Source organism: Hydra viridissima, unplaced genomic scaffold (genome assembly GCF_058129835.1).
Source record: "Hydra viridissima isolate aposymbiotic clone 2 unplaced genomic scaffold, HvirCarnegie_v1 scaffold_4, whole genome shotgun sequence".
NCBI lineage: Eukaryota > Metazoa > Cnidaria > Hydrozoa > Anthoathecata > Hydridae > Hydra > Hydra viridissima.
This window is the reverse complement of record NW_028324303.1, coordinates 2080412-2224590: the sequence shown is the minus strand read 5'-3', so window position 1 is coordinate 2224590 and position 144179 is coordinate 2080412. Positions and strand designations below refer to the sequence as shown.

The 144179-nt window shown below is 30.0% G+C and overlaps 11 protein-coding genes, 1 non-coding gene and 4 pseudogenes across 39 annotated transcripts; 5 read left to right on the top strand and 11 right to left on the bottom strand.

Moving 5' to 3' along the window:
* Positions 1–5212: 5212 nt before the first annotated feature.
* On the bottom strand, positions 5213–6244 carry LOC149889387 (uncharacterized). Its single transcript, XM_090085106.1, has one exon. It carries the CDS (start codon positions 6242–6244, stop codon positions 5213–5215), a length of 1032 nt encoding a protein of 343 aa, XP_089941232.1.
* A 27335-nt stretch (positions 6245–33579) lies between these two features.
* LOC149889386 (uncharacterized) lies at positions 33580–35075 on the bottom strand (annotated as a pseudogene). The gene is made up of 2 exons (XR_016451612.1): positions 34900–35075; positions 33580–34748 (listed from the first exon to the last, which is right to left on the bottom strand). The product of XR_016451612.1 is annotated as an uncharacterized LOC149889386 (transcript).
* A 1553-nt stretch (positions 35076–36628) lies between these two features.
* On the bottom strand, positions 36629–44735 carry LOC149889384 (uncharacterized; annotated as a pseudogene). The gene is made up of 6 exons (XR_016451613.1): positions 44662–44735; positions 42456–42710; positions 38255–38383; positions 37333–37415; positions 37089–37200; positions 36629–36743 (listed from the first exon to the last, which is right to left on the bottom strand). The product of XR_016451613.1 is annotated as an uncharacterized LOC149889384 (transcript).
* LOC149889385 (uncharacterized) lies at positions 39823–41782 on the top strand. Its single transcript, XM_090084551.1, has one exon. The coding sequence runs from the start codon at positions 40050–40052 to the stop codon at positions 41775–41777; it is 1728 nt and encodes a 575-aa protein (XP_089940677.1). The 5' UTR covers positions 39823–40049; the 3' UTR covers positions 41778–41782.
* Positions 44736–44738: 3 nt separating the features above from the next.
* Positions 44739–47670, top strand: LOC149889383 (uncharacterized). The gene is made up of 3 exons (XM_090084552.1): positions 44739–45385; positions 45801–45914; positions 46047–47670. Exons 1-3 carry the CDS (start codon positions 45127–45129, stop codon positions 46127–46129), a joined length of 456 nt encoding a protein of 151 aa, XP_089940678.1. The 5' UTR covers positions 44739–45126; the 3' UTR covers positions 46130–47670.
* Positions 47671–49038: 1368 nt separating this feature from the next.
* Positions 49039–50799, bottom strand: LOC145197277 (dynein regulatory complex protein 9-like). The gene is made up of 2 exons (XM_090086259.1): positions 50010–50799; positions 49039–49648 (listed from the first exon to the last, which is right to left on the bottom strand). Exons 1-2 carry the CDS (start codon positions 50725–50727, stop codon positions 49242–49244), a joined length of 1125 nt encoding a protein of 374 aa, XP_089942385.1. The 5' UTR covers positions 50728–50799; the 3' UTR covers positions 49039–49241.
* Positions 50800–57573: 6774 nt separating this feature from the next.
* On the bottom strand, positions 57574–62075 carry LOC149889382 (uncharacterized; annotated as a pseudogene). Its single transcript, XR_016452171.1, has 2 exons — positions 59931–62075; positions 57574–59833 (listed from the first exon to the last, which is right to left on the bottom strand). The product of XR_016452171.1 is annotated as an uncharacterized LOC149889382 (transcript).
* An 837-nt stretch (positions 62076–62912) lies between these two features.
* On the top strand, positions 62913–96050 carry LOC149889379 (uncharacterized). 6 transcript variants are annotated; one of them, XM_090084529.1, is made up of 4 exons: positions 62913–63305; positions 63752–63874; positions 88089–88140; positions 88462–88989. In XM_090084529.1, exons 1-4 carry the CDS (start codon positions 63005–63007, stop codon positions 88628–88630), a joined length of 645 nt encoding a protein of 214 aa, XP_089940655.1. In that variant the 5' UTR covers positions 62913–63004; the 3' UTR covers positions 88631–88989. The 6 variants fall into 6 exon arrangements, with proteins under 6 accessions (XP_089940655.1, XP_089940656.1, XP_089940659.1 ...); XM_090084530.1 differs by lacking the exon at positions 88462–88989 and adding an exon at positions 95697–96050 and having other exon boundaries at positions 62928–63305; XM_090084533.1 differs by lacking the exon at positions 88462–88989 and adding an exon at positions 89421–89549 and having other exon boundaries at positions 62930–63305.
* On the bottom strand, positions 84363–85777 carry LOC149889381 (uncharacterized). Its single transcript, XM_090084537.1, has 2 exons — positions 85150–85777; positions 84363–84995 (listed from the first exon to the last, which is right to left on the bottom strand). Exons 1-2 carry the CDS (start codon positions 85337–85339, stop codon positions 84757–84759), a joined length of 429 nt encoding a protein of 142 aa, XP_089940663.1. The 5' UTR covers positions 85340–85777; the 3' UTR covers positions 84363–84756.
* Positions 89401–92118, bottom strand: LOC149889380 (uncharacterized). The gene is made up of 3 exons (XM_090084536.1): positions 91467–92118; positions 90903–91269; positions 89401–90479 (listed from the first exon to the last, which is right to left on the bottom strand). Exon 3 carries the CDS (start codon positions 90126–90128, stop codon positions 89691–89693), a length of 438 nt encoding a protein of 145 aa, XP_089940662.1. The 5' UTR covers positions 90129–90479; positions 90903–91269; positions 91467–92118; the 3' UTR covers positions 89401–89690.
* A 6532-nt stretch (positions 96051–102582) lies between the features above and the next one.
* On the bottom strand, positions 102583–102654 carry Trnap-agg (transfer RNA proline (anticodon AGG)). The gene has a single exon. It is a non-coding gene; the product is annotated as a tRNA-Pro (tRNA).
* A 1970-nt stretch (positions 102655–104624) lies between these two features.
* LOC149889378 (uncharacterized) lies at positions 104625–105916 on the top strand (annotated as a pseudogene).
* A 5537-nt stretch (positions 105917–111453) lies between these two features.
* On the bottom strand, positions 111454–116865 carry LOC145183633 (uncharacterized). 4 transcript variants are annotated; one of them, XM_090085921.1, is made up of 2 exons: positions 116557–116865; positions 111454–112664 (listed from the first exon to the last, which is right to left on the bottom strand). In XM_090085921.1, the coding sequence occupies exon 2, from the start codon at positions 112660–112662 to the stop codon at positions 111934–111936; it is 729 nt and encodes a 242-aa protein (XP_089942047.1). In that variant the 5' UTR covers positions 112663–112664; positions 116557–116865; the 3' UTR covers positions 111454–111933. The 4 variants fall into 4 exon arrangements, with proteins under 4 accessions (XP_089942047.1, XP_079915171.2, XP_079915173.2 ...); XM_080059045.2 differs by lacking the exon at positions 116557–116865 and adding an exon at positions 116128–116365; XM_080059047.2 differs by lacking the exon at positions 116557–116865 and adding an exon at positions 113640–116084.
* Positions 116866–118956: 2091 nt separating this feature from the next.
* On the top strand, positions 118957–121707 carry LOC145183360 (uncharacterized). Of its 2 annotated transcripts, none has more exons than XM_080058697.2 (4): positions 118957–119439; positions 119944–120282; positions 120367–120466; positions 120610–121707. In XM_080058697.2, exons 1-4 carry the CDS (start codon positions 119193–119195, stop codon positions 120992–120994), a joined length of 1071 nt encoding a protein of 356 aa, XP_079914823.2. In that variant the 5' UTR covers positions 118957–119192; the 3' UTR covers positions 120995–121707. The 2 variants fall into 2 exon arrangements, with proteins under 2 accessions (XP_079914823.2, XP_089940204.1); XM_090084078.1 differs by having other exon boundaries at positions 119281–119410; positions 120610–120994.
* On the bottom strand, positions 120751–125274 carry LOC145183359 (protein arginine methyltransferase NDUFAF7, mitochondrial-like). Of its 13 annotated transcripts, XR_016451509.1 has the most exons (14): positions 125134–125274; positions 124775–124863; positions 124532–124591; positions 124355–124435; positions 124137–124247; positions 123375–123488; positions 123160–123226; positions 122952–123010; positions 122613–122656; positions 122104–122309; positions 121818–121926; positions 121494–121561; positions 121163–121373; positions 120751–120872 (listed from the first exon to the last, which is right to left on the bottom strand). XR_016451509.1 is itself a non-coding variant. In XM_090084073.1 (13 exons), the coding sequence occupies exons 1-13, from the start codon at positions 125174–125176 to the stop codon at positions 121227–121229; spliced, it is 1239 nt and encodes a 412-aa protein (XP_089940199.1). In that variant the 5' UTR covers positions 125177–125274; the 3' UTR covers positions 120965–121226. The 13 variants fall into 13 exon arrangements, 5 of the variants coding, with proteins under 5 accessions (XP_089940199.1, XP_089940200.1, XP_079914821.2 ...); XR_016451511.1 differs by lacking the exon at positions 120751–120872 and having other exon boundaries at positions 120965–121373; positions 122104–122314; positions 123160–123252; XR_016451513.1 differs by lacking the exon at positions 120751–120872 and having other exon boundaries at positions 120965–121373; positions 121824–121926; positions 122104–122314; positions 123160–123252.
* A 213-nt stretch (positions 125275–125487) lies between these two features.
* On the bottom strand, positions 125488–142951 carry LOC145182807 (uncharacterized). 4 transcript variants are annotated; one of them, XM_090084070.1, is made up of 21 exons: positions 142763–142951; positions 142106–142537; positions 141786–141958; positions 140390–140467; positions 139099–139257; positions 137325–137456; positions 136535–137122; positions 135962–136168; positions 134207–134367; positions 129770–131439; positions 129529–129575; positions 129217–129385; positions 128833–128974; positions 128310–128739; positions 128025–128147; positions 127556–127667; positions 127284–127404; positions 127087–127166; positions 126509–126594; positions 125994–126088; positions 125488–125907 (listed from the first exon to the last, which is right to left on the bottom strand). In XM_090084070.1, exons 1-21 carry the CDS (start codon positions 142896–142898, stop codon positions 125787–125789), a joined length of 5262 nt encoding a protein of 1753 aa, XP_089940196.1. In that variant the 5' UTR covers positions 142899–142951; the 3' UTR covers positions 125488–125786. The 4 variants fall into 4 exon arrangements, 3 of the variants coding, with proteins under 3 accessions (XP_089940196.1, XP_089940197.1, XP_089940198.1); XM_090084071.1 differs by having other exon boundaries at positions 129217–129382; XM_090084072.1 differs by having other exon boundaries at positions 125581–125904.
* Positions 142952–144179: the final 1228 nt, after the last annotated feature.

The following is a 144179-nucleotide window of genomic DNA, read 5'->3' as shown; positions in this document are numbered from 1 at the left end:
TAGATATCATGATGATGAGATCGTATGACGTTCATGGTTGTAAGCTTTTCTTTGTTATTTATTAAGCAGTCTTTATAGTCTTGATGAGTGATGTGTTTTTCAACAACTTTCTTTTTTACTCCTTTGCATTTTTTGTGTTCTTTTTGATCTATTTCTTCAGGGATGTAGTAAGAGTAGAGTTTAGGTCTAAGTCCTACAAACTCTTTAATTTGTTTGCCAGCAGCCTCGTCCTTGAACATTCCGATAATTTTTTTATTTAAGCCTACTTTGAACTCAGCGTTTTGAATGGCAGGATGATCTTTAGGAAAGTCGCTCGTGTCAAATTTGTTTTCTAGATCACCAGCAATGTCTTGATAAAAATCATCCGTTTCTATTTCGTAAATGAGAGAGTCAGTGTCGGTCATGAGTAATTTCGCACGATCGCCGTATTTAGGCTTCATGTAGTCATAGTGGTGTTCAAACATGAGAGTTTTGCTTATGTCTAGGACACTCATTCCCAAGTAAACAGGCTTGTTGTAAAAGAGTTTTATTTTCTTCATGTGAACTGCGATTAGGTTTTCATCAAAAATGGTATTTTTCTCATAATTAGGTTTTTTGGATAATTGTAAGACTTCTTTTCTCGTGGTGACAAGCCTAACATCAACATGCTTTCGAATATTCTCCATTGTTTTTCCAAACATGGAGTTGTTCATGAGCTTAAAAAAATCCTTTTCAAACTCGTTTTCAGCTTTTGCTCTTAATCCAGTGTTGAGGTCAATGTATTTTTTCATAAAAGGTTTTTCTTCAAAGGTGATGCTACGATGAATTTTTGTGATGACTAATCCCATTCGTTCATAAAGTTTTAGGTTTTCATGGTGAATGACGTATTTTTCTTTGTTGTTTAAATTGGGAACAAGCTTGTATACTTTTCCAATGGTTAGTCTTTCAGGAGCTAAAGGATAGTCGTTGTGTAAATCGTGAAGCTCTTTAGGATAGGTTAAATCGACTTCGAGAAAGCAAGGCATGGATTTGCAATTGGAGAGTTCATCCTCAGTCATCCATCTGAATCCTCTAACAGGAAGAGGTTTGCACATAGCCCATCCATATAAATTGTTAGCGTCTAAATACTGAATAAATTTCGATGGTTGTGAAGGATCATAATCACCCATGTATTTGTTATTAGCAGTTCCAAGTCGATTGGAGATCATGCTGATTCCACCACGTATACCTTTTTCTATCATAGTGAGCATATCAATATCAGTTAACAATTCCAAGTTAATTTTAGTTTTCTTTAACATGGCGTCCCAAGCCAAACCGGGGGAAGTATAATACCAAGGAGGGTCAAGACCGTAATGTTTCAAGCAAGTGTCTCTGAAATTTTCAAAGACATCTGCAAGCATCAGTACATCAGAGACGTTATACAGCTCGTGATAATCTCTAAAGATTCTGCATTGAAACACGTCATAAGCCTTTTGCGCGTGTGCATAATCTTCAGAGCTTATTTCCTCATCATTCAGTTTAGAGTAAAAGGCTTCGATAGGAGGCAATTGCGTTTCGGAAAACTTTTCAATCGAGTCCACCCATTCGTAAGGGTAAATGCCTTTTCTTAATAGCAAATCTCGTTTTGCTCCGCTGAATAGCAAATTTAAGTTTTTGCACATGATGTCTCCTTTTTTAGATCTTCTATGAGCGCAATCTTCACAATTGTCTTTACATTTGCATTTTTTACCTTTCTTAACCATACAGTCCTTTTTGCATGTTTTTGGATCTAATTTTGAGCTCTCCTCACACAAATCTTTAACAAGGTTGTCAGTTAAATCTTTTAGTGAGCTTGACATGAATCTGAAGCTGTCAATAAACCTCAATTCTTTCCATACTTCCTTACGTCTACCTTTCTTATTAGTAAATTCTCTCACTTTGATTTGTTTAGAGAAGCTGATATATTTTTCTTCATTGTTAGGTATGCAATTGAGTCTTCCACCAAATTTCTTGATGAACAAATGGCTGTCATAGCCAGATAAATTATGGAAAATGACTGGTATGAATTTTGGAATTTTATAACTTGAACTACATTTCTTATGAGCAGCTCCACGATACTTTCCGGTCAAAGGGCAATGGTCTGAGACTTTATCACTACCAAAGTCTTTTTCGCAAATGTGACATAGGGTTGCATCCTCAAAATTCTTTTTATCCTCATCAGTTTCCACTTTCTTTTTTACTATATCAATCTTGTCGAAAATCTTTATAAGATCAGCTTCAAGACTGGTTATAAATTTTTGAGCTACGTCATCCTCATCGCTTTCTGCTATGTATGTAAAAGGTTTATCTTTATAAAGACTTTCGTCAAAGCATTTGATGTAATAGCAGAAGGAGCTTGGAACGTGCTTTTGATGTTGTTCGGTGTATGACTCTTTCAAATTCGGTGTGCAAGTGTTGATAGGTTTGATGAAACTTTCAAAGTCTGCATATACAACATACGGAACTCTCATGGATCTCTTGTAGTTTTTAAACTGAACGGTTGTTCCTTCTTTAGGAAGTTCAATTCTTACTGATGTGTTATCATAGCAATAAGGTTGATGCTGTTGAAGCTTTTCTTCCTGGTCATAACCTTGCAAGCAATTTCGGCAATAATGTTGTTTTCTTTTTGTTTTTGTTGTTTGCTTAGACATAAATCGACTCAAACTTTTAATGAGACAGTAATGGTTATTGTCCTCGTTTGAAATGTACATCAAGTCAACACAGTGCTTTCGATCTATAAATTTAGATATTTGCAAAGGGTAAGGTGTTTCATTTTCATACCAAAAGACGTTCACGCTGATGTCGGGATTATTTTTCTCAAACTTTTCGACTTGAGACACCTTCACAGGAAATTCTATTCCATCCCAATGAAGCTCTTCTGATTTTAGAATCAATTCTTCATCAATTCTTCCGTTATGCATATTTTTCATATTCAAAGCTCGAGTGACTGCCCATTTAAAGCATTGATTGTCCTTGTTTTCCATGTTGATAACCGCCTTTTTATTTTTTAAGATAGGAGACAACTCCATGTAGGAAGAACCGCTGAGAGGTTCGTAATCAGTAAAGTTAATGTCCATTCTTAAAATCTTTGATAGGATGCAATTAGATCCCAACGCATTGTATTTGGTGTTACTTTCCAAGACTTTTTCTTCCATTTCACCCATGAGCGTTCTTACATCTGTAGCCGCTAGAATAATCTCTGATCTTGATGAAAAGGTTGCTTCCCGAGTCACTTCTTCACCAGTGATGATGCTTACAGATTTCAATTCACACGCTAAAACAATTCTTACCTTTGTATTCCTTTCTCCTTCCATGGTTTGAATGGCAGACTCTCTCACCAAATTAAAAAAGGATGCAATGTCTTGGTATCGAGAAGAAGGTGTGTAAGAAAATTGTCTCACAGCATGCTCTGCTGAATGTTCAGTCATTTTAAACTTTACTGTAAATGGTTTTGACGCTGGATGTTTATACACTGTTTTTAATACAAGTGATTTGATAGACTTTATCTTTTTATCGATTTGTTCCACTGATTCGCTTACATTCTTCTTGACTACTTCAGGAACGTAAGGTTCTATCCATTCTTTAATATCATTAAACTTAGTTGCAACATAGGACGCCACAATTTTTGCAACTGCCGTCAGACTTGAAAAAAATTAAGGTCTTGGTGGAATGACTGGTTTTGGTGTTATGACAGGTGTTAAATCTGAAACAGGTTCATCAAGAATCTGTCTTTGCAAATGAATTGGTTTCGGAGCAATAGGAGGTTTTACAACAGCAGGTCTTGGTGGAATGAACAATGGTTTCGGAGCAGGCAACGGTCTTGCCTCAGTCGTTCGTCTACGAGTAGAAGCAGGCTGCAAAGCCATTATAAGTTCCTCCTTTCTCATTTTATAATACCCTTTTATTTTTTGCCCTTTAGCAATTTCTTTTAATTCTTTCACCGTTTTGTTTTCCATTTTATTAACACAAGATTTTTATTTATATCATTTTCAAATTTTTAAATTCAATATATAAAAGAATTTAAAAACTTATCGCGCTAAAAAATCTCATACTTGTATCCATCATCTACTTTTCCATTTCGTCTCGCAAAGTACTGCCAGCCATGTCCCGTCTTTTTCTTCGATTCATAAGCAGACTTGTATTCCACCACCTCACCAGTATCAACATGAGTTATTCTCAAACCTAAAGGATTATTTCTAATTAAACATAGTCTCGCATATTTAGGATCAAGAGGTTTCTTTTCTTTTTTCTCATTTTTTCTAGGTCTTCTAACAGGTCTCGCCTCTTTCGAGTTTTCCAAAAATGCATCTTTACTAATCAAGTTGTTTTCAACCGCAAGCATCATGAGCGACATTTTATTGTCAGACGTTTTGGAAACACCATTTTCTTTTAGCAAATTTTTCAAAAGCTTTCTTGTGTAAGGCATCTTTTATTATGCTAAGATCTTATTTAAATCAAATTCGATTTTTTTCATTTCTGACATCTGAAGAATCTTAAAAATTCAAAGAATTTCCATGGATACGAAGTATTTTAAAAATCACTTGTGATTTTCATGGATCCAAAGTATTTTAAAGTTTTCATACACAATGTCTTTGGAACCGAGTGAATGATTTAAAATTGCGCTTTTCAGATTTCCAGAAATCTTTTTTTTCTCCTCGAAATCGCAATCTAAACCAAACACATACTTGTCAATCATTCTTAGCTTTTCTTCTTTAGCCAAACTTTTCCAAGTACTGAGATGCTCTTTGATTTTCTTTTCCATTCGTGAAAATTCTGTCTCACCACTCCATAAAAGTCTGTAAAGCTTATCTCTCTCTTCATCACTGTACTCTTTTGGAATATTAAAATCTCCCTTTTCAGCGACGTAAACAGATTCACGAAAAACACCTGTTTTTCCAAATGCAAGAAGCTCAAGATGTCTTTTTTTATTTGCGTCAGTCTCTTTTATACTACATTCTAGAAAAAACGGAAAAAACTGTTTCATTTTATTCTTCTTGTAACCGATTTAGATCCTTTTTCGGTCTACCCACAGGTCGATCTTCCTTCACGTCTTTAATCCATTCGTTTTTATCAATCAAGTTGTTTTCAACCGCAAGCATCATTAACGACATTTTATTGTTTGACGTTTTGGAAATTCCGTTTTCTTTCAGTAATTTTTTCAAATCCTTTTTCGTATATCTCATTTTTTATTAAAAAAATATTATTTTGAAGGACATCAATAAACAATATTCATTCTGCTTCCATCTGATTTAATCCTAAGCAATTTATCGGAAATGAGGACAGCAAAGGCTTGAGTGTTTGCAGGAACGTTTGCGTTAAATGTAGCTTTTATTTGCACATCTATCACTGAAGTTTTTAACCTCTCGGCCTGCTTGCTTACATCAAAAACAAAAAGAGGGCAAATGTATCTATAATTTAAGGCAGACAAATTGGGTTGAGCTATAATTTCGTTTGTCCCATAAAGTCTATTGTCAAACTTAGATGCGTCTCTATAAGCTCTTGAGTATTTGTTGTTATTAAAGTCTAAATTGTAATCAACAGCAGGATACCTTTCACTGTTTAAGGTGACATATATGTTTTTCAAGTCGCAGTGATCAAAGACTGAAGGATTTAATTCTTGACTTCCAGATTTATTGGTTTGGAATCCAACAATGACATACCTCGGTCTTTCACTAGCAGATCTTGCGCTTAACCTCCAACTAAAGTTGTTTGACACAGGAACAGCGATGGTATCGCATTGTCTAGATCTGAACGAAAATGGAACATCTACTTTTGATTCAATGATTTTGTAAAGATTGTTGCTAGTTACGACAGAGGGTGTGACATGAGGCATAAACAAAGACAATTTAGTCAAATCCACTTTTCCTGCAGCTGTTGCAGCTGATCTAAAAATAGCATCACTATCGCTCTTTCTCACAAGAGCAAGTGTATGCTTAAATCCATATAGCACTTTATCGTAATCGTCGCAAAATCCAAAAATGTGCTTTAAAGGAATGCAGAACGAAAACGTTCCTTTTTCTTCAGTCTGTGCAATGATGTAATTTTGTCTTTGCTTAAATCCAGTGTTGTTGACAAGATCTGCTAAAGCTGTTATGTCTCTTTGCCACAGCTGGTTCATACCCTCTGAAATTTGAAACTCTACTGGATATTTGAGGTACCCAATCATGGTGGTAGCTTGTCCAGGTTCGTAAATGGTCTCCACCTCTTGATTCGACAACTGATAAGAAATCTGACTGAACATGTGCATGATACCGTTGTTAACCAAAGTAACGACGTCTGCATCAACGTAAGAAGTTCCATCCGCTTTTAAAAGTCTTCCTTCAACCAAAAGGTAAGCCTCAGATGGAAGCGTGAACAAATCTTGCTGCTCAATATTGATTCTTATTTCTCCATCAACGTTTAGATTCTTATTCACTGGTTCGTATTCATGAAACTCAAATCTCTCAATTTCTTCATCAACAATAATCTCTTCTGTAAAATTTAAAACATCGGAATTTGCCATTTTTATACATCAAAGAAAAAAAATTTTCTTTGACTCATGCAATCAAAAGCCCATTTCCTTTTACCAGGTCTTGTATTCTAATCGCTTTGTTCTTCGACAATCCTGATCCAAGCATAGAATATTCATCTATAATCGGTGCTGCTCTCTTAACAATGCTTGAAATAATTTCTTTGCTTTTAAGGCTGAGATCATTCTTTGCAGCTTCATGTGGTTTTGGAGTTCCAGTCTTGGAATACAATTTCTCAATGGTCTTTTTACCTTTATCAATAGCCACATCTCTAGCAGTGGAAATGGCTGTAGAAGCTAGCTCTTTTCCTGCAGATTTAGTAGCCATGATTGCTTCTCTTCCCAGTTCGGTTTTTGCAATTTTATTAGCCAAAGTAGATGCTGCTCTTGAAGCGCTTGAAGCTGCTGCTCTTCTCAAGAAATTCTTAAGCGTGTCAATTATTCCACTTCCACCCACAATATGCTTCTTAACATATCTATTTCTATAAACGATCATTTTTATTTCCATAGATTTTTTTTATTTCATATCGATATACGCGATCATAGCCTTGTACTCGTCTTTATTAATCCTATTCTGTCTCAACAGCTCATCGCAAATGGAAACAGCCACATTTCTCGACTCTTTATTTCCAGCATGCCATGCAGCGATACTCAAGTTGAGCTTTTCCACAAGAGCATTTGGATCGCTCGGAAGAATAATAACGCCATGACCTTTTTTACCCTTTTTATTCATCATTAATTTTTCCCAAATAGGCTTTATAATCGTGACGTATTTTTCTCCACCAATAATGACGTCGTTTTCATCGATGGTTTCTTCTTCTTTACCGATATGCAATTTTCCACCTTCTGCGTGAATTCCAAAAACTCTATCGCATAATTCTTTTTTCGATGCATATTTAGCCATGTAGTAACTCGCAATACCTCCTAAATTCATTCTTTTAATTGGCGACGGCTCGCTTTCTGGATAAGTCAAAGCCAGTGGAGTGTTTTCAGCCTCTTTGTATGCGATGCTCTTTAGTTCGTTTTGCATCTTTTCATTGCTTTCAATCAGAGGCTTGTAAAGCTTGCTCAAATCAGTCTGAAGATTAGAATCATAAATATTCTCATTCAAACTATCTTGATATATTCTTTTTCTTCTTTCAACAAATTCTCTCACAATTTCATCCCTCTTGTTAGGGTCTAGTATTTTAAAAAAGGACATTTTTTAAAACACAAGAAAAAAAACGTAAAACACAAACTTATCTGTGATTTTTAAATTAGTTTTTTATACTATTTAAATCCATGGAAATCTACGATTTCTTAAACATATTATTGAACGCTTTTATCGCGTCTTCTCTTCCTTTTTGGATCAACGACTCTTTGGTTATCTCGTCAATGTTGATTTTTGTTTTAGTTCTTATTTCTTTCATCAGGCTCTTAAACTTTTGAAGCTCGTCTAAAATCAATTCATACTCTGAATCGCTCACAACGTTGTCTACTAAAGCTTTTGAAATGTGACTGTTGATGGTGTTCAATTTCGACTCTGCCAACACTTTGATCTTTTCATGCTTCTCCGCTTTTAATGCTAGTTTTTTGTTGACTTGTCCTCCTACAATGGATAAAAACCCCATTCCAATAGCCGCACCTTCACACGCAATCGCAATAGGAGCAGCAGCGATGGTGCTCAAAGTTCCAATTCCAACAACTCCAAGTGCAACACCACCTGCTTGCAACGTAGTGTCTACAAAAGAAATGATTCTGAAAGCGCGATGGTACTTTTTGCTCAAATGTACTCTCTTTTTCCTCTCGTTGTCCATCTCTTTTTGGATTTCACTTATTTTCTGAAGACGGTAATTGTGTCCTTCATCTGCAGGAGCTGTTGGAAGAACTGGATAAATTTTAGATTTAGCATCGTAATTGTATTCCATTTTTATTAAAAAAATATTTTTTTTCACTCATTAATGAAATTGACAAAGCATAAACTTTCCCCTTTTTTAATAATGACATCTGACTTGCTGTTATTTAAAATCTCCATGATCACATTATCCACAGACTCTGATATCATCATGCTGTGACCGAAATAATCCAGTTTTGATTTTAGGCTTTCCCTCAAATTCACTTAAGCTAATCCGCTTTTAAGTTTTATTCCAAACATAAAAGTTATTTTCTGATGACTCAGTTTATTTAGTGTAATGTCTTTTTGAGCAAATATTTCATATCTAGTTCCTACTTTTGAGGGTAGGTGCTTCAAATACATGTCGAAAAAAAGAAATGATTTATTACATGTCTTTCGATCATAATGAAAAAATTTTTTATATTGAGTTTCCATTTTATTACAAAAAAATTATTTTTTATACATCATTTTATTCCATACATATCAACAACCTCCATCTTGAATTTTCAATTCTTCAAAAAGAATTAAAAATCTAAATGTTTAAGCAGCAGAAGCGCACACTCTATGTTTATCCTTATGAAAACCTTTACGCAATGCTTTAATCTTTAATCTATTTCTTTCTTCCTCCTCCTCATCAATGTATTCTACGCTTTCATCATCAATTTCTTCTTCGCTTTCATACCCATTCCACAAATACCTTATACTCTCATACGTTTCATCATCGCTTTCATCATCACTATCGTAACGATTATACCTATATCTATAATTACTATATCTATAATCATTTAAATCTTCAAACATTTCAAGTATATCATCAGTTAATTCACCTATTCTTTGTAATTCTAACACATCTTTTTCAAGACTATCCAGATCTTCACAAGTTACGTTTTCATCCATTGCATTTATTCGTTCTATTATCGCACGCTGTCTGTAACTCATTTCTTCTTCCTCTTCATCATCGCTTAGACTTAGGGTAGAAGAATATCTTTCTTCAACTTTTCTATAAATTTTTTCTATTTCATCAGTAAATTCATCTCTTTCTATCAATTCTGACTCATCTTTTTCAAGACTATCCATTTCTTCCAACGTTGGAGGCTCTGTCCTTTCATACATTGCAGTTAGTCGTTCTATCATCGCACGCTGTCTGCAATTCATTTCTCTTTGTCTTTCTTCAACTTTTCTATAAATTTTTTCTATTTCATCAGTAAATTCATCTCTTTCTATCAATTCTATCTCTTCTATTAAAAGACTACCCATTTCTTCCGGCGTTGGAGGCTCTGTCCTTTCATACATTGCAGTTAGTCGTTCTATCATCGCACGCTGTCTATAACTCATTTTTTATATCTTAAGATTTTTTATTTAAGTCATTTTCAAAAATTTTTTTCATCTGTACATTAAGCGTAATAATAGACTTGTCCTAGAAGAAGGTTAAAGCTTCCAGATTGACCGACTTGTGCATCACCAGAGTTGAGCGTGACAACGAGTCTTCTACCAGCTGCGACAGTAGGCATAGAATCTGCTTCTCCAAAATTTCTGTAAAAAGAAATGGTTGATGTAGAGCCGATGGATGAAGTGGATTGATACAGAAGCCCAGTCGATTTGTTGTTAAAAGAAGTCACATTTAATCCATTCCATGACGAAAAGTAAAAATCTTCCAGTCCTGACGATGAAAAGAAGCATGTGCTGTCTGCGTCATATCCTGGAAAAGTGGTGTAATTGTTGGTGTTGTAAGACGTCCAAGGAGTTAGAACGGTTCCGTTTCCAGGAGGTAAATTTCCATCATACATCCTGACTCTAGATTCCCACCAGTTTCCAGAGGCGCCAATGATGTGCATCCTGATGTATTTCAAAAACACACCATTTCCTTTCCCTTTGGTATTTAGCAAAACATATTCGCTACCGTAAGAGGTGTTTAAATATCGAAACGTTGTCGCATAAAGTTTGTAAAGAGGGATGGTGAGAGGAATAGAAGCAAGTGTGGAAATGAACGGTTGAATCCAATACGTGATGGCAGTAGCATTTCAGTTCACGAGTTGAATGGTGATATCGTTTCTGAAAGGCATGTCCAACGTGAAATATCCTCCTAAAGAAGTGCCATTGAAAACGTTACACCCTTGCAAAGAGTTGACGTAAAAAGCTCCTCCCAAAGGAGAAAAAAGCAAGTCTCCTGCGAGACCTACTTGGTCTTTACCAATTCCTTCTGTTGTTTCTGCATAATTCCCCACATTGATCTCCCCGTCTGTGAAGATTCAAATGAAAACTTGGCCTGGAATATTCGTACCAGAGGAGCTGTATAAAGCCAGCCACAACCTTCTCAGCACTCCAGATTTTCCGGAAAACGCAAACACAGGAGAATTCGTTAACGCTGCTACCGTCTGAGACTTTAAGCCTAAACTGGTAAAGCTAGAGCTTGGAACGACACTTGTTAAGCAACAACAAGTCAACATAATTTTTTGTCGCTCCATCTTCTGCGTTTGAAGGATCAAGCACGTTGATTAATTTATGTGAATTCAAATCCAAATCTGTTGTACCCACAGTCGTTCCACCTGAAGCATGCGTGTCTACGTAATTTTTCGTAGCTGAATCTGAGGCTGATGTAGGTTCAGCTAAATTAATCAATTTATGAGCTGCCATGTTAATGTCTACGTAAGAAATATTATTGTAAGAGACTTTGGTGTCTACATACCCTTTTGTTGCAGCGTCTTTTAAATTGGTAGGATCGCTCACATTAGTCAGTTTGTGAGAGTTCATGTCGATGATTCCCGTGATTGTACTGGATCCGTCGGTTTTAACACACAGACTCGAGCTGACGTCCACGTAATTTTTTGTAGCAGCGTCGTGAAGATTGGTCGGTTCGTTCAAATTGATCGCTTTATGAAAATTTAAATCCAAATCTGCAGTTCCCACAGTCGTTCCTCCTGACGCATGTGTATCCACGTAATTTTTAGTAGCAGCATCGTGTGCGTTAGTGGGTTCACCCAAGTTGATGATTTTATGAGAGTTGTAATCCAAATCTGCAGTGATGGTGCTGTTTCCATCTGTTCTGACATAGAGATCACCTGTTACAGCTGATGATGAGGAAGGATCATAAAAATACTTTCCTAATTCAGTTCTTCCAAATTTGTCAATCATTTTATATAGTCACGACTTTTTTTTCACCAAAGTGTGTTAACAACGCTTTGAAAGTCATCCCCTTCCTGTAATTTTTTCAAGACGTAAAGACACAAGTGACCACAATAAGATGTATCACCAAATTGCACCCTTTCGCTGTTGTAAAAGATAGGACTTTTTAAATAATGAGCGAGCTCTACAAGAGGAGGTTGAGCATAAGAGTCAAAACTATACTTTTTGTCTTCGTCTTTATACCAACACACCCAATGAAATACATCTGTGCTAGAATCCCCCGTGTTGACAATACCACATTCTTTTTTTCTTGTATTTTTTGGCAATTCATCCCTCACAAAAACACCTCTAAAGTTTTTAATTTTGAGCTTTTTAACAGCATCTATTAATTGAAAGTTGGTTAGAGGTTTGTTCGGTAGTACAATTCCTTCAACGTTGATCATTTTAAAATTCAGAAAAATTTTAAAAATAGATTTTTCCACAGAGTTTACATTTCATCACCGTCCGATTCTTTAACCTCTAAATCCAAGTCTCCCATCATACTGATATGAGAAAAAGTTACATTTTTCACGATGACTGCTTCTACCAGTTTAACTTGAATAGACATAATAGAGGCGCCTATATACACTCCCTCAATTCTAAGTCCTCCAATGACATAACATTTTTGATTGAGGAAATTATGTCCAGAAGAGCATACTAAATTTCTATTATGACGTCCTCCTTTGAGACCATTTTTTATATCAATATCTGTTTTCTTTCTATAAAATACAGAAGTAATGAGTATTTCGTCATTCTCATATTTATTTATAAGCATTTTAGCATAAAACACTGGCGCTGCTTCAGGATGATCAGGCTTATATTTTAAAATACTCAATTCGTCTGAATTAATTTGCTTTTTTCTTCCTCCCTTTTTAAGTTTGGGTGACAATTTATCCACTTCACCTCTAATGAACAAAGTGATCTTTTCCATTATGCTAATAAACTTTTCTTCTGTCTTTCCCTTTTTAGCATCAAAGCAAACAAAGGACATGGAATATCCATTCAGTTTTTGTGTCGTCGGATCTTTATTCCCACATACACCATATGAAAATAACATAGGTGTTCGTAATACAAGTGGACCATCTCCAGTTGAATCAGAATATTTTAATGGTATTTTTTGATAGGCTACTGGTTTGGTTGCTGTGTAAATTTCTCCAACTGATAATTTACTCTCATCAAAACTTTCAATTGTAATAAAACTCATTTCTTTTCTATATACAAGATTTTTATTTAACTCAAAATCAAAATTTTTTTTTCACTGTATTATTTTTTTTTAACACCTAATCCGAATTTAGCTTTGGCTTTGATGATGGGTTCGATGATTTTTCGCTCGCTTATTTCTCTCTGAGTTGGATTTTGTATAGAGTCCATTTCTTCAAGCATCATTCGATCTGCTAAATTTCTGTTTTGCTTGTCGTTAAAATACTTGTAAGCTAAATCGTGGTGATATGCTGCATTGTCTACTCTATCCACCGGTTTGCTCCACTCTTGATACATGTCTGTGGAAGTGAGTCTTTTGTCTAAATTTGTACCAGGTCCAGCAAAGTTCATTCCTGGAACGTGCATTTCTCCTGGAAACTTTGCCCATGGAAGCTTTATTTTGTTTGAGAGTTTGTTGATCGATTCCACCAAGTCTCCTCCGCTAAGCGCATGCGCAGAAATAAATTTGTTCTTTTTTATCCCGCAGATGACGCAAGTTCCTTTAAGCATATTTCTATCGCTTTTGCTTATAGCATGGTGCAAGTTGTCCGTTTCTGTTATTCTTTTGCATTTAACACAATACATTTTTTTTATATTCAACATAATAAAAAAAATGGAAGTGATTGATTTGTCATGGAATGTAAATAAAAGCAAAAGGAAAAACAACAAACTTTTGCCTAGAAGTATACGCGGAATCATTATTGGAAAATCAGGTTGTGGTAAAACGACGCTGCTACTCAATTTACTTTTAAGACCTGGCTGACTAGACTATAATCATTTACAAGTGTTTGGAAAATCTCTTTTTCAGCCGGAATATAAAATATTAAAAAACTCGTTCGAGAAGAAATTACCGAAAGAGGTTATTCTTGATTTGTTTAACATTCAAAGCAAAATAGAACAATTAAACGTAAGTCCTGAATGTGTTATTGATGAAATTTCAAAAAAATGGAATAACACAGAGGATATGGAGTGTCATTTTTTCGAAACTGCAGACGATGTGCCTGAACCAGAAGATCTTGATTCATCCAAAAACAATTTAATGATCTTTGACGATTTGAAATTGACCAAACAAAACAAATGTGAAAAATACTACATCCGAGGAAGACACTCTAACGTCGACTGCTTTTACCTCGCTCAAAACTATTTTATGCTACCTAGACAAACCATCCGAGAAAACGCTAATTTCATTTGCTTGTTTCCACAAGACTCGAAAAACATTAACCACATTTACCAAGATCATGTTTCAAGCGATATGAAAATAGAAGAGTTTAAAAAGTTTTGTAAATATTGTTGGTCTCAACCTCATGGATTTGCCGTCATTGATTTATCCTCGAAAAAGGATTGTGGAAAATATCGAAGCGGATTTGAAAATTTTTATTTTCCCAACTCTATATAAAAAGATGAGCGGATTTTATCTCCTTGCAAAAGCAAAAAAAGAAACTCCAACCGTAAGAAATAGCGTCATCCAAACTGAGTTTGATAACCCTATCGAATTTGAGCCTAATAAAAAGTATGAAATGGCTCTTGTTGGCTTTGACACTGTTCACAGTTACACCAACATCAATTCGACAAATAATGTTTTCAGATACAGTCCCAACGCCGGTTCAAACAGCTACACCATTTACATCGAAGAAGGAGCGTATGAAATTAGTGAGATTAATGATTATCTTCAGAATGAAATGAAAAAACAAGTTGGAAACTTGTATAGAGCGGATGGTGTTGTTATTGGTGCAAACCTAACCACTTTAAGATCTACGCTGAAATTTGGAAAACCTGGATCTACAACAAAATATTGGGTTGATTTTAACGTGAATAACAGTTTAGCCACTGTTCTTGGATTTAATAAAGCAGAATATACCTATATAGAGAAAAAAAAAGATCCGACAGATCCAAATAAAGTCACAAGTTATATTGACTATTACGAGTCTGAAGCACTTTCGAGAATAGACGATGTAACCATCATCAGAATCACAAACGATGTTATCGGATCATCTTATGATAACGGAAAAAGAACATCTGACATTTACTCTTTTCATCCTGACTCTCCTCCAGGCTACAAAATTAGCGTAAAACCTTTTCACTTGATATACTTACCCATCATGGTGGGTAGAATTTCAAGAATGGAAACAAGAATTGTAGATCAAAACGGTAACTTGATCGACTTTAGAGGTGAAGACATTACCCTCAGATTTCACGTTAGAGAAAGAATAACCTCTGTGCTCCAAGACCTTTTTACGAGCAGCGCAGTTCAACGATAATTTTTTTTCTTTTATTTAAAAAATGAGCTACCAAAAAGTAAAAATAAACATTTCACAAAGTCAATCTGACAAAATAAAAAAAGCCATTCAAGAAAAGACTGATGTCAATATAAGACTATCTCATTCAGATCTAGAAGGTGAACATGTTCTCGCTATCCCTAATGCGCAATTGAACAAAATTAAAAAAGCGTATGAAGCTGGAAAAGAAGTCACACTCAAACTGAGCAGAAAACAATTATCATACAACTCAACCATTGAAGGCGGATTCATCGGAGCTCTTTTACCGTTTTTAGGTATGATAGGCAGCACTCTTGCCACAAAAGTAGTCCCTGCTCTAGCCACCGGATTGCTAGCAGGGGTAGGTTCTTCTGCTGGCTCTGCTATGGTTGATAAAATTGCTGGAAGAGGAATCGTTTACTTGAAAAAGAATGGAAATGGAATGAAAATGACTGCCGCAGGATCAGGAATCTTTTTAAGACCTTGGGTAAAACCTACTATTGGTGAAGGACTCTTTGTTAAAAATAGAAAAGGATATCAATCTGTTGGATCTGGATTATTGCTCGGTCCAAACTCACCCTTCTCAAGCATTCCCTTTTTAAATTTAATACTATCAATACAAGAACGATCACTATCAATACAAGAACGATCTTAGAGCTAAACTTAAGTCAGTTAACCGTATTGCCCTAGCAAACGATTTGTGGAAGAATACGGTTGGATCCTATTAGCTTTGCCCAAGAGCGCATTATTTAACAAAGAAGTGTAAATACAAATCAAATATAGTTTGCTTTCGTAGATTTTACAGAAGACAATTCAGTAGTAGACTTACAGCATTCGTGCAAAAAGAAATCACTAAACTTTAAATTGATACTATAGTTATTTCAATAACAACAGACAACGCTGAAGATATTAAAAAGGCGATTAGATCTATTGCTTTACGACTTTCATGCGTTTGTCATAACTTAAATCTGGAATAAAGTTGTGGGCTAAACCATCACAGAATTTATTAGATGGCACATCAGATATCAATGAGGATCTTATTTATTACAATAACTAAAAAGAAAGCGATATCGGGTCTAATTAAAATATATCGTCGGACGAACAGCTTCAGACGCACGATGTAAACAATCAAGTAGAAAATGCGTGTACTTATGACGCGGAAAATGTGAGCTCGGATGATGATAAAAGTAGCGAGGAGGAAGAAGCATCAACAGATGAAACTGTTAATCAGATATTTAACTTTTCATCCATCATTTTATTTAGGTTAAAAAAAACTTTAGCTCTTATTAAAAGGTCTTCAATCTTGCAATCATTTTTTTTTTGATGAGATAAATAAATAGGGGCTCATCGTCAGATTTTCATGCACGTTGGAACTCAACTTTTTTAATGATTACTAAGATAATCAAAGCTCTAAATGTTTTTAATAAATTTACGAAAGATCCTGGTACTATCAATGGGTTAACAGAAAAACAAGTGAGTAAACTCAAGAAACTAAACCTGTTATCAGGAGATTGGAAGTTCCTAGAAATTTTACACAATAATCTTGCGCCATTCTTTGAAACAACTAAACTTCTCTCTACTAGAAATTTTCCAACATTTTCGTCGGCCAAGTTTGTCCAAAATACGTTAATGAATTTTCTTGAAAATGAGTTTTCAGCTAAATGTTTTTTTATCACGATCATCTTCTTTGTTGAGAAAGAAAACATGTTAAGAAAAAGTCATCTCAAGTTTATGGAGGTATACTTTATTGAAAAAATATCTCCAAAACAAAAATTACCAACTTTGCCAGAATCCTCATTCAGTGTTGCTAACTTTATTCATCGAAAAGAAAGATGCAACATGAGCTCAAGAAACTTACGTTACTCAATGCCACTTAAAGAGAAGTTGTGATTAAACTTACTTTAAAACTTGATATTTAATGAAATTCAGAATGAAAGTAATTTGTTTATGTTGTTTGTATTTTATATTTTTTACATTATTTATATTTCACTTATATAGTTTGTATTTTATATTTTTACATTATGATGATGTGGAAGAAATTTTATACATTTTATTATGAAATACATCTTTTAAAAATCCCAATGCGTGATTCGGCGATTTGACAAACCAAAAAATTTGTGTAATTATTTTAACACAATATAGCGATTGTTTTAACTGTTTGTTTTTTTGTTTTTTTTAACTATTGTTTATGTAGTTTCTAAACATTTTAACATTTACAAACAGGGCCGTGGTTAGGCTCCCCCACACCCCAGCGATTTATTGGGCTGTTTTTTAAATTTAAGGAGCCTTTTTTTTAAGTTGTATTTAATAAGGGATATTTTTTGAAGATTTATTTTGTCATTACGGGTTTATAAAATACTTTTCAAATGGGACTCAGTGATATGGTTAATTAATATCTTTTTTTTGCTCTAGTGATTGATTTTGCTTGTATAGTTGTAAATCGTTTATTTTCTTAAACAAAAGCAATCAAATCTTATTTGACTTTTAATTTGCTTTAAAAGTGTCGAAATTTTAGTTGTAATTTGTTTTAAACCACTGAATAGTTCTTTGTTTTTGTTTCAGACTTTTAATACAGTTAGATTAAATTGGTCTGCATTTTAAGATCATTTTTTAAATTTCGAATTTATATCTAGCGTGGTTCTTGTTAACAGCGTTATCGTGGTTGTTGTTAACAACCACGATAGCTTTCACAATAGCGGAATAATTTTTTTCCTAAATAAAATTTATTTACTATCATTATGAGAGTGAATAATTTTCAAAATTAAATTTCAAACTGCGCATGCTCACGTGATTAATTTTCCCTTTCCCTTTCCCTTTCCCTTAGCTAAAACGGATGAGTGGAAACTGATTCTTATTTGAAAAACTTATTTTACAGCTTTTTATATTATGGTCTGCAAAATTTTAAAAACTTAAAGAGATTTTTTCTTCAATTTTTTTTTTTTATTGAATTAAATCAAATGATCAAAATATAAATTCATTATAAAATAATAAAAAATTAAAAAATCAAAGACTTAAATATTGAAATGAAAGTAAGTGTTCATATGTATCAAAAACATTTGGCCAAACTAAACAAACCACAACAACAAAATTAACAAACCATATTAAAAAAAATATTTAAAAAAAAAAAGAAATTAATATTTTGTTGACAACTCTTTAACTTTTAAGCATTCATTGACCGTTTCGGCATGGAATTCACTAAATTCAATTAATATCTTTTGGAACATTATTCAGTATTTTTGTTACTTCTTCTTTGAGCTGGTCTAGATTTTTTTATCTTAATTTTACCAAGATTGTGGTCTAACCAAGACCACAAATTCTCTATGCAATTGAGATCTGGACAATTGGCAGGCCAAGACATGATTTTAATTAGAGACTGGCCAACCGTCCTATGTGATCATTTTATTCGTTAATATCGATTATTTCGATTAATGATCAAAAAAAAAACCAAACGATTAAAAAGTTAATTAGAGCGAGTTTTCTATAAACGATCGCGCGACAAGAGAGCGTCTAAATGATTAAAACGATTAATATTCATGAAATTTGATTTTTAATCGATTTGATTTTTTTAATTAAGGTAGCTGCAATAACTCGATTAAATATTGTTCAGTTTACTTTTGAGGATGTCCCTGGTGAGAGTTTGGATGATATTTCAGACTCTGAACCTTCTTCTGCCACAAATTCTGACTCAACCAATTCTGGAAGAAGCTCAGATTTAAATAAACTTGAAGATAATCCTTTGGCAGAGCAGCCAACACGACAGCCTTCAAAAAAGAGGAAAAATTCCTAAATCATCTGAAGCCTTGCCTTTTAAACAAACCAACAAAAATAGCTAAACTAACTGAGAGACTTTTTGTTTGCCATCTTTTAATGTGTTCGTGATTTTTATACAACAAATGTTAAAACAAAATGTGTTTCATTGTGTTTTTCATTTTGTGTTTTTCTCTTAAAATAAAAAAAATATTTTATCGAGTTGTTTATGAACAAGGAGTATTAGAAATTTAAAAAATCTAACTAGACTTAAAATGAATAAAATGACTAATTGTTAGACAATTTGATTAAAATGATTAATAGTTTACTCGAAACTGATTAAAACGGTCACACAACTTTAATCGAATTAATCATTAATTTTTTAATTTGGTTGGTCATTAATCGATAATCGAAAATCGCGGTTGTCCGCTCTCTAGTTCATATCATCGCTAAAAAGACCGTTGTGACACATGCTTTAAAAAAAAAAAGAAAAAAAAAAAAATTCTGGGATATTCTTAACAACTACTGCATTATTAGGGTATATAATATATACATTAAGAAGTATGAGTACTCTTATGCTTCTTAATGTATATATTATAATTCAACACACTTAAGTGACAAACTTTGTATTTGATAAAACAAAATTATCCTGTTATCCCTATGGTAACTAAACATACAATCAATTCACATTTAAACAAGTTTAATATTTATATATACTGAGTGTCTTAAAAATAAGTTAAAAATAATAGCCCGGGTGAATAAAAATGAGCAATTGATTTTACTCAGTAATTGGTCAGCTTTACGTGAAAAAAATCTTCAACAACTTTTCTTAAGTTTTTATTCACGTAAAATTGAGTAATTACTGAGTAAATTGCTTACCTTTACGTGAATAAAAATATGAGGAAAACTGCTGAAGTTTTTATTCACGTAAAGCTGACCAATTACTGAGTAAAAGCAATTGCTCATTTTTATTCACCCGGCCTAATACCTCTTTCAGCTCGATTTAGATTTTAAAAAAATATATTTGAAGAGATTCCACTGAAAAAAATAATTCAAAAGGCTCCTTCTGTGATGAAAAGTTACTCACCTGTTAAATTAGCAATTAAAGACAAATCTCTTGAGAAAATGTTTTTGAAAAAATGTTTTTGAATAAACTTAGCAATAATGACATTTTTGTTAGCAACTTTTAAAATGATTCTTTCAAAAATCTTTTACAACTTGCTTCAAAAAAGTTGAAATTTGATTCTTATAAAAATAATATTTCTTGAAAAACAATATTTCAAAACCTTTTATAAAAAAAAACTTAGTAACACAGGCACATAATTTATTTAGCAAACTTGCCTTTTTGATATTAAGCTTATACCAAAAACTCTTTAAAAAATCAATATAAAGTAGACCATCTTTTAAAAGATGAGTTTTATCTGACATAATCTAACATTTAGATTTAAAAAATGCACTAACGGTTGAAGAGTTGGCATTCAAGTTTTAGAAAGACAGTCACCAAGTCAACGCGTTCAGAAGCTTTTTAAACGAGAATTTTTTGAAAAACTGAATTTGATAAAAAAATGTTGTATTGTTATTCACTCATCATATAACCTTTCATCAAAAAACTGTATTTCTGCTTCTTTTTTTTTTTAATTCACTTAAATACATTTTACAAAAAACCTATTACATTTTGCTTAATTGTTTTTTAGCTGCCATTTGTAAAATATCAACAACAAAAATTTAAAAAGGACCGAAATTTATGAGCTAAACAGGTTTTTTTTTTTTGTTTTCAGCTGTTTTTTCGATAGACGTAGTTTTTTGCAAGCAGCTCGCCACATGTAATTGTGTTTTTGTAGTACTCTTCTAATCGTTCGAGCACTAGCAACAACGCCAGAAGCTTCTTGCCATTTTCGACTGAGATCAGTAGATGATAACTTTCAATTTGTTTTTTCACTATACGAATAAGTACATGTTCATATCTTTCATTTGAAACCCAGGGTCTTCCGGGACGCCAAAGATTTTCAATTTTATTTTATTTATGATATCGGTTGATTATTCTGCTAATTATTGCATGTGTTGTGTTTAAATGTTTCGCAATTTTTCTCATTGAGATGTTTTGTTCATTTATTGCTATGATAGTACATTTTGTCATATTATCAATAGTTCTTCCGGTTCTTTTTGATTGTTTTATAGGTGAAATGTTGTAGTTAATTAGATACTACTTTTTATATTTCATTTTACACAAACTTTTCAAATATTTATTAAAATTTAAATAAAAATTCCCTAATAATTAATATAATCACTAATTATTTATGTAATAGTTAATTAATATAATCACTAATTATGTATGTAATAATTAATTATGTTAATTCGCAAATAACTTCAAAGTTTTACTCAAATGTAATTTTGAAGGAAGTTTGAAATAATAAAGTGGATTGTTAAGTTTGGTCGTTATAATTATTTTAGATTATGAGATGTGTGTCAAAAAAAACAAGATAATTAGCTCATCGATTAAGATTTTTATAAATATCTATAATTATTTGAAAGAAAATATGATGTTCACCAATTAACACATTTTATATTTAAAAAGAGTAAGCAATAATAGATTTTCAATCAGCCGAGTGACATCAAAAAAACATGATGGATTAATGGTCAATACTGTGTGTGTGTGTGTGTGTGTGTGTGTGTGTGTGTGTGTGTGTGTGTGTGTGTGTGTGTGTGTGTGTGTGTGTGTGTGTGTGTGTGTGTGTGTGTGTGTTTCCCCATTTTAAAAAATGACGTCATGACAATTCGTCACAAGATATTTCGTTATAATATTATAAAATATCTGACATACTAAATTTTACAGCAAAACTTTGACTAATCTTAACTAAACTTGTTTTTTATTGTTATGCCCCGGTATTATAAAATAATAAATATTGTTTACACACCAGTTTTTGCAAGATATGGCTGAATACAGTAATCAAGTAGAAATTGAATAAAAATAGGAAATTCTTAGCAATAGTTTAAGCTAAAAAAAAAAACTTTAAACTAAATTTTATCAGTAAATTAATATCATAATTAAACTTTGACAGATATGCACTTTGGTTTTGTTGTTATTTTTGCTTTTTATTTAGATTTTTACTTTTCGACTTCTGTTGGTCTAGAGTTTTAAAAAATCAATTTTATTGGTTGAAAGTTAATGGGACGCGAAACGTCTTCAAGCCGAATATCTTTGCTACCGAAAAATAAAGCCGAGGTAAACATTAACCCAACGGGATTAACTATTTAAACAGCTTATTAAAAACTTGATTAAGTACATAAGTAGTTATCACGCATGCGCAGTCAGCGTGATAGCTGCGCGCTAAGATAATGTGCTGTATTTATAACTGTTATAGAAATAAACTGAGGGCTAAATGTCTACTTAATTATTTTTCTTTCTTAAATAATTATCTCGCATGCGCAGTTGGTACTGTGTGACCATGCACTAAGGTAATTTTGTATATTTACAACTATTATAGAAATAAACCGAGACGTTTACATAATTATCTTTCTCTCTTTTAAAACTAACGCGCATCCAGATAGCTAGAACTATTATACAGAACTGTTTCTTGTCTCGTTATGTCTCGTTTTTTCTCATTAAATCATAATGCCTCGTTCCGTTTAATATAAATCGGGACATCTCGTTGTTTTATTTGGGATAACACAACTGTCCCGTTTTTTAGCAACTTTCATCAGGATAAAAGTACAATTTGTCACGATCAAAAATATCGGGTTATTTCCCGTCTCGATGACCATTTCCCAGTTTATTTCAAGAAAACCCTCCCGATAGGCAGCGGCTTACTCTATTCTATCTATTGATTTTATATGCAGGTTTTAAAATAATGAATTTAAAAAAAATAAAAGAGTTGATCATAAACATTTTTATAGGGGATTGTAAATCTTTAAATTTCCAGTCTTTTTCCAAAAGTCCTCGTTGTGTATATTGTTGGTGTGTTTATATAGTAGTTTCCTTTTTTATTGACTAATCATTTCACTTTTGTTATTTTGAAGATTAGACTTTCGTTATTTTAAGATTTGCACTGTTCCTAAGTTAATTTTCCTTTTATCAATATTTTTCTTAGTTTATTCTTTCAATAATAATTTAATAATAGTTGTTTCAATTCACTTTTTATTGGTTACCTTTAACTTAAGAATGATTACGAGATTGATTTTCCTCAGATCTTAACTACAAAGAGAATTTTCTGCTAAAGAACATTTTCTCAAGAAGAATTTTTTTCCAAAGAATTTTTCAAAAGCTTCTTAACTTTCTTATTTTTCTAGAAAGTAGGAAAAATCTTCTAAAAGTTATTAAAATTGTAATTTAGTATAAAAATCTTACTAATTAACATTTACACAACATAATTGGACAACCAGACGAGGATTTTAATCCTTTAATGTGTGTTTGCAAGTTTAGTCACAAAAAAAATTATTTTACCGCCAAACGTAAGCGTGCTGAAAAACTAATTAAGAGTGGGTTTTTTAGAAAAATGTAGAATAAGCCGCCGTTATCTCAAGTAATATAGCATTGTTTATGTAAATTATGATTTTTTTTATTTAATACATAAAATGTGGGAGCAAAAGAGATCAGCAAGATTGTACTAATAATATTTAGTTTTTATATACTATATTATAACTTCATATATTATGATTTGTTTAATGTTTATTTTAGATTTTATTGTTTCTTTTCAAAAGAGGTCTGAGTTGGTTCATTATCATAATCTGCTCGAAAATATTGGAATTTCAAATGTAACAGAAATTAAACTAAAGCTATTGGTTAATATAAAATTTTCAAGCTGAAAATTTTTTTTAGCAATAATGTAGTACAGTATTCAGATAGATGTGGATTTTAAAAAGTTTAAAAGATGTGGATTTTGAAAAGTTTATGTCTAAGATGGTAGAAATGTTCAATATCAGGTTTTTTTAAACACTTTAAGAAATCGCAGGCCTACTGGCGCATGCTCTCTACAGTTGAAAAGATGCAAGTTTTAATGAAGCAGTTGTATCTTAAATTCAAAGTGGTGAAGTTCAGCTTCATTAACTCCCACTAAGGATCAGTTTTTCACGTGAAAATTAATCATGTGAGCATGCGCAGTTTGTAATTTAATTAGGCACCGCCGATTCGATTCGTAAAATCCGCAAAAAGCCAATCCGACTTATTTTGCGGATTAAAACAGTCAGTTCGTAAAAATTTTTCGGATTAACAATCCGAAAACTAATTTACGAACCACTAGCGAATTTTTTTTTTGCGGATTCTCTTTGCTGTTCGGATTATTATTAATCCGAAAAACTTTTACGAATCAATTTAACTTTAATTCGCTTAGCGAATTATACGAATCGCGTTCCGTTCGCGTCACCATTAAATGGTGTGGTTCAAAAAAATTACATTTTTATTATATGCGCGTCCTATAAATAGTGGATTTCTTTTTTATTTTCAATCAGTCCTATTTGGAAATCTTAACCTACAACAATTCGTTCAACAGATCAAGTCTACTATTCTTTACTTACATTTATTACGGTAAGCCATTATTATCTTATTTTGATTTAAAAGTTAAGAATATTTCAAGCTAAATTTTTGCGGTTTTTTTTTTTTTTTTTTGTGGATCAAATTTCTTTGCGAGTTATTTCGCTTTGCGGATTGCTTCAATTAGTGGATTGGTCCTATAAAATTTATATTGTTATGTTTCTTCTACTTAAATATTAGTAGAAATAAAAATAGAGATAAAAACTAGTTTGAAAAGTTGTTACGTTCATTTCAACAATTAAGGCAAATAACCTTTAAATAATTAGTTCTTTTATTGAAAGCTTTATGCATGCCTCAAAAATATCATTTTTTATTAAGACAAATATAAAGGAAAAGCTCAATCTGATTTATTCCATTTTTATGTTATTTCATTTTTTTCTTCTTTTCAGATGCCTAAGCTATCTAATATTTGAGAATTCTTCAACAAGGTGGAGGAAAACAAGGCAAAATATAAGGCCTGTGTCAAGCCAAAAACCGAGGTGTCATTAGAGCTTGCTCACTAATTCAATAAAGATCTAAACAAAAGATTCGAAGGGGAGTTGATGAATATTGAATTCTCTATTGCTCATTTTTTAAATCCTAACAGGAAGAGCATGTGCTTTGTGGATGAGGGGGGAAATTTGAAGTAGTCTAAACTGCAGGAAAGAAAGCTATGAAAGAACTGTCAAGAAAAGAAATTTTGGCCAGCCAAAGCACTCCTTCCCCTTCAATGTTGGATGATGAAGATGATGACGACTTTGATTTCACTGAACAACTGAGGAAGAAAGTGTTTGGTGCAGGTTACATTAATCCTGGAGGTGAAACAAGCACCAAGAAAGCCATTTCTGCTGAAATTGAGGGGTATTTGAATTCAAAACCAGTTCTAGCAAATACAAATGTACTGGAATTCTGGAAACAAAACCAGTATATTTACCCAATAATGTCAAGGCTGGCCAGAAAAAACCTCTGTATACCTGCTGCATCATCAACATCTGAAAGAGTTTTCTCAACAGCAGGGAATATATACAGCTCTAGAAGAACCAATCTTTCAATCTCAAAGGTTGAGATGTTGGTATATATGAAAGAAAACACTAAGCAACTCAGTAAAATTCAAGACATTGTGTGGCCAGGAAATGAACTTGGAAAATGATTAACTTTCAGTGTGATTTTGACTTTTTTTATTTCTTAACAAGGAAATCATTTCGTTTCATTGTATATTTGAATATTATAAATAAATAAAAATGAATCTTATTTCAAAAGGATTTTTTATTCTGAATCCGTATAAATCCGTAAAAATAATATCGGTTCGGAATCCAATTCGAAAAAAGTTTTTCGAATTGCAATCCGATCCGAAAGTATCGAATCGGATTGCAATCCGAAAAAAAAATCCGAAAAAATTTTAACGAATTTTTTTCCGATAAATTATTTTCGGATCAAATCAATCCGTAAGTAATTTGAACCGTTTAGCATAGTTAATTCGGTGCACAATCCGCAAACCGATAAACAGTAACGAATCGGCGGTCTCTAAATTTAATTTGAAAATTAATCACTGCGCATGCTCACGGGATTAATTTTCCTATACCTGTTTCTTTCACGTAGCTAAAACTGATGAGTGGAAACTGACCCTATGAGTATAAAAAAGAATTGGGTTGAAGATGGTGGGCCAAACGCTAAAAGAAAAACGGGTGGCCAAAAACGTATCGCATTCAATTTTGATAATACCAGTCTAAATTTTTTTAAACTTGTCTATTCTCTTTTTACAAGAAACTTCACTTTGATAATCTATTTGTTCAACACACACTACTTTTGAACACTTTTTCGAATCTTATTTCTTCGATCTTACTTTTTCCCAATTTCTTTGGTGAACAAATTCGTCCCAAACAAAGTAGCCCAACGAGTTAAAGTCCAGAGAGTTTGGCGACCAATACTTTTTGTCGATTAGAGCTGGAAAATTGTCTGCACAGCATTTGTGTCAAAGTTTAGCTGAAACGGCCAAGTGTCACCAAACATTTAGTTGCCGTATTTTCGAGCTATTTGCAAAGTTTTTACGGTATAAACTTTGTGGTTGACCTTTCCTTTCTCCAAGATAAAAAATGACGTTTTTTCTTTCAAAAAAACACCTAGCCTCACCATAACATTTTGAGAAAATTTTTGTTTTTGCTTTACACCCGCTTTTTTCATCAGCTTCTCCACGAACTATAAGCCAAATTTTCTTGTTTTTTGCATTGTACAGGCCATTAATATTGAACATATTCTCATTTGAAAACAAACTCGGTAATGTTTCTTCTTTCAGAAATTGTTTCACACCCAATTTGCAAACTTCATTCTTTTGGCCTCATGACCATTAGTAGATAATAGCTCAGTCTTTTTGTCGCATATCCGTTAGAAAAAAATCTATGCTACATTGTTAAACTTCAGCCTGCAAAGTTTTATGAATTAGATGATTTGTTGTTTAAAGGTATTATTCTGTATAGGTTTTAAATTTAAGTCTTCATAATTTTATATGAAGATTGTGTTGAAACTTTTAATAACCATGGTCTACACGGTTATTGAAAGTTTTGGTTTTTACATATAGCAAGGTAAACTTTGATTATTAAAAGTTTAATTAAAGGTTTTAATAAAAGCAGTCCTTTTTATCTTATTTAGGGCTATAAATTTTTTATCTTATTTAGGGTTATAAATGGGTTCAGGAGGAATAGAAGTTCTTGATATATCTGATTAATTAAGCAGTTTACAGATTTCTCAGTGGCTTCAACCCAACTTGCAGCTTCATTCAGAAACAAAGGTTTCGTCGATCCTTTTTCAAAATCGTTTTTAGAGTTAACAAGTCAAAACGTTACGATCAAATCAAGTTTAATATCGATTTACTATTATCGATATTTTTTTTAGATTACGCCACTTTCTGCAACATCGTATGAAACAATTTTTTTTTCTTTAATTTTTTAATTACTCTACCAAGTGAATTAATTTTTTTCCTTTTTCTAGTAAAATATTTTGGAGTAATTTGTTTTGGGATTTTTTTGTTTAGCACATTAGTAGTTACAACCTCTGACTACGGTTTATTTAAGATAGAAATCATTGGTTTTTTTTGAGTCCATTACATCAAACTCTCTGCCCTGGTTTGAAAGAATTTTTATTGGAGAGCCGAATCAATAAAACAAAGTAGTAAAACACTTAGAAACAACAAAAGTAAACTTTTCTGATATTGAAAAAGCTTTAACATGCTTACTCCAAGGATCATTTTAAATATTTTTGCTACTTTGTGTTGAAAATGGAAGGGGACCAATTAGGGCTATACCTAAAAATTCCCACTATATCCATTGACCTTGATAGATTTCAGTTCTGGAGCACAAGTTTTAATTTTCTCCATATGCAGACACTTGTCACGTTCTTTCACCCATTTGGGATTTACCTCTATAAACTTGTGAAAAGAATATGATAAGTATATTACTCTTAAAAATGTATTATTTTCGCATTAAAATAGAAAATGGACCATGTTAAAATCTCTTTTTTATTTAAGAAAAGTAATTATTTTCAAAGAGTATTTGGTGAAAAGCAAATTCAAATACCCTTATTTGGTCAGTAAAAAGCACTTTTTAGCTTAACTCTGGTGATATTAAGACCAACATGGGCTCCATGATTAAAATCATGCACATTCCTGAAAGCCAGCTTCTTTCCCTCATCTGTTGAAAGAGCATGTAGCTTATGAGCAGCACTTACATATAAAAACATTCTATCTAAGAGAAAAAGATTATATAGATACAAATCAAATGTGCCACATTTTAAATCAAACATTAAACTTTAAATGCAAAATAGATTTTGTTTATAATATATAAGTTATAGCATTTATATAGAATATTCAAATATAATATATTTGCAATAATTTATCTTCAAATAAGTCAAAATCTGAAATTCTTTTCAATATTATCACAAAAAATAGAAAATCCTTAGTGTAATTCACAAATGACTTAATGTTTCAAACTTAAGCCTTTCTAAACTGACGCATCAAAAATATGTTGTTTAACATCATTCTTAGAAAAACCCTTCTGAATACCGTAAAAACTAATTTATTCAGGTTCAAGAATGTATTCTTAAAACCACTCCATTTTGATGTTCAACATTCATATTTTTGTACCAGTACAACATTCTCTATGCTAAGACACTTTCGCATTCCCCCTCCCCCTTCTTTTCTTTTATTGCAGATTATAAAGCACGGAGCATAGGAACATGCTCTATGACCTTGCAACACATCCCCAGAATTTTTTTTTTTGATTATCATCAGAAAACATTTCCTCGTTCAAAAAATCTTAACAAATAAGTCTTTCTGCAGGCTTATTTGAAACGTTTTCAGTACCTTGATAAACAAGTTTTCCCGACACACATCCAACACACATTTTTTCCTGAAGCAGCAAATGCAAATCTTTTTAACAAAATCACCATGTTCTTTTGCATGTTTAGGCATTTTAAATGAATGCTTCAAATAGAAACTTTTGATATGGGTTGATAATATTGACATGATATATCGGCCATATCAAACACATGTCAATATAATGGCAGCAAACATACTTTCTATTATTATGTCAACGCTTCTGAGGAGTTATTATGAACTATTAACAATTAGCAATTGCTAGCTTTAACTAATTGTTAATAATTAAAGGTTGCTTTGCTTTGCTTTGTTTTTATTTCAATAAAAATTTAAACAGAAAGTAATCAAAATTACATATCCGCCTGTAAATTTCAATGTTAAACAAACTTTTTAAAATACTTTTTAAAAAAAATTGATAAATCTTTCACAAAGAATACTGAAAATCTAAATACAGGGGCATGGGCATAATTTTGTGGAGTTCGAAATGATCCCTCGATTCCCCCCTATGGTTCCTAAAAACCCTTAAAAATTTGTTGTTGTTGTTGTATATTAAACTAGATCAAAATTCATCGACAGATTTCAAATTGCATCAAAATAAAATTTTTCGTTTAAAATTTAAGACCGTTTAAAGTTATTTCAGGGGGTAATTGGAGATAATTTTAAGCTTTGCACGGTTATAAATCTTAAACGAAAAGAGATTAAAAAAAAATTAAGATTAAAGGAGACGTAGTTCAAGGAAGGGGGCAGTAAGATGTCGGGGCGGGGTTGGTTTAGCTATAATTTTTGAAAGTCATCCTCATTCGACACCAAAATTCCTGGGCACTCCCCTAAATTATGTGATTTCTCCCTAGGCCGCCTTTAAAAAATTTGTCTTATACAGTTTTTCAATGAGGAAATATTTTTTGATGATAATCAAAGAAAAAATTCTGGGGATGTGTTGCAAGGTCTTCGAGCATGCTCCTATCCACCGTGACTAACTTTTTTAACGCAACACTGTTCGTTAAATCGCCGCCATCTTGAAAACCCAAAGCTGGCCTGTGACGGAGAAAACTGTCAGCGGAGTAAGTTCTCCGGTCGGACATTTTACTCCGGAGTAGAATGTCCTAGTTTGTCCTATCCGTCCGTCTAGGACAATATTCTCCAGAGCAAACTGTCCTACGTTGGAGTAAATTGTCTTATTATTTTGCAGATAATTTTATTCGGAGCATTCAAGCAATGTCGTTTAGCTTTTGTTTAAACGACGGTTTAAAAACTTGTGCATTCTGCGCGAAAGGCATATAAAACCTTGATCACTTATTGTAATATTATTTAAACACTAAACATAATACAATTATAATTAACATAGTAATGAGTTATGGAGCTTATACAAATTAACCAAATATTTTTCAGTTCCAATGGTCAACTTTCGACGGTATGAAAAATTAGGACATTACAAAATAAGTTTACATCGACATATTTTACACTTCTTGCGTGGATAGATATTTGAAAATTTTTGAAATTCACATGTAAATGTATTATATACTAGGCAATTGCGCAGTCAGCTCGGAATATATTTTGCGAGTAAATAATATTGCGATCGAAGACTTAAATCTAAGATTTCGTGAAAAACTGGCTCACACGAAATCTAATACATCTAAGGTTAGGAACATGCTTGCGAAATGAGTATACTCTTTTCGCAGAACAATCACATTAGTTATATTGGATTGTTGAAAGCAAATTTTGTTTCCACGCTAAAATTTGTTTTTCGTTTTATTCACTTTTATATTGTCACGAAAAGCTATAAAAAAGAAGACAAAAAATGGGGAATTACGCAAACAAGTAGCATATCAATATCACAATTTATTAACTTAAAATATTACAATTTATTTGGATAAATACTTCCAGTAAAAAATAGAAAGTTGTTGTTATTTATTGGTTTTTCTCATATCTTTCGTGAATTTTTGAGCAATATTTTCAGTTTTTGATTTATAAGGTAAGTATGGGTATTAAGGCCCACCTTTGTCGAATGCGCGGTAAAGAAATGCTGATTTTTTTTTGCTGCCAGTGATAAAACCAGATAACTCTAATATTTTAATGTCGAAAAAAAGTTTCACAATTTATTTTTTCCCTAACTTTGGATTAGTGGGCCTTATTTTCGCCGGGCCTTAATACCCATACTTACCTTATTCATTTTTAAGTCTAAAATGAAAAAGTACTATTTACTGTTTTGCATATTTAAAATAAAACAATGATTTTAATTTAAAAATAACTATCAATTACTTAATAATTTTTCAAAAAAAATAAATCAGAAAAATTTTCAATTTAATCCCACCTACAATCCCCTTAATAAAGTCGCCTGAAAGAGGTTATGTATTTTTTTATTTAACATATTTGGATAGTTATTAAAAATTGATTAAATTAAAACTAAGTATTGAGTTATTGGAATACATATGCATTCTGATAACTACGTTTTAATATATAACACATAGCACAATTAAAAGCTTAAAGAAATAAAATCTTAATGAATTTAAATGATCAGCAAATGTCTTTCGAGCAACTTCATTTATTTGTTAAGTATTATTAGTTCTAAAAAAAAGAGGAAAAATTCATATACAAAGAAATAATTGAACTAGAAACAATAAAATGCCACTTTCTAAATCAAGTATACTGACATCAAATAAGAAAGGAATTTGTAAATCTAAAATCGTAGCCTTGAACAAGTTATTAATATGTCAAGTTTACAACCTCCTCATTTAAAATGTAACTTTATTGTATAATGAATTCTAAAAAATTAGTTGAAATATTTCAATATAAATAAGCTTAATTCTGCTACATGAAAAAAATATATATATTTCTCATTTTTATTAAATTTGTAAATAATGCTACTAAGATCTTCTGGTAATTTTAATATATGATTTGCGCAAATATACATGCAAATAGACATATTTTATAAATATATATTACATAAATATACATTATATACATATATAAATTTATCGTTTTTAAAAGTAGATTATTATATTTTTTACTATAATGGAATGTCTTCATAATTACTTACATTAGTGCTATTATTTACACTTTTATTATCCAGTAGTTAATTGCATGAATTTCAACAAAAATCATCAAAGCCGCTTTCCAAAATGTTGATCAAACAGTTCAAGTGATACATCTCATTGCATTTTAATCACTTTGCCTTCAGCAGGCATCCGACAAGAACAGAAAATTTCTATGAACTCAATGCGGCTAACACCGCCCCTTCCTATATTTACATTAAAAGTTGGGAACATGGAAAGAACCTGTTCTTGAAGGCTTTTTAATAAATGATCCTGCATTATACTTTGCTTAAACAAACAATCCTCTGGTTGTATCTGCTTAGTTAAAGCTGTAGCAAAAGCAACAGCAAATAAGCCACAATTATTCCCTCCTTTCTGCTGTTGAACATCCATTATTTTTACAGCAATTTTTTTGCATATTTCCTGCAAATTGCCTAATAAACATTCCTTTACGGTCTGCATAAGACTTCACAATACTTTGTAAATCATAAAAGTCAACTGGGAATCCAAAAGAAGACATAATTATAACATAGTTTGCAAAAATTTCTTCAATTTCACTAAATATTGTGCAACCGCCTGGTTTTTTAATTAGTATACCTTTCAATTTATTTTTTAATGTTGATAGAGGAATTTTAAAGGTTAAGCAAGCATCTGTTTGTGTTAAATTACCACTTCTTACTTCTTTTAAACATTTGGTTAATGTTTCCTGGGTGTATGGAATATAGTCACGACTGCCAGCAACACATTTATATGTTCTTGGCATGTTTTCTTTGATGTAAATATGATTATTAAATAGTATTTTGTCTTAAAAACCAAAATTGAAAATTAAATCAATAAAATTACATCTATAGACAAAATTTTCTGAAAAAAAATCAAAAATATAATATTGAAAATCAAATAATTACATTTTTTCACTTAGGTTAAAGTCACCCCAAGTTATGGCCAAAACCACCCCATAAATTTTACTTAAAGTTATTTTTAATTAGAAGTGTTATAAATTTGGCAACTATTGTACAAAATTCATCCTATATAAATATACTATTAGTTATAACATCACAAACCACTCAAATGTTAACAGCATTTTCAACCAACTCACAATTTTACAGCATATAAATTTAATAATTTTTATAGACTCTAATAAACAAACAAAAAAATATATTAACAATTCCGCAAACTGCAATTAATATAAGTAATAAATAAACAGAATAACTTTACTCTTGAGATAAACTTAAATTTGGAAGAAGCTGCAAAAGTACAAAGTAGTTTTTAAAAGTTAAGACTTTTTTTTATAAATTAGCCAAAGTCACCTACCAGGCCAAAGTCACCTCATTTTACGGTATTCTATTTGACAATTAGAATATACAATTATCATATATTCTATTTGTCATATCGACTTTATTTGTAATCTTCTTTACAGTGTCACAAATGTTACAAATAATTTGTGATAATGACTATATTTGTAATTTACTTAACAGTGTATCAAAGTATACATGATATTGTAACTATGTTACTAGTAACATAGTTACAAAATGATATAATCTATGCTTAATGTTTATAATCTATACCTGCTTGCTCTTCGTCGAATCACCCGCTTTTCATTCGGGGTGCAGTCATGGCGATAAACAGATGAAGATAGATAATTACTAATATCAGCAAGCATTCTTTCTTCAGCATTATTATTGTGTTCATCCATTTTATAAATTATTTTCAAAAGGATGGTACAAAATCAGCCGCAAATTCATAAAATTACACTATCTCAAGGTCGGACAACTTACTCCAAACTAGACATTCTACTCCGGGGTAAACAGAAGATAGTATGGCTCACGATGTAACTTTTAATTATGCAAATTTTGTCATTACGTCAGTTAACATTGCTTGAATTTTTGGATAATCACAGCGCAAATAAAAATAAACAAAGAAACAAACAGCCGTATTAAATCAAATCTAATATATTCTGAAAAGTATTACATTCAAGGAAATAAGTATATACAAATAGTGCAAATAATAATAGAAAGTTAAAACTTAACAGAACATCATAATAAGATTAATAATAAAAATAATCAGTGTATTTTTTACTATTTTTGAACAAATACAGGTGTAAATACACTTATCAAGGATTTAAAATATAGGAGGTGTCTTCAAAGTTCTCTTATAGCAGGCATTTTTTCAAACTCTCCTTCAGGCTTTACAGACATATTTGGTACATTAGAAGCAAATGAAGGAAGGCCATTTAGCTCAATGTCTTCCATAACTACTTCCTCCTCTACATCAACATCATGACATTTCAATGTTGTAAAATTTATCTTGGCAGCAGCTATTTTTCTGTCTTTAGCCAATCCCAAGTGATTCGAGTATGTATTTTTCTTTGGCAAATCTAAAAGTTTAAAATATTTAGCATGTTGGCGCAGACTAATAGGTATACCACTCTCATGGGTAGTATTTTCTTGTAAAAGCTTTGACGCTTTCAATAACAGACTATATACTTCTGTGAAAGGATTGGCATTTTTATTTACCTCATACAATTGATTTTTAATTGAACTAAGGAGCTCGCTACAGTTCCTAGCAGAAACACTTTCTTTTTTTAAATCCATAATACATCTTTTTTCTTCTTTTATTTCTTCTGACAACTCTAGATTTTTAGAACTTGGCAAACTAATGTCACATCTGTCTGTTGCATATGTAGCTTCTTTATTTTGAAAAAAAATTACTTTGTCATGTAAAGTATTTTCTTCATTGTCTAAAGTTGAGAATGGTGAATTAAGATATATTGGCGACAATGCATCCCATTGCCAGAGTGGAAACTTTGTAAAAATGACAAAAAAATGCTTGCACAGATAACAAGATGAAAGCCAGGAAGGGCATGTGCAGTTAGGCATGGAACTATCATTTCCCAAATCAATCTGGTAGTTTATTTTATCATTTTTAATGGAGAAAATGCCACGATTTATCATCGTGACTGTAGATAAATCAATGCTTTCAGCTGACCTAATTTTCTGAAGGCAATGTTTGACCAGTGCACGAGGCCGATTTATTAAAAAACTTGGTATTATTTTTGCATACTGACGATACCTTGAGTCCATTTTGAAGTTCTTTTCAGTATAGCTAAAAAAAAACACTAAACATAATGAAATATGTTTCATTATAAATTAATAGCAATACTTATTACTAAAATTTTTTTTTTTTCAAGCACAATTTCAAATTATTTAAACCAAATTAAACTTATTTACTTAAATTGATATATAAGATAGTTTACTTTTGGTATTTATCTATAAAGAACTCTTCAATTAGGACTGTCAACATTCCAGTTAATGAAGAACTAGTAAACCGTTGGAGGTATGAATATTTAAAAGATTTGTTTTGCCTCTCCACTCCATTGTTAGTGTTTAAATTAACAAGTAGGTGGTTTTGACGGTATGCCCAAATCCAACGCTGAAAAAAGTAAATATATAAAAAGAAATTGAATTTATTGAGTTAATTATAAAAAAAACTTGTTAAAAAACTAAGAGGAATTCATTTTTTAAATATTTTTATTTCATTAGATAATACATCTGCAATAGGTAACCAATAAGTTTCTATATACTTTTTTAATCTTGAAAAGTTTTCGTTATTCCAAAAATCAGATTGTTTTAAATCCTTTACAGCTAATTCCATTTCATCTACAGTTGTTGAATGAGCAATTTTTCTCAGTTTGAGCAGGATATTGGTTTTGTGATTAGCACAACTATTTGATACTTTCACCAACGCTCCCAGGCCTGTTCACGATGAAAATCGCAGACCAAAACTTTACAATCTGAACAAAAAGCTCAAATCATTTACCACCCAAATTAAACAAAAATTATAAACTTTACATTAAACCCTCTTTTATAAGAACCAATCCAAAGAACTATTCTAAACACAGAGTAACTTTATTCAAATGCTAACTAAACTGAAAACTTACTGGGAAAGGGTTTCTTCCAATGCATCAATTTCCTCGTTACAGTAATCTGTCATGCAAAATTTAGGAGAAAGGTTGGGATTCATTCTCATAAAAACTTTTAATGCTTCATAGATTGCTCTTTTGGTTTCATTCTCAGTGATAAAGCACCCAACTATTTGGTAGTCAACATTTGTTTTGACTACTAAAAAAAAAAATTGGTGAAACATATCTGGTGGTTTTATAGGTTGCATCTAATAGGAGCATTTCATTACCATATCGACGCCTAATTTGGATTGCCATTCTGATTGGTAAACAAATAAGAGTGATTTTTCTGAATAGTTTTCAGTAAACTTCAAGTCATCATCTTCTTCATTAATATCTTCATTTTTTTGAGTTTGGACTGTTATGCAATTATTTGAGTTGTTTTTAAGCCAAAAAAAATATTTTCTGATGGATCATCTTTTTGTCAAGTCTTTATTTTGTCAAGAAGGCATTCCTGGTCAATAAAAGAAAGTTGTAATTTTTTTCGTGCTTGTACCATATGCGATCGTATAATGTTGTTGGTCAGGAAAAACCTTCTATTTCTTAAATCAGGCAAGGATGTTTTATCAAACATGTCATCTCTTACAAAGATTTTTAGTAGGCGCCTCATTTCTTGAACACTTTTTATTTCATTGGCGTAATCTATTATTTTTTTAGATAATCTAGGATCAATTTCCTGTGAAATACCAGCAAGCTAAAAAGTTAGGAATACGTATTTTTAACTTAGGTAAAGAGTAAAAAAATTATATGATTAAATATTTTCAAGTATATTTTAAAAACTTCGATTTTCCAATTAACTTCAACCGCAATTTTTAATTGACAATTTGAACAATAATATCCATGCAAAATATCATGTTACAATTTAGTAACTATATTAACTTAAGTATAGTAACTATAGTATAGTAGACTTAAATATAGCCCGAAAGATAAATGACCAAAAAACCGACAACCGACTAAACATTTACCAAAGTATTTTTTAAAAAAATAAAACACCTAATTTACACACAATTAAATGATAAAAATATTAACTTACTTCTCCAACTGCATGGTTTCTGTGTTCTAAAATGTCATCAATAATCAGTTTAATTTGCTTCTCAGTGACCCCAATGTCACTTTTGTTCTTCCATGGGTTCAGTGAGCTTTAAATTTATGAAAAAATAAATAAACAAAAAAGAAGTAATTGATGTCTATAAATTATACAGTTTATGCAGTGTCACGCATTAAAAACTATTTAAATGGATATAAGCATGTTCAAATGAAACATAATAAGCTAATACCCCATTCCAGAACTGCATTTAAATAAACTTCATCTTAATTTTGTATTATTAAAATAACATCGCTAGGTTGTTTACCCTTTCTGTGTTGAATTAAAATCAGTGATAACTAAAAATTTTAAATACTATTGCTAAAACTTTTTTTATTGCTGGGGTATTATAAATAGTAGTAAAAATCCTTACAATCATAGTAAACCACTTTTAAATTACCATGTAATCCTTGAAGTATATAATTTCCTTTAAAATAACTTGGGCTGGACATTCAAATTTTTTTTGTGTCCTGCACATTGATATATCTCCTTGTACAAGAGTGCTCAGTTATCTAAAATTATTAAATAAGTACATTAATTAATAATTATAAAGTTTTTATTTGTAACGTTTAATTTGTAATGATAAAGTTAACTGGTAATGATAAGCTACTATTTTATAATTAATTAAAAATAATAGAATTTACTTTTTCTTTTGTCTTATTCTTGTATGCTTTCTTTGCTGCATCGTTGCGATCTATTCCATGTGAACAATCCAAAACTTTGAGTCCTAAAACCATGAATGGCATATTTGCATAACAACCTTCACTTTCTCATAAAACTTTGTGATTTTTCTTGTTTATATTTAGATATAACACAATTTAATTTACACCAGTAGTGCTTAGCCAATTATCTATTTAGCAAACCTACATTTTATTTAGAATAATTGGAAATAAAGTAAATTCTTAATAACTCAAACCCCTAGTAACCCTAGTAACTAGTAAAAAAAAACAGACATCTTAAAGATTCACCTCCAACTTAAAACAAAGTATAGCTATTTTTAATTGGTTCCAAAGGCAATATTTTGACTTTAACAGGAATTTTCATATTACCTTTTGCTGTTTGGGTAATTAATATCTGTATTAGAACTTAAGGAAGAAACATTTGAAAATTTAGATTTTCAAATTTTTAAGTTTTTTAAATGTACAAAAATAGTCATGTTTATATTTCATCGCACCAATTTAAATACGGGAATAAAAAACCCATGGGGGAAATGTGATGAAATTATTACTACACTTTTAACTTTTTATTTGAACGCTCATTAACACTCAAAACTGATGTTTTGTGTCATGTCTGAACATTTTTTGCTTCATAATGTATTACATTAACCTTTCACATTGAATAAAAAACTTTTGATAACTCAATTTATTTTCACTTTTTGTTTTTTCAAATAGTTTCAATTTATTTTCCCAATTTTCCTTTTCTGAAAAATTTGGAGTTATAGAATGTTCTGATAACTTGTTTACTGGAGTTTACTCTATCTGTAGCATAAATTTAGTAAATAAAATCAATATGCTTTAACTTAGGCATCTAAAATTGATGCTAAATATATAGAAAAAAGGTTCTAACCTGTATTAGCAAATCCTTTGGGTGTGAACCATGCTGCAAAGCGAACTGTGTACTCAAGTTCATGTTGTTTTATATAAAAATAGGCCTTATTTTCATCTTCATAAATAAATGTATGACTTTTTCTGTTACCTATAAACAACATCATTAATAATTTTATAGTTTAAAAACGTTGTAGTTAGATTTGTAAGTATGGTCTAAAACTGAATGCAAGTGAATAAATGGGTACGCAGTTTACAAATTTTAAATAAAATTACTTGGTTATCACTGAAAAATATCCTTATTTATTTAATTTTTTTTGACAAAATAAAAAATTAAAACTACACACCAAGAGGCCTTATCTACCTGCCCCAGGTACTAAGTATGAAAATCAAAATTAATTTGAACTTTACTAAACCCATTAATTATAATGCTATAGTTATAAAAAGATGAGAGTTTATTTTATAAAAATTGCTAAATAACTGACTAGGTGGATAAATACTTTTTTTTTACACAATTATTGTACCTCATTTTGATTATAATTTACAAAAAAAACTATGAGAACTATATTTTTTAGCGACTGGTACATATGTTGTAAAGATTGGTTCATTCAATTATACTATCTACCTGTAAAAGAAAGAATTCAAGAGAAAGTATTGAGAGTTACCTTTAAAATTTAAGTCTAGGGCAAAGTGACCTAATAATGGCCGGGTCTTATTACAAGCCAAATTTGGGTCAGCTTTTGTTACATTTATTTACTTGGCGGGACATTTACCTAGTTGATTAATATTATTTCATGTTTCTTTGATATATCTATGTTTTATTTGAGCTTTTGTAAATTTTTCTGTTAGTCTTGATTTTTTAGAAATTTTTGTCAAGGTTAGTAGAAGTAAATATTTTATACCGGCGGTAGTCATTTTTGTTTTTTTCAAGCAACTTTGAGACACATTTAACGAAGTATTCCTTCATGTACAGCTTTATGATATATTTTGATCTGTTTTGTTAGTTTATTATGTTTATGTAAACTGCTTTATTTGTCAACACACAAAAGGAAGAAGCATAAATGTAGCCCAAACTCAAAGATCTCTAATAGTCTCATTAATAGCCCCTTGTTAGTACCAAATAAGAGCCGTGGCTCTTATATGGTACTAACGTGGCTAATATTAGGATCTTAGTGTAATTTATACTGTATAAACACTATAAAGTAAAATTGATTTCCATTTTATTTCAAATGCATCAGCTATTTATATAAACATAACATATAGGCAAGTACTGATGTAACATTAATTTAGTATATAGCTAGTAAATATATAAAATAGTAACTTATCTATACAATACATGTATATACTTTATATATATATATATATATATATATATATATATAAAATATCTTTTTTAAGTCTTATACTATATTTTAAAGCTTGTATATTATTTCTTTAAGTTGATTTTAATCATGGAAAGCACAAAAAGGAACATGAAAATAAAAAATAAAACTGGCTCTAGTTTTAACTCAACGTTTACCCAGAAAGTGACAAAGATTAAGAGATTTCAGTGGTCTAGTGTTGATATGAAAAATGCAATTGCAGCTGTTGAAAATAGTTCAATGTCACAATGAGAAGCTGCATTACAATTCAATGTTCCCCGGTCAACTCTCGGTAAATATTTTAGAGGAGATTCAGTTCTTGGTGTTAGACCTGGACCTAGTCCAATATTATCTAGCAATTTAGAGAACAAGTTAGTTGAATATGCAGCAACAAGGGCTACACTTGGATTAGAATTGGGAAAAAGACAATTTAAAAAATATGCTTCTGATTTAGCCATGAAACACAATTTAAAGTTTAAACATTCAACTTCGTCAGAAAAATGGTGGCGCTCATTCAATAAGCGACATAAAAATTTAGTTTTACGAAAGCCTGAAGGTACTTCATCAGTTCGCCATCAATGCATGTCTGTTCCAAAAGTAGCAAAATATTTCTATTCACTTCATGAGGTTTTGCAAGAGACTCATGCACTTTTAAAGCCATCTTTGATTTGGAATATGGATGAGTCCGGGTTACAGATGGACTTTAAACCTCCAAAAATAATTGCAAAAAGAGGTACAAAACACCTTCAATCTCGTACAACAGGAAAACGTGAAACCATAACCATTATTGCTGCTATAAATGCTGCAGGTGATTTAGTGCCTCCACATTTAATAGCAAAAGCTAAAATGATTAGGTCTCTTCAATCTTTTAATACTACAGATGCACCTTCAGGCTCAAATTGGAGTTTTAGTGAAACAGGTTGGACAAAGCAAGGGATTGCTTATCTTTGGTTCACCAATACTTTCTTGCCTAACATAGGCAGAGATAGGCCACAAGTTCTCATAGTTGATGGTCACGATTCTCATAACTCAATTGAATTATTGTCTGTTGCAATTGAAAACAATATTCATATTGTGGAAATGCCAGCACATTGTTCGTATTGGCTCCAGCCTCTAGATCGAACAGTATTTGGTCCTCTTAAAACATATTACAATCAAATCTGTCATGAATTGATAAATGAATATCCTGGAGTTACTGATGACAAGCCTAATTTTTGTGGTCTTTTCAAGAAAGCCTGGGACCAAGCCCTCACAGCTGATAACATTATTTCAGGGTTTCAATCGTGTGGCATATATCCATACAATCTATCTGCTATTCCAAGCACAGTTTACTTGCCTAATTCTGTCTATTCCATACAACAACTGCTTGATGAAAATGATCTGCTTGAATCAGGTTTGCAACCCATCAAAACTGACACTAGAATAACAACATCAGAAAATTTGATAGAAGTGGGAGTTGATTTTGAAATAGAATCAAGCACAAATAAATCTGAAAATACGTCTGAATATAAAAAAACATATAACACTGATTTGGTAAACCTTTACAATAATACTACTTCTTTGGTTTGGGATACTTATTTAACACATGAGCAGTTTACAACTTTTAACTTCTGTATCCAGAATAGTTATGACATTACAGATTCTTTGTATAAAGTACATAAAGAATTCAAACTGAAAAAGAGTTCATGCATAAAGGATGTTTTTGACATAGATATTCCAGTGCCAAATGAAAACACAGATCTTCCTATTCCATTTCTAAACGAAACCATTGTTCAGTCAAATTCTATGCCAAATGAAATCACAGGCCAGCCTTGTTATTTGACCAATGAATTCCCCTCTCATTATAATCAGATGCCAAATGAAGCTATTGTTCAGCCTATTCTGACACCAATTCAGTCTTGTACAAAGAGTTCTGCTAATGATAGTGACAATGATATTTTGCCTTATCCAAAGATATATACTATCAAGTCAAAAGAAAATCGAAGAAAGGTTCAAAAGAATTTTGTATTAACTTCACAAGAAGCTATGCAATCGAAATTGAATAATAAGGAAAAGAAAAAAAATAAAGTCAAAGCAACTGAAGAAAAAAGATTAAAAAAGAAAAAAGAAAAAGAACAACAGAAGAAAGAGACACAAAAATTATCTAAAAAAGCTAATTTAGTTCAAGAGATTAATAGCAATTAAAAAATTTCTCAACTAATTTTTTTATTTTCCTATTTGATACACTAGCTAGATTTGAATAACAGATAAACACTCCATTAAAGTACTGCTATAAACCAAGAAAAAAATATTTTTTAGCAAAACAGAGTATATTTTACTAAACTCTTTTTACTAAAAATTTTTTTTCTTAGTATCTAGTAGTTCCTAGTTCATTATTAAGCTATAATCATCTGATAAAATAATACTTTTTGATATATAAGCATTCTTAGATATGTCAGTTATAGGTTATGTAAGTGGCTCATAATAGGTACCATTTCTCAATTTGCTGGCTACTATTTGGTCTACCCGGCCATTAATTGGTACAAAATTGAAATCTCTGTTTAAATACATTTTTCTCTGAATGAAGCATATTTTAGTACTAACTAGGACTTTTTTTAGGTAAAGCCGTTTGTCATCAATGTAACAGTGAAAAAATAAAAGCTCCGTTAGATTAAGGCATTCTTCACGGCTATCAATAAGAAATTTATGGCCATTAATTGGGCACTTTGCCCTATTTCTTAAATAATATTGCTACTTTTGATGCTCTTTTTAATGAATTTATCACCCTAATCAATAATAATGATATCCTGATTCAACAATTTTATAATTGTTTGATGTTATAAGCATATAAACTTACTAATAAATATAAGCATATAAACTTACTAAAAACGGTTCGCATAATTAAAAGTCACATCATGAGCCATACTATCTTCTGCTTACCCTACTCCGGAGTAAAATGTCCGATTGCATAGTTTACTCCAATGGACAGTTTCTCCATCACAGGCTTCACTGATCTCAAAATATAACTGGATAGGGCATTCAATTGTTTTTTCAAAAAATTTGAAGCCAAATTTGGTCTCCCAAGATGGCGGCGATCGGAGCTCCTAGCGGTGATCGACGTACATTTTATAAGGTTTTCTACAGAGATATGAAAGAAAATAAGTAGAGTTTTGAAAGAAAAACTAGACTATGAAATAAAGTTTAAAAAATTTTAAAGAAATTGATTTCTAAAAAAATCAGACAAATTAATTACTTAGATACTAAGCTACAAGATATTTGATTTACTTTTTAAGTGCAATTTACGATTAAATAATATTTATGCATAATCTATGTACCTTTCAGTTCTTAGTTACCCAATGCAGTGTGCTAGAAGGTAGATAACATAACTGTATGGTAAGCGGCAGTGGTGTCTACTTACAATTTTGAGAAATTTTATATTTTCAATTTTTGTAGCAAGATACCAGATATGTACATGCTGCATGAACTATTAACTGAGTGCTGTGAGTACACACAGCTCAAGGGTTCCTTCTAGGATTATTTAATACATAATTGTAATTAATGGATATGGTATTTAATGAAAATATTAAATACAAAATATTATTTTTAATATATATTATTTTACATATATATTATTCTTTGTAATATTCCAGCTCTCAATGATTGAGTCAATTGATTTTGAGTTGTTATTCAAAACGACTTGTTAAGGGAATTTTTTGATAACATATATTTTGTATGTTATCAAACATCAACATTATCTTATCAAAAAATGTATGATACATAAATTTAAAATAAACCATCTGCATTAAATGTTAGAATGCATTAGTACTTTCTTATCATTTCGAACAAAGCAGTTTTTTAAAATTCAAAGGCAGAGGAGGTTTATTTAAACCAACAAAAAGTGTTGTTATAATATGCGAAGAAACTGAAAGATGTTCCCAAAGGTTGCTTGCCTCAATAAATAGCCACTTTCCAAATGAAATAGGAATGCCATTTCTATTGCTGTTTTGAGATCAGTTGATTACTATAACTGATAACCATTTATTTGCACTGATTAAACTTATTTCAGAAAACTATGCGAAAATTCATTTTTATTACCTGGGTAAAGAACAAAATGCCAAAATAACTGGAAAAAAGCTTAGGAAAGAATTAATAAAACTTATCATATTCAAAAACCAATCAAAAATATTTTTATATGATATATTTGATATATATGTATGTATATATCAAATATATCATATAAAAATATTTTATATGATATATTTGATATATACATACATATATATCAAATATATATATATATCATATTATATATATATTATATATATAATATAATATGTATATATCAAATATATATATAATATAATATATATATATATACATTAGATATATATATATATATATATATATATATATATATATATATATATATATATATATATATATTATATATATATTATATTATATTTTATATGTATGTGTATATATATATATATATATATATATAACAACTCTAGAAGGAACCTCTGAGTTGTGTGTAATCACAGCACTCAGTTAATAGTTCATACAGCATTTATAATTTTGTAGTGCCTATCTGATAAACTAATGCATAAAAAATATTTTATCTTAAAAATAAAATCAGCTGCCTACCATGCTGCTGTATTATTAACCTTCTAGCACACAGCATTTGGTAGTTAAGAACTAAAAGGTACATAAACTATATAACAAATGTTAACTATTTGAAATTTGAGATTTTTGCACAACCAAACAAATACTTTTTCTTCACTATTATTAAACAAACTAAATTTTAGCAAACTAAAATTAAAATTTGTACTTATTTTTACTGAGAATTTTTATTTTATTATATTTATTCTAAAAAACGAAAAACAGAAAGTTAATACAGAACAACTTATTGTAAGAATATGTTTTTTTAAATAAAAAATATTTATATTTGAAATTTATGTAAATATGTAATATTCCTTTATTTTTATGAAAAAAATCTTATGTTAAACAAAAAAAGAACCAGATTTTTATTTGAAACTTATAATTTATCAATATTTGAGCTAAAGAAATAAAACTTGATTATCATCACTTTCTTAATTTTCATAGCCATTCGTTAATTCCGCCGCCATCTTGGGAGGCCAAAACTGGCTACAAAAAATTTCCCGTATACGCTTTCCAGTTATATTTTGAGATCAGTGGCTAGCCTCAAAAAATTTGCCGTAAACGGCAATCCAGTCATATTTTGATATCAGTAATTTAACATTAGTTTCTAAAGCTTTGTTTATGAACATTAATTATAAGTTCTCAAATTATTGTAAAAAATAGTTATTGAATGGCGAGTCTTTTAATGAAATTTTCTGAAATTTATAAAAGCAAAATTGGAGCATTAGGATTTTGTGATTACCCCTCCCACATCTTTATCTTGATTTTAATAATGTTGACGCTCTGATGACCTAAAACCCACTCAAAGGAAATTACCCTGGGCTTTACCTGACGATTTTGATTTTTAAATAAAATTCTAGTGTACTGTTTTTATGAATTCTAAACGAGAGAAATGGATCCTAAGAAAATTTTGTGTTTTGTATTAACATTAAACATATACAGTCGAAAAATTTTTGTATATGGTTTTGAATGCTTAAATAATGAAAATGCATTCATGATAAATGAAGGAAAAGCAAGTTGTGTAACTTCGTGCCTTTGTCCACCTAAAGTAGACAATAATTTTATATCATATAGGGGTTGTCAAGCATGTTGTTGCAATCAAAAAGAAACAAGTTTAGAAAAAGAACTGAAGGAAGAAAATCTGCATTTAAGTAAGCAATTTAGAATACTTTCTTATAAACAGACAAGCTGTATATATACACACATACATACATACATACATACATACATACATACATACATACATACATACATACATACATACATACATACATACATACATACATACATACATACATACATACATACATTCATACATATATACATACATACATACATACATACATACATACATACATACATACATACATACATACATACATACATACATACATACATACATACATACATACTTACATACATACATACATACATACATACATACATACATACATACATACATACATACATACATACATACATACATACATACATACATACATACATTCATACATAGTATATAAAATAATGTGTATAAACACATCCAATGTCCTTTATATCATATAGGGAACAAAGTGTTTACTTTCACTGTTGCAGTAGCTATTGGAGCTGTGACTATAACTGTGGTTATTGGTATTTTGATTTGCAAACATATATGGTTTAGAAAAGCAAGTTCATGTAGTAAGAAAATATTTATGTTATGCAATTTCTTTCTTAGTTATTTTATACAAAATGTTTGTATAATATCTATACTTCTTTTTATAATTGATTTACTTTGTTTTTATTTATATTGTCCTTTCAACACTTTGACAGGTCATCAAAATATTGTTCCAGATGAACATGGCCAAAAATTTCTTAAAGAAAACCAAACATTTCTTCAGGATTCCCAAGTGTAAAAATGGGCCATGAGTGGCAGTTAGTACAATTCTTGGATCATCAATTTTTTGTAAATGTATGAAAGTGCGGCACTTTACATTGAACTTATTAAAATTTTTCACCTGATTTGAACCCTATAGAGAATATCTGGGTGTGGAAATACCATGAATTGGCAAAAGTTCAAATTACCAGTCTAGAACAGCTCAAAGAATTGGTAAAGGAGATCTGGTATAGAGTACCAGTTAAGATGTGCAACCGTTTAGGACACACTAAATGCACACTTAAAGTGTGCTACTCTGTCATAACAGTGGAGTAACTCCAATTATATTTATAGTTTTTCTTTATTTATTTTGTCATGCTTAGTATTCAATTATGTCATATAAGCTTATTCTTTCTTAATATGTTGTTGGGTTAATTGTAAACTAAAAAAATCTTTTAGTATGCAACTGTTATCAGCACAGTGATTATTAATTTATGTCCAATAACCAAATTTTAATTTTTTTGCTTCATCGCATTGCCTCACAATTGTTCATATATGATTTGCTGCTATCGTTTGTAGATTGATCATTATTGTGCTGTAGTAGGTAGCATGGTTATATGTTTAAATTTGCTGAACACACACTATATTAATTCAAGTATTGCAATTAAAGTAAAATATTTCATTCAATATGAGTTTAAAAAGAACAAAACGTTGAAAAACCAGAGCTGATGTGGCAAAAATTATTGAAAAAGTATGTGATTATGTTTACGAAAATGGCGGAAACAAAACTTCAATATTCAGTAGGAAGTCCAGAATATCATTAAAAATAAAAAATAAAATAAAGCTCAAAAGCAAATCCTAATCTCTTAGGGCCTGTAGGTCTGTAAATTATTAAAGTTAAGTTTCTGGAATAATTAAAATAGATACTTTGACTTTTCTTAAGTTATTTTGCATCATTCAGTTTTCGTTTTATAATTACACAATAATACAAAACTTTTGCTGAAAAGAAATAATTAGTAAAAGTTGATTTTTACTTAAAGCAAAGATAACACTAATTATTTTTGAAGCCGAACATCTACGAAAGCTAAATTTAAAAATGAACTTCTAAAAAACGGAAGGCGTTCTGCTTGTTAAAGCGCTGCACAAAGCTGAATCATCGTGAAAAAATATATCGTTGTAACAAAATAAAAAAACTAAGGTTAAAAAGCATTAACAATTCCATAGGAAAAATTATTTCGTAATGCGTAATATCTTTATTCTTAGAAATTTAAAACTACAGATATTATGAAATTATTTTTTAAGATACCATATATCAATCTAATGTGGTTAATCGAGTCATATTTAAAATTTATCTCCAGAGCCGCTATAAACAAATTTCCCAATTTTTTCCCGTTTTAGTCATTTTTTCATCATTATTTCAGACATTTAATAAATTATTTTTGATACCAGAAATATTCATTATAATTTTTTTTTTTTTCGAAATTATGGAACTGTTTTGTTATCATTATTATTACTATTATTGTTATAAACGTTATAAGAATTCGAAAAAAGAAGCCAAGGGTGTCACAATAGTGTTACTGAGTTCCGTTCCTTGCTTTTTTGTTAATCAGACTTACATTTAATTTTTTATGTGAAAACAAAAGTAAAAAAGTTGCAACAGTCTTCTACTTCGAAAGTTCTTTGGTTTAGAATAAAAAATTGTTAGGAGTTATTACTCTAGCTCTTCATCTTTCATTTTATAAATTTGTTATGATAAGTTGTATAAAAAGTTAAATATTGTGTTACTGCAACAGCACAATATTTAATTAATATTAATTAACATTAATTGATATTAATTAATATTTAACATTTAATATTAAGTAATATTTAGCTCTTCATACAACAGCAATATTTAACTGCATATAAAGCTGCAGTAGTAGTTATTCAGCAGTCTGTAAACAAAAAAACGTACATACATACACACACACATGCTTCTAATCACAACTTTTCACTTCGTTTATATGCTTGATAGATTTTTGATGACGTATCTATTTTGTGGCGCTAAAGAGAAAAAAATATCTAGTATGCTTCTGAATACGATTTTTTTACTTCGTTTACGTGTTTGTATAGATTTTTCATGACGCATTCATTGAAGTTTGATTTTTAAAATTTTTTTTTAACATCAAGATAGCTTCAGGTTAAATTTAAAGGTTAATTTTTCTGCCTTAACTCTTATTTTTTTCTTAACTCCAGCTTAAAACGAAAAAATCCCAGAAACTGCTGGTAACCTATTACACATCCCTTTTTGGAATGCGGAGATTGAGAGAACATGCGCTTATGCATACATATTTTTGTTGGATTTCTTTAGTCATGTGAAAACCATTTTTGAGACTTTAGAACTTATTCTTATCTAAGTACCATTTTCATTCGTTAAAACAAAATATTTCATACTTTAACTATTTTAGTTGATAAACGTACCGAGTCGAACTGAAAATTTTTATTGATAAAAGAAGACCCGGTTGAACTGAATCACTTTATCGAAAAGCAGCTTTTTAATTTTCATGAATGGAATTGTAAAATTTTACCCTAAAACATTCGTTTTATAGTCTTGAAAACAAGCAATCGCGTTCTATAATCAAATAAAATAAAAAGTTGATATATAAAATAATTTTTTTCTCTTTTTCTAACCGATTGTGCTTTGTGTTAAAAATTTCAAAAACGATTCTTTCGACAAAGAAATCTTTTAGGGATGAACTTATGTCACACAAAACACTTAAAATTCTCATGTCATGAAATTTTCAGCATATATTCCCATAACCAATTTGAACGGGATTTAGATATTACCCAGCGGGCATTTATTTATAGACGTTTAAAAGACATTTAGAACGTAACTTTTAAAAACAAATGCCCGCTGGGTAGCGTTTTTATCGCGCCATTCAAAAATCTAAGTTTAAAGAAACCGACAGAACATCGAAAGACATTTATATCGTTAAAAAGTTTTTAAAAAAAATTGAAAATAAAAATTAATAAGATACACTAAAGTCGTCATAACTAGCAATATGATATCATTTCGACTATCAACAATTTAGTTCAGCCAAAAAAAATCAATAACAGCAAAATTATCATCGAGTATCCTTTTTTTTATTTTTTTTTTAAAAGGACACTTTAATTTTTTACTTTTTTACTTTCGATATTTTTTTCCCCTTCAACATTTTTTTCCCTTTCTTTTTCTTTTTAGGTTTGAAAGGACCGAGATGGCGACGAACCATAACTCTCCTCCACCATGCTTGAATTTTTGAACACGCAGCTTTTTCCTTTAACTCGAGTTCTTCCTTCTTCCGTAGCGCTTCCTTTTCGAGACGATCTTCCTCGACAACTTTACTGTATTCTAGGAACCTTTGTGTCAACTCTTGTAGCCGAGCAAAATCGTTTAGCTTAGTTTGTCGTAAGTTGTCTAGTTCAGCTTGTTTATTTTCAACGTCTGTATCGTATTTGCTCATCCAATATTCAACCTTTTCTTCAAGCAAGTTGTGATGTGAACGCAAGAATGATTCGATTTCCACATTGCAGCGTGCTTCATCTAAAACGCATACCCTTGAAAATTTTTTACAATAATAAATATTACAAATAATATAAGTTCTAAAAAATAATTTTGATTTTATAAAGTTGCACACAAATATTTGCAGGGACTTTGATAGAATTAGCACATACTTCTTTTTGGTAGATTTGTTACAAGATTAATGCTTCAACCTCTTAAATGACATTTCTGCTAGCTTTTTCCGCCAAACTTTTTATTACAAGATGCTTGCCCCCACATTATTTTTTGAGTGATTATAAATTAAGTACTTTTATAGTTAACATATTTCCCATAGGCCTTTGTACTAATAAATAGCATATTTCCCATAGGCCTTTGTACTAAGCAATTTTCACATTTTACTTACCTTCAATTTGCCGATTAAGAGCAGTTAATTCGTTCCTAAGATCTTGTTCAATAATATGAGATTTTTTTTGAAAACCTGCCAATCGCACTTCGGCGTCTTTTTTTAAATATCGAACTTCCATATTTGTTTTGGCTTTTATTTCTTGCAATTTGTCTTTTAAATTAGCAATTGTTTCGTTTCTTTTTTCTAACTCAATTTCTTGCTCCTTCTTGGTATCTATTATAGATTTTTGAAGCTCCTTTAATTGTTTTCGACTTTCCTCTTCTTTTGAAATTATATCTTGAATTTTTTTCTTATTTTCTTTCTCACGGGTAACTTCATCAACAAGTGTATTAAATGTATTCTGCGATTTAATTTCAGCCATTGTTGATTGGAGAACGTTGAGTACAAAAAGTAGATCTTGATGAATTTTTTGTCCTGAGTCTTGGTTTGAACTGTTTACTCTCAGGCAATTATCGATTGCTTGCGTGTTCTTACGAATCTCTTTCGCGAGTTCAGTTTCGGAAAAGTTGTCTTTGCCTTTTTCCGAAAGTGTTAGGTCAACGTATTGCGTTTCCAGGAATTTACGCTGATCTATTAGGCGCAAAACTTCGTCATTTTCTTGTTTTATCTCGGATTTGCCTGGCATGACGCAGCTAAGAATAACAAGTTGATCCACACAGTCTTCGAGGACAGATGCAATGTGAATAGCCTCTAATGTATTTAATTTGTTTTCCATTTTGTTAAAAACTGGAAGTTGAAAAAAACTATAAAAAATAAAAAGCAAACTCTCCTTATAAAAAACAGATTTTGACGTCATTTAAATAATACAACTGAAGTCCTTTTTGTAAAACTTTGTTTTTTAACGAAAACAAATAAGATTCACTAACTTCTTTCAATTCACAACCTTTATACTACGTGAGTTTATTTATTTACGAAGATTCTTTTCGATTTTTATAAGGTTTCAAGACTTCGCTTGAATTTTTTTCGCTACAATAAACAAATTTTTCGAATTGTTTGTTTTTCTTTTACTCCACCGCAGAGAAAAAATAAAATTTAAAACCGTTATTTTGTCCTTTTCTTTTTCTAAACTCCTTTTCTTAAAACATATATTAACAGAAACAAGTTAATTACAGAAAATGTAACGATCAATATGTAATTTATAACATTTGTTTAAAAAATTTTCACGAATGACTACTTTTAGATTATGCCAAACTTTCTGTTTTTTACGTTCTCAAAATTATCAAAAAATAATTGCTGTTTAAAAAAACTTTGTGTTTATTGACCTACTGAAAAGAAATTTTGGCGGGAAGCGATTTTTTTTGAGATTTAAGTTTTCACTTTATAAATCTGGGGACTATTGCGTTAATTCCGCAATGTTTGGTTAATACCGAAAATAAATTTTTGAAAGTTTTTCAAAAAAAGAGTTAACGTAAAAATATATTCATCTCTTATCAAGAGAGTGGTCAAAAATGGATGAAATTTAGACTACGGCAAAGAGCTATGTAAGATGAAAGTTAAGTAACATTAAATTTTCTTTTTCTGTAGCTCGTTACCGAAGTCTAAGTTTAAATAATAAAAATTTGAAAAAACCACAATAACTTTTTTTTAAGATTTAAAATTTTATTCTCTTAGATTTCTTTCGTTACATAAAACACTTTATTTAAAAAAATTTTTTTGTTGAAAAAATTGATCGAACGTATCGCACCATTTTAGGTTAAACTGGGATTATTTCGATTTAAACAATTTAAATTCTCTCACAAAAAAAGTTATAAAGTTATTTCTTACAAGTCCAGAGATGTTTTAGGGGCCAATTTTCGCTGGTCTTGGCCTTGACCTTAAGGGGCTTAACTTGGCTTTGAAAATAAGTCCTTTACCATAACCTTTTAGTATTAGCTTCGCCATCTTAGCGTTTGGTGTTTATTTTTCGACCTCGTCTTTAACCTTGAATGTGAAGTATCACTGCAGACATTTAACTCATTTTAAAGTCGAAGAGAAAATAAATAAAATCTTTTTGTAATTAAATTGGTATCGCAATGAATCAGAGCAGCCGCCAGATTGTGTGTCGTGTTGCTCGATCAAAACCTTTATTATTAACTTGATGTTCGTGTAAATGGTTCGTCAAAAATATTTTTCAAATCTAGTTTGCATATTGAGGTTTGAAAAATAAATTTTTATGTTTTTACATGTATTCATCAAGTATAACTAAGTTAGACTCTTCTATTAAAATCATTTGTTGCTTTCAAGACATGACCCCTTTGTAGATCATGTGGTAGATCATAAAGTATACATACCTAAAACTAAAGATGTTTTTATCACTAAGAATTCTTCAGATATTGTAGAATAAACCATTTGTAATATTATTGACAGGATTATAGTCACTGTCAGTCACTGTCCTGAAATAGTTGCCTTCTTTTTAGTTCTAGGGCAGCATTGCAATGTTTATGGCAAATTAAACTCCCTTTTCATTAAAATCAACTTCAAAGGATACAGCAGTTGCTCTCCATATTGAGTATGGTGTTCAATGAAATTTCCACACAATGCATTTAAAACTGCTACATGTAAGCTTAAATAAATTAGTCTCTCCAACAAAGACCTGAAAATAACATTGCAAAACCTGAAACATCTTACAGTGAGTTTTCTCCTAGAAACTGTCCAGGGCTTTGGATAGATAGGAAGGAGTTTTTTAATTTAACAAATAGTAGCTAAATATTTTTACTTAAGAGTTCGACTAAAACAAAAATCCTTTACTACTTAACATTTTTCATGCGCTGAACTATGCCTAAGTTGAAGAACCTGAGTTACTACTTAATTAGTTTTATTCGGGTTTTTCAAGATCTTGTTGGAATTACTTCCATCTCAACCTCTACCTTTTTAGTTTTTAGTCAACCATCAAAGTCAGCATAAATATCCACAAGTAGACGTCCTAAAGACAATACAACTCCTATGCAACAATATTCAAATAATGTTGTATAGCAAAGTATATGAAGTTATTTTCCACACTAGAGTTCTTGTTTTTCCACAATCAAACCTCAACCTCTTACTCTACAGACATGTTTCTTTTACTGCATTGCCTTACGGACCAAACACAACATTATTGCATTTAAAATCAAATGCTTCAAAAACTTGACATCTTGCAAGTTGATTTAACCTAATAATTTTCTTAATTTATCATTTATTTATGGTTGTTTTTTTACGTACTTCCATCTGCATCATAGACATTGGTTACAACTTTCAAACAGAATCTTCCCCTTTTCTTATAAACTTGTGTAAATGCAGAATGAAGATCTACATCACATTGATCAATCAAGTCCAGTAAGAAAGATATTGTTTTTGGAATATAAAACTTTTCCAACAAAATTTTTTCAACAAACTTTTCCTTCTTCACTGTTAAGGAAATGTTTGAAGAAACAAGCAATCATTACTTTTTTAGGCTCCAAAAAGTACTCTTTTCTTTAATAAACTTATTTAGCAGGAAAGGGTTTGTAAAACAGCAGTAGAAGTGAAGCTGTTCATTCATTTGGAGCATTGAAGTTGAATTCCTTGTAAGAATTTCTCTTTCAACCTTTAAAAGTTATATTTAGATACATAACTTTATAAACATAAATGCTTCATTACAACATGTAATTTGATATAAATATTACTTGTGTATTTTTTTAATGGTAAAAAAAAAACATCAATTTTTCTCACGTTATAATGGCACTTTTAAAAAATGAATGAATTTAAAAAATAACTTTACGAATAACTGTATGAGAATTACTTTTGATACTTTCTTTTTCCACGGATCTCTGGGTGTATTACCTGACTTCATCAAGCAAAGGTTTCTTCAACAAATAGAGCAAACTATAGTTGAGTAATTACAAATTTCAAGGGAATATCCAAGGTAAATGTAAATAGATTCTATTTTTGAATTTTTATAAAAATTGGAGTCTGGTTTTAAGACAGGTCATTTTAGAAACATCTTTAACAGATTTTCCAACCCCTTGGCTATGACAAGTGAAGTCTAAAATAGTTGTTGATGTTAACTGATCATCTGGAACATTTGCTAAGATTAGAGGGGGAAAGGCGGAGGGGAGTAATTTCAATGTTCCAGTCTATCAAAGACATGTAGTTATCGTTGGACCATAAAATGAAAACTTTGTGAACCATTAAGGCACTGCCAATTCTTTTTAATCTCAAACCACGATGGAGCGATGGAGCATACACTTTTTCAATGTAATCTACCAAGAAAATAAGACTATTTGTTGGATTTTCTTATAGCATAAAATAACACAAGATCCTATTGGCACTTGCAAGCCATCTGACCTGCTACTTATTCCCAGACTCTGCAAATTTTAAGCACCTTACATTATTTTTTGAAGAAACCTGCAAACCATTTTTAAAAATTAAACAAGCATGAAGCAAATATTTATGATCCTTGCTAAGTTTTTAACAAAATTCTTGGCTAACGGTGGAACTAATCCTCTGATTGGCTTAAAGTCAATTATTGGTATTATTTGAATACCAACTTGAAATGATTTTCCTATTTCTCCTTCAAATATTAATGGTCTTGTAGTAAAACCATTTAACAATTTAAATATGTTTCTAAATAAGGTTGCGACTCGACTATACGGTTGAGTCGTATTTTTATGTACGTAAACTAAAAAAGTAAAAAGCGCAACTTTGCATACTTAATAATAATAATAGAAAAGCGCATAATTTTTGCATAACTATGCAACAATTGTAAAATTTTTATTATTGCTTTTTTAATTTTATTATTATAATTTTTTTATTATTTATTCAAACTCGCTAAGTTGAGATGACCAGTTTAAGGAACTCATTAAAAGTTAAAGCCTTTTTTGCGACCGATGTTCTCCAAACAAAATTCATGCAAATAACTCGTAAACAAGGCTTCACTTGTACTTTGTCCTCGAAGCTTTTTCGTTCGCATCCATATGTTTTCAATATTTTGAGTGTGAACATCAGGACTATTAGGGTTGACAAAATTCTCCTGGTGCACAACAACTTCGTGCGAATGTATATTGTCATTCCATCCATCGATCTTTGCATACGATGCCCATCCATCTGATATTATGTGAGCCAGATAAAATTCATCTTTTAATAGCAACTCGATGTGTTTCAACTGTTCTATCAGCAACTTTAACAAGGAAACATTTTCGCCAAATACCCAGCGACCTTGACGCTATTGTCCACAATGGTATTTTCTATGATAGAACTTTGATTCGTCTAGTTCTACCATAAATGGTTGGCCTGTAACGGCCTCCTATTTAAATACCTCCTATTTGACATGGATTAACCTCGAGCCACTGTTCACAAAGTTTTCTAAAAAAGTTAGACCAATCAACTACAGTGTGTTTGAGGTCTACTTCTGTTTCGAGTGCGATGCACAGTGGCTCACGATAATCAAAAAACGGCAAAAACTTAATTAAACCTGATAAACATCGTAAACAAACATATTATATGTGAAAATAATAGCTTTTTGGGTCAAAGAACTAAAATTGTTAACAAAAATGTTTATTACGCGCACCTTTGACGCGTAGATTGCGCGCATACGCGTTCGCGCGCGTGTTGGGCTTGACTACATGGATGAAAAATATTTATAGTTAAAATTTTAGAATCTTCAAGCCAAAACACAACACTGACACCTTATTCAACTTGATATTTGTAAAACAATAGTTTTTAAAGAATGTCGATGCATAGAAAAAAGCTTTATTTCAGATTTTTTATATTTGTTTTATTATTTACATTACAATTAGTTTAATAACTTCATCCGTCAATGGTTTTCCTTGATAATTCTTATGTTTTCTAAAAGATATGCTCGATCTTTTTGGATCTGATCTTACGAGAAGGTAGTGCATCTGATTCATCATAATGTTTAACCTTGATATTTTTGCCGTGTGCAGAAGTCCAGTATTTCTTATCTGTTTATTCAAGCTCTCCAGTGCATCCTCCGATATACCTCAATTGGTAAAATTAGTTTATGTGATATGGAAGAACTATGCAGTCGCAATTTGTGTACAGTAGGAGGCATTATATACCAGTCGTACAAACTCACTATAAGTTTAGCTGTTTCAGTGCAGTATGAGTCAAATTCATTGTTATTAATTGGATATCCACAAGATATCGTAATGAGAATGTTATGCAATCTTTTAATTATATCAAAATCAACTTTAGTAATTTCAGAAAAAACTTTACTATTTTTAAATGCTCTTCTGGCAGTATTCCCATCATTGCTATTGCCAAACCCAGCTTGAGGCATGTCAACAGAAAAACTTAATCGTTCTCTAAATCTTAATCGTTCTGATTTTTTCAAAAATTAAAAATTTCAGTAGCAAAAACATGTCTTGTTCATACTTTGAAGCTCTACATTTTAAAAACAAAATTTCAGAAAACCTTCTAGTTTTTTTAATTGTATACAACTCTTGACTTACTTTATTAAAACTTTGACATTGAATTCTCAAATGTCACATTTTTTCCATGATGGCTTCCTAAAAAAGCTAAAAAACTGTTTGCAAATATAAAAAGTTGATTTTTGATGAGTCAATATACGAAATCTGCAATTTAAGAAGTGAAAAGACATATTTTTTTAGTTTCTATATATGGAAGGCTTCCAAATTTTTTAAAATTTACTGATAAGATACAAATCAGGAAAAAATTATAGACTTCTAAAAATGGCTGCGGCTAATCCTTAGAAAAATATGCCTCCACTTCAAACCACCGGTAACCAAGGACCAACCCTGGTTTTAACAATTTTTTTTTTCTTCTAATTTAATAGACTTTATTTCAGTGATTTCAGAAAAAAAAAAATAGTGGGTACTCATGGGGAAGTCACAAAATCATAACAATGAAATTTGCCCAAAATGCATTAAAAACAATAAAAATAAAGTTGTTGTACTTTAGTTTGTGTTATATATTCTAATACAAAGTATGTATGAATTTAAAAGTATTTCAAAATAAGTACTAGAAATAAATTTTTAATTAAGTTTGAATTAAACTCAGTTTTTAAATAGCCCTAGCTCTTACCTGCCCCCTCCCCCCTATCTAAACCATTTACTTTTTCACATGCACATTTTTGCCCAGAACTTAGAAAAAATTTGAAATTGGACACTTTTCATTACACGGTGTATCTGGTTTTATCTCTGATGTATGAAGTGCCTTAATACCCAAACACACCACTAAACACACACATATAAAAACTGTGAAATTTAGTTTTAAATGTCAGACAGTAAAAAGACTATATATAAAACCTATAAGTAGCCTATTAGGTTAAAATGAAAAAAAAAGACTTTCTAGTCTAATTTACCCAATATTTAATACCATGACCATAAATTTTGTAATATTTTTCCAATGCACTCACTATTCCACCCCTCCCCATTAATTTGACTTATTTGATTATCGTGTTCAAATTTAGATTACAACTTATACCAAGTTAATATGATAACTTATATAAGTTATTTGATTTGTCAACACAATGCACAAGTTGATTATGCAATAAAAAATATTATCTAATAAACAATCAATATAAATATTGAATCTTTCAAATAAATTTTTGATAAAAAACTATGTTTAAAACAAATAAATCTAATTTATAATAATTTTGCTAAATTGTTATTTAATTATGTTACTTATGCTATTATACAAATTTAACATTTCAGTTTTTTCTTGAGCTGATAGTTCATAGCATCTACCAGTTGTTGATTGAACTTTTAAAGATGAAATTTTGCATAAAACATGCGTTATTGGAACCCAGCAAATATCTTCTTTATGTGGCCAAGTAAAAGTGTTTAACAAAACAGACTGCTTCATGAACTTGATAAGAACATCTTGATTTTCTTCAGATATTTCCACAATATTGCCTAAAAACCATTTTGCATCATAAACACATGCTATATTAATTCCTGGTGAAAGAGAAGCAAGTGGAACCATATGATGCATTTTAGAAACATTTACATTAGTATATATATTATCAAATGACACCCCTCTCATCTGTAAAGCAGTTAATGATTGTGGTATAAAACAATGGTGGTTTCTTGTTCCTGGAATTGTTGAACAAGTAGCATAACGTTCTTCTAATTTAAACTTTATGCAATGTAATACAATTGCATCGTTTCAAATGTATTGAAAATATATTCCTTTAATAATTTGTCTACATTTTTTAAGGTGAATTGATAGGATCTGTTAGTGATTGTAAACAGGCCCTAGCTACAAGTCTTTTGACAGAGCCCCCAACGCCATTACAAGCACTCTTTCCATGTGATGTGGCAAAAAATGCCATTCTGCATATACTTTATGCTCTAGTTCATGGTGACATAAGTTAGATATGTTTTTATAATTTTTATTTTATGAACCTGCACCATCACTAAAATAAATGCAGTGGTTAAAGTAAGGTATCAACTCTTTTAAATGTTTTATTACTTCATAAATGAAACAATGAACTGAGTTTGTATTGTGTTGCAAATGATCTGAATTAATACAAACACTTTTACATTTTATCATATTTTCTTCCATATAGTAAATAACAAAAGGATGCAATGTTGCTTGACTGTTGTTCCAATGGAAACCTTGTACTGCATCTTGAATTAAAAAACTGAAATTTTCAGCAATGTCTAGTAATACTAAAATATGATTACTTGGTAATGTTATTTTTAGATGCTGGAAATATGCTGCTTGATTTTTGGCTATATAACGATGATCTCTTAATTGGTCTATTTGTTGACAAGCTTTTTCAATAAAATCATCCACTGGAAGAGTTAGTGTAACTATATCATGTTTTTTGTTGACTTTTTGCCACTGATTAAAGGTGATTTCTTCCAAGCTGTGTTTATCAAATAAAGCAGTAAGATATTCTTTAAGTGTGTTGGTATCTGGGCAGTTATCGCAACTGTGCAGCATGCAATCTCGATTTGTTAAGTCACATGGAACTAATGTTAAGAGATCTTTATAGTCTAAAATATCTGGTATTTTTAATGCTAAAATTTTTGCATTTTGGTGGTACTCACAAACACATACTGAATCGAGACCTGAAGCACCTCCAATAGGAATACACCAATTAGGTCTAAGTTCACAAAACTTAGAAAACCCAATCTTGACGTCGACGGAAATTTTAATGAACTCTAAATAAAGTTCTTTTATATTAACTAATAGAAGTCTTTTTTGAAAATGTTGTCTTTTACCATTAACTTGGATTGAGACATACTGTTTCATACCTGGACACATTTGAGATCTGATTGGTAAAATTCATGAACTTGATTTTTTACTTTATTAATAATAGATCTTCCTTCTTTTTTAGATAATTCTGCCATTATGCCACACATTTGTTTCTAGTTCCTTGCAGCTTTTATCATTCTAAGGGAAGCAGAAAAATAGTTTTGTGCATAATTAATGCTCCAACTCTCAGGAACCAGAGTCAGTAATTTAAGTTTTTCTGATTTCAAAGAAACATCAAACTTTGCTTTAATTAATTCCATTAATGAATCCAAGTCTTGTTTACTTTTTTTTTGGTTCATCCTTAATTAAATCTGGAGAAACTCCCAAAACAGTTGCTATTTTCTTTTGGGTTGCAGTATGGATTTTGTTCATTTTTTTTTTTTTTTGCATAGCTGACTCTGTCTTATGAGCTACTAGTTTTAAAGGTGAGCAACCAAGGCTATTAATGTTTGAAATAAAGTTTTCTTTTAAAATGTTAGTCTCATTAAAATCATTATCTTTATGTTAAAATGAATCGCTTCCATAATCTTTTTTGTTATTTCTTAAATACAGCATTTTTCGACATTCTGTACAAAGCTTATGACCAGGTATTAAATCAAACTCCTTCGCAACATCCAAACTGATTACTCTGATAGATTCTAAAAGGTAACACAATGATAAAACATTAAAGAAGCCATTATCTTATAAAAAATTAATTAAATAATAATTTATATATGTCAAATTTTTTTTAAATACTTTTAAATTTAACTATGTGTTTGTTAATATTGAATATGATTTACTTTACTCCGCAAGTGTACAAGTTCTTGATCTTTTTTTGTTAATTCCTCAAAACCTTTAATTTTTTTGATTTTGGTAAATTTTACTTCATGACAATTACAATTTAATACTTTTCCAATGGAACATTGAGTTAGATCTAGCAATGCACTTGCCATTTATCTTTTATTACTACCTAAAAAGATTTATTTAAAAACAAGTTTTGAAACTAAGGTTTCCATAAGTTTTGGCACAACAAATATATAGAAATTGATAAAATTTGTAAATAAAAAAAGAGATATAAAAGAAAACTCAATAATTTGCTTGTTTTTTATGTCACAGCTTTTAAATGTGTATGTTGAATTCTTTGTTTGTGTATATAGACACTTCATACATCAGACATATTTCTTTCTAAGTTCTAGGCAAAAATGTGCATGTGAAAAAGTAAATGGTTTAGATAGGGGGGAGGGGGCAGGTAAGAGCTAGGGCTATTTAAAAACTGAGTTTAATTCAAACTTAATTAAAAATTTATTTCTAGTACTTATTTTGAAATACTTTTAAATTCATACATACTTTGTATTAGAATATATAACACAAACTAAAGTACAACAACAACTTTATTTTTATTGTTTTTAATGCATTTTGGGCAAATTTCATTGTTATGATTTTGTGACTTCCCCATGAGTACCCACTATTTTTTTTTTCTGAAATCACTGAAATAAAGTCTATTAAATTAGAAGAAAAAAAAAATTGTTAAAACCAGGGTTGGTCCTTGGTTACCGGTGGTTTGAAGTGGAGGCATATTTTTCTAAGGATTAGCCGCAGCCATTTTTAGAAGTCTATAATTTTTTCCTGATTTGTATCTTATCAGTAAATTTTAAAAAATTTGGAAGCCTTCCATATATAGAAACTAAAAAAATATGTCTTTTCACTTCTTAAATTGCAGATTTCGTATATTGACTCATCAAAAATCAACTTTTTATATTTGCAAACAGTTTTTTAGCTTTTTTAGGAAGCCATCATGGAAAAAATGTGACATTTGAGAATTCAATGTCAAAGTTTTAATAAAGTAAGTCAAGAGTTGTATACAATTAAAAAAACTAGAAGGTTTTCTGAAATTTTGTTTTTAAAATGTAGAGCTTCAAAGTATGAACAAGACATGTTTTTGCTACTGAAGTTTTAATTTTTGGAAAAATCAGAAAATTCAAACGACTGTACCTTATGAACCACAAAAGATTTTATGCTGAAATTTTCAGGAATTGCTTTTCTCATTGATATTAACAAACCTACTAAGTTTCATCAAATTCTGAGGGGGTCCATGTTGGACCTTGGTCTAGTTGGCATGGAATGTCTCCATAACAAAATACTGTTAAAAAATGGTGGAAAACAAGGTTTTTATGGATTCACTGACATTTGTATTTCTTCAATAACTCCCTATACCGCTGGTGACCGCAGCAATCCCTTCATATTCTTCAAGTAAAAGTGTTAATTGACTGAAAAAAAAATACATATCTCCTTGGAACTCGGTGGAATATTTTTTTAGCTGATGTTAAAAACAAAAAAGTATCCATATATTCAATATAACTTTAGAAAATTCTAATTTGAACAAAAGTAATCAGATTTTGATTTTTTTTTTTTCAATATATTTGAAACATATAAGGTTAAAAGATTATCTTAAAAGTAAATATAGACTTAACATAGACGAAATATAGACTTAATATAGACGAAATAAAAATCTCTCATTTTTCAGATTTCCTTGAAAATAATATTGAAGTTTTTAACTACTTTTAACCATAAAACATAAAGTATAAGTTTTATGAAAAAACAGTTTTTTCTTTTTAAATAAATAATCATTTTAATTTAATATTATTTAAAAAAGGGCACTATATTTACAAAAAAGTTGTGAGGGGTTTATTGCCATTTTTTTGTTGTTTTGAGTCACTGTGCGATGTCTTTTTTTGGAAAATCAACATCGAATCCGTACTTTATCAGTATAATTTGATACATTTAAAGGTGACTTCTGGCGAAAAAGCTCTCAGTTCTTATGTTAAATTTTTTTTTTTTTACATTGTAGACAATACTAGTTTTTCTGTCGATTACTCCTTTTCAATTTATAATTCTACACTGACTTTGACAGTAATGCGTAAAAATGAATTAGATATAAGGCGATTACGGGCACACCAATTAATTACATCATTTTAATCTGATAAAAGACGAGCTTACGTAGTAAGATTGTATCTTAAAGTAAAAAAACAAAAGAACTATTTAATTTCTTTTTATTACGCAGTGTAATAGTGAAGCTTTTTTACTTTTTTAGTTTACGAAAATAAAATACGACTCAACCTTATCATACTCCTTCACCTTTTTTGATTAACCAAAAAAAAAACATTTGCAAGGGCATTTCTCACTTCCTCCAGAGTCTGCATAGATAAGTAAAAATTGAAGCCAAATTAAAAGTTTCGCACAGAATTGAGTGTCAGCTTTAGAGATCAGATCTATTGTTGTATTTTTTGTGTTTTAGCAACTTTTTTTTTTTTAATGAGAGCGCTTTAATGCATTCCTTTTATAAACTGTAGTTCGAGTCTAACACTGAAGTTAGTAAGAATATCCTAAGTATAATTTTTTTTTTTTTTTTTTTTTTGGGGGGGGGGGGGGGAACGGGGATTTTCTCAGGTTTTTTTTCATACCAAAGCCTTCATGAAAATTATATTTACTTGGTGGTTATCACACAATCAGGTTTGTACGGGATAAAAGTAACAAACAATTAATTTAAATAACGTCTCCTTAGCCTCTTTAACAAAAAAAAGGAAGCTTTCTTACGTATAAGAGTCTTTAACAAAAAAACGTAAGCTTTATTACGTATAAGAGTCTTTAACAAAAAAACGTAAGCTTTATTACGTATAAGAGTCTTTAACAAAAAACGTAAGCTTTATAATGATTCCATTCATTTCTCAGGTTGCATTAATCTATTTGCGTCAATCAAAAAAATGACGAAATCTGTTTAAATTGAAAACTCAGAATTTATTTTATATAACTTTTAACTTTCTCATCACATCATGTATCAATTAAGAACAGAAACCGCCTGTTTTACGTTGCTATTATGCCACCTCTTAAGAACTTCCTTCGCAATTTCTGAGATGATAAAAAAAGCTGAGGAAATTAAGTGTGGGAAAGATGAAAAGTCAATTAGTATAATTATTACTCCTGCGGGGAATATCACTTGCGACACTTGTGCTTGTTCAACGTCTAGTGAGTTAGAAGAAATCTCTTATATTGGCTGCGAAAAATGCTGTTGCGTATTGGTTAGCAACAGCGAATTGAATGTAATCATTCAGTTATATAACCAAAAGATACAAGGTATTATATTAAGTTACGCATTAGCCACGAATAAATTCATACAGTCTTAAATAATTTATATATATATATATATATATATATATATATATATATATATATATATATATATATATATATATATATATATATATATATATATATATATATATATAAATTACTTAAGACTGTATGAAAACATATATATATATATATATATGAATATATGTATATATATGTTTTACTAAAAGAAGTTTTACTTGGTCAAACAAATGACATCATCATACTTTCATATAAACTTCTTTACAGTTACTTCTTAAAATTTCTATTTTTTCATTTTTAAAATTTACAAGGAAAATTATAATGTAAGAAGATGCTAACTCAAAGTGAATATCTTGACAGCTTTTAATTTAATTATAATCTCATTATGAGCATACAGAAAAATACCAATTTACTTCCTTCTTTTTTAGATTATGGGAAATTAAATACCCAATTCATAATTGTGACTAGCCTCCTTAGCTTAGTGATTATTGTTCTCTTGGGTTATTTTATTGCTTATAAAGTTTGTAAAGGAAAATCTAAGAAGTCTTCTGGTAAGTTTTTTTAATTTTATATTTCAAAAAACCATTCTTTAAGATTATATATTATACTTTTTTTTTTTTTTTTTTTGCAATATTATTGATCCACAATGCTGTTAAGTTTGTATACAATGTGTTTGAGTTTATATATGGCAACAAGTTTTGCATGAACTGGTTTTTCCAAACTTATAACTCTTAACTTAAACTTTGAAGTTTGATGAAGGTCATGGCAATTTTATTTAACCATGAAAAATTTAAATTGAAAAGATCTTTTTCTCTTATTTTTTGATTTGATTGCTTTTAAAAAAACCTCAGTCAATAAGAAACAGAGTTATTGTTGTAATATGTTTATTAGGGCATTGACTTTTTTTAAAGCTTCATGATAATTTTTTACTAAAAGAAGTTTTAATGTAACACTCAAAAAATAACATTTATTTGTGATTTTGTTTAAAAAAAACATCTGCCTTAACTTAAAAATTATGTTTGTCAGAAATTATTTGTAATGCATATGTTAAAAAATAAAAGTGCCTGATAAAAATGAATCGCTCATATTAGCATTTTAACTTGATAAATTGTTGTAGAGTAGGACATACATAACTTTTGTTGACATTTTTTGGTAGTTTAGTGTGTTTCAATGACATCCTTTACATGTTTTGTGGCACATTCTACACATATATTTAATTGCACAGCTTCAATTACTGTGCCATCATTTTTCCAATGTTGAAGAAAACATTTCTTGGCTCTTTCATGACACTGAACAGTTAGGGAGAGTTTGATATGTTTGAGATTGATAGTGTTAGTTAGAAAGCCAAACATCCATCCATGTTCCTGTTATGTTATTACATTTTTTTGAATAGTTTGCCTGCACTGTGAAATCAGAATCAAAGCAAGTAATCCCAATATAGCGTCTCTCAAGAAGATTTCTCTGTGCCAGATAATATCTTTAGTAATGCCCAAGTTACCACAAAAATGATTTAGTTTATAAAATGGAATCAATTTCATTTCTCAAAGTTAGATCTAGCACATGGTGCTAACAACCATTATATTGTGGAATAAGCAATCGTTTTTAGATGAACATTTGACTCAGAAAAGCTACTACATTACCTTTAAATCCTGTGTTTACTGCAATTGTATCACAAATGACCAATGTGATATCATCCCACAAATCAAAGTCATTCAGTAAACCACAGATACTATTGAATAAATATTTGACTTCACCATCAATACTATTCCCATCAAAATGAAGGGCCAAAAACTTTTCTTTGGGAGTGTTTTTTTATTTTTGTTTTACTATGTTTTCTTCTCTCATAACACTTCTGTAAATACTAAATGGAGCTGGAACTTTAACATATTGTTTTGATAACTTTTTACTTTGGTGTGTGCTTAGATCTACTTTACTTTTACAAGTGAAACAGCAGCAATAATAGGCTGATTACTCTTTTTTTATGAAATGGGGAACTGTAGTCATCGTCGCTTGAGAGTCTGATTTATTTGCAATTTCTTCTGGGGCATAGTTTCAGTTTATTTTCTAGTTTTTAATGGACAGACTTATTTAGTTTGGTTTGTCACATAGCTCTTTCCTCCATTGCTTTCTACTTGTAACTTATAAAATTTCTGATCATCCATTTTTGGCCAATATCTTCTCTCAGTGAAAATAAATATTATTTTCAACTCTTGCATTTTCTTCTTATTGGATTTTAATGTTTTTTTCTGATGATTTGAAATAATATTTTGCACGTTCAGTTTAACTGACTTGTGAATTATTTGGATATTCAGTATGGCCCAGATTGCAATCTATTCTTCAGCAATAATTTTACATCTAACTTACGCAGCCTCTTTTTTTTATTTAATGAATTGTTTGTCTCAGGAAAAAGAGAGTTTAGCTTCGATTTAGACTTTTTAAAATGAATCAAGTTATTAGTCCATATCTGAATATTCCTTCTTTTGGCAGCTATTTTGATTCTTATTTTCAGCCTACTCTCTGTCATAATCTGTAAAAATAGTTTATAACAATGTTTAATGTATTAAATGAAATGATCTCAACTGCATTTCAGAAAATTTTGTTTATGGAGTATATTCTTTTACCAACGATATTAAATAGTTTTATGTTTTTATGTGTAAATAAATCCACATTTAATGATTCCATGGCCAATTGAGTAAAAGTATGGGTAAAAATAATTACTCTAATGTATATAGTATACAGTGTTGAAAAGTTTTTAAAATACTAGTATTTTAAATACGTAATTTAAATGCTTTTATTTTGTATTTTAAATACTTTTTTAAAAGAATTTTTTACACTGATTGTATATAGAGATATTTGTATATGGAGATATAGGGTATTAAGGTAGATATAGAGATTGTATATAGAGATATAGGGTATTTTGTAAATAATTAATCAAAATTTATTTCAAATTGTTTCAATTTAGCTGTAGACACACTAAGCAAATCACCAGAAAAAGACAAAGATGTTGAGAAAATGCAGTTATGTGTTAACTGAGTTTTACTTTTGCATTTTATACTCTATATTGTATTCCTATAATTTAAAAAAAAGAAAATATTGATATTAATACAATGACAATATGAAGTTGAAAAGTATTTAATGAATTGAAAATAGTATTTTAAAAAATGTTGGTGTTTTTTTTTTTTAAAGTGAAAAACTCCGAAACTTTTCTCCTAAATTCTAAATATTGTTTTGAAGTATTGTTTTTTGTGGGTAAGTAGTCTTTAAAAAAATAATTATAATCAAAGGATCCTTACCTTCTCAACGAGTGTAGTTCAATATCAAAAGCAAGCTCAACGAGTTTGCTTTTGATATTGAAAGCATAATTGTAAATGGAAAATTTTGTATATAAAAATGCTGAAGACTTTGGAAATTGTGATGAGTATGAAGGAAATAGCAATGAGATATTGAGCCTACAGGGTGCATTTTGAGCTGAATAATGAAGCTGAAAACTTAGTCCTCAATGAGGAACACAAACAACGTCATGAAAAAAGGTGAATTTTGTTTCTAGATATTTTTAGAAGATCACGTTTTTTAGCGATCCATGTCTTCAGAAACATGTTGTTAGCTAACATGGGCACAAAGTCAATCTAATCTTGTGCTCCAAAACTAGATGGATTAGCCCTGTGGATATGTCTCAAAGGATCATTCTACTTGAGAAAAGCAATAATTTTGATTTAAAGTAAAGGCTAATGACCTTGTTAAAGTACGGGAGCTTCGGTGTTTGTTTCGTTATAAACCGAACATAGCTGAAAACTTGGCTAGGAGCAAATAAACGACGTCATTTGGAAACTTTTATAGTTAAATCGATTAATCGAAAGGAATTCAAGAATTCTGAATTCACAACATCAGCAGAACTTTTGCATCAATCAATTTCGAATGAATTCAATTAATCGATAAATAACGTTATTTAAATCCATAATCAAGTGACGTCTTATAATAAATTCCGGTATTTGATCTGGAAAACTAAATGATTAAAATTTGTTAAAGCTTGATTAACATCGATTAAAACATTAAATTTGAGAAATCCAAATAATAAGTTTGGTTCAAAGTGTAATGAATATGTAATTTTTGAAAAAATCTATCATATCTTTAATCAAATTAAAGGATTATTCTAAAGAAGTGGACTGGTATAGATTGTCCAGTGAAAAGTATACCTAATTAAGCATTATTTTATTGGCTTTGTGTCAGTTTAATTTTAAAAGAAATAAAGCTATGAATAAACTAAAGAAATTGGTAAAAAAAAACGAATTAATCACTATTAAACAAAAAACATCACTCCGCCAATTACTGTATTTATTCTTCCAAATAACCGGTATCGCAGAATTTTTTTATTTGCATAAGGAAAGATTCGTTATTCACAGATTTGGTGTCTACACATCAGTAAGGGAATAGGTTTCTCTAGACATATACCGCAATGTTTTTAATAGTCCCTTTTCTTCTCCTAGTGTTACTGAAGAAGGTGTCTGCCACGGTCCAATGATCTGTTCAGACATTTCTTTACTCTAAAGTCTTCCTGATGACAAAACCTGATCATTAGAGCTTTTACCTTCAGTATGCCTAGCAGTAAGTTAAGAGTACCAAACTAAGGCGAAGATCCACTAATGGAAATCATTTCTTCATTTGTAGAAATTGCTTTTTTCCTTATGTATTGCTTCTTAATCTTGGTATACCACAACTTTTAAGACATTTTATCTTATCCATGTTCTCCTCCCTGATGATCTGTGCCTCAAACTCTGCAATAGTGTTTTCCTACTCAGACTTGATCATGAGATCCTGATGTTAAAATAAACTACTACATTTATCCTCGTAAAATTAAACTACTTATATTCCATATTTTCATTTGGTATTAAAATATTTAATATAAACTGATTTAATGATATTTTTAAAATATTTGTTTGCTTTTAGTTCCCTAAAATATTATAAATCTTACAAAAAATAACATTGAATTTAGAAAAATAAAACACCGTTCATGTTTTGGTCTTCCATCTTGAAAAAGTTGTCCGTGAAAGAAAAATAATTGTTTTTCCAGTGTAATAAATAAACACTAAAATATAATATAAAATATATAATAAACACTAATAATATTGTTGGTTAAGAGGAACTTTTTAATGAGCGATATTTTAGAACTTAATTTCGGATTTTAAGACGTACCATTTACTTAAATTGTTTGATATTAAAAAACATTGTATCAAAGATTTGGGTTGTTTATTGATAAAGATACAAAAATACTTTGATATAAAATACCCTGAGGCCTATTAGTATCAGTCGGATAATTTTAGCTATAAAAATAAAAATACAAATTAGCTCTGTGTTATGAACATCTCTATCTTTAGATTTAAATAAATTTGATCTCGAGTTTTTTATTTTTTTTTTTTAATCTAAAAGTTAAGTAAACTCTAGATAAACCTACAGCAACTTCCAAAAAGATGCTGTCCTTTTTGAAATGCAATCGCCATTCATTTTATAATTGAAGCAATTTGTTCAGCCTAAATGCTTCCCAGGCTTTTAGTAGGAAAAGGTTTGTAAAACAGCAGTTTTAAAAAGCCTGGGCCTTTCCTACTAAAATAGCAGTTTTACAAACCTTTTCCTAACAAAAGAAGTAGGTCACTCTTGTGGATCATTGCAGATGAGTTTTTAGATAGAGTTTTCCGTTTAACTTTCAAAAGTTAATTTAAGATGCATAATTTTACAAACATAAATGGTTCATTGCAATTTATGATTTAATAATTCTGCTTCTTTTAACAAATTTTTATAACCCCTTCTTTTAACAGGTGCTTCAGGGCTATCATACCTTGCTGTAATTTTTATATATATATATATATATATTTGAGTGTCGTTTTATAAAAAAACGACACTCAAATAATGAAATAGTTTTATCTAACAACAAAGCAACTATGTCAACTATATCACTACCGTGGATCCCAGTATTATCACCAAAACTTCGAAAAATCTTCAGGAAAGCAGGTTACAGGGCAGTCTTTAAATCCAGTGCAAATCTTAAATCTTTACTAACTTCGCGCAACAAAACAAAACTATCATCAAATAGCCATCCCGGAGTATACCTAATAGAATGCGAGTGTAAACAAAAATACATCGGCGAAACAAAAATGAAAATAGCAACAAGAACAAAACAACACCAAAAAAATGTTTTTGAAGAAAAATTAGAACAATCTGCAATTGGCCATCATAAAATTAAATGTTCATGTAATATAAAATGGGATCAAGTAAAGACGCTAAAAGTAGAACCCAAAAAATTTGAAAGAAAAGTTTGAGAGGCAATCGAAATTCAGTTCAACAAATGCGGACCTAAAAATGGAGGTATGAATTTAGATGACGGTCAATATGTAAAAACGCAATTCTGGACGCCATACTTTTTATACCTACGTAATATTAAAGAAGCCCAATTAAAGCGAAGTTTAAAGAAGCCATTAAAAAGTGACATTACCGTTAAGGTTTGTTTGTAATTTAATTTAATAAATAATTTGTAATTAAAGCTGAAGATGCTAGTATCAATAATCTAGAGAAAATTTCTTAGATAAAATAAAAAATTAGTATTGAGAGAATTCGTATTTATTGAAGTTCATATATTAAATATATATATATATATATATATATATATATATATATATATATATATATATATATATATATATATATATATATATATATATATATCTGTTATTTAAATGGAGAAAAACAACATTTTAATAGTACTTAAAGTTTCGTGCCTTACGGCAATCATCAGCTATTAATTACAAATTAAAAACGTAAAAAACCGTTTAAAAACGAATCAATTTTACGGTAGAACGAATTCTGACGTAATGAGCAAAAAGACGCAATCATTTAGTCTTCAGTATCAAAAGAGGATAAAAGGAACTTGTTAGCATGTCGACATTTAGATAATATTTCGCTTCTTTTGTTGAGTAGGTTGTTTTCTTTATGCGATAAAATTTCAAACTTCTCGTGAAGGCAAAGGTTACAGGTCTTGGTTTCAGGGTTGGAAGGTTTGCATCGCTTTACAATTCTCCACTTTATTATAGGTGTGATGGCTTTTTCTTTTAATTTCCAAATTTCCTTTGAAAGTTCTGTATCATTCTTATACCTGACCGTATTAAAAGATTTTACATGGTTAGCATATCTTAGTTTAAATGGTGTCTCGCTAATGCCAAAATAAACTTTTTCTTTGAGTTCAAGATTTTCGGAACTCACGATAGCTTTATAAACGATGTTGCTTAATAAACATTGATTGTTTAAAGGGCAAGTAGTTTTGTTAGTACAGTTGCAAGTGTTTTTTGGTATGCTGTTTTGGTCTTGTAAAATTTTGTGGTTATGCGAATTAATGATGGATTTTACGTTTCGCATACAGCTATAACTTACCTTGATCGAATTTCTATTAAAAATTTTGTGCAATCTATGATTTACCGGGAAGTGAAGGTCAACCAATGCAAGTAAACGGTTTCCTATTTTTGTTTCCACGTTTTGACTGAATGGAGGGTTAAACCATATAATGTTTCGCTTGCGTTTTGTATTTTTAGTGGTGGCAACATGATGTTGATAACTAAGTTTACATTTATAGCCTGCTTTATTTAAAGCCTCTTCGTAAGGTGGAGTAGCATTTTTAAAAATAAGTTCGTTTGATGAAGTTGAAGATAATCTTAGTTCAACAGTGCGAGGTAGTCTTTTGATAACACTTGGTGGATGGTTGGAATCACAGTTGACGTAACTCAGTTCGTTATCACATTTCGAGTAAGGTCGAAAAGAATTATCATTAAGATCAAGTGTCACATCAAGATAATTTACGATTTTCATATTGCATTTGATGGAAATAAGAAAGTCATTACTTTTAAATATTTTCACGAAATGCTTTTTGATTTTTTCCATCTGCTGGCCGTTTTTGTTTTTAAATATTGCTAGCCCGTCGTCACGATATAGCCCGAAATCTTCACTTTTATAATATTGAGAAAGTTGAAATAATAGAAAGATTCCTACTAATTCACATACTTCAGCACCATCGTAAGCCCCCATTGTAACATCGAACTGCCCCCCATTTTTCTTAATCCACGTTTCATTGTTGTTAAAAAGTAAAGATTTTCTTGCATGTTTTATTATTGCTTTTTGCTCCGAGTTTATTAAAAGGTGCTGTTCGGCAAAGTTGATTGCAGCGTTGAGAGTTTTTTCACTTATTGAAGGATAAAAATCATTAATGTCAAAAATTAGAAATTTGTAGAGATGCTTGTTTTTAATTTTTTTAAACCAGTCGGTAACATTTAAGGTGCTTTGCCATTGGTTTACAAGGAGCTTACTTTTGAGTTCATTGTTGATTTGAGATAAAATAAATTTGCTTATTCTTCCTACCTCGTTTTTTGCTGGATTTAAGAGTCGAACAGTAGGGTTGTTGATAAAGTTTTCTTTGTGGTCTTTCAATGTAATAAAACATCCAGAAGAACCGTTTATTTTGATTTTACTATAAACATCGTGGTTCCGCAAAATGTTATTCCCTTCTTTATTTATTTTGTCTTTTAGTTTTGTGTCACCTTTTTTGTAGGTGGTGGTGATAGCATTAGTTAAAAGGTGGTTATATTCTTCTTTAGATAGCTTGTACATATTTGACGTTTTGTCAGCCTTTATTAGCGATTTATTAGACATTTGTATGGTTTTTATGTCCTTTTTCATTTTATTTTGAAACGTGTTTTTGACTTTTCTAAATTTTATTGTTCTAATTAAATGTAATACGTCCTTTTCGAAAGAAGCCATTTCTTTTATTTGCGGTGGACATTTTATCGAATTGATTCCATAGATCACATAATTATGATCGTCTTTAGAAGTTAGTTTGCTGTTAATGAAAAATAACGCCTTCCACCTCATCTTCTTCAAAAATGATTCAGTTTTCTCGATTAGCTTTAGTTTGTATTCTTTTTCCGATGGTATTGGTATGTTTTTGATGGAGTATCTTAAATTGAATTTTTCCATTTTACTGGACGAACTTGAGTAGAGTGCTCAACTAGTAGGAGCATAAAGGCTGACAAAACGTCAAATATGTACAAGCTATCTAAAGAAGAATATAACCACCTTTTAACTAATGCTATCACCACCACCTACAAAAAAGGTGACACAAAACTAAAAGACAAAATAAATAAAGAAGGGAATAACATTTTGCGGAACCACGATGTTTATAGTAAAATCAAAATAAACGGTTCTTCTGGATGTTTTATTACATTGAAAGACCACAAAGAAAACTTTATCAACAACCCTACTGTTCGACTCTTAAATCCAGCAAAAAACGAGGTAGGAAGAATAAGCAAATTTATTTTATCTCAAATCAACAATGAACTCAAAAGTAAGCTCCTTGTAAACCAATGGCAAAGCACCTTAAATGTTACCGACTGGTTTAAAAAAATTAAAAACAAGCATCTCTACAAATTTCTAATTTTTGACATTAATGATTTTTATCCTTCAATAAGTGAAAAAACTCTCAACGCTGCAATCAACTTTGCCGAACAGCACCTTTTAATAAACTCGGAGCAAAAAGCAATAATAAAACATGCAAGAAAATCTTTACTTTTTAACAACAATGAAACGTGGATTAAGAAAAATGGGGGGCAGTTCGATGTTACAATGGGGGCTTACGATGGTGCTGAAGTATGTGAATTAGTAGGAATCTTTCTATTATTTCAACTTTCTCAATATTATAAAAGTGAAGATTTCGGGCTATATCGTGACGACGGGCTAGCAATATTTAAAAACAAAAACGGCCAGCAGATGGAAAAAATCAAAAAGCATTTCGTGAAAATATTTAAAAGTAATGACTTTCTTATTTCCATCAAATGCAATATGAAAATCGTAAATTATCTTGATGTGACACTTGATCTTAATGATAATTCTTTTCGACCTTACTCGAAATGTGATAACGAACTGAGTTACGTCAACTGTGATTCCAACCATCCACCAAGTGTTATCAAAAGACTACCTCGCACTGTTGAACTAAGATTATCTTCAACTTCATCAAACGAACTTATTTTTAAAAATGCTACTCCACCTTACGAAGAGGCTTTAAATAAAGCAGGCTATAAATGTAAACTTAGTTATCAACATCATGTTGCCACCACTAAAAATACAAAACGCAAGCGAAACATTATATGGTTTAACCCTCCATTCAGTCAAAACGTGGAAACAAAAATAGGAAACCGTTTACTTGCATTGGTTGACCTTCACTTCCCGGTAAATCATAGATTGCACAAAATTTTTAATAGAAATTCGATCAAGGTAAGTTATAGCTGTATGCGAAACGTAAAATCCATCATTAATTCGCATAACCACAAAATTTTACAAGACCAAAACAGCATACCAAAAAACACTTGCAACTGTACTAACAAAACTACTTGCCCTTTAAACAATCAATGTTTATTAAGCAACATCGTTTATAAAGCTATCGTGAGTTCCGAAAATCTTGAACTCAAAGAAAAAGTTTATTTTGGCATTAGCGAGACACCATTTAAACTAAGATATGCTAACCATGTAAAATCTTTTAATACGGTCAGGTATAAGAATGATACAGAACTTTCAAAGGAAATTTGGAAATTAAAAGAAAAAGCCATCACACCTATAATAAAGTGGAGAATTGTAAAGCGATGCAAACCTTCCAACCCTGAAACCAAGACCTGTAACCTTTGCCTTCACGAGAAGTTTGAAATTTTATCGCATAAAGAAAACAACCTACTCAACAAAAGAAGCGAAATATTATCTAAATGTCGACATGCTAACAAGTTCCTTTTATCCTCTTTTGATACTGAAGACTAAATGATTGCGTCTTTTTGCTCATTACGTCAGAATTCGTTCTACCGTAAAATTGATTCGTTTTTAAACGGTTTTTTACGTTTTTAATTTGTAATTAATAGCTGATGATTGCCGTAAGGCACGAAACTTTAAGTACTATTAAAATGTTGTTTTTCTCCATTTAAATAACAGATATATATATATATTGCTCTATTATTATAATATTGAGCACTCTTTTACGCACAAGAGCTTTGTATTATTTTGATATAATACATAACCAATCAATATATATATATATATATATATATATATATATATATATATATATATATATATATATATATATATATATATATATATATATATATATATATATATATATATATATATATAGCAATTGAATTGTTTATCTTCTGTTGTTCTAGTTTCTTTTTATTAAAGATATGTATTCATAGTTTTCGATTTTATAGAAACTTTCTATTTTTAGTTTCTTTGACATGCTCATTTAATGTAACTTAGCTTGAATGACATTTACAGAGAGGAAATGCGTTGTTCGATTGGTCAAAACTTGAGTTTACATGCGTTTTTGTTGAATTATCTTTTCTATTTAACTGTTGATGATTGTTTTTGGATTTTTTTTTCGCATGGGGTACAAAAAATATTAGTCTAGATTTTACATGGTTTGCATATTTATTTAGAATATTTTTTTTAAAGTATGAAAGTGTAATCCCACCCAACAACAAGTCGTCTTAAAGACAAATTGAAGATGTCTTGAAATTGGTCTTAAAGATGTCTTAAACTGGTCTCAAATGAAACACAGTGAGTCGTCTTATTTAAGACGTCTTAAAGTTGCTTTATTTAAGACATCTTAATGACGGCTTAAACTGGTCTCAAATGAAACACAGTAAATCGTCTTAACTAAAACGTCTTAAAGTTGTCTTAATTAACACGTATTAAAGACGGCTTAAACTGGTCTCAAATGAAACACAGTAAATCGTCTTAACTAAAACGTCTTAAAGTTGCCTTATTTAACACGTATTAATGACGGCTTATATACATATATTACCTTTCAGTCTCCTGCCAATTTAACATAAATGTATATATTTATATTGTATTAGAAGGAGACTGGAAGGTAATGACAGAAAATAGAAAGGTGTGAATCTATGAACTATCCAAACGCAATAACTAAAAAAAGAGACAAGATTTACTATAGAAAAATACTTTACAGCATCCAGAAAAAAAGAGTACATGATTATAAAACTTTATTAATATTTTCGTGATGCTGGTGCGTTTTTTAACACACCCTGATTAAATTTAGGGACTGTCTTCTCCGATTCCTTTGGATATGTCTTTCGGACAGCCTCTAAAAAGAGAAAATTAATGAAGCAATAATAGATAAAAAAAATCATTGTTTTTTTGGAAAGCAGCGTTAGAAGACACTTACCAATTACACATTTATAAAGGTGGGTTTCTTTAAAATTTCTCTATCCACCTCTCTGTCTATCCATGAAGTTTATCATCAGCGAACAATGTAATTTCTAAATTTCTAAATTCGATTAGTTTCTCAGATATCTGTAAAATATGTGCTTGTAATAACCTAGCCATAGGCCCTTTACGGAAATAGTTCAAAATTCTTTTGAATAATTAGTTGGTCTTTTGCATATAGTCAACGCAGAAATCCGGAAACATATATAATACCAGTAGCTATAAGAGGAGACTATACTTTTGATGTTACTTATACAACTGGAAACTAAAATCGTAATCTGTTCGCTTGCAAATTTCTTGTTCTTCATTAAACTATTTTAAACATCATTACTACTCTTCCTTCCCAAGAACCTTTGATAATGCGCCTTTCACAAGAATAATATCCAGTATAAACAACAGTCTATTTTAAAAATGATCTTGCTGGAGCATCACACAGAAAAGTTCTAACTTTAACAGTGTGTTCAACTGATTTTATTGTCAGACCGAATAACTTTAAACCACACAATTCTTGTCATTCTTCCGTAAATGAATATAAAGACGTAATTAAAAACGTAATTAAGGAAGGAATTAAAGCATGGACGTGTAAGAGTGGACGTGCAACTTATAACAGTTTAACTTTTTGTATTTGTTTAAACTTTTATAGCATTTGTTTAATAAGACTGTTCATGATAAAGTAACTACTTCACGTTTTGACAAATTACTAAACAAATTACAGCAAGATAAAGAAAATTAGTTGTCGGCACAAAGAGACTATCATTTTTTCAAGATGAACACTTGTAAACTTGGGAACTTTTTTCATGTAAACAAAGTCTGTGAATGATAAAATAGAGCTGTAAGGATAAACTTAAAATGACTAAAAAAAAGTATAGCTAAATAAAAAAAAGCTTAAATGTACTTTTTTATCAAGATCTGATTTCATTCAATTCTTTCGTCCTTCATTTGCCAAGCTATTTTATAATTCATTTGATAATGCAAAACCTTTTCAAAAATGATTTAAATTTATAATTATCTTACAAAATGCGGCAGATATTTCATGTTTTCGTTTTTCATATTTCATATATTTTTTCATTTATCATAAAAAGCACATAATAACCCATTAGTTTTTGTCAAATAAAGTTAAGGTTATATATAGCTGGTAAATCATATTATGTTAATATCAAGTTCTTATTTATTCTTGCGGTTTGCCATAAATTGGCTTTGCTAAATTCTTTAACACTGTGACAAATTATTTTTGCTTTCTCGTATTCATTTTATGTTTAACTATATATAACTGTATATATTTCTATTGTTGAACATATACATACATACATATATATATATATATATATATATACACACATATATATATATATATACACATATATATATATATATATACACATATACATATATATATATATATATATATACACATATATATATATAAATATATATATATACATATACACATATATATATATACACATATATATATACACATATATATATATATATATATATATATATATATATATATATATATATATATATATATATATATATATATATATATATATATATATTACACACGTCTTTTTAAGCCGCCATTAATAGGTATTAAATATGACAACTTTAAGAAGTTTTAAATAAGACGACTTACAGTGTTTCATTTGAGACCAGTTTAAGACATCTTTAATACCAATTTCAAGTTGTCTTAAATTTGTCTTTAAGACGACTTATTGTTGGGTGGGAAACTTCCATGATTAAAGACATCTTAAACTGGTCATTCCGAAAGACGTCTTAAGCTGGTTATTCGGACAGACGTCTTAAACTGGTTGTTCCGACAGACGTCTCGTTAAGATGTCTTAAAGACGTCTTAAACTGGTTATTCTGACAGATTTCTTGTTAAGATAAGTTAAAGACGTCTTAAACTGGTTATTCTGAAAGACATCTTAAACTGGTTATTCCAAAAGACGTCATAAACTGGTTGTTGCAACAGACGTCTTGTTAAGATGTGTTAAAGACGTCTTAAAATGGTTATTCCGAAAGACGTCTTGTTAAGATATCTTACGGACATCTTAAACTGGTTGTTCCGACACACGTCTTGTTCAGATGTCTTACGGACGTCTTAAACTGGTTATTCTATTCGACGTCTTGTTAAGATGTTTTGCGGACGTCTTAAACTGGTTGTTGGAAGACGTCTTATTGAGGTGTGGAAAAGCCGTCTTAAACACGTCTTTAACTAGTTGCAGACGTCTAGACGAGTTAAACATAAGTTACATTCGTCTTAAAGTCGTCTCATGTTGGGTGGGATAGTGTGTATATCAGGGTAAAAGAGTCTGTTCATATTTATAAAAACTTCATTTTAAATCCATTGTTAATTTTTAAATATCGTAGTTCAAACATTTCAATTTATCATTTTTTTCGATCATTTTTCTTGATAAAAATCAACAATATGGTAGTTGAACAGAGTGCTATTTTATCTAGATACACCAACTTTTTCTTATCTAAAACTGGAGCTTCTCCTAGCAATTTTGTTAAATAGTATGAATTAAAACCAGTTTTTAAAATATTTAAAGGAAAATTCAAACGAAAAATCGAAAGCCTGTTTAAACTTTGATCATAATACTGCACAGTGGGCCAGTAAGTGGACAAAATGGGAAAATTTTTAGTTGTCTAATCTTGAAAACTTATTTAATTTTAGTATCTATATATATTAGGAGAAATTTATTGATAACTTATTTATATTAAATCCCTTAGTTACCAGGACTCTAAGCATTTGATTATTGAAATTAAAAAAAAAAAAAAAAAATTTTAAATAAGTAATTAACGGTGACATCAACGTTGTGTTATATTTCAATTACATCTACGTTTTTGAAACAAAAAATTAGTACATGTTATTCTAGAGTATTTAGAGATAAGAAAAACCAATGTGTGAAATAAATTTGTCATAGCATGTTATGACGTCTGTCGGAACAACAAGTTTAAGACGTCCTTAAGACATCTTAATCAGACGTCTCTCGGAATAACCAGTTTAAGACGTCTTTCGGAATAACCAGTTTAAGATGTCTCTCAGAATAACCAGTTTAAGACATCCGTGAGACACCTTGACAAGACGTCTGTCGGAACAACAAGTTTAAGACGTCCTTAAGACATCTTAATAAGACGTCTCTCGGAATAACCAGTTTAAGATGTCTTTCGGAATAACCAGTTTAAGATGTCTCTCAGAATAACCAGTTTAAGACATCCGTGAGACACCTTGACAAGACGTCTGTCGGAACAACAAGTTTAAGACGTCCTTAAGACATCTTAATAAGACGTCTCTCGGAATAACCAGTTTAAGATGTCTTTCGGAATAACCAGTTTAAGATGTCTTTCAGAATAACCAGTTTAAGACATTCGTGAGACATCTTAACAAGACGTCTGTCGGAACAATAAGTTTATGACATCCGTGTCTTCGAATGCTGCTTTCCAAAAAAACAATGATTTTCTTCACCTATTATTTTTTTTTTTATTAATTTTCTCTTTTTAGCGACTGTTCGAGCGACATATCCAAAAGAATTCGAGAAGACTGTCCATAAATTTATTCAGAATATGTTAAAAACGCACCAGCATTACGAAAATCTTATTAAAAATATAATCATGTACTCTTTTTTTGTGGATACTGTGAAATATTTCTATAGTAAATCATGTCTCTTTTTTTCATTTATTGCATTTTGATAGTTCATATTTTTCACACCTTCCTATATTCAGCCACCACCTTCCAGTCTCTTTCTAACACAATATAAAAATATATATTTATATTGTATTGGAAGGAGACTGGAAGGTAATATATATATATATATATATATATATATATATATATATATATATATATATATATATATATATATATATATATATATATATATATATATATATATATATACATATATACACACGTCTTTTTAAGCCGTCATTAATACGTGTTAAATAAGAAAACTTTAAGACGTTTTAAATAAGACGATTTACTGTGTTTCATTTGAGACCAGTTTAAGCCATCTTTAAGACGTCTGAAATAAGGCAACTTTAGGACGTTTTATTGAAGACGACTTACAGTGTTTCATTTGAGACCAGTTTAAGCCATCTTTAAGACGTCTGAAATAAGGCAACTTTAGGACGTTTTATTGAAGACGATTTGAAGTGTTTCATTTGAGACCAGTTTAAGCCGTCATTAAGATGTGTTAAATAAGACAACTTTAAGACGTTTTAGTTAAGACGGCTTACAGTGTTTCATTTGAGACCAGTTTAAGACATTTTTAAGACCAATTTCAAGACATCTTCAATTTGTCTTTAAGACGACTTGTTGTTGGGTGGGATGCTGTTCAACGATTTGTTTACTTGTATAAAAAAAGTGGAAATCTGAAAACTATACTGTCAAAAATTTTGAAAAGAAGTTTGTGAACTGGTTTAATGAATATTTAATTGTCAGAAAAAAAGATAATGAACCAACTGCAAGTAGACTTGGTCGAAAACCAGTTGCATTTGATAATAGTTCTAATAAAACTAAAAAACGGCGTGTATCTTGTTTAATTGAATCTCATTCATCCAATTAATTATTTTTTGCTGCTAATAAAAAGTTTAGAGATGAATCAATTAATATTGCTGCCAAGAACGTTTTAAATATTTCAAATACAGATAAAGCAACTGAATATTCAGCAGACGAAGCACTGGCTTTAATAATTGATGCAAGTCTGACAAACGCTTCCTATCAATTGATTAGAAGCGGAGCCTTGGAGAAAGAATATAATATTTACCCCGCTTACAATGATGTCAGAGATGCAAAATTGAAATGTTATCCTGCAAACATAACAGTGGATGACTATTCAGCTTCAGTTCCTTTAAAAGATTTAATAATTCATACTTTGATAAGAATCTGCGCAGTTCGGGAACCTGTGCTAAGGCACTTGATATTGAACGACAAAGCAATAAAAACGATAACACTAACGTGTAAGGCTAGTTTTGATGGTGTTACTGGCATTTATAAACAAGTTTTATCAGAACCCGACATTAACAGAGATTTAAAGCGTGAAGAATCATTATTTATTACTTGTCTAGTACCATTGGATTTGACTGGTTTTAACAACAGCATTTAAAAGGTGTCTATTTGGAGAAATCAAAAGTCGTCCTCCACAGCTTATTGTAGACCCATAAGATTTGCATACAAAATGGAATCCAAGGAATCTGTGATTGAAGAAGATCAGTACACTAAAAGTGAGTTAGAAAGATAGGGTATGATTTTATGGAGGTTTGCAGATCTTCTATTGAAGTGAATTGTATTATTGAACTTACAATGATTGATTTGAAGGTTCAAACGATATTATTGTTTTATAATTTTTTGATGCAATTTAAAATTGACAATGTTTTCTTGCACTATTTTTTGCTTTTATTATTCTATTTTTTGCTTTTATTATTTGTTATTCAATATAAGTGGGTCAAAAATCCGATAAAATATTCAAATGTCAATTTACCACTTTGTAACTAAGGAGAGTATCCGGTAACTAAGCAATATAAGTACCCATAGCAACTAAATTTAAAAAAATTATCACTTTTGTAAGAAGTGTGATCTGATATTGGTACTCATGCCAAATTTAGTGAATATAGTACTTATAAAATATCTGCAGGTAACAAAATAGTTTGTTGTAAATAAAGGTATCCATAGCAACTAAATAAAAAAATATTACCTTCATAAAAAGCACAGACATCATATTAGTACTCATACTAATTTTAATGAATATAGCTCTAATATTAAATTAGTTACGAATTTTTTCCAGTAAAAGTGAATTCTGGCCCACTGTGCACTGTTGGTTCCATTCATTAACAAAGGAGCGCAATTCCGGTCTTACACACAGATCAGTTTTTTTGTGAAATAAAAATTTCTTTTCATCAAGCGTTTAAAAGTTATATTTAATTAGTTACAATTTTCAAGTAGCGATTGACAGTAACAATTTAATCAAAAGTTATTAAAGTGACGTCTGGAATCGTATAGGATTAAGCATCAGTGATTGAGTATTAAACTTAGCTTTGTAATATTTCCATTCATTTCTCTGACTGCATTTTATCTATTCATCTTTATCATTCTTTCTATGCATCTTTAGGCGACAGAAAGAAAAAATAACAATACAAATTAAAATTTTGATCATTTCATTGCAAATTCCATTTATAAATAAACGTAGCGCAATCCAATTAACTCTTACGTAGTTCGTAAGAATGTTCAAGGCTTTTGTTTGTTTTTTGATTGGGGAATTTCTTACGGAGGTATTTTCCTTTGCACGTTCATAACTATAACCTTCATAGCTATTACGTGTTCCTGGTTTTCACACGAATCAATTTTGACATCTTCATAGCTATTACTTTCATCACGCGCTAAAAAAAGTGATGCTTAATTACTACTTTTAAGTAGCGATAGTTAATAAATGAAAACATGTAAGGAATTCTGATTTGCAGAAAAATTTTAATCCAAAATTATTAAAACGTCACCTTAGTTTTCAAGTAGCGACAGTTGATAAATGAAAACATGCAAAGAATTCGAAAACACGTAAAGAGCCACAGAAAAACTTTAATCACAGATTATTAAAATGAAACATTTTCTATTTGTGTCAATGTTCTTTTGACAACAAAAAGAAATGACGACGTAGTGCGTCAATCCGTCTTTTTACGATGACAGAATAAAAGACGAGAAAACCTGACATTTAAATTGAAAACTGAGTAATAATTTCATGACTGAACTTCTCCTTACATAATGTATCGATCAAGAACAGAAATCGCTTATTTTACGCTGTTATTACACTACCTAAAAATATATTTTACAAGTTCTATGCTGATTAAAGCTGAAGAAGTTAAGTGCGGAACAGATAATGAATTAGAGAGCATCATCATTATTTCTACAGGGAATATCACGTGCAGAAACTCATGCTCGTGTTCAACAGCTGACGAATTTCAAAAAATCTCATATATTGGATGCGAAAAATGCTGCTGCGAGTTAGCTAACAAAGACAACTTGAATGTAATCAATCGTTTATATAGCCAAAACATACGAGGTAGTTCATGCTAGTTACTTGATTTTTACATTCCATTTGCTGTTTAGTAGTTTTAACATTAAATGATAGATTATTTTGGACATGCTAGATAACCAAGTATATTCTCCTCTTGGCAAATTTTCCTCTTCAAAAAGAATGGTTATATATAAATATGGTTATGTGTGTATGTGTGTGTGCGCGCGCGTGTGTGTGTGTGATTGGCTGGTAGAAAAGGTACCGTAAGTGCGGTCACTAAATAACGAGAAAATACAAGTTGAGGTCAAATTTTTCATTCTTGATGTTTTTGCTTTGTATGAGCAAAAAAGTTGCAGTTTTTGTTCTCAAATTCGTGTGAAAACCAGGAACATGTAATAGCTAAAAAAGCTGAAGTTTGCAATTTTACTAACGATGTGAATGCATGGGCCGTGTGAAAAACTTTAACTTGTGACTATCTATTGTGTTTGAAGTTATGGCTGATTAAATTATCATTCATTTTTATAGCCGTTTTTTCAAAAAATTTAAAAAATGCTCGAAGAGGATTATCTAATATCTCCGGAATTTATAGGAACATCATTGTGAATTTTTTTACAATAATGCCAATAACTATAATGTGTGTGTATGTATGTATGTATGTATGTATGTATGTATGTATGTATGTATGTATGTATGTATGTATGTATGTATGTATGTATGTATGTATGTATGTATGTATGTATGTATGTATGTATGTATGTATGTATGTATGTATGTATGTATGTATGTATGTATGTATGTATGTATGTATGTATGTATGTATGTATGTATGTATGTATGTATGTATGTATGTATGTATGTATGTATATATATATATATACCCAGCAAGCACACAACGTTGAAACAACTTTGAAATAACGTTGATCGACATTGATCAATATTATTTCAACGTTGATACACACACACACACACACACACACACACACACACACACACACACACACACACACACACACACACACACACACACACACATACACATACACAAATATACACTAAAAAATGACAAATATTAGTAATTTGTTATATATTTTTTTACTTTCAAATTCAAATTTTATATTGATTTTGAAACTTATGTTTTTATAAGATTCTTAATCAAAAAATTAGGGGGAGGGGGGCGGAGAGAAAGTGTTGTAGCACCCATTAAACTAATCACCCTGAAGGTTTTTGAATAGATGATGATTTGCTTCTCATGTTTGTATATTTATTTTCAAAGCATTCTCAATATGAAATTCATAACCATGGTGGCCACAAGGAAGGTATAAAATATGTCTTTGAAAACGTTCATATTTTCTTTGTTTTTTATTGCTTCTTTAAAGATGTGATGGCAAACGCAAAAAAACTGCGTTTTGCGTTTGCCTTCCAAAATAAAAACTCACACGCAGACTCAAACGCATTTGACGCAATTTATTGTGTTTACTTACGTAAACACAATTTACGCAAATAGCTGCGTTTACGCACGCATTTAATACGCAACTTACGCATATAAAATGCTTTTATAAAAGTAACTTAAACGCAACTTACGCGTTTAAATGAGTTTGCAAACTTGACACAAATGCGACTTACCTAATCCGTTTTAAAAAATGTTTCTTTTCAAGAAAACGCGAATTATTAAGTAGTTACTTTTTATTTTTTAATTCAAAGATATACAACTTTTTATTTAAACCGCTGTGTTATTATTAAAACTATTGGTATTATTGAAATTATTCCATTATATATTCATTTTATTTTTGTGTTTTTCAAGTTCAAAAAATTTATTCTTTTTATATGATAAGTTTACATTTTACTATCTGAGTCATCGTTGTCCGAAAAATCATTTAAACTTTCAAGAAGTTTTAAGTTTACTTTTAACAATGAGCGACTGATAATCAGATCAGTATTCATGTTGCTTCGTTTCTTTTCACATACAAAACCAGAAGTACTAAAATATCTCTCTACAAAAGCTGCTGCTGATGGAATGTTTAGTAAGATGACAAATAGCTTTTGTAACAGGTATTTTAGAATTTTTGAACCAAAAATCATTAGAAGGATACACAGATATAGCAAATCCTTTCTCTTCGATTTGTTTAAAAAAGTTTTTCTTTTTCGATTTCAAGTAAATAAAGTTGTAAATTAGGCTGCTGAGCTTCTGGGAAATAGTTATCATCTAGCATAAATCCGCTGAGCGAATCAGTTTGCTGATCTTTTGAACTCAATCGTTCTTTCGCTTGTGTAAGCTCACATCCTGGTTGCGATTCTAAAGCACTTTGATAAATATTACGTGGCGTAAAGAATTTCAGGACTTTGTACAGCTTTTCTACTGTTCCTAAACAATTTTGGGTTGTGATACAAACTTTAATGTAATAAATTAACATATAAAAATTGTTAAATTTAAAAATTAGGTTTTGAAGAACTATTTTTTAAACTAAATTTTAAAACTATTTTTTTTGTCTTAATTAAATAATATAACTTATAAATACCTTTAACAATAAATTGACAATCAGGTCTAAAGTACCACAATTTAAGCTTTGAGATATTCAACAGTGATGCTACTTGATAAATTCCTGAGTTAAGTTCGTACTGAAACTTTAATTTAAAAGAAGAAATTAACAAGTTAGCAAATTCTTTTCCATTTTCTTGTAATTCCACTCTACTCCATTTTGAAATCATAATAGTCAATGCAGGCAAAACATCAGCAATCGATGAAAGGTTCTTTTACACAATTAAGTTGAACTGATATGCGGTAAGAAGGATTTGTAGGTATATAATCCGGTCAAAATAAACATTTCGATTTACAATAATTCGCATAAAGCTGAAAATTGGTACATACCTATAGGATATTATTACAAATAAAATATTAAAAGTCCCCACCGATCCCATATCTGCAAAAAAAGTTATTAAAGGTTAAAGGTTAAAAAAAATAGTTTTTTCTTTTTTTCCAATTAATAAGTTTTATCATAATAAAGATCAAACAAAAGTATTGCATCATGAAAGTATTTAATAAAATTGCCTTTATACATTTTTATAAGAATCGTTATTCCTGAGATATTGAAATGCTTGCGAAAATATATTGCGAGAAGATATTGCAAGAATATATTACGAGAAAATATATAGCGAAAATATATTAAGTATAGGGCGATTTTATATAAAATATACTGCTAGAAAAGACATTGCAATTCTTGTGAAATTACGAAATTAATATTCATATAATATAATATAAATATTAGGAAATCAATATACATATAAATAATATATATATAATATTTGCATATATTTTATATTATTAAATGCATATTATGTATTATATATTCGTACTATTGTGATATATTATATATTAGCATTTTCTTCGCTTTCTTCTTCTTCGTAGTCATCTTCTTTTTCAAGCTGGATATGTGAAAAAGATACATTAATTGTCTCCTCATTGATAGCATCAAAATCATCATTTATTGAATTTGATTCAACGTTGGAGCAAGACTGGCGTCGGCAATCAGTACACACCGATGAACATAATAACCCGACTTTTTTACAGCTACATTTTGCATTACAACCCTTTTTGCAATTGCAGAAGATGGTGTTGAGAAGTCTTTCCGGAGCTGGTGGAAGTAAAGTGTCAATCGGCTCTAATGTATTATCTACTAATTTCCAACCCCAGTCAGATGGGTCCAGTTGATTGCCTAGCCATACTTGAACTTGATAATATACTCGATACAAGTGTTGACTTGAAGAAGCAGATGTTGGAGGTTTATGATTATCCTCATACATCAAAGTGTCATTGTAGGATGCGCATAAACCAAAAGACGAAAAGATTTGTATAAGAAGTTTGGAACCGTCGATGGAAAAATACTGAGAGACCCAATTGAAATTTTGATTTAAAAGACCTAGGCCGAACAACAGACATAATGCTGTGGCTGATACTTGTACAAACTAATTTTAAATGTTCTAATTTTTCATCGTTTATTTTTCAAAATAACTTGCTCTAAAAAATAAGTCAATGACTTTGGAATATCGCTGTTAATATCTTCAAACATTTGACTAGGCAAGGGATAATTGGTATTATCAAATACCAATGATTGAATGTCCTCTCGAATGATTGCTGCCACAGTTTTTAAAATTCGAAATCGTTATTCTTCTTTATTTTGGCTTTTCTTCTCATACCAAGCTTGGTTAAGAATATCGCTATGATTGTCAAAAAAACAGATAAACGTTAATTTTCCCGGTTTTTCAGCGATAATAATTTTATTGCCGAACTTCAACTTTAAACGTGTCTTAATTGTTCTGTTATCTAAATGTGGATTTTATTACTGAACTTCAACTTTAATCGTGTCTTAATTGTTCTGTTATCTAAATGTGGATTTTATTACTGAACTTCAACTTTAATCGTGTCTTAATTGTTCTGTTATCTAAATGTGGATTTTTGCAAATATTTTTTAGTTCTTCTAATGAAAACTGGCAGTCATCGCTATTTTCAATATATTTAAATATTTCTTCCATCGCAACATTTGTAGATTCATCTTGAGAACGACCGATTTTACACCCATTGGTTGGTTTCAAGAAAGAATTATAACAGGTATTATGATATTTAGCCTCAGCAGCAACTAAGTCAAATTCATATTCAATGCGTGCAGTAACCTTTTTTGCTTCCTCGTCAAAACGATTCCATGCTACCTTAAGAATTGATTCTTTAAATTCAAGTTGCAACTTTATGAATTTTACGCCGAACTTTCTTCGCTTTCTTCTTCTCGGCCTCCTCGTTTGCTTCATCGCCGCAAAATAAGCAACATCTTTTTAAACAAAAAAGTGATTCACTTACGCGCGCTCTGGTACGAGGTGGACTATTTTCAGATGTGCTGACTTGATCTATATCTTGCTGTCTTTTTATTGCAACAAAGTACTCTTCCGAGTATACTTTTTACGGCACACCACATGAATCAAGACTTCAGATCTTTCAGGTATTCATAAAACCCGTCACTTCTTTTAACACTTGTATGAATCAAAGTCTTCATTCCACGATCAACAACAACAGTTTCACTTGCTATTAAAAGTTTACTACATATAAAACATAGTTGCGACGTTTTGATAAAAGTATTAAACGGTTCCAATCGTTATAAAAAATACTGCTCGATACTCTTAACTGCAATGGAACGTTCAACGCTAAAAGTATTTCATCGTTTGTAACTTTGTTCCCAGAATTTTGGGAAGTCAGACGAGAAAAATCAGTTGAAAAAATTATTTGAAAAAAGCATTTTTCATTGTTCTTATACAAGTTCAAAGAAGAGCCGACGAAACAGTTTATTCAAAAATGCGTTTAAATGCTGTTCGCTTTTGTCTGATCTATTTTTATGATAAAAACTTTCCTTTTTTTTTTTTAAAAAAAAACAACTTTTTTTATGTCATAAACCTTGAATAACTTTTTTTGCAGATATGGGATCGATGGGGACTTTTAATACTTTATTTGTAACAATGTGCTCAAGGTATGTACAAATTTTCAGCTTTATGCGAATTATTGCAAATCTACCACTATTTTTTTGTCTATTTTGACCGGATTAATAGTTCAATCTTATCTAATTCGATTGGGCATTGATTTTCCGGATCGAATGCATTTCTTTTATAAGCGCTTTGAAAACTCTGTAAAATTATGAAAGCAGCTGACCAACGAATTCCATCACAACTTGTTTATAATTTAGCTTCATTTTTTATGTGGTATTGAACGCTATTTATAGATTGATTTATGCTTCTTGAGTACTTTGAAAGCGTCGCAAGTAAACGACACATATGTATTTGTTTCTTAACAGCGATACGTACAGCGATGTTTGTGTTATGAGCTGCGCAAGAAAACCGTGGAAGTTTCAATGTTCCCAATTCAATTTCAAGATCTTTAATTTGCTCACCACGACAAAGATCGTATTTTTTATCTTCGTTAAAGTCTTAAGTGATGTTTACTTCCTCAGCTGTTTCGGCTAACTGAATAACATTTGTAAAAGTAAGCTTCCTTGATACAGTTAATAGCACTTCAAGAAGTTCATCAGAAGTTTGAATTTCAGTATTTAAGACTTCATCTTCACATATTTTTAGCTACTCATTATCTGCTTCTTCAATATAAAGTGCAACCTGTTGGTTCAGCAATGGATCACCTTCATATGCACTTTCGCCACCTTTCGTCTCTTCAACTCTATCTTCTTGAGACTTTTCAAATAATTGCTTAAACAGTCTGACAAATGAGCTCCCTTCATCACATGTAATAGCTGTTAAATAAATATGACTTAAGTAATCAATAAATTCATTGTGTTTACAGTAATTAAAGCAATAAAATAAAAAAAAAATTACCATTTATTTTTGATTTATTGAAGGTAAAGGTACTTATAATCTTTTCAACCCCTAATTTAATATTTTCTTCATTGTCCCGTCATCTGTTCCATACCAATAATGATGATTTCTTTTTTAAATCACTGTTCGTTAATGTTACACCAACTGCAATAAAGTCCAACATTTCAGGAGATGTCCATATATCACTAAATAAAGTGACAACCAGGGCATCGTCTAGTTTTTCGTTAACTATGTTTGATAGTTTTGCCATCGTTTCTGGTATCAAGTTTTCTCTAAAATTTTTTGCACAAAGAAGTGAAACTTTGAATAGTTTCCTCAAAAAGGGATTATTAAATACATTAATCGAGCAGCTTGATGTAATAAAGAACTTAATAGCGTTCAAAGTATCGGCATCTAGCACGTTTCGCTTTTTATTTGATTTGTTTAGTGTGTCGTATGAGTAAAACTACTTACCCAAAATGTCGTGATGTTTTCTTTATTAATGCTTTTTAATGTTGGATGTTCGACCAATACTAGCTGTAAACTTTTGATTCAACAATCTGCAGAAGAACTCAACCTCATTTTGTGATTTATTTATTTGAGTATTAGATGTAGTGAAATGAAGATATGAAGTATACTCTTAAAGTATATAAAAATCATACGCTACATTGTTCATAATAATATTTTAAATCTAAGAAAAAGTAATTTAAATACCCGTTCAGTTAAATTTACAATAAACTTCTTTTTCGGAAAAATGTTTCTTTGACCAAAATCTTGTATTTTTGTTTTTCAAATTACACGAGTCTTCAGATAATTTTGCCAAAAGACTATAACCCTGAAACTTTAATCTCGGGTCTTGCTGAATAGGAGGAATAGAAATATTGGAAACTGAAGCATTATTCGAGGACTTTGCCGATAATGATGTCAACTCAACACTTGTTGTCTGTATTGTAAAATTCGTCGTTTTGGTAGGATTTACAGATCTTGTTCTTTTTGAAATTGCTTCTCCAGATTTAGATGCAGAGGAACTTTGAGATAAATAAGGTTGCAATTGCAACTGTTGTGATTGCAATATTTCTTCTTCATGTCGCTTTTTTGAACTAGACTTTATGATATCCTCATGATAGGTCTCACTCTTGCGAGATTGATGTGTCATATTAAATTAGGTATTTATGAAACGATTAAGTAAAACTTGGTTTTGAAAAGAGGAAAATGGCCTTTTATGTGTCAGGTAAAACGCCCTGTATATATTTAGTTTTAATATTTATGTTTTGTTTCAAAAGAAATAAACTTACCTAAAGGTTTTTAACAGTAAATAATCACAGGACGTTTTGCACCCCACATAAAAGGGCATTTTTCTTCACCCAAAACTGGCTAATTGCAATTGAGCTAGTTTTATTGATTGAGTTTTAAAATTTTTATTCTTGGAATATTGTGGAACAAATTACTCACAAAACAAACATTTCTTTATTATAATCACACAAATAAGAAAACTAATTTTTTTAAACTTTTAGTGGGGCAAGATGTTCCTAAAGTGTAGTCCCTTGTGCATTTGTGATGCCTAGGTAAATTAATATTGTTTAATTTCTTATATACTACTGTTTTAAATTCTTATAAATAAAAAATTAAAACCTTTCCAGTAATTTACTAACAAAATCCTTTAAAAAGTTATATATTAATTAAAACCAATTATTTGTATGAATATGCAAATATCCAAAACAATAGTATATAAAAGGAATTAAACAGTATTAATCAAATGCACAGGGGACTTGACTTTATGGGCATCTTGCCCCACCCTATCCTAAACTTGAAAAAATAAGAAAGCAAAAGAAGAGAATAAAAACAATTGTTAAAAAAAAAATGAAATGAAAAAATTAAACTGTAAGGTGCAACGATCGAAGGGGGAGAAGACTGAATCAAAGTAAGTAACTTTAGTACATATCGTATCAACAATTCTTAGAAAAATCTTTTAGATTAGATTTTAGATTTTAAATCTTTTAGATTTAGACTTTAGCTTAGACCATCAATTCCGAGCTTAACAAAATAGCCAACAGAAACTTTACGAGATTGAATAACATGATTCAAAAGACATGACAAATTATTGCAGTGAGAAACAACCCGAACTGTACCAGAATCTCCTTTTCCGTTGGTAATTTTTAAGCCACTGCAGGTGAAGAAATCACTTACGTGTCAACCTGCTCTGAGGAAATTCATGTAAAAATTTGGCTCTACCATCTTGCTGATTGATATTTGGTTTATAGTCTTGACCAGTTCTTTTAATCCGTTGTTTGACAGACCTGTATTTAATTGTACATTTATGTTTACAACAAACTTTGTTTAGAAAGTTTGGTAAAACTTTTAAATTATTTGTTTTTAAAGAGATTAGAAACTTGTCAAAAATATCTTTCCTGAAATCTATCTAGTCTCATTTCTTTATAGTCAAGATTTTCTTTCAATATATGTATATAAAAATTATTTATGCATAAATATTTACCGGGGGTTATTGTAAGTGGAAGCCCGCTGGATTCTTTAGCAAATCGAATAGTTCCTTCCGAGGATAATTTTTCATTGGAAATAACTCGAGATTTAATTTGTTCAGCTGCTTTGGTATCATTTCCTACTAAGGATTGAAGAATTTCCCTGTACTTTATTTGAGAGCATTGATGTGGTAAATCTTTTCCTAAAGCGCTGAGGCATGTGCAACACACACTTAAATGCACTGAGGCATGTGCAACACACACTTGGTTCTTTGTTAATGGTGGTTTGCTCTTAAAGAGGATGTTTTTCTTGCAGCTTTGAACGACCAATTTGGCAGATTAGGCAATAACACATCCTGCCTCTTTTTTCAAGTCTCACTTGTATTGACTTGAAATTATTGAAAGGAGGATGTGCAACTTCTTTCCCCTCTTGTTTCCTGTGCAAAGTAGTTCTTCATGATTCGGAGAGTCCTTGTGGTACTCAAGAATCACTGATATTGATCTTGGTCTTGTAAAGTTGGCATATTCGATCTGCTTGGAAAACAGTAAGCTGTCTTGAACATTTTTTTAGACAGAGCAAGCAAACAAACTTTCAATTTTCATAAGGAATCTCTGGTTGATTTGGCTTTGCGTTAATTCACTAAATCTTTCTTCACTAAATCAAACTCTGCCTTTTACAAAATTTAACCTTAATTTATATTGGATAACAATCCACTTAACATTCTTACAATAATTAACATACTTACAATTATTTAAATTAGTGATACTTGTTAACAATTATTAATGACACTTGTTAACAATTACAATTTTTTAACATAGTTATAACTATTTAAATTAATGATATTTGTCACACTTAATGACAATTTAGAAGAGATCTTATTTGATGAGACAGTCCTACAAACGATTTTTACCGCTCTTCAAAGGACTTTTCTGCCCTTCATAACATTTCTCTCTTCAAAAATGATTATACTTTTAGAAAACTTTTGATAGAAATTTTCTCTATTTGTGCCTCTGCAATTATTTATATAAAATTTTTCAGATTTTTTTTCAAAACAACCCTAATCTGTAAAGATTGATTTTCCTCAGACTGGCCCTCCGAACTTTTTAGCAGTCAGTTATATTAGTTATGTTATCTAAACTTTTTAAGTCATTTATCTTCAATATAACAAATATTTGGTTTTCTCACAGTTTTTATCAAATACCGTTCAAAAAATCAACACCGGTATTTCGGTATTAAAAAATGTAATACAGGAATACTGCATTAAAACCGGTTTAAAATGTTTTCAATTTAAATAAATGTTTTCAAATTAAATAAATTTAAGAATCACGAAAAACTTGAAAAGAATGCAAATTTATTGATTTATTTGGTAGAACCTACTCTACAACAATTTATCAAGTTAAAGTGCTAATATGAGCAATTCATTTTTATCAAGCACTTTTATTTATTAAACATATGCATTACAAATAATTTCTGGCAAACATAATTTTTAAGTTAAGAATGTTTTTTTTAAACAAAATCACAAATAAATGTTATTTTTTTGAGTGTTACATTAAAACTTCTTTTAGTAAAAAATTGTTATAAAGCTTTAAAAAAAGTCAACACTTTAATATACATATTACAACAATAACTCTGTTTCTTATTGACTGAAGTTTGTAAAAAGCAATTGAAAAAAAAAGTAAGAGAAAAAGATCTTTTTCAATTTTCATTTTTCATGGTTAGATTAAATTGCCATGACCTTCATTAAACTTCAAAGCTAAGAGTTGTAACTTTGGAAAAAACCAATTAATGTAAAACTTGTTGCCATATATAAACTCAAACACATTGTATACAAGGTTATCATAGATTGTGATGATGCCAACCTAGCTGAATGGCAATTATATGAGGTGATAGCGTACACATCAAGGCACCATTTGATGCAAATTTTGAAATCTTCTTATTTTGTCTGCGGAAAATAATTTCGTTTAAATGTTCAAATTGAGTGAAATTTTGACTTCACTGTGCGCCAATAAAAACACCTGTAGAACCTCTCCATATAGTTTGATAAAAATTGGTGCAAATGTTGCCTATAGCCACATCACACTTTGTGTAAAATTTCAGTAAGATTGTTTAACAGGTTACGGATTTATGGCAGTTTTAGTTTAAATTGTGTTAGTTTTTTACTACTTATACCTCAAAACGTATACCTCAAAACGTTACCGTATTTTAGATTATAAATATACGAAAATTCGTAAACATTTGTTACTTTTTTTAAAAATATTACTTATTCTATCATGTGTTTAAACTTTTTTTTTTGAGAAAAAACCTAATATATAAAAGTAAACTTGTAAAATTCTGGTTCCTTGAAAACTCTTTGATGAAACTCTTCTCATTATCTGATTCCTTGAAAACTCTTTGATGAAACTCTTCTCATTATTACTTGACTCACTTTTAAAAATCATTTAAATTCTCAGGAGATTTATAATCGCGGGTTGTTGTTTTTATTCTTTTTTGAAACAATCTTAAGTGTGTATACTTTAAAGTAGGACATACATAATTTTTGTTGACATTTTTTGGTAGTTTAGTGTGTTTCAATGACATCCTTTACATGTTTTGTGGCACATTCTACACATATATTTGATTTCACAGTTTCAATTACTGTGCCATCATTTTTCCAATGTTGAAGAAAACATTTCTTGGCTCTTTCATGACACTGAACAGTTAGGGAGAGTTTGATATGTTTGAGATTGATAGTGTTAGTTAGAAAGCCAAACATCCATCCATGTTCCTGTTATGTTATTACATTTTTTTGAATAGTTTGCCTGGACTGTGAAATCAGAATCAAAGCAAGTAATCCCAATATAACTCTGAAGTTTCATCTGGAATGACTCAGGTTAGGTAGGGTCTTAAAGTGCTTTTTTGGAAAGTTTCCATGAATCCATAATATTTTTAGTGATGTCCAAGCTCCCACAAAAATATTTCATTACACCATGCTATAGATGGAAAAGACATCTCAGTTGAAGACTTTTGAAGTTCATATTGAATTTTCATATGGAAGTTCATATACCTATTGAGTGCAAGGCACCCCTAATTAATCAAATATTAATAGTTGATATTTGGAGATTTATCTTGTGAAATGGAACCCACTTTATGTCTCAAAGTTAGATCTAGCACATGGTGCTAACAACTAATATACTGTGGAATAAGCAACCATTTTTGGAATGAACATTTGACTCAGAAAAGTTACTACATTACCTTTAAATCATGTGTTTACTGCAGTTGTGTCACAAATGATCAATGTGATATCATCCCACAAATCAAAGTCATTCAGCAAACTACAGATACTATTGAACCTACTTTTGGCTTTACCATCCGTAATAACAAAACTCCTCATTTGATTTCTTTTTCACAGTTTTTTAGAATTACAATTTGTATTTCTTTTCCATCAATTATTTTACCATCAAAATGAAGGGCCAAGAATTTTTCTTTGGGAGTGTTTTTTAAATTTTGTTTTACTATGTATGCTTTTCTCATAACACTTCTGTATATCCCAAATGGAGTTGGAGTTGGGATTTTAACACATTGTTTTGATAACTGTTGACACTCCTTTTTACTTTAACGTGTGCTTAGATTTACTTTTGTTTTTTTTAACTAGTAAAACAGCAGCAAGAGTAGGCTGATTACTCTTCTTTCTTATTTTTAAATGGAGATTGTAATCCTATTCACTTTGAGAGTCTGATGTATTTGCGATTTCTTGTGGGGCATAGTAGTCAGTTCATTATCAAATTTTTTATAAACAAACTTCTTTGGCTTGGTTTGTCACATAACCCTTTTTTTTTGCTTCAATTTCAACTTTTCAAAATGAACCAAGTTGGTTGTTCATTTCTAAATGTTTTTTCTTTTGACGGCCATTCTGTTGCTTATTTTAAGTTTACTGCGTCATAATTTGTAAAAATAGTCTATAACATAAAGTTTTACGAATTAAATTTAATGATCTCCACCGCGTTTCAGAAAATTTGTTTATCTGAGATATTTTTTTTACCTAAGATACGAAATGGTTAAATATTTTTTTACATGTAAATTAAGTCTCATCTAATGATTCCATGGCCATTTGAACATTACAAAAAAATAGGATAACGTTATCGCCGTAATGTATATTGTATTTTGAGATATGCATGCTTTCTAAAAAATAGGGTTATTATAAGTAATAAAACATGTTTTTAAATGTTTCAAAGTATTTGTATTTTTTTAGGTTTTTTTATTTTTCTAGGTTTACCAGGAGTATTGCAAGGGAGTAACGAAGATGTTGAGAAAATCCCGATGTGTGTTTAATGAATTTTTATGCTGTTCTTTACTTTCAGTTTTTATATTTTATTTTGTATTTCTAATATTTAAAAAAAAAAAAAAAAGTGAAAATTACATAAATAGAACGTTTATTACAAACTTACATAATTCGAATGTGTATTCAAAGTGTGAAGGTATTTAATTTGCTTAAACAGTTTGTTTAAAAAATGTTTGTTTTACATATTTTTAAAGTGAAAAAACCCGTAAGTTTACTTTTCTTTCATTTATTTATTGAATTCTGAATAATTTTTTGAAATTGAGCTAATAGGACACCTATAAATAATTATTTTGGTTTTCAATTAAAGATAAATCAATCAAAATTCGATAAGAATTAGTAAGAAATTGAAATCTATTCATTAAAATAAGGGATACAACTTATGTACTCCTAAGGGGGAGCTGGAAGCTGTGTCGTTTTCAAAAGTGAAAAATTTTAGTTCGTTGCTAAAATTATATAACTAAGTAACATTTCATCGAAAGTAAACGCGTAAATTAGTAATTGACGGTTAAAGCAATCAAAAATCAGTATTGTTTTTTTACTTATGAGTTGCTTTTATTTATGAGTTGACTGAGCAGTGAATGCTTCAGGGAAGAGATAGTAAAAATAATAAAAGAGGAAGAAAAAAATAAAATAAGAATAGGAGTAGTTAAATCAGTATTGTTATTCTGAGAAGCTTTTAGTGAAATGATTACAATCGAAGGATCCTTACCCTCTGAGAAAGCGGTTGAGTCGGTTGAGAGAACAGTCAACGAGTTCAATCATGATAATGAAAATTAAAAAATGTTTAAAGTGAAAAGTGAAAAAATATTTCAAGTGAAAAGCTCAGAAAAATGCTGAAAAAGATCTTTGTGTTCAAAGTGAAAATTTTCCAAATGTTTAACTCGAACATATTCTTTAAAAAACTTTACAAATACAAATGATAACTCTTAACATCTTAAAAATTCTCTCTTTCTCTTATTTTTTCAAAATTTCTCTAATACTGCTAGTGAACCGTGATTGTACAATTTTAACTCTAGCTCAGAAGTGCTGAAGAAGATCTTTGTGTTTGTTGATGAAGGAAATAGAGATGTGATACTTAGCTGAAAGCTTAGTCTTTAACGTTATACACAAACACGTCATCAAAAAGGTGAGATTTGTTGCTAGATATTTTTAGAAGATCATCTGTTAGCAATCACTTAGCGATCCATGTCTCCAGAAACATGTTGTTAGCTAACATGGGCACAAAGTCAATTTAATCTTGTGCTCCAAAACTAGATGGATTAGCCCTGTGGATGTGTCTTATAGGATCATTCTACTTGAGAAAAACAATTACCGATTTACAGTGAAACGGAAATATCTATTAGTTAAATAATCAATAAACAACGTTATTTAAATCCATAATTAAGTGAAGCCTAATAATAAATTCCTAAATTTGATCTTTAAAACCAAATAACTGAAAAATCAGTAGTAAAAACTTGGTTAATATTGATTAATCACGGATTAATTGATTAATACCAGATTAATGATTGATCATTAACCAATCATTAATCTGGTAAAGTTTCCATTTAATCACAGTTATTCGAAAGGAATCCACCAACTACCGTGTTTATTCTTCCGTATCATCTGTATCGCAGAAATTTTTTTATTTGCATAACTTACTAAGAAAATTTTAAAAAAATACCATAAGTAAGAAAGTCTATGGCAATTTATGCTTAATTATATAAAAGACAAAATACAGTTCAATACAAAATACAGTTCAAGATAAAATACAGTTCAAGATAAAATACAGTTCAAGATAAAATACAGTTCAAGATAAAATACAGTTCAAGATAAAATACAGTTCAAGATAAAATACAGTTCAAGATAAAATACAGTTCAAGATAAAGAACAATTTAATCAAACCTTAGTTAATAACACTGGGAAACACAACCTTTGGTGTATAACAATTTCTAATTGTAATACAAAAAATGTCAGTTATTTATACACACACACACACACACACACACACACACACACACACACACACACACACACACAAACACACACACAAACACACACACACACACACACACCGCTTATAAATTCCGACTTATTTTGTAAAATATTATGTATTTCCCGGATTTATCAATTGCAAAGAAGATGTTTATTGTTACGCCGTTTGTAGGTTTGATTCCCTTATTTAATTTCGAAATTATAGTAGCTTTTTATAAGTAGCATGTTTTGCTGCAACTAAACCTCACTTCTAAAAGAAAAGTATGTATTGTTTTTAAATTGTTTCAGCAGTAGAAAAGATAACTGTCGTTTGAGCATCTGTTGGCAATGCAGCGTTGTGGACGAAATTTAAGCCGTTATGAATGTGTTGCAATTGTTACTTTGTTCAATGAAGGATTAACAAATCGCGAACTTGGTAGAAGGTTTGGAGTGTCTCATACAACAGTCGGTCGGGTTCTACAAAGGACTGCAGAGACCAATGATCACGCTAGACGACTTGGCCAAAGCAGATAACGAGCTACCAATGCCGTGGAGGATCCTTAATGCTTCGAACACTAAGAGAACAATTTACTACTGCACGAAGTGTCCAAATACAACTTACTGAGGTTCATGGAACTGCTGTTAGTCAAGATACCATTGAAGAAGACTTCTTACTTTAAATTTACAACCCTGGAAGCAGCTACTGGTCCCAGATTGTCTTTAGACGACGAAAGAAACAGACTGGCTTTTGCAAGGAGGCATATGAATTGGGAAATACATGATAAGGGACAGGCCTTACTTACAAATGAGACAAATTTTGCCTAGTAAGTTCTGATTGCCGCCCAAGAGTGTTCAGAAGACCAAATGAAAGATATTTTGCTTGTAACATTCGAGAAACCACTTTATATGGAGGCGGCTCATTGATGGTATGGGGTGGAATATTTTAACAGCTCGCACAGAGCTTTTTATTGTTGGTGGTGGACGTCTGACTTCTCAAAGTTGCATAGTAGACATTTTAGAACCTTTTGTGGTACCTTTTGCATCGTACATTGGAGATGGATTCTTTCTTATGCAGGATAATGCTAGACTACATACAGCACATATTTTTACTGAATACTTAAATAATATTAATATTTAAGTTTTGAAGTAGCCAGCTTGCAGTCCAGATATGAACCCAATAGGGCATCTTTGGGCCACAATGGGACGCCGTGTTAGAAACCAACATCCACCACCTAACAGCCTAGAAGAGCTGCAACAAAGTCTTATTCGCGTGTGGGAAGATTTCCCTCAAGAAATAATTAGATCTCTAATTGAAAGTATGCCACGGCGCTGTCAAGCTGCAATAACATCAAGAGATGGTAACGCTAGATATTGATAAGTATAAAATGTTTCAATTTAAGCTGTATTAATTAATATTGTGTGCATAATAATAATAACAATAATCATTTTGCTTTATTTTGTTAAACGAATCATGTTTTTGATTTTAGTTATTTTTTTTCACTATCCTCAAAGTGAATTTTATTGTTATGTTCGAAATAATTGTGTTCAGGTGTTCTATTCTTAACATGTTTGTCAAAATATATGATGATATTAACGACAATTAAAATAAATCGAAATTATAAGTGGTGCGTTAATTTTTCGGTTAAGTGTACAGAATATTACAGAAGAAATGTTTGTTTCATCGTTAATAAGACGGAACTTGAAAGATAATATCCATTAAATTCAGTCACTCATGCACTGAAACCACGATTTTTGGATTTCCTGCGACAAAATGTTAAATGGACATTCACGATGTATACTTCGACAGTAGTCTGCCGTCATATGTATATTCCATCGTCCACGATACCTTTTTTCCATCACCTTTATTTCTTGGTGAAGTTTCTCACCCTGCTCATCGCTAACATCACCGAGGTAAGTTGAAAACCGATCCAAGTGACTGTGGAGATAATTAAATAATAAGTGTTCATACCGCAACCAAGAGCAGAAAAGGATATGAGCATGTTCATTACAAGTTCTACGTAGTTAGGCGCTTTTTGGTTCCCAAGAAAATTACTGACAACCAAATAAATGAGGACTAGGCTTCTCCCTCACTTATCTCCGTGGAATCCTCAAATCGTTGATCTTTCAGGAGTTCTCGGATTTGTGATCCATCGAGTATACCTTTTTTCAGCCTCTACATGGTCAGTAATGGAAACTTTTTAGATATGTACCTGAAAAGGCAACATCTTTATTCAACGTTTTAACGAATTGTTTCATCAAAATTTTGATACCGTCAAATTTCCAGACGTTTGACGTAGAGTATTGATTGATGTTTACTTTAAGAAATTGAGTCTTACATGCTTAGAAATATTTATTTATATTAACTTCAGTACAAGAAGCTGCTATGAGTGTTGCAATTTTACCTGGAGTTCTCTCGCTTAATCCAACTTTTGGTGAAAGCATAGTACCAAGCTTTGCCTTGATTTACCGGTTGGCAAATAAATAACTTTGTTTCATTTGTTGTAAATAACTAGCAACAAGTTCAAATCCTTATCTGCGGGCTCAACTGAAACCCTAATCGCCAAGTTTAACAAGCATTTCAACTAAAATGTTAATTCAGTAAAAGTACTTGAAATGGTGACTGTGCCTGTACCACTAGAACTTGCAGGGTTCTTTATCTTAAAAGATAAAGTTGCCTTTGGAATGTCATGCATAAATACTTTAGATAATGATCGTATAGATAATGACCATATTTTAATTAATAGGAGTGTAAATATTAAATAAATATATAAAATATATAAACAGTATGTTCAATTAAACAGGAAATCTTTTTATTTTAGTTTTTTCTTCATACCTTTCTTCCGGAACTAGCAAATTCAATTTTGAAAAAAGGATCCTCTTCAGCAGAATTTTTACAAAACCACATTTTTTGTTTAGCGCTGAAAGTTTTTTTTATGAAACTGGGAAGTCAGACAATTTTATCATTGTTACTCTTTTTTACTTGTGTTAAAATTTTTGAATTAAAAACCAAACAGTTTTATACCGTGTAATAAGAGCGAAAAATTCTATACAAAATTGCAAAAAAAAAGAAACTTCATAATGTTTTTCCCTTTAAAAGAAACAAAAACTAAAACTACAAGAGTTGTTTAACACGATGACGGACCAGTAGGAACCAGTGAAGTTCGAAAATTAACGCTAAATGAATTTGTAATTTTTAGAATATTAGTAGTATAGTTTTACTTTGTCTGCTTAAATAAACTTAATTTTGGTTAATTCAGCACCTTTAATTAGGTTGCGGCTATTGCCGTCATGCCACATAGTGAACTTCGCTTTGACGGCTATAGACGCAAGTGTCCGTCAACGGGTTAATTTTACATGCCATTCAACTATGCCCGCCATTGACAGCTTTTGTTATTCACCGGAAATATATAAGGGAATTGAAGCCATTACACAATATTTGTAAAATAACAATATAAACAGTATTAATATATCGTGTTTTTACAGCTTTTGGGGCGCAGTTTTAACCAAATTTTCAGACACAGCGTGACAACTTGTTTTAAGATTTTTAAGAAAAAAACGATTTTAACAAGGGTCTGCGTATCGTTTCATTTCCATATCGTTATCATTCCGATATGATATCGGGAGAAAAAAAATCATCGGAATGACAAGAGTTCCTGTATATATCGAGATTTAAACTAACTATAATACCGATTAAAATTTTTATAACGATATTACGTCGTAATCATTCCGATGACACTTTTTTTTTCCGATATCATATCGGCATGATAACGATATAGAAATGAAACGATACGCAGACCCTTAAATTTTAAATGAGAATTATTGTATTTTTGATTGGCGCTACTGAAAGATGAAAAAATTCTTATTGCCTTCGCGATTTTAAAAATAACATCGCGGTAACAAAAGCAAAAGGATGGTTTTTATCATAAAAGCTATTATTATTTTAAAATATTGCGTAATTTTCTTTAATGTCTCTTGAGCTTACTCAGGCGTAGCTAAAGACCAAAAAAAGTGTATACTACTAGAACAAAACAAACAAAAAAATCTTTCGTTTGTTTATATAAATTAAACATTAAGAATCAATTCACTTTGGGTTTTTGCATTCTAATTCACTTAAACAAGTTGCTGTATTTTGGGATCCGAAAGTGAAAGAAGCGTTGTACATGAAACCGTTGTACCCACATAAACTCTGACAAGTAATTATTGATGCCTATTCTTAGTTCGATTCAGCCTCACATTTTCTAAAGATATTTTTTTGCTTGAGTCCGTGCATAATACGCCACATGCGTTACACCACAGATACTGCCAGTAAACCATACATTCTGCACACAAGTATTTTAGAGTCCAAGTTGTTCATAAATCGTATAAATCGCGTTAGAGAAAAAAAGTAGAATTTATCCATAGTTAATATTCGAAGAGTTATGTTGTAAAGGAAAAAATAGTGTGAAATGTTGGTAAACGTTCGTTCAGCGTTGAAAAATCATGAAGAAAAACAAGTACAAAAGGAGCTTGCTGCATTGCTGCGTGCTCTAAATACGGATTTATTTCTAAATTATTTGGAACACAAATTTTGACTTTTATTTGTATAGAGTCAATAAATCATTTAAATATATTTTAAAATGCATATATATATTGGTCCCAAATTTTCTCTAAGTTTACTTAAAGTGTTTCTTATTTTTTTTTTTAAAGAATTTCTACGCATTTTGAAAGTTATTCGTTGTTTTCCTTTTCTTCCTTTTTTTCTTTTTTTTTTTAGAATATTGTTTAATATTGCTTTCATTATCCGCAATAGAAGAAAGGAGGCGCGAAAGTACAGTAGTGCCGTCTTATTTCCTAAAGAATGAAGAAAAGTGTTATAAAAGGTGAAGGGCCTGTCCGGGAGTTGAACCCGGGACCTCTCGCACCCTAAGCGAGAATCATACCACTAGACCAACAGGCCGATTTATGAAACATGAAATAATAGTTTATATAAACCATTAAAAAATACCTGTCTAAACTTTTTTATAGATAATTTATTTCTAAATGATGTGATATTGACGCTTTTGTGTTTTTAGTTCATGATTTTTAGGAAATTAATAATCTACTTTTTTTTTTATTTACTTAACATTTTTGTTTATTACCTCTTTGTTACTGATCTGCCGCTTTGTTGCTTTGCTGACTACTTTTCGACCCATTTCTAAGCATCTTAATTTTCCGATCTTCTTCAAAATCTTAAAAAACTGAGACTAAACTGGTCATCTTAGCAGTTTTATGCAAACTTTTACAACAGATGATACAAGTAACATTAATAAGTAAAATAGTTATGAATAAAGGAGTTGGTTTCAGAAGGAAATTTAAATCATAGTATGCCCATTTTGTTTTTAGAACATCTTCCGGTTTTTTAGAATATCTTCCGGTTTTTTAGAATATCTTCCGGAATGTTTTCTTTTATACGCACTAGATAAACTAAGATAAATAATAATATAATCAATTAGTGAAATAATAGCTGTAGTAAAATGTTTTCATCTAATATAGTCAACCATATTTTGATGAAAACATCAGTCAGAGTTCTTTAACGCTTCCTTTTGTTAGTCAAACAGTTGTAACAAAACCAGCAGAGATCGATACAAGCAATCCATGTGATTTTTAAGAGATTCCATAAACAGAGATTAGAGTTGATGTAGTGTTGGAGTTGCTAGTAGCAGCATTGATGATAAATTTATTTATAATGAAACAACATTTTTAAATGCTTCTTCCTCCGCTAAAAGATCAACTCCAGAAAAATTGATTTTTAATAAACTTTTAAGCTTTAAATTGATATTCGTATTGATCTGAACTGTTTTTAAAACAATATTCATAATTAATTACATATATATACATGTATATAATAAGTGTGGTCAAAGTGTAAAAGAAGCAGTCTGACGTATGTTTTCAGCTCTATTTAAAAATGAGGTTCTTAAAATTTATTTGGTCAAAACAGGGAGAGCTTGAAAAAAAACTATTTCGTGACTTGAAGTACCGACTTGTTATTTGGAGTAAGGAATCTTTTTTTTAGTATTATGTTTAGTAATAGGTAATGTGTTGTGTTTAGCTATAAATTACGATATATATTCACAGGAGCATTAAGGTGGTAGTAAAATGTAGAAAAACCAGGAAGAAAAATGACAAAAAAAAAATTTTTTTGATTTTTTTTTTTTTAAATTTTATGAAAGATTGACCCTTTAAGTTGACTTTTAAAAATAACTTTCGACATACTTGTTTAAATATATAGCTTAACTTTGACCTACTTGAGCCCCACTATCATTTAAAACTCCCTAGCAACCTCATAGCAACAATTTTTTAACTTGTTTTGGAAGTGATTTTGGACTTGTTTTTTCAATAGCAATTTTGAGATGAAAGCATAAAGTCATCAAGAAAGAATTGCTCTTGTTTTCCCGGTCTAAACTGCATTGATAGAAGTCACAAACCTGATTAAACAGAGCACAAACATTCTTGTTGCTTATTTGATTTTTTTTTGTTAAGATGTCAAGTAAAAAAAAATTATCTAGAAAAGTTAAAAGAAAATGGAATGGATATCATCCTAATAAAAATTATTCTACTGTTCAGCCTTTAATATTTCCATCTTCATCAGTTGTTCCAACTAGTCTCAGTGCTAAGAAACTAGTTACTGACAATAGTATTGAAAGTTTTGATGATAAACAAATTGATAACTATTTCGTTTTGATTAATTTTACCATATTAAAAAGTTTGATTTTAAAAACAGTTTGTCAGTGCTGTTATTCTCCTCTTTTAATTGAAGATAAATTAAGTCATAGAATGGGTTTTTCTCATTTACTCAATATGAACTGCTCAGCTTGTGGCTGGTCTACGTGTAGTTACACTTCACTAAGAGTTTTATCAAAAAATAAACCAGAAAAAAGTAAAAAAAAAACTTTTGAAGTAAATATGCGTGCAGTTATTGAGTTATTGGTTTTCGAGAAATTGGTTGTGGATTTAGTTCTATAAAATCGTTTTCTCGATGCATGAACTTAAATTGTTTGACACTGAATGGGTTTCAAATAGTTAGCCAAAATGTTATGACAGCTTACAAAGAAGTTGCAAATAATAGTATGAAAAAACCGCTACTGAGCTTCAAAATGGTGATGATACCAATGAACCATCAAAAATACGTGTTTCGATTGATGGTTCTTAGCAAAAACGTGGGCACATGTCATTGAATGGAGTAGTTACTGCATTATCTGGTGGTAAGTGTATTGATGTAGAAGTTCTCTCAAAACACTGCAAAGGGTGTGAAATGTGGGAAAAGAGAAAACATTCACCAAAGTTTGATTCTTGGAAAGTAGGACATGATTGTTCCATTAATCATCATAAATCTTCTGGAGCAATGGAATCTATTGGTGCAGTGAATATTTTCAAGCGATCTGTTCAAAAGAATAATTTGATTTATACGGAATATCTCGGTGATGGAGATACATCATCTTTTAACGATGTTTTATCTGCTGATCCTTATCATGAGTTTAAAGTGATACCAGAAAAACTGGAATGTGTTGGTCACGTCCAAAAAAGGTTAGGTACACGATTATGTAATTTGGTTAAAAAATACAAAGGAACAAAAACCCCTATTTCTGGTAAAGGAAAGTTGACAGAAAAACTTATAAATTCAATGCAAAATTTTTATGGTATTGCTATTAGAGCCAATAAAGGAGATTTATACCAAATGAAAAAAGCAGTTTATGCTATACTCTTTCATTTTACTAGCTTTCCTGATAATGATTATCGACACCAATTTTGCCCTAGAACAACAACTAAAACATGGTGTAAGTACTGGAATAGTAGCAAGAAAAATATAACTTCATCTATGTCAATTCCACCATGGATAAAGGCTTTAATTCTTCCTATTATCCAAGACCTACAAGCTGATGAGTTACTCAAAAAATGCCTGCATGGTGAAACTCAGAATGGTAATGAAGCATTAAACTCTTTGATATGGTCTCGTATAACCAAAAACAACTTTGTAGGGAAAAATGTTCTTGAAATGGGATTAAACCATAGTACTTTAGTACATTTAAGACACCATTTGCACCTTCATTGTAATGGATCATTCAGCAGTGATCCATTACAATGAAGGTGCAAATGGTGTCTTAAATGTACTAAAGTATTATGGTTTAATCGGTTCAGTAACTTGTAAAAAAATCAGTTTTAGCAAATATTGCTCGTGTTAAACGAATGAATTTAAAATCGAATAATGAAGGAAAAAGTAGGAGAAAATCTTTAAGATCAAATAAAATGGTTTCCCGTGATACTGAACAGGATAAGAAAAAAGAATTTATGTAGCAGGTGGTTTTTAGTAGTTTTAACATTTCAAAATGATCTATTCTTTTTTATTTCTTGTTTTTTTTTGCATAAATGTTTTTAGGGTTTTTTAAAATTCAAAACATGATAACTTAAGTACAGTTTATGTTTATGAGCTGAAATTTTCAGGAAATGTTTATTTAATATTGATGCTCCGGTTGACCCATGGGTTTTCCTTGGATTTGGTTAGAAAAGAAGTTATTGCTATAAATCTATAGAGGAAGTCAAAAATTTTCAATTTTTTTAGTAAATTTGTGATAAAAAGAGTAATTTTCAAAAAATTTAAAAATGCATGGGTTAAACAGTATATAATAAGTTGTTTTATAACTGTATCGATTTTTAATCCATAATCTTTTCACTAGATAAAGATATTATGTTTTGAAATACAGCCTTTGTTGTTCTTTTTTCCGCCATTATGCATTTTTAATAAGTTTTAAAATTTATCTTTTTAAATAAAAATAATTATAACACTTTATCAAAACAAGTTTTCATCAAAAAGATACATTTTATATAATATTTCACAGTTTCATTTTTTCCCTGGTGTACCACCTTAAGAAAAAATCCTCCAACAAAAGATGCATCCGAAAGTGATATCTAAAAGCCGTTGTTCACTAATTATCAGGAGCTACTGATTGTAACGGAGGCAGAAAACAAAGAGCCATTAGAAAGTCTGTTGAGATAAATAATTTTGAACATTGTTAAATATCAACCGATGGAAATATAGTTGCTATAATTGTAACCTGGTATAAATTATTTACACAAATTGATTTTACATCTTAGTTTTGAATGTTTCTTAAGGGGGCTTCGATGATGATACAAATAACTTATTGATAGTTAAAAAAAGTTGTAAAATAAGTAGCCCCTTCCCAGTCGGCATGCATCCTCCGCACGACGTCCCTAAGACGTCCATAAGTCCGTAAAATGTCCATAAAGCATCCGTAAAGCGTCGTGCGGACGATGCATGCCCACTGGGTCGTAAAGCGTTTCCGAAGAAAATTAAAGGTATGTAAGTATAATAATAATAATATATAAATTTTTTTGATTTTTTTTACCTGTCAAAAATAATTTACTATTCTTGTTGACGAATTTCTTCATTTTAAAAGATTTATAAATAACATTCAATGCTTAAAAATTGAAGTTGATGGGCTTTAATAATCTAATTAAAATAAATTAGATATCAAAAAATTAGAAATCTAAGACTTTGTTTCGATTTTTGACTGATATGTACGTATAATATATGGTTTGCCAGACTCTGCAATGGCTAGCCAGCCCTGTACCATATTTAAGCCGATGAACATTGCAGTACTGCGCCAGGCCTGGTCATGTTCCGCAGCCAACCAGACCGTTGTTGAGCCACATGAACGTTGCTACTTGGGTTAATTTTATTGATGTTTAGAAAGAAAAAAGTTTTCAAACATTTTTATTTTTATTTTTTTTAATCACGTCACATCACATAACATTACATAAAGTTTTAGTCAGAGAATCTTGTGTCGATCAAAAAACAAAATGGAGACCATTTTACTTCATTTTAAACGATGGTCTTGCAGACCTTGCAAAAAAGGGAGAAGGGGCAAAGCGGTCAGGTTATTCCAAAAATGCGATAAAGTATTTTAAAAAATTTTATGGTAAACTATGTTTTTATATTTAAGTTTTAGATTAATATATAATACATGATATATATAATATAAAAATGTAATATTATATAATGATATTATATTTAATAATATAGTATTAAACATATATTATAATACCAATTAAGATATGAAAAACTTCACTTGAACTTCAGATGCGCTCAATATTTTGATAAGCTATCATTTTCCTCTGAATAGTTTTTGTGCAGCTGGAAACTTCTTTCATGTGGCTCCAGTCATGGAGATGTTTTATCAATTAACTGCAATAGCTGACTGCAATTAAGTTTTTACTTATGATAATGAATAACATAGTTGCTTTTAATAATTAATGAAATAAACACGAAAAGTCGAAAACACTATTTTCATAATTTATTTTACTGTTCTGCCCATTGGGAACCACCACTTCTGAATTTTTTTCATGTAAGACAACGTTAAAGTTAACGCACATTTTTATCAACAACTCTTAACAGCTGTTAAAGTTATTTAGCAAAATGCTATCCTGTACATACTACAATTTTCCTTGTTTTTTTGCAAAGAAATTAAAACATTAGGAATACCTTTCTAGATCAAGCAGAAAAAGTTAAAAAAAGTACAAAGTAAGAAGTAAAAAAATAACAGATACATTCTCACATTTTACGTTGTACTTTTCTTTTTTTTTTTTTTTTTCTGCTTTTTCCGCAAATTTTCGCCTTATAAAAATAATTTAAAATCAATTTTGGGGAAATTTTTCAGAAAAATTTTCCCAAGAGTCAAAATTTTAAGCCTAACAATGCAGATTTTATTTGACGAACTTTTTTTTTTTTGTTTGACGAACTTTTTTTTTATTTGACGAACTTTTTTTTTTATTTGACGAACTTTTTTTTTTTATTTGACGAACTTTTTTTTCTTATTTGACGAACTTTTTTTTCTTATTTGACGAACTTTTTTTTTATTTGACGAACTTTTTTTTTTATTTGACGAACTTTTTGCGGTAAAAAGTGGTGGAAAATTTGCAGATTAATTTTCGATTAAAAATTGAAAACTAAATAAAAAATCACATTTTAAAATAAGCATTTTTAACAGCAAGTTATAGATATTGTTACACTAACTTCATTAAGCGTGCTGTGTCTTATTTTTATTTTAAATTATCATTATTCTTCTTAACCTTACACATTGTTTTATTCTTAGTCACATGGTGCCGTGGATTTCAAAAATACTTGCAAAATCGAAACCATTCAAAGAAATTAAATTAATTTCAAGTTTTAAAATTTACAGTTTTTTTTTAGTGAACTACGAGAAAATAAAAGTAATTTCGTATTTTTTTAGTTAAGGTTTCATTTTTCATTTTGAAATTCAGTTTTTTAACATCTTAAATGAAAGCATCTGTTTAAAATTCTGATAAAGTTCAGAAAATTTTTAACAATTAATTATTTCCTTATCCTTAGAATCCTAGTGCATGATAGGTATCTTAAAAAACCCAAGAAATCGACTCAGTTCATTCTTACCCAATATCTTGTTGTCATATTTTGAGACGTTCTAAATGATTCTGAGAATTCTGAATAAAAAATTTGGTAATGCAACCCCTTACTTAAAAATAAACTGTGGTGTGAGTTAGGAGTCAACTTAGAATTTTTTTTTAAAAACAAAGATTACTTTTTCAAAAAAGTTTTTGGAAAACTATTTAAGGAAAAGTAATCACAGTGAGGGTTTACGAAACTTCACTAGCGCTAAGATCTTGATGCTCAAATAAGCTTATGATATTTTCTATAAACTCTTTTAAAAAATAAGAGTATATATTCTCAAGATAAATTGATCTATATGCAAGTAAAAACATTTGATTTCCACAAATTTCCAAAAATTGTGCCCTCTTTATTTTATCACTCCCCATTTGGTGAAACACCAAAAAAAAGAGGGTGATAAGATGGCGTGGGTAAAAATTTTAACTCAAACTTTTTAGAGTGTTTGATTATGATATAGTCGTTTAATCAACCTTTGTCTTTTTTGGGAGAACTACCACTGCTTTTATAAAAAAATATTTGAAAAACATTTTTTATTTGGATGGAGTAAGGATATTTACTTTAACAACAATTTTTTAATCTTTTTTTTATCGTGAATATTTCTTCCCGTTTTTGAATTTGAAACCAATCACTCAGATAAGTCTAATTTGAAGAGGAAACTATGAAATTGAATTTTTCTCATAAAATATTTTCTTCGTTTTAAATTCTTTTTTTATTTTATTTTCGGTAGATAGAAAGCACGTTACGACTTCCTTTTTTTTTGTACACTAACGTCCGTAATTATTTGAATGACTTTCCAAGATTTTCAATGTTTTACAAGTTAAAAATTAAAAAATTAAAATGTATATTTTACTGCTCTTTGTTAAAGTTAGATGCAAAAAATATATTTAACCTAAAACTTGCGCTCATCTGTTAAAAAATAACCGCTATACACATGTGTCATTCAACGCGACAAGTTCTTCAAATTCAAAAAATCTTTTCTATGTTCACTTTGAAGCTTTGGTCTCATCTTTTTCAATGTAATTTTCAAGTTCATTCCATGATTTGGCTTCTTTAATCAAAAAGATTTTTTGATTAAGGAAGCCAAATCATTCCTTAAATAACTTTATTATTTTCTAATTCACTTAAATGATTCCTGCAAATTTTGAGGAATATTTTAGGTCATCAACAGTAGTTGGCATACTTCTGATTGCCGATGAAAGTTAAAACTGAACTTTTTAAAATTCCATTATTCTGAAAAGTAAAACTTTAAGATACATAATGGAGCGCTACGAAATTACGTCTAATGCACCATAATTAACAACTACACCCCACACGTGAAAATCAAGAGGATTACAGTCCGGTGAGCTAGGGGGCCACAAGTCTGGTAGGTACTAGGAAGGTACTGGGTACCTACCCTCAATTTTGGAGATACTTTTGTTGTGTACGCTTATTTCTTTATTCGAGGCGCGCCTGGGTTTTGGTCAACCTGCGCAGCTACTCCGACAACAAGCCTCTCATTTCTTTTTATGTAGCAGTCATGGACATTTCTTGAGATGAGGGACTAAACATTTTCTAAGTCTTTGTAGTATTGCAACCTCTTTTACACTCTGTAATCTAAGTTCTTGCGTAGCTTGGAGAACTTAAAAATTAGTTTGGGTGTTCTTTGGTACAAAGAGCAAATATTCAATGGACGTTCATGTCTACAGTTTTAGCTACTGCTAATTTTGAAAGATAATGAATATATTTAATGAATATTGCACCAGATCTCAATTTAAGTTCGTATCTAACCAACAAAGCTTAAATTAATTTATCGGCGTTGGCATTGTGCTAAATTGTAATTTGTAATTTAAAAAAAAACAAACGATGAGACGGTTAAAGCTACGATTCATCTGCGTAAAGTTGTTTAAATTGTCGTTATTACCTGCCGACTTGTCTTAACGTTAGCTGCTGAGAAAACTTGATCAGATGGTTAAAGTTTAAAATCCATCGCCGTAAAGTTACGATTCATCTGCACAAAGTTGTTTAAAGTTTTATTATCTGCCGCACAACGTTATTCCTGCCTTAAAAGTTAGCGGAAAGTAGTTTCATAACCGTCCGACGAATTCATAAAAATGTTAAACAAGCGCCATGAATGCTTTGGGGTCTCCTTTTTTTTCATATTGTATAAAAGCGAAAATTGATTTTCATATTGTATAAAAGCGAAAAATTATATTGTATAAAAGCGAAAAATTCAAAAATGCGAGGATGATTTTATTCAAACTTACTACGATATCAAGCGATCAAGGAAAACACACAAAATGTTGTTCTCTTAAAACTTAAAAAAAAACTAAAAATTTAACAGTTTTATTAAAAATACTTTATACAAACACAGTTTAAAATAATTAGATTAATTATAATAATTAGAACCATCAATTTAAAATAAGTTACATTTAAAGGAGACGAGAAAAAAATGAGCAGAAAAAGAAACGACCAGTAACCTTTTTAACTGTACACAAAAAAAGAGAAATACGTGAAATAATAAAAATAATAGTATAAACAATAACTCAGTTGACTCTATTGTACACCAAATACTTGCAACAAAACTATTTCAAATAAATTATTCATAAAAATAGACGAAGTAGGCAAACAAAACTAAAATGGGAAAAAGCACAAATTAATTACTGCCCTTTTTTTCTTCCTTTTTTTACTAACTTTTTAAGGTCACTTAATTCCCGGTACAAATGGTTTTGTAAATTTTAAATGATGTCATGCTGAAGTGGATCACCGGGGATCACCAGTTTACACCAGGGATAAACTTCTTTGTCTTGAAGTAGCTGAGGGAATGATCATCGATGAATCATCAATCGATTGTACTGTGATTAATGGAAGCGCAGTTAACTTCAGTCCTGAATAAAAACGTTGTTGCATTTCATGGACTTCGTCGATCGTCGAGTTGTCTTCTTCAAAAAGATTTATTCCACTGGCAACTAGCTCGTTCCGCATCTTGTTCAAGTTTGCTCCCGTATCGCTCTTTCGCTTACTGCTTTTCAGAAGCGGAGTAAACTCGAACGATCTGCTTCTAGAACGCTTTAAGTATTCTGGTATGTCCATTTTTTCTTCACTCGTCTTTTCTGAATTGCTCGAAACTTTCTTGAAGCTTTTTTTTCGTTCTCTACGAACCTCTGACTGCACACCGTCAAAAACACCACACTCTAGAGCGTGCTCAAAATGTCTGTTCTCTAGAACTGTTTCTTGAGAGTCGTGAGTATCATCACTGAGATATAGAGAAGAGCCGCTTGAACTAAGTGAATCTTCGTAAGAGAGCTGGCGATCTGTATCAATTAGGGATTTGCGTGAGCTACCCACCGACATGCAATGGCAATGAATAGGAGATAAGCTTCCAAACACGCTGTATGAACTATTATAATCATAATCTGTTGAATACAACCCACGGAGATTATCTCTGGTTTGGTCAGTACTTGGAATATTGGGGAGAGATCGTTTTCTTATTTGTTCAGTGATCAGCATTTCTTGAAAAGATATTTCAAAAACGATTTATATTAGCATAGAAAAAGCAGTTTACTAAATATCAGAAAAAAATCCATTTTACAAAAAATACAGAGCAATAGATGCATTTAACCCTTTGGTTACATACATCTATTGCTGTTTATTCATATACTTCAAAAACCATCGAAGAAAGATGTATTTTTGCATTAACGCTATTAGAGAATGTTAAACGCAATTTTATTTTCCTGTTACCACGATTTTTTTATTATATTTTCTAGACTCGCCATTACAAGCTGATTTTTTATTCCGTGGCCAAAAACTTACTTTGGTGATTCCCTTGTATCCTTGGCTTATCAATCTTAATTCTAAAAGCAAAACTAGAAACAAACCTCGATTGCAAACAAAGAAAAAATTCGAAAAGAGAATATTTTAAAGATTATCAATTATCTCTAGATCTTTGTTGACATCTCATACACAACGCTCCTTTTGTCTCAAAATCTAACATTTGTAGAAGCAATATTCAAGCGTTTTAAAGTCTATCTCAATTCCTTTTGACTGTATTGACTGTATTTAGCATAAACATTCACGCTAAGCACGTGACTAATTTTTGGAGAACAATTTTTATAAGTAAATGAAATGCGTCAGAATTACACCATTTTAATTGCAAAGGAATGTGGGATTTATAAATCAGCTTCATTTGATTGTATTTCGCAATTTTGTGGTTTTTCCTTGAATAAAATGTTTTTAAGTATCAATGCTTGCTCATATAATATGTAATTTTTCCTTTTTAATAAATTTTTTGACGAAAGCTTTTTATCAGAAATATAACTTTAACCAACGTCAATAATTATGAAGTCGTTAAAGACGGTTTCTTAAAGCTGTAAAACTCACCCAGGTTTTTCAGTCAAATCTTTAAAATGAAATTGGTGGGTTTCGTGAAATTTTCGTTAAACTGGTGACTAAACTTTTGTTTATTACTAAACTCAAAAAAAACCCACCTTTTCTTTTTTAACAACGAGAGTCACCCTTTACTTTTAAGCAAAGCAAATATAAAGCCAACCCTTCTCTGTAAAATGCAAGAACTGTTATTAAAGTGTTTGTATATCCACTTTAGCAGAGATATTCTAAAAAGCTTTATTTTTAAACATGATAATTGAGCCAATGAAATAATAGAACTTTCACAATAAAACTATCAATTATTAAATAAAACGCAAAAAGACAAATATTTTCAGTAACCGGAAGATTGGACAAAGGGAAAAAGTTTAGAGGGGGAGAGGTAGTAGCGGATAGTATGAACCATCTGCATCGAAAGTGTATGAGGCACAGATATAAAAATGATGAATCGAGATTCTTTGTTTATTTATTCATCGGAGTTTTGTTTAATTCTTTCATAATCATTATCACTCAAGAAATTTGAATAATTAATGCCTTCATTAAAGAAGAAAATTCTTTACATTCCAAGGCACTTTAAACACATCAAAAATACGGAGCCGTTAACGATAAACAAAAGAAAATGAGAATAAAAATAAGCAACACAATCCTAGCAAAAAATTTCAGAAACCTGATTCAAAAAGCTGTTAAACATTTTGGTCTCGATTACTTACTCTCGATTACAGTTCAACCTAATGATTTCTTATTTCTAAGTTAATCACTACTTTAGACTTTTATTTTTTCATAAAAAATCTCTCTGTTCGATTAGGTTCGCTCGTTTGAAATAAGTTTAACTCATTGAAAGCATTTAAAAGCAAGGCAGTTCACTACCAATCCTAGGCAGTGTTATTTTAGACTGATTCGTTGTTTGGTTCAAAACGAAAAGCTTCAAACTCAATGTGGCAGCAACACATTTTTTCAAAACCAATTGCTAAAACAAAACCCATGTAACAAAAAAAAAGGCTAATAATCACCGTTTTAGAGATTATGATGGCTAGACATCAGCAAGATAATGACGGCTTAGAGATAAAAAAAAAATCCCAAATTACATTTTTTTTTTAAGTCTCAACGGAAGCAACAATTGTAATAGAGCGTTATTCCTAAGTAATACATTTTTAAAGATTTATTTCTGAATTTAAAAGTTCACCAATTTAAACATGAAATCATCTGATAAATATCAGACGGTCACAGACTGAGTACTAATCGTGTTACTTACCTGAGTACTAACCGTGTTCGTCTAAGTTTACTTTAGTAGTGGTTTGAAATTCATGACTTTTCCAGAGAAAATGAAACTGAAAAGAAATTGGCGAGAAGTGGGAGACCGAGAGGAGCCATGATAAGCTTAATTTGTTATTCGTCTAACGCGTGGTAGAGTTGTGGAAGTAAAATTTGTTTTAAACGCTCAAAAACGTGCTTTTAGAAGTTTTTTTCTATCAACAAGGAAAAAAAGTGGCAATTTACTTTGAAGCGCTTTTCACCACAAAATAAAAAGAAGTTGCTTTAATTTCCAGCTAAGTAAAAAAAAAAAACTTTGTTTAATTTTCTTAATAAACAATTGTAAACTACTAAGATTTATAAACCTAAGTAAAGGGAAAATAAAAATTGTATCTATCTTTAAGCACTGCAAAGTCAATAGTTACAAAGGAAAGTCTGTTTTGTTTACAATTCTTTTTACGGACTTTTTGTACCACCAAATATCAGTGCAAATGGTTATTTAAATTTAGAAAATGTACGAAAGTTTAATATTTTTAAATCAAATTTAAATGAAAGTGGTCATTGCTACAGCAAGCTGCATCGTTCTCTACAATCTTAAAAGTACCCCTCCCCTTCCCGCCCAGGTCCTTCCTTTCTCCACCCTTTTTACAATAAGAAGACTTTACAAATTTGATTTTATTCTCTGTAAACTTCAAGTAAAACTTGGACGAAACAGATGAAATGTTTACACTATCATTTTAAATTAGGCGGGCAACAAATACAAATTGCTCGTAATATAAAAGCACACAATGATATCATCTATAAGTATTTAAAACTCTAGCTTGATTCCACAAAGAAATGAACGCAAAAAAGAACCAAGCGAAAAACCAAAAAAGTATGAAGTAGGATGAAAATGTTATTGAAAAGGCATCACAGCTAACCTTTGATGTTTTTTTTTTAAGAAAAAGAATACCTATGATACAATCGTTAATATCCTAACTTTCAAATAATTCACTGCGAATAGATCTACACATGGTTTACACATGGTTTTTAATCCATATGCATCTGCTTATTTTATAATATTCATAAATTGTGGTTCCCTGGAGTTAAACTTTGATACACAAAAAGTAACTTGAGGAGTCGAGTTTTGTTTTTTAAAGTTCGTTGCATTATTAATGTTCGTTGAAACAGCGATTTTTTTTTGTTTGTTTGTTTCGTTTAGAAAAAAAGGTAAAAAAAAAACTTTAAATTTTAAAGGTTTTAACTTTTTAGATCATTTTTTTCAAAATACGCTTGAAAAATAAATTTAACAGGCGTTTATCTTTTTTTTCTATACGAGAACATGAACGTTAACCAACTCACCTTTTTTCTGATCACCAGCACTCTTAAGATTGAATTGCACATTAATTTATGTAATTATTTCACAACTCAATTTATTAAAAATCCAAAAAGAAAAAAAAAAAAAAAAAAAAAGAAAAGAAAAAAAAAAAAAGGCTTTATGTGAGCTTCGAATTAACTTGAGTACAAGCACTTACTGCAATAAGTCAAGAAACGAATTCTCAGTCATTTTAACACTAATAGGCAGATGTTATTAATTTTTCATTTATAAATAAGCGTAAAATGAATACAAATAATAGTTACGATTGTTGAACGCATGTTAGAACGCAATCAATAAAAGTGTTAAATTATAAATGTTCTGAAAAAAAAGACAGCAGCCGCTTTCAAACACATCACTAAAATAGTAATAATAATAACAAAAATAATAATCCTGTCTCAATATTAATTAATTACCTTTAATTCTTTGCTTTTTATATCTTTATCACTGTTTTGTTTTGTTTTGTTTTTTTGTTGTTGTCTTTTGTTTTGTCTTTTTTTCTAAATCCAACTTGATAAGTAATATTCATTTCTTAAAGTTTATTTACGGACTTGAAAAGTATAGTGTGTTGGCGGTCTTAGATCTCATTTAAAAAAATCAAGGAAGTTTGAAGTAGATAAATCTATTTACTATAAATAGAGAAATCTCAACGTTATTTATTATCTTTCACAAGTTTTGTTGATTTCTTCAATAACAAACGCATGCGCAATCACTGCTTCGAACGAACTTTGTTAAATTATCTCTCTAACTTGCGTTTTTATTTTTATTACGGCGATTTTTTTTTTTTTTAAGAAAGTACCATAATTATTGATTTATGCATTATTATCGAGCCAGTATTGTTAATGATTTTTATTGATTTTACTTTAAAAAAAAGACAAGTCCAGGATATAAAAACCTCATTCACATCAAAACTTGCATCCCTATTTAAGGACTCTCGCTGATTCGTGATGGCCAAAATTATTTCTCTAAGACCAGCCATCAGACTTATTTAAAGTGATTTTATAGTCGTGAAAAAAAAACAACACGCGATTGTTTTTGAACACGTGGTTATTTAGCGAACATCAAAAAAACAAAGTTTTAATTTTTCAAAAAGTAACTTTTAGACAGATGGAAGGAATTTCATTCTTCCTTGCTTCTTGTAGATACAGGCAAAAAGTGGTTTGAAACAAATATTACGAGGGAAAGTAAATTGTTTATCTCAGTAAGTTTCTTTTCCAGAGTAAAAACACAGAATTATTAAAAACTGAAATAAAATAAAAAAAAAACAGTTTGAAAACTTTGCAAATCCTCGATGCACCAAAACCAGCGGTACGATGAAAGCGTTAGCGGTGTTTTTAATGAAGGCAAAATTTATTTTTGTAAAAGAGTTCATTTAATTCTCAAACGCATTTTTTTGGTCATGAAGATGCTTCGGCTTTTTGTTTTCATTATAAAATATTTAGGAAATAAAATTATTACAACTTAGCCAACTTTGCTGAGTGAAGCAAATAATAATCTATGATCACTAAAATTTTGTGCACCGTTTAAAAAATAATAATTTCTTAATTTTTCTCAATTTTTCTTTTAAAAATTTTTTTTATTAGGAAAAAGATAAATTCTATAAAACTTTTTATCCTATTGACATGTTCTCAATGACGTCATTTCTTCTGATTTTTCCCATTCGAGGACGTAGTGGTCGGTCGTGAAAATTGATCTTTGCCTCAGAGATCAAGACTGATTCTCTTGAGGCACAGTACGTCATACTGCGAAGTTGATCGAGATTTTTTGCTCGCTAGCCCTTAACGTAAACTATTCTTTTCAGAATAACTAAAAAGTCTTTGATTGTGCAACATTCAGGTATGTTTGGCAGGTTATTAGCGTTTTTCATCAAGATACGAAACCATATTTGCATAATGTAATACTACTAGGTCGTGTTAAAAGAGACATTATCAGAGTGATGGTCAGCTATGAAAATAATGTATTCTGTTTCATACCTTTTTTTAAATAATTTGGGTTGCGAAGCCACTCGGAGCGAAGTAAATTTTTAAAACTCCCTGGCTGGAAAATGATGCCAGACAAACAACTTGGGACTCAGACTTCCATCTTTAAATTCCACTAGCAATAATTCCTTCAAAATCGCTCGAGTAGAAGAAAAAAATCGAACCTCATTGCCGATGAGTTTTTTTGCCAAAGCGAAATTTGACTCGAGGATGCACGAAAATATTGTCATTGCTAAATGATGATTTTTAGAACAAAAAACATAATTGATCTCGGTTGTGATAAGTCAGCTCGGATTTTTGACATGTGAAATTTATTCACATGAACCTTTAGTTTCAATCCCACCTCGCTCCAGTTTTTAAGGCATTTTTCTGAAACGCCAGGGAACAATAACTTACCGAGTTTAGTACATCAAAACCTGTGCGGCACTTAGTGTACGCTGATATGTAATATTTATGGATATTTACGTAACTTGCGTTTTTGAGGTTAATTCTCGTATTGCTTTTATGTTTTTACATTTTTTTTGTTTTTGTGGTATTTTTATTTATACCTGTAGACGGTTGCAATGATCAGCTTGACAACTCGAATAGTTAAATATTTTATTAATTGCAATGATCAACTTAATTTCTCCAATAGTTAAATATTTTAATGTGTCTAACTTTTTTTTGTTTGTTTAAATTTTCATTTACAAACAAATTTACTTCTGTGATGTCAACACTTCATTGATCTTTTATGGATTTAGTTCTGAATTTACACTGCACTCCTAAACTATTTTAAACCCACGCGTACCTCAAGGCGGCAATCTTATTGTCAAATTAGCTTTCTAGAGTTCACTTGACGTTCAATGCCAAGATTTAAATGAGCGGAAGCAGTATAATCAAGGTAGCCAAATTACACACAATATATAATGATATGAATGAAGCAATTTACAGAAAATTGAGAAATAATAATCTGCAAAGTGCGAAGATTTAAAATGAATTAAAAGTACCCACACACTAATTGTGCTTATGTAATATCTAGTAATTTATTTATTACATTTAAATTATGTAATATCTTGTAATTTAAAGAAAGAAAAATGGAGATAAGAGTTCAAAGCGTACAAAATTTTCTAAAAGAGATAAAATCATCAGTCAGAATGGGTTCATTTGTGTTTCAAAGGAGATATTTACGGAAAGAATTTCTCTACCTCGCTGTTGCAGCCGCTTTCATTAACTTAGCAGAGCTTTGTGATAAAGAATGTTTTAATGGAAATTGCATAACCGAAAAGGGTCAAGACACGTGCTTCTGTCGAAGGTATTACTACGGTCAATTATGCGAAAAACGTGAGTACGTTTAAAAAATTCTTAATAATTTGTATGAGAACGCTCTATCGGCTGGGATGTCAAAGCTAATTTCTCAACACTCCAAAAATCGAGGCGCATGCTTTTAAAGTATTTACTGTTGTGTTTTAAGAATAAACGTTTTTTCCAGAACTCGTTTGAAGAATTTAACACATTTTTTCCTTCCTAATAAAAAACAAAAAAGATTTACTTTCGGTTAAAAACAAATCTGAATTATTTAAAGAATGCTCAATGATATTTAAATAATACTCAATGATGTTTAAGAAACTATGTACCATGTGCTGTCTACAAAGATTAAAATACCACTTTTTTGTATTTGTATGTTGGGGGGTGGGTGGAGAGGGGGGGGGATGGGTGGAGAGGGGGGGGGACTGAACTTTAAAACTGAATTAACAATTATAAAGAGATCTTACAATGAAATGTACTCTAGATTAATTCGCATTATCTTTTAAATTTCATATTTTTTAATAAAGAATTTTTACGTAGGTTGTAACTCATATAACTTGATACTTAAAGAAAGAGTGGAGATAGAATTGAAGGACTTTGCAAGTATGAGCGCAACAAACATATCAGTCGATGGTGCTGGCTTAAAAATAACCTTAACGTTTAGTAAAGATGACATAACCATAGGGATGCTCAATAGCAGCATATCTGAGATTCCAATGATCTCAACAAACCTTCTCGCCATTGAAGATTTAAACGAATGCGAAACAGAGGTCTGTTTTCTCGATAAACAATGTTCAAACGAACTGGGAAGTTTTCAATGCAACTGTGGAACTGACTACAACGATGAGAACGGATTATGCATTAAGTCTAACTCAAAATGTGAGTCGATTATTACAGAGAACAATGAACTTGAGCAAAGGCAACACACATCAAATAAAATGTGTTTTTTCATTTTTTTTTTAGTCAGCAATGGTTTGATACCATGGATCATTGGGTTTGGTTTAGTAATCATCATTCTCTCAATCTTCTTTCTGTTTGTTTACTGCTGTAAATTTCCACAAAGGTTTTTTATGTTCAACTTTTTACTTTTTTTAAAGAAATATTAAGATTAATCGGCCATCTTTCATTTTATTTTCCCTTTTGAGTATGACATCTTTCACATTTTTTATAAGAACACTTCTTAATAACTGAATTCGTTTTAATTAGATTAAAATGGAACGATGAAATAAATGAACTGTCCTCTACTCCTCAATCAAATACTCAATCAAGAATTGATACATTTTCAGATTTACCAGATCATCTCTACATGTTGACGGTAGAAAATGTTAAAAAATTAGAACTCATGTATTTGAATCAAAGAGAAAGCTTAGCGCCGTTTGCGATTCAAAACTACATTTTGAAGAACTCTATTCTTGATAACCCATGCACATGTGTTCTCGATAAACCATGCACATGCCAAATTGATGATACTGAAAGTAAGAATAGAACATTGCTCTCTCTCGATAAAAGCATTCAAGATAACGAATTAAAGAATGAGAAGAGTGCAATAAAAATACAAGAGGACAGCTATTTTAATATTTATTCGGTTTGAGTCATGCACATAAACCGTTGAAAATATTCGAAAAACAACCTATCAAAGAAAAAAATATCAAAAATGTAAGTTTAATAACTTAAAACGAAGAAGTCAGTTTTCTTCGCTTAATATTAATTAAAAAACTAAGAGGACTTTCTCAGTAAAAACGTCATCAAATACACCGACCTTCGTGCAACGCGCTATTTCTCCAGGTTTTTTTCCTAGTTACAACATCTTGTACGACTTTACATTAGCTGAAGCAATGTGGAATTGGAGATGCCGAATTCGTTAACGCTAAGCATTTAAATTTTTCTCCCATTTTTTCAGGATTTACGAGATAATCAAGAGATGAAGTCAAGTTACGAGCTTGTTCGCTGGTAGCTTTCTTTAACAAGGCCTTAAAAAAAAGAAACCGCTAACATATCGCATTTTGAAAAAACGTAACAGTACAGACAAAAAATGTAACGGTGCAGACAAAAAAATTATTTAATATTCGGGATTGAAGTCTTAAACATACCTTTAGTCTTTGCTGTATACCCATTTGTAAAAGAAATGATTGCTGAGTGATGGGTCCATAGCTCCTTACTACAAAAATACAAGAATTTTTTTTTTAAATTGAAATTAAAATTCTTGTTTTAACTTTTAACGCAATCAAGTAACGAATGTTCTTTCTGATAAAACTTTTGTTTTATTGTAATCAACATTTTGTTTAAATATATACATATACTTTATTTTACTTTTTTTTAATTATGGCCAATAGACTGCACATTTCATTATGCAATTTATTGGCTACAATCCGTATGTTGTATGTAAAAATGTAATAGAAACTAAAATCACACACCATTACCACGAATGCAACGCTTCAAGAAACCAAAATCAACATTTGCAGTTAAATCGCATGATCCAGGGTTTGTCAATATATTGTCAACTATAGCGTGGTTTTTATATCCCTAAAGTAACACAAAGGGTGACGTTTTAAAAGACATCATTACAGATTGATTGTAATATCGAATGAATTTTTTTCACAAAGTGTTCATATTTAACCATCAGTGAACGTTTTGTGTACTTTGTGTTCAAAATAAAAAACGCAAAATTGTCAAAAATGCAATTACAGATTTAAAAATTACCCTCAAAGAGAATCGGTCACAATTTAAATCCCCATAATCAATAATAAGAGCACAACCACCGTTGGAGGAAATGACTTCACTCATGTAAGAAACAATGACAGCAGCATCAGGGCAAACTTCGCACATATCCGCATTGGTTTGAGGATCAATGAACGTTCGAGCGACGGGGCTTGGACCGGGCGCGGTTACAAACTGAAGTTCACTTTCTGCGCTTAACAGCAACAACAGTTAGTGTAAGAAACGGAAACCATGCAACAAGGTGTTGGTCATTATAAGGTTTGAAATCAAAATTCTTGACCATATATACATTACATAAATTATATGATATTGTTAGTTAAAGAAGAACTAACATGATGAATCACGTGTTTATCAAGCTTGTAAGAATTTCATTAGAAAATAAGATTTCATTAAAAAATCATGAAAAATTATAGAAAATGTTGATCACAAGAAAAGTTAGTTTTACATAAAATATTTTATAAGTAAATTACAAAAATCATAGGATTTCATACCTATTCAATCCGATTAATAATTCACGGAACGATCCGCCGACTTTCTAAATAATAAGATATTAATTTATTGCATAAAGCTAAGAACTAGCTGTAACTAAAATTATTGGCTAGCAATTAAGCAAATGAGTACGAAGTAAATACTGCATATGATCGGTAGGTTAAACGCTGCTTTCCTGATAAGATGTTAGATGTGCACCGCTGTGATAGTTCCTTTTAATCTTACTAAATTCTAATGTTGGCAAAATGTTATGAATGTTAATAGAATTGATAAAAACTGGAATTAATAAAAACCGGTTATTATTAGCGAAATATAAATTATTACCTTAAATGAATTATTACCTTAAATAAATGAATAGGTAAAGCGTCGAAAAACTCGTGCGCCAAATAAAATGTCAAACCTAAAAGAAGTTGAAAAAGTCGACAGCTATTGGTTAAAAAAATAGCAAAAATAAAAGCTCGCTATTAATAAAAAAAAAAAAAAAAAAAATAGTAAAAATAGTAAGAAGCTCACTATTGGTTGAATAAATTCTATTTTCAATAACAGTACCTTTGGGGACATCTTGTATTCGAGCAAACCAATTAACTTTCGTACCATTCGGCGTTGTACAACAATCCTATAAAACGACGTTCCGCTTTTCATCTACATGTAGTTATAGCAACAGTAAAAGCAATTATCATTGAAAAAATCATAGAAACACAATTTTAACATTCAAAGGTAACACACAAAAGGTAACACACAGTTCTGTATGACTTTTAACCCACCTTCGTATGAAACGATATACCAAGATTTTTCTTTTGCAAGGAGATCATTGCGTCACTTATCTCCACTAAATGAACTTCAAAATGTGGAAGGGTCTCAGGAAACTGTTTCATTACCTAGCAACGAGACAACAACGAGATTTTATTAGATAGCAACGAGAATGGACGTAGACTGTTTTCTAATTTTGAAGTAAAGAAAACCAGAACTCTGAGTGGTGGATGATGATGATTTGATGGATGATTCATGTGAATTAATTTTTGTGTGGAATAATTTCAACATAGAAGAAAATCTAAAACATCTTTTGGAGATACCAGATGAATAGTTCATCACCTGGTGAAGAGATGGTTACCCGTTTATTAACATTTATTATTTACACGCAAGAAGAATAGCTATAATATTCATTAGAATGAGTATATTCATTATAATGAATATTATAGCAACCTTTTTGCGTATAAATAATATTGCATGGATGCGCATAAACAATATTACGAGAATGCGCATAAATAACATTACGCAGGATGCGCATAAATAACATTACATAGGATGCGCATAAATAACGTTGAGTGATGCGCATAAAAAATATTGCGTAGATTAATTGACATTAAATAAATCCACGCAAAAATTTAACGAAGACGAGTGGGAGACTCTTTAAACTCCTAAAATTACTTCAGTCACTATTTTATTTGGCTAATTCAAATTTTGCTAGAAAAAATCATTTAAAAAAATTACAATTAAGATTTTTAGCAAACCCTAGTTTTTTTTACCCGCAATACATCAGCCATTAACGTTCCTCTTCCAGGTCCAAGCTCAACAAGCTGGACACCAGAAGGTTTACCCATTTGAATCCATTGCGCAATAAACCAAATGCCTACTAACTGAAATAAGAAAGCGCTGATCACAATGAAATTCTAACTTTAATCAATATCTTGAGAATAACAAAAGCAGGGTCCAAAAAAATTAAATTATATGTAAAAAGCCGAACTTCTCCAAACATCTGTGAAATCTCAGGAGATGTTGTAAAGTCTCCTTTAGCACCAAACACATCATTTTTCATATAATAACCCTAAGAAATATCAGAAAAGATTAAAAATTCGAAAAAGTGTCAACAAAGAAAAAGAAAAAATATTGTAAAAAAAAAAGCAAAAAAAAAGGATCAAACCCATATTGGATTAGTGAGAGCTTCTTTCATGTAGTTAGCAACTGTCATTGGTCCAACTGTCTGCATTAAAAATTCAATATAAAGATAAACATAAACATATTTTGTGAGTTTAATTATATTCATTTGAATTTAAAAAGTTGAATACAAAATAGATAGCAATATAAAGCATAAAAAGAAATCGTAAAAAAAAAAGATAAACTGGTATTATGCAGGCATTCTTTTAAAAATTAAGAAATTTTTTACTTTGATTTGTAACTTTAGATGATCAAACAAACATGATGCAGGGTGTGTTGCTAAGCATCGGAAAGTAATCAGCGGTAAAAACTTTGAGCCTAAATAGAGAATGAAATCCTCATCATAAATAGAAAATGACATATTCATCATAATTATCAAATAATTTTCATAATTACCTAATAATTTTCAAATAAACCAGTAATTGAAAAGAAATCTTTTTCTTTAGAAGAAATATTTTTATCCTATATAATCTCATAATACCATTATAACACTATTAGTAAAAAATATCAGCCAGTCACATTGCAATAGTAATGTCACAATACTACATCAATATCATAGCTTGAACTCTGGATAAAAATATAAGATACCTGCTAAGTAATTTACTTTCTTAACAGCTGCGAAAAAATTCATTGAAATTAATTTAGAATCTAAAAAAATGAAGTAAATTATTCTTTATCTTTGCTGATGATCAATAAAATAAAAAAAATAAAAAAATATTTACCCATCCATTAAATTAGACAACTTATAAAAGCAAATTAAAATCCTTTTTGCAACTTGTTGTTGAAACTAAAATCTTAATGAGACTTCCTATCAACATGCCCTGGTAATTTTCAAAACACTTGAACACAAACTTTTGAACAAAAGTTTGTATTTGCACAAAAGTTTGTCCATAATATATTTTTTTATAAATTTGCTGAAAAATTCTGAAAAAAAATCTATTCTTTACAACTTTAACAAACATCTTTTCTTTTTTGATAATTATATTACTATCAATAATTACAAGCTTTTTTTAAAAGGAAAAAAATAAATAGGAGTTATGAACTAATTCTGTTCCATTCCATTCTCACACAAAAAAAATAAACAGAAATTGTGATTTTTCACACAGAAATCAAGATTAATATACAAAACTAATTCAATGTTGATATTAAAAATTATATACAAAAATTGTATATACAGAATAAATAAGAGCATATGTATAAAGATGTAAAGATGAGAAAAACTATGATGATGCAAATCTATTTTATAAAAGTTTCTTTGATCCCAACATTCCAATATCAAACTGCTGTTTAAAAAACAAATAAATATCTTCAACGAGATGCCCAGGAAGATGACTTAGTATCTTCTTCAGAGATTCCAGACTGCTAAATTCAAATTAAAACAAAAAAAATCAGTTGATGATAAAAAGCAGTAAATTACATTAGATGTTGAAAAAATTAAAGCAAAATACCATTTAGAAAGGTCTGCGATGCACCGAAACTGATTTGCCACTTCCGTAGATAATGGATATGTCACTTTGGGTATGCACTGTAAAGCCTTTATCATCTAAAACATGCCAAATGTAGAAATTTAGAAAACTATCAGCACAAATGATCAAATATTTAGACTCATACATCCATTTAAATCATACATCCATTTAAATCATACATCCATTTAAAAAGCTGACACATATACATTCAAGTAAAAGTCATTTGGTTGCTTTGGTTACCCAAATGAATTTTACTTGAATGTAGGAGTGTAACTTTTTTAAAACCTGAAGCAGAAAATCATTTAATCAAAAAAAAACAAAACATTTTTCCTTCTAGAAATATTGAGTTGTCTATCAATTTAATATGCAAAACTGTGAATATACAAAAAAACAATTTAAAAAGAAATTATCATTTAAAAATTTATTTAACTTACCAACAAACAAAATAATAATAACATTAGCAAAAAGTTAAATCAAATAAAACATTCTAACAGAACCTTATCACGATTTTTTGGAACACAAATTGCATATCCACTTTGAGCTTCTAGTTTTGCTAGGGCACTCAACAAAGAGGATGTTTCTTCTAAAATATGAATTAAAACTAGCTTAGAATGTATCTTTAATGAGATAAAATAAGTAATTTAAATTATTTTATAATGTATTTACAAAATGATTTGAATTCATTCAGGAGTACAAGAGCTGAAAGTTTTAGGAACTTAGAAAAAAGTAATCACGCTTTAACTTTTTCTCTAGTAATTCACAAATGGTTAATGATTTCCAAATACATAATTATAATTGAATCTATTAGTAATTCAATAAGGCAGAACTAATTATTTGCTTAATTGCTGAGTGTGCATAGACTTCAATATCAATATCAATCAAAAAATTCAGTCTTAAATTTGTTTTAGTTTAATATTGTAGAATTGCTGCTGAAGACAAAACTATTTGACTAATAAGTAACATCACTATTTACAACATAAACAGAGGTTTTAAAAAAATGTTTTAGTTCTTAAAAAGTTTCCCTGAACAAATTGGATAATGATTTCAGAAAATTTTGCCAATTAAAAAAAAGTACCTTGTGAAGAGCTGAACAATACCTTTATTCCACTGCCAACAAATTTGGACAATAAACTTGCACAAGTTTTTGTGTAACCACTGAATAAAAAAATCACAAATAGCAACTAAATAGTAAATAAAACCACCTTTTAAACTAAAAAATAATAAAAATAAACTTTAAAAATTAAAGCCATGCTAAATACTGAAAGTTGTTACATGTATTTATTTCTGTTAGTTGTTTTAATAACATCTTTTTCCACAATAAGCAACTGCTTTTCAAATAAAACACATTGAGTGCTTTCATAGAGTTCGGAAACATTTGTAGCGCATGATATTTCTACAAACAAAATAATTGTTTCTTAAAAATAAAATATAAATTTTAAAAAAATAACAAAAAGTTGAAATTGAAAATAACTCAAAACAATTTGAAGGAGTTGTTTTTTTCTGAAATTGTGTTTTTTATTAAATCTCAGAAAATCTTTTCTCACCTGATAACATTTTCTTGCTAACTGACATCCGCCTGCTTACAATAAAATCAGCTTGAAGTTGAGATTTTACGATAACACAACATTTTTCTTTACTTCTTAATAAAGATGGTATCTAAACAAAATTTGAAAAACTGATTGAAAAATTGAAAAAAGTTAATCCTCACTGCAAATGTTCCAGTAAATTATTTCCCTACAAACAACTTACGTCTTTCAAATAATTTTTCATATCAATTTTAACCTTTTTTAAGCTCTATATGTTTTAGAGTAGAGTTTTTTAGCTATATATACGCTTCAGAGTACAGTTTTCTTAAAACTGATCATATTTCTTGATGTTTAGCAATATTTGAGAGTATTCTTACTTCAACATTTTTTTTAGGCTTAAAAAATTTATTTAAATTTAGCCTTTGAATTGTAATATTTGTATGAAAAAATCTAGAAATAAAAATTAGAATATAAATTTCAAGCATACTTGAGAATTTGCAATACACCTTGAACTAACAAGAATATATGGCGCAGTGTCAATACAGTTTTCAAAGGATTTGTCTTCGTTTTCTGTCTTTATTACATCATTTGAGATTTTTGAATTAGAACCCTTAAAAAAAATATTTGTAAATATCTTAATAAATATAAAAAATATTACACATAAATTTATCAGATATTAGCAAAAATAAATACATAATTTCACTTGGCCATCTCATATACATTCTAAAATTTTAACTTTTTAAAAAACATTATAAATATTATGAAAAAGAACCTTGCTGTCAATTGAATCATGCCAGTCTACTCCGAAACTAAATGTAACCACGGTTGGTATATCATGCTCACTAATCAATCTACAGTTACCCCTGGAATTCTTTTTTTGATTTTCAATATTAAAATCAGAAACTAATGTTCTTTTCAAAGGCTGTTGTAAATTAACAGGACATTTAAACGAATCTTTCTGTTGTTCACTGGTCTTTAACTTGTCATCACAATCAATTACACTCTTTTTTTCTTCTACATCATCGTCCGAATCTAAGAAATGGAAAGATCTCTTCTTTCGCTTCAACTTTGTTGATTGCTGATGATTAATCTCTTCCCCTTCTTCATCTTCTTCAAACTCCTCTTTATTAGAACTATTTTTGTCGAATTTGACAAGTCCTTGAAGTTCATCAGGTTCTGAGCTTTGATCAGAATCATAGTCTCTGAACATAACCAAAAGACAGAATGGTTGTCTAACTAAATTTTCTTCAAAAGAAATAAAATTAGTACATTACAAGCTATAGCTTAGTACTTACCTGAACTCTTTTAAGTTAGCCAGCCTAAAGCGATTAGCGCCTACTCGAAAAGCAGGAGTAGAAAATTTCAAAAACCTATCTCCAGCTGAAGGACTTAGTAAAGATCTTTTGTAAACCAAATCCATATCAACTAAGGATTGCTCTGGAAAGTAGGAATGAAAAAAATTAAAGCCCAAATTAAGATAATAACAAGAAAGGAACTAAAAAACACAGAAAGTTTGAAGTGAAGTCAGCACAAAAACTTATTAATATATCTACATCAATAGTACTTCATAACTTATAGCAAGTGGTTGATTACTCAATGAAATTAATCAAAATTATATTAAAGCTGTATTTTACTTTATTATTATTTTTTTTTTTACATTTGTTTAATTTACAACAAACCTAATTTTCCACTTTGCTTTTTTTTCTTCACAGGTGAATCATCATCATTTTGCACTGCATCATCAATAAAGCTATCTTGAATATAATGATCCATAAAACTTTCTTTTTCCAAAATTGTTCCCTCATCATCTTCAGCCTCATATTCAATATATTCATTTTTGTAACGCTTCTTTATGTAAAAAAAATAAATTCTCTTTTAAACATTTTATTTAGAAAAATATGTAAAAAAAAAAATTAGTCAAAAAATTAGACTAAAGTTGCATTTGAGACCTAAATTGTAAAGTGTAAATTATAAACTGAAAACTAAATAACCTTTCTTTGGTTTGGTTTCATGCTATTCAATCGGGACTTCTTTCTAACTAAAATTCCGTTAAAAAACAAATAACATATAGACAAAAATGGGATATACTTGTTGATATGTTCATACAGAGTGAAATATTTGAGAGTAAGTATTTCATTCAAAAACACAAAAGAATTTTAAAACCAAATAAACTCTCAATGGAAAAGAATCATTTTTTTTTGTATTCTACTACAAAATATCCAAAAACAATACCTGGTTTTACTTTTTTGATCTTTTTGTGAGGAGATACCGGAGATGCTAAATCTACCAAATCTATTATACTCTCAGAGTTAAGTGCTTGTAAATCTACTTTACTCTCAGTATTGAATGCTTGTAAATTTTCAGAGCAATTTGATATTTCAAGAACTCTCTGTTTTTGACATGTTTTTTTAAAAAGTGCTGATTCATTAGCGTCCTTGGAAAAAATATTAGCATGATTACCATTTAAAGGAGAATATTGTTCTTTTCTTAAGAAAGTTTGAGAAGAATCCCCCTCTTTTTCTTTGCTTTTAAAAAGATCATTTAAAGTGATGTCAGAACCATTATCTTCTTTATCTATTTGTTTTGTATTTGAAACCATTGGAGGTGACAAGCACATCTCATCTTCGATATCATCCATGTAATTTATAAGACTATCCATGATAACTAAAGAAGACTCCTCTGTCTTTTTTTTTACATTAGAGCAGCTCATAGCGATTGGCGATATAATATGCTGATCAATACTGGCTGGTTTTTCTGATGAATCTAAACTATCAAAGTTAAAATTATCTGGAGCATCAGGTATTAAGTCCTTCACAATCATTGTTTCATGTTCATTAGTTGTTTCCAAACGCTTTACATGATCAATCCATGTTGGGCTTAATGGCAGAGTTGAGGGCATGGACGAATTGAAACTACTTGAAATTTCTTCATCGCATTTATTACTTATGCTAATATTGAATGGTTCCAATTTGGGACTTTTCACTTTCTCAATAATACTAACAGATTCTTTAATAAGTTTTTCTTGATTTTCTAAAGTAATGCTGTTCATATCTTTATATATACTTAAATCTTCCTTTAATAACTCACTTGTGTTTTGTTTTTGTTTACACCTATTGTAGAGAGTTGGCATTGTCACCTGACTACAGAAATCAAGTTGATTATCCTTAAGGTCTTCAAAACATATTTTGTTTACTTCCACTTTTGGTAACTTAAGGAGGTTAATTTTCTTTTTTTTTGTTTTTAAACTTTGTTCACTACTTTTTAACAGTTCCTCCATAGGACATGGTTTAAAGCAATCATCTTTTTTAGCACTATTATTTGCCTCTCTTATCAGCATCTCATTACCCCAAATATTTTCTTTATTTTTTTTTAATGATAACTTTTGCTTAACATTTTTCTTCTCAAAATCATCCTCATCTGTACTGGGCATATCATCTGTTTCAGACACATCTAATGTGTTATTCTTTCTGTGTTGAACTAGATCCTGGTCCTTTACAATGAAATTGTTCTCACTTATTTTATCATTATATATATCAACTTGCTTATATAATTTCTCGGTTTTTGTAACAAAATTTTCAAGAAAATGATTGTCTCTACATTCATTTGCAAATTGCATTAAAGTACATAGCATATTAGATTTTTTAGAATGAGTAACATTTGAAACAGTTTGAGGGGTAGCTTGCCATGGCAACCAAGTAGAAGTTGATAGCGGTTTGTAAAAAAGATGATGACAGTAAGTTGACTGCAGATTTTTACATTGAACACAGCTCTCAGCATTGCCATAAAACTGCTCTTTAAGATATTTTACTTCATCAGCATTAAGACTTTTACCATTAAAACGTTTTTTTAAAGGGACAGAGGACTTTTTCGAAACAGAAACCTGTTTTTCTTTGCTGTTATTCCTAAAAATAAAGTTTAGATAAGAACACTTAAAATAAATGAATGTATTAATTATAAATAAATTACCTATTAATTATATATTAATTCTGTGTAAACTATAAATAAAAAGCTAATTAGAAATAAAAAACATCAAACTTCATACTAGATAAAAATATGCTGTCTGGAACCTTAAAAATTGAAACTTAATCTCTGAGGTCAAAACTAAGCACTAGGCTGACCATAAAAAATTGAGGTTAAAACTTGGTTAACAGAAACTACACAAAATGATTAGTCTTTGCAGATTTTATGATGGGCAAAGTTTGAGCATGATAAGAGCATGTTAATCCGTGTTACTGGGCACTCAAAGTTACAAAAAACACAACTTTTGGGTGGAGTAGAAACATTTTGGAGCCATATCTCTGGAAATTCCTATTATTTTTTCATGATATGTCTTAAATGAAAGGCAATATTATTGTAACTAACTTATATTCTAAATACATTTATTGCTAATTCTAGTCGAACCAAGCAATAACAGGTTCATCATATTATATGATAATTTTCTTTTCCTTTGTTATTTTTACATTTAACTTCCAAAACCAATAGCTGTTGTAGTGTATATTTTAAATTTTTTTCAGATTAAAATAAAATAGCAAAACAATTGCTACTTTATTTTACACCTTTGCCATAAGAAGCAAAAACAAAGATAAAAATTTCATAGTAAGCTACCCGGCTCACAAGATAACCAATTGTAAATTGGTCTCTAATCATCAGATTTTGGCTACTTTGTTCTACAATTTTTGTACTGCGAAGTTAAATCTAAGAGATTCAGTAAGAATTACCATACAAGAAGTACTTCTTTTTGGGGGAAAAGCTTGGATTCCTACAAATCAGGGTTGGCCAAGCTCTATGCTTGAGCTGAAGAAACAAAACTACAAAAAGAACATTTTTTGGCTCAAATATTGATCTTTTCTAGGTATGTTTTTGTACCCTTGCTTTTATTGTTGCTTTTATAAAAGCACAAACAAAACAAAATAGCCTAACTATTTTCAAAATTTGGTCCTTTTCTTTCTCTAATCTTGCTCATGGGGACTGATAATATGAAGATATAGAAGATGTGCTGCGAATGGACCTTTGCATATCTCAAGAAACCAAGGAACATACTGGACCATCTCATAGCAAAAGGATAAAGTGTAAGAATAGGGAAACTTTAACAGTTGTAGTTCATTTGGACAGAAAACTTTTATCCAACCTTCTAAAGACAGAGCAGAGAGAATAAATTGCTGTCTTGATTTCTCGTGGTGAAAATGAACAAATGCTAGGAGTTCCTGTAGAAGACAGAAGCACTGGTGAAGAACAAGTCCTGGCTGTTATGTAAGTGCCTCGAGGAATGGAGTGTCTTTCATACTTTCAAGGGAATGTGTTTCAACATTGCATTATCAAACACAGGAAGTCTCAAAAGGGTTTGTACAATTTTGGAACACATGTTGTGTAGAGGGTTGCTTTACCTAGCTTGCCACAACCATATTTTTGAAGTCATGTTGAGAGGTGTTTTCAAATGTAAGTTTGGATCGACAACTGGGCCTAAACCGGATATATTCAAGAGATTCTAAAATGCATGGAATCATCACTTCTAATGGAGAGAAATGTCCACCACTCTACATCAAATAGAAAGAAAAAGTTACCTCTGATGTACTAAAATAGGGTGTCATGGCTACAGAAAACATTTCCTGAAGGCAATTACATCTTTTAACAAGATAATGCACCCTATCATGGTTCCAGAAAAACCCAGCAATATCTTCAGGACAATATGACTAACTTCTGACCTGAAGACTTTTGGCCACCATCAAGCCCTGACCTGAATCCATTTAACTACAGTGTGTGAAGCATAGTTCAGAATAAAGTAGAAAGGCTCACTCAAGCCTCAAAAGTTATCCATTATCCGTGTTTGAAACTCAATGTCAAGGTACTAAATAATCAGCACCTGCAAGTCCATCCGTCCTAGGCTTAATGCAGTGATCAAAAAAAAGGAGACCTAATTGAATATCAAGGTAGGAAAGCATTTATCTTCAACTTTTCATCTGATAATATTCTATGAATATAATTTTTTAGTGCTTTAAAAATTCATTCTGAAAATTGTTCTAAAGCGTTTGTGCATTGCTACCGCACCCTGTATCAAAGCATCTTTTGTTATAGTAAGAACTTTATCAAAACACTGATTTTTATTCTGCATAAACATTTGCTAAAAGAATGACACTACTAGAATACAGATATTCATTCCAGAGAGAGACACTTTGGAAAAGGCTACTGTAGCAAGATCTGGAAAAGGCTACTGTAGCAAAAACTTTGGAGAACTTTTGAAGCTACTATAGCAGGACTACAGACAAAAACTTAGAAATGAAAAAGTAATGAAATTGAGATAGTAATTGAAGTAGTAAATCAAAGGAATTTCTGTTTTGTTCAGTAGTTTTTTGTTTGTATACCAAATTAAATGTTAATTTCATGATTATCTATGATCACTAGTTAAATAAAACAAACAAGTAAAGAGTTTCTAGACCAGGTTCCTATAGGTTATAAACGGCTTCAGTAAATTTTCGTTTAAAAAAAGCTTGTGTAAATGAAAGTCAGGCTTTAAGGAGCATGACCATGAAAACTAGGTAGTTTCAATCTTACTAAAGTCTTATAGAATCATAGATTTTATTGTAGATTTTAGCGTAGATTTTTTTTAATAGAAAAACTAGCAATAGGTTTGTGTTTTCAACATTGAAAAATTTTGTTTAAACTTTTACTTACTTTTGTTTGAAATGTTCAACTGATACATTCATTTTGTAGCACTTTGGATTTAGGTGTCTTGGAATCATTCGATGATTTTCATCATAAAGATTTAATGTCTTAGCAGCTGTTAGAAGATTTTTATGGATCCCTTTTTTACTACTCAAACATCTTTTATAGATCTAAATTAATAATTAAAGAAATAAGAAATTAAAAAAGTTGTAATAAAAATGTTAAAACTAAGTTTACTTTGAGAAATGTTGTACAAAGCAAAACTGTGCAGAGCAATATTTAAAATAATGAATAATAATAATGATAATAATAATAATGAATACAGTTCACTTAAATGGAAAACCCTCTCCATTTAAGATGAATTAATCAACTTGTGTGAACTAAGATATATTAGAATTTAAAAATTCAGGTACCAACAATTAATATACCAATAAACAGAAGAAAATAAAGCCAAACACTTATATGCAATTTTTATGTAGTCATGTTGATGAACAAAATTTGGTTAATGATAATTTTTGTTTACTTTTCCTGCATGGAATAATAGAAAAAAAAAAAAAAAATAGAGAATAATAGAGGCTTGGAAAGTCTTCATTTTGCTTTAACTGAAACCATAGGTGCTGATGTTTAAGGGAATGTAAAAATTGAATTTAAATTTTTTTTTTTTTACATTAGTTATTAAATGTAAAAGACTTTTAGTAAACAGTCACCACCTGTGTAATCTTGCCATCATGGTTTTAATATAACAACAGTTTGTTTGTCTTTGTTTGTCCTGCTGTTGACTTTACTATTAAAAGCACAAAGGTAACATCTTATGATGAAAGTGATGAAACTTTGAAACTTATGTAGCAAATTATTAAAAGATACTTCAACACTCATTTGTTCTCGTATTTAACATTTTTTATGTTTTTGTGTGCAAAACAGATTCTTATTTCTTTATTACTAAATTTTCATTCTTTTTAACTGTTTATTGGTTGTACTTTAAAACTTTGCATTTTAAAACATTTTATAATCATAAACTTGTCATCAGGTTATTGGTTAAAGTATGGTTTAACAAACAGTTTAAACTTTTCATATTGCTAGTGGATTAGTGGAATGATAGATATTGTCACACTTAACCAAAAATGACTTTGTGAGCATAAATAGTCCAAATAGCCTCTTTTCATTGAAGGTCCCTTCATGTGTAGATTACCTGGGTATTTTTTACATGGTACAACATACAAGTCCACAACTATTTTAAAACTTGCTATTCATCCTGCTGTCTTACTACATATGTATACTAATGTCTTATTACTGATATACTTGCAGTGGCTTCTACCCTACCAAACTTCCATAAACAGAATGACATCTTATTCAAAAGGCTAATAATAAATAAATATAAAAATAAAAAAGAAATTTAATAAAGAAAATGACAATCATGCATTTAAAGTTATTTTGAATACTAGAATAAATTTTTCTTTTCCGAGACAATTTTTTTAGATTTTTAAGCAATTCTCTGTAAACTTTATTACTATTTATATTGTTCTATCTAAATAATTTGCTTGGATATTGGTTTAGAAATTGATAAAGCTCATTAAAGTTAAAAATCATTTTATAACCACTCTATTTTGTTGTGATAAAGCATGCTGTGTGTTGCATTTTCATCTCCTTAAGAAGCTTCTTTTAACAAACCCTCAGAAACTCTTAAGTGGAAAATGAAAACAAATTAAAACAAATAAGATAAAATAACTTAAGATAATTTATATAATTTAAATATTCTTAACTTACTGTCTCCTCTTTACCTTCTCCTATTAAAATGACAATTCTTCCATCTCTAATTCTCCCAGTTCTTCCCATTCGCTGAACAAGACGAATGGGCGAGCTTGAAGCATCAAAACAAACTATCAAGTCAACATCACCAATATCAAGACCCTCTTCTCCAACAGATGTTGAAACAATTGTATTGTAACCACCATTTCGAAATTTCTGAAGAACCTGCACATAGTAAGAAAAATATACAAAAGAAATATTTAAAGATATTTACAGTTTGGCGTGTAAGTAAATGGAAGAATAAAAAAAATTCCTTCTTTTTAGTTTACAGTCTTATTTTTTCTGTTAAAATGTGTTGCACTTGACATGGATATCAGAGCACTAAAGTGAGTATCAAACCAAGTTGTGAATAAAAAAGAAAAAAGAAATTCCCTTTTCATAAAGAAATTCAGTTATCATTTATTTATCAAAAGAACTTTAATAAATGATAACTGAATTTCTTTATGAAAAAAGTATTTAAATCTTTGTTAATTTATATCTTATAAAAAATATTATTTTTTTCATAAACTTAAAATTTTATGAAAAACATACCTCAAATTGCTCTTTTTGTGATAAACCTTTTGTGTTTTTTCCACCTGATGTCTCCTTATTACCTTGACCAATAAAAGACATGACTTTAATTAGAGGCTCATGTTTACTTAACAGTGCTGTTATTTCTTGTACACTGTCACGATACTGAGAAAAAATCATGACACGAGTGTTTAAGGGTGTCTTTATAGAAGTGTTTTTCAAATTGTTAGGACAATATTGTTTAAAGTGTTCTAGGACAATTTCTTGCAATTTCAATAACTTTGGATGGCTGCTAAAGTTGTTTAATGGTTTTGGGATAGATTTAAGAAGTCTTTGTTTTGGTGTCATGTTCTTTTCAATCATAATACTCTGGTTTAAACTCTGGTCTCCATCTTCTGGTTCAATTTCATGATGTAATTCCTCCATCATAGCCATAAAAGCAGCATTCTGAGAAAGTTCAGTTCGACATCGAGGTGTTCCTTTTACTCCACCAAGAATACCTTTCAAAAAGTTATAAAAAGATAGTAGTCCATGCTGCTGTAAAAGTTCATAGGCATGATATAAGGATATACATAATCCAAAATCCCCTTCTATAACACCTGTCATTTGCTGAAAAAATTTAGTTATCTAATGAAATAGTTTAAATTAAATAACAAAACCAATTAACAAAATATTAGAAAGTTTTCATAATTTTAACAGATAATTTATAAGCAATTAATTTTAGATTTTTCAAAAACTGTTGAAGTATTTTTTTTTTCCAATTTTTTTTCAAACATGTAAGGAATTCAAAAAAAAAAGAAGGAGAAATTACCCTATCAGATATTGGGTTACTCGCACGCCATTGCTCTCGAGCTTTTAATAATTGAAACTTAGACATTTTCTCAGGTTCTTCTTGCCATAAAACCTTCCTCGAGTAGAGTCTCTTAATTGCAATACGTAAAACCTAAACAATTTTCATGTTAAAAATTCATTGATAACAAAACAAATTTCAATATTGATTTGTGTAAATATGAATTTAATATTGTACTTCATATATTTATCTAAGTCATGGAACTAACTTATGTAAAATTATCAGGATGAAAAACGCCAGGGACATTACCAGGGCTAATAGAATTTTACTCTTCAAATTCAATCTTTTTAAAGAACTCATCCATGATGTGGATTGAAATTACAATTTATTTTATTCAAATAAAAACTTACTGAAATTTAAAACAACTCTGAGTAACAGCACAGGGACTTGAATTTAAATTTAAAAACAAAAGATGTTTTCTATTCAAAAACAAAATATATAAAAATCTGAAAAAAATTGAAAAAAATGAATTAATTGGAAATCTGCCTTGTTGGAGTTAAATTAAGATTACTGTGTTTTAGAACTCAATAGTTAAATGACCGTGAAATGGACCATGTTAAAAAACCTTACCAAAAACTTGACCAAAGTTAGCAACTTTAAATTTTAGGACTTCAGGAAAAAGAATTAAAACTTTTTAGTGGAGTTTTTTAGGGAGTGAAAAATCTGAGAAAGAAGATTTCTCAGGATTTTCCTGAAGCTTCAGTCTTCCACTGTGCAAGACTCTTGTCTGTACTGGTGAGATCTCCTTGACTGTCAGTGTTAGTGCCAGTGTAATTAAGCATCTAGACCTTATAACAGTGATCAAAACAAGGCAATATATCAGTGACAAATAAGTTCTTCATGATGGATAGATTGTGCAAGAAGAAGCTGGAAGCAAATCTGTCTACTCCTCTATTTCTCAAGGAAGAACTTGGGAAGAGTTTTTTGATAATCAAACTTTGACATTTTTACACTCACTCACAGCAGACCACCAGCATCATTCTCTGCAACTACGATTAGGATTAAAAACAAGAGATCTATCTAAATTCTATCAATTAAACTTGGCTGCTTGAATTTAACTGATAGAGCAGCGCATTTTAAACTAAGTCTCTTTTGAAGAAAGTTACAAGAGGGAACAGGAAGTTCTTGTGCATTATAGTAAAGAAACTCATCATGCTGATTAAGAATCATGTTTGACTTTTATATTGAGATGTGTCTACACTTCTGAACTCTCTTAAAATAAGCAAGATTCCCTTTTCTCATTCAGGAGATTTAAAGCTTGTGAAAAAAAACATCTTGGGTACAAAGTCATTCTCACAGGCTCCATACACCTAGTATGAAGTTACTGTTAGAGCTGTAAATGCTTGTCTTGTTCACTTTCAGAGGGGGGGGGGGGGGGTGAAGTAGTTTGTGCTTTTGTTTCTATGAAAATTTAGAGAAAACGAAAATCTTCCATCAATCAGATTTAAGCTGAACGTAAATACCATTTCTATTTCTTATTACTCTAAATTTTTTAAAATATTGAGTTCTAAGATGCAAGAGATTTTGGTTTAGAACATTTTTCTAAACAAACTAGGGATTCAATTAAAGAAAGAAATTTTTCCTTTGTGGTATAAAAAGGTTCGATAGTTCGTAAAAATTGTTCATAGAAAATATGAGAAAAGGTATTAAAATTCAGAAATAAGATTGTTCAATATTTTATCTGAAAAATATCTTTTCCTAATTCTTTGTTATTGTGCTTAACAACTTTTCTTACCTCTAAAAATATTGCTTTAGTTTTGTTTAACTGAAGAGACATCGGAACAACAACCTTTTCAATGTTACGGTGATGCACATACTTGCATATGTCAATACTTTCTTCAGTTCGAACCTCAACATGGGATATCAAAAGATTACTAATAACTTGCTGCACTGCCTAAGAACAAGCAAATAATTAATTCACTGTTGTAATTCAATTCAAGACAAAAAATTTATAAAGACTTTAATTTTATTCTCCCAATCTCCTTTAAATTCAAAATAGATTAGCTAAAACTATATATGAATTGTCACAAAACAAAATGGAAATAAAATATGACTTAAAAAGGTTCCATTTATTCTAAACTTAATTCACATATTGTTATGCAATCCACTTTTTATTTTGACACTTTATTTAACAAATAATTTAATGGCTTTGGAAAGGCTTTTTGATGAGCATTTCTTCTCCCAATCCCCTTTAAATTCAAAAAAGAAGCTAAAACTATACATGGACATGGACTAAACCCTTGTATCCACAAGTGAGCCTGTTTTTCACATTTTTCTGTTTGTTTTGATCTAAAACTATAGAAACAACCAACAGTTAAGTTGTAGAACTTTGTGAAAGACACATTTTTACAAAACCTACATCAAAATCTGTTGAGTATTTAGAAAGTTATCAATCATCAAATTAATATTGTTTATGGTCACAAAAAAGAGAGTTGGTGATCTGATATTTCAGTTTGAGTATCATAACTTTATCATTTCTCAATCAATTTTAATGAATTAAACACCAATCATTTCATGAACTAATTTTGCACATTAACTTTGGTTTATTTTGTTATTATACTACTAAAATTTTGTAGAAAATTGTGATTGAAATTTTGCTTAACAATTCAACTATTAACTAGAATATTTTTAATTTGATTTCTTCTTGCCGGTAAAGTATTTTCTACATTTGACAGCATTCAGTTCTATGAAATTTTTCTTTTTGCTCAATTGATTTTTTAACATGCAAATATTATCATCCTTTCATTGCTTAATGTTATATTTCAGAATACTTTATAAAAAAAAAAGCACTCAAAAAAATTTAATTGATATTTTGAAATTCAATAGTTTTAGTTTTTTTTTGAAATTGTTAAAAAGAGAAAAAAATCAAGTTCCTTTTTTTTATCCATGTCCATATAGTAATTTATCATATGTACATTCTAAAGTGATGTAAACATTTTTTACAGTAAATCTTAACACAAATATTTTCTAATAATAAATAATGTCAATAGTAAGATTTTAACTTAAGTAAAAAATTTAATGCATACTTTCATATCTCCACCAGGCGTTGCACTTAAAGCAAGCACACGAAAGTTAGATCTGTACCGCAAGATTTCTTTAATGACCTAAAAGTTTGAAAACTTATCATCTCTTTTGACGACTGTTAAATTTACAAAATGCATATTAATAAAAACCTTCTCTAAAGCTTGTGATTTAGTTGTCATATGGTTCACCTGAAACTTAGTTTTTGCTTTTTAGAAAAAAATTTTTAGATATGAAAAGATTACATAGGTGATTTTTTACCAATGTAATATTTAACATATTTGGTCTTGTTTGACTTTATCGACTGATATTTAGATTTTAATGTTATCCTGATAACATATACTCCATATGCCACTAAGACACTGCTTTTTTACCCAGCATTTTCATTACATTTTTACTGTTGTTATTGCTGTTCTTATAAAAAAAGGTTTTTTTCATCCTCTAAAATCTGTTTAAAGATGTTTAAGTCTGAAAAACTAAGTTGATTTAAAGTTAAATGTTCTGCTGTTAAATTTTCATTTGTTGTTTTCAATTCTTTTTTAAAAAATTAGCATACTAACCATCCTAATTTTTCTTTTCCAAGTTTTATATTCCTTTCTTAATATTTGTAGTAGAATTTTAGAAAATTGAAGTAAAAAAAAAATTACTAAAAATCATTACTGTGGAAATATACAACACTGAGTCTTTTATCTTTTTACTTTTTTACAGCAGAACAAATAAAAGTTTGTCCTTACCACCAAGGTACTGAAATAAGGTTGGTGTGTAAAAGTGGGTTTATGAATTTATTAAAATAAATTTGAGTTAATATAATTAGCTTTGCACAAATAAGTTTTATTTAGAAAATAATTGGAACTTTAATTTCTAAGAAAGCTATCAAATTGAAGAAAAATTCTAAAAAATTTAATTTTTGCATTGATAATCTTTGCAAAAAAAAAAAAAAAACTCAAAAAAAAAACTAATTAAGTTGATATTTAAGTTACAAAAAATATTTTTTAAATTGATTGTTGAAGTAATTTAAATAGAACACACTATTTAACTAACAGAGAGATATTTTACAAAAAAGTGCAGTTTTAATTTTTCCATACAGCTAAAAACAGCAGTTAATCATTAAAACTATTTCATTAATCATTAATGAATATTATTTACAATTAAGCCAATTGATCAAGTTTTCATACTTATTTATTTCTATTAAGTTTGTTTTTTTTCACTAGCTTCATTTTCAGATGTTTTTTTAATGCATGGTGAGCCTTGTACTTTATTTTGTTGCATTTTGAGCTCAAAAATTGATATTTATTATACACTAACATGAGTCCTAAACAACCTTAATATAAATTTTTAAAATAAGTTAAAAACATAAACTAACAAAATATACGGATTAGAATAAACTACTTTAAAAGTAACCTGACAATAAGCATGATTTCCCAAGGCTCTATGAGCTTCATCGAATACTAAACAAACAACATCGGGAGCAAAACAAGTTCCTCTCCCAAGATCATTTTGCAAAACTTGTGGTGTTAAAAAAAATACTCGCTTAGTTTTCCAGAGCTGTTCTCTTTTGGTAGGAGCCATAGCACCTTACAGCAGAACATTAAAACAATTTTTACTCAGTAAATACAGAAATATTCTTAAAATAAAAGATATCAAAATGAACATTTTAGATGAATAGGTTTTCTTTTTTTAAAAGTAAAAGTAATACAAAATAACAAATAATAAATAGAAACCTGTCATCTCAACAGTATCAACTTGAGGAATCCCCATAATCTTGTAACATGCTTCAATTTGCTGAGCAACTAAGGGTTTGGTAGGAGCCATAAATATCAATTTACCTTGAGGATACCAACGATAAAAATTATACATAACTACAGAAGCAATAAATGTTTTTCCTAAACCAGTAGGAAGAACAACAAGAGCATTTTCGAGCAAAGCTTTCCTCACAATGTTAAACTGATAATCTCTTATTGCATAATTTGTTGGGTATACATAAGTAGATCCAAAAGCTTCATCAAACCCAGGTATATCTTCACGACAACAACTAGGTTTAAATTTTGTATCTAGATACACATCTTGTTCAGCAGTATTAACTGCTTCTATCAGATCATTATCATCAGTAAGCAAATTGGAAAATTCATCTGCATGAGGAATTGGATTAGAGTCTGCAAAAAAGAATTTGGGAAAACGTAATTTAAAAAAATAAATACTGAGAAAATTAAAAAAGTATAAAAACCATTAAAACAGAAACAAAAACATTTTTAACAAATAGAAGTTTTGTAAGTTAACTATGATTTTAAATCAAAACAAAAAAACCTTTTTTTTTTTAAGCCTTTTTTACAAAAATTTTTCTTTATTTAGAGATTTTATCTAAATGAATTTATGAATACCTTGATTGTCACATTTCTCACTGCAACCTTGTTTTTTTTCTTCTTTGCTATCAGAACTTGACTTCTTATAGTAGCCCCATGTTTCTAGTAATGTAGCCTGATTATGATTACTGGAAGGTAAGTTAGACTTTTTCATTGAAAAGTGTGTATATCAACAATATTTAACTAAAAGAAAAAGTAAAGAGTTGGAAAAAACTTTATGCTTAGTTTTTACAGTATCTTGTTTGATTTTAAAAAAAAAAAATTAAAAAAATAAAATTATACCTAAAAATTATACCTAAAAATTTAAATAACTAGATTAAACTATAGAATACTGAAAATACTTTAAGAGTTTTTATCAAAAATAAAAGTTAATTATGATAGCAAGAAAATTTTGCACAATGCATTTTAAATCATTTTTTAAAAAAGTGATAGACAGTAACTAGTGCAAGCCATATTTTTACTTTTAAGTTTAATAAATGTAGGTTAACAAATAACATAACATAAAATGTCTTTGATTGTAGAGGAAACTTTTTTTAACACATTCTTTTAGTTGATTTTAATTAAGGTTTTTTAAAATAGGCCAGTTTAATAAAATTGCTTCAACCTATGTTTTTGACAATGAAGTTTATAAAATAGGCTTTTTAAAATAAACTTTTAACTTGGTAAATCTTTTACCGTCAGACAGTTTTGTGAGTCAAAATGAAACGTGGGATTATTTACAAGTCAGCATTAGTCCATAACATGGGTATAGAGATCATGCTTTTTATCTTTTTTAGATAAATTGTAGTGAAGAAAAAATAAAAAGACAGAAAGTATGAGTTTTACAAAATTTTTAGGACAAAACAGACAATGATTTTCAGTAAACAGTACGAAAGATGTATTACAAGAAATGCATTTAGGTGACAAAGAAAATAGTTGTAAGCTACTTTCGATGCTACAGATAATGTATGCAGTGTGTTATATGTAATTTTTTTTTATAACAGGAAATAATCACTTTTTTCAAAATTAGTTCACTGTTTTTTTAGTCTGGTTTCAACATAACGGTAAAAAAAAATAGTGGATGATCAAACAAAGGTGGTTGGATGCTGAAACTTAAAACACGGGACAAGCGCGAAAAAAAAATTGTCTCAGCGATGTTTGCATTTTTAAACATAATGCCTGTTTTATGATATAATACTATAGGATAAACGTTGTGAAATTATATTTAAAACACACATTTCAAATTTAAACTTCGATTAACACCATAACGGATAAATATTTTTCCTAACAGTTTATAATATTAAAACCTAATTTTTTGCGGAATAAAAATTTTCATATTGTCGCGTTTTTAGAGTAATGCAAATTTTATTGCATTCAAAATGCATAATCACGTTATAACTGCTATTAATTATTTTCACTTTTTATGAACTAAATATCCGAAGGGGAAAGGGGGATT

Coding starts and splice junctions, on each gene's coding strand:
- LOC149889385 (XM_090084551.1), top strand. CDS start 40,050: ATGAAACACAATTTAAAGTTTAAACATTCAACTTCGTCAGAAAAATGG.
- LOC145182807 (XM_090084070.1), bottom strand. CDS start 142,898: ATGAAAAAGTCTAACTTACCTTCCAGTAATCATAATCAGGCTACATTA. Junction 129,576..129,769: donor GATCAAAAAAGTAAAACCAG/GTATTGTTTTTG, acceptor ACGGAATTTTAG/TTAGAAAGAAGTCCCGATTG. Junction 127,167..127,283: donor ACTAACAGAAATAAATACAT/GTAACAACTTTC, acceptor TTTTTTATTCAG/TGGTTACACAAAAACTTGTG.
- LOC149889383 (XM_090084552.1), top strand. CDS start 45,127: ATGGATCCTAAGAAAATTTTGTGTTTTGTATTAACATTAAACATATAC. Junction 45,386..45,800: donor GGAAGAAAATCTGCATTTAA/GTAAGCAATTTA, acceptor TATATCATATAG/GGAACAAAGTGTTTACTTTC. Junction 45,915..46,046: donor TAGAAAAGCAAGTTCATGTA/GTAAGAAAATAT, acceptor ACACTTTGACAG/GTCATCAAAATATTGTTCCA.
- LOC149889381 (XM_090084537.1), bottom strand. CDS start 85,339: ATGATTTCAAAATGGAGTAGAGTGGAATTACAAGAAAATGGAAAAGAA. Junction 84,996..85,149: donor TTGTCAATTTATTGTTAAAG/GTATTTATAAGT, acceptor AAAATTGTTTAG/GAACAGTAGAAAAGCTGTAC.
- LOC145183360 (XM_080058697.2), top strand. CDS start 119,193: ATGGAGATAAGAGTTCAAAGCGTACAAAATTTTCTAAAAGAGATAAAA. Junction 120,283..120,366: donor CATTAAGTCTAACTCAAAAT/GTGAGTCGATTA, acceptor TTTTTTTTTTAG/TCAGCAATGGTTTGATACCA. Junction 120,467..120,609: donor TGCTGTAAATTTCCACAAAG/GTTTTTTATGTT, acceptor CGTTTTAATTAG/ATTAAAATGGAACGATGAAA.
- LOC145183359 (XM_090084073.1), bottom strand. CDS start 125,176: ATGAATTTTTTCGCAGCTGTTAAGAAAGTAAATTACTTAGCAG. Junction 124,592..124,774: donor ATCTAAAGTTACAAATCAAA/GTAAAAAATTTC, acceptor TTTTTAATGCAG/ACAGTTGGACCAATGACAGT. Junction 123,227..123,374: donor GTATATCGTTTCATACGAAG/GTGGGTTAAAAG, acceptor GTCGTTTTATAG/GATTGTTGTACAACGCCGAA.
- LOC149889380 (XM_090084536.1), bottom strand. CDS start 90,128: ATGACACATCAATCTCGCAAGAGTGAGACCTATCATGAGGATATCATA.
- LOC149889379 (XM_090084529.1), top strand. CDS start 63,005: ATGTATCAATTAAGAACAGAAACCGCCTGTTTTACGTTGCTATTATGC. Junction 63,306..63,751: donor ATATAACCAAAAGATACAAG/GTATTATATTAA, acceptor CTTCTTTTTTAG/ATTATGGGAAATTAAATACC. Junction 63,875..88,088: donor AAAATCTAAGAAGTCTTCTG/GTAAGTTTTTTT, acceptor CTTTTTTTGCAG/ATATGGGATCGATGGGGACT.
- LOC145197277 (XM_090086259.1), bottom strand. CDS start 50,727: ATGGAAAACAAATTAAATACATTAGAGGCTATTCACATTGCATCTGTC. Junction 49,649..50,009: donor TCTTAATCGGCAAATTGAAG/GTAAGTAAAATG, acceptor TATGCGTTTTAG/ATGAAGCACGCTGCAATGTG.
- LOC145183633 (XM_090085921.1), bottom strand. CDS start 112,662: ATGCTGATCACTGAACAAATAAGAAAACGATCTCTCCCCAATATTCCA.
- LOC149889387 (XM_090085106.1), bottom strand. CDS start 6,244: ATGCACATGTTCAGTCAGATTTCTTATCAGTTGTCGAATCAAGAGGTG.